Raw genomic sequence first — 139732 nt, 5'->3', positions numbered from 1 at the left:
ACGCGAACCAGCCGAGCTGCGCAGCCAGGGTGAGCAGGCTTTTGTGTTCTGCTGCGTGCTGACCACACTTCATTTATGGGCATCGGAATTTGAATTTAACACCTACTTCCCCCATGTCACACAACAGTCTTGCTTCGGATTCCTTTGCAACGTTTTGAATCACAACCATCTGAAAAAGGTACAAATAAGAAATGGGATCGGGCGGAGTTTGCTGACCCTGTGGGGTGTTCCTGACCAAAGGCTGACACGATCAGGGGTAGAAGAGTGTCTTTTTTCTTTTTTGGATGCTCGCATCCCACATGGGTCTTCTCGAGAGAAATAGGGACTGTTTTCCCCCCAAGCTCAGCCTCTTCCGCAGCTGGCTCTGCACTTGCTCAGAAGGCCGCCATTTGCAGAATCTTCCTCCTGCTGTTCCCAGGTTGGGGGAGGGGGCCTGCAGCCAAGACTCCTCTCTCCGGGTCCCCTTTCCTGGGATCGGCCTGTGCCTGTAACGAAAGACTGCCACCCAGCGCTTTGAGAACGGCTTTTGTGTTGGGAGTGCACCTCCTCTTTTGTCTCCTCACCCAGCTTTTCTCCTTGGGTTTGAGCTTAATCTGCAGGGTACGGCAGAAGGCGCGTCTGCGTGAGTGTGGTCCGTAGGGCAATGACACGGGTGTAAGGATGTATAGCTTTAATTTCAGCGTTTCACCTGAAAAGTCCTAGGGTGTGCCTGAGTGTGATATTGGTACGTTACAGAATGACATGCTTATGATGCTTATGACAAAAAGGAGGCGTTATTTGTGCCGGACCCTGGGTATGGATTTGTATAAACCCTTTGTGGAGTAAAAATTACAATGAAGAGAGGCATTGCCCGTAGTAGGCGGAGGTTGTGGCATAGGGTAACGGTTAGGGGCTGAGGCCATGGGAACCACCCTGCGGGGCTGGGATCTGAGTTCAGCCACTCATGAGCTGTGTGGCTCTGAGGGTGGTGGTTTACTTCTCTGGTCCTAACCTGTGAAAGGGATGGAGCTAGGGAACGACTCCTACTGTGGAGGTGTGGACTGATGTTCAAGTGCCTGGAAAATGACCTGGTGCATAGTAAGCACAACATGTGTTTGGAAAAGAAAGAAGTCAATAATAAAATTAGCAGCCCTGGCCAGGTAGCTCAATTGGTTAGAGCATCTTCCTGATAACACCAAGGCTGTGGGTTCAACCCCCCCCCCTTCTGCCCTGCCTTGGGGCACATGTGTTTTTTCTCTCTCTCCCTGCTTTTCTTCTAAAAATATTAATGCATAAATGAAAAAAAAAGAAAGAAAAAGAAAATAAAATTAGTTGCTCACATAAAATGCACACGTCAAATCATATAGTCTTTATAGTTTTGTAGCCTTGAGCTTCTGCTGCCAGAAAAGGACTTCCGTGGCTCTGCGGCACCATTTCCAACATTGCCGTCCATGTTCCCCAGATTTTTCAGATACAAGATGATTTTACCTGGAACTCGTTTGCACCTTATTTGATCATTCTCACCTTTCATGTTTGTTTTAGTTTTCATACATTGGAATGGAATTTTTGTTTTTAAAAATACTACGTTTATTTTCATATTACCTGAACTGTTTTTAGTGAAGACATTTTATGTTTTGCTTTTGTCTTTTTCCTTTTTTAGTTTTTTTTTTTTAAGACAAAACAAATGTTCTCCTAATGGCACAGGAGATAGACCGAGCGTTTTCCAGTGGTCACAAAAACTAACTTCGTTAATACCTCATTTTATATGTAAAAAGTAACCTGATTTTATAGTTTGTGTGGAAAGAGAGTTGTGTTTTTGTTTTCAAAGGTTTTTCACCCCCTCTAAAAGTCTTTTATCCAAGAGCGGCACATACACATTTTTTTTTTTTAAATGACTGAGCAGGACTTTTTATATTTGCCTCAAATTCAGAAAATGCAGCAAATTTATGAATCTGAACATCTCCGTCTACCACTCACTCTTCAACAGGAGTTTATTAACATCCCCTCCATTTGAGAAGAGCCTCAGAACAACAATCTTCCCTTAAAACCAAAGACTCTTTCCTTTCGCTCCTCCCTGCCCTCAAACCTTAACCCCCCCTCCCCGCCCCACATTTAACCAACTTATCTCAGAAAACATCAAGTGTGTGTGCTTGGAGTTCCCACTGTTGACTTGGAGGCTTCCAAAGAGCAAGAAAAGTCAAAATCATGGCGCTGGGGTGTGTACAGATCTTGCCCGGGCCGCAGATTTTCCAGGGGCCGGAATACGTATTTAAATGCTGAAGCCCTCGTGGTCAGACTGCTAACGTTTTCTACCCGATGCTTCTTCCACCATTCGCGGGCCTGTCCCCTCGCTTCCGGTTGGGGGATGGGCCCCTCAGCCCCACGAGCCCGGGGTCTGTTCTTTGTTCTCCAGCGGCGGGAGGAATTCGGGGCGGAGCGGGGAGGCTGCACGCGGTGCTGGGTCGGGGGTGACTACGGTGAGGCTGGGAAGGGCCCCCGAGGTAGGGAGCTGGGGCAGATGCACAGCAGAGAGATCCCAAAGAGCACACTCGACCTAGCGACTCGGCGAGTATCTTTTCTTTGAAGTACACCCTTCTTAATAAAGACATCTTGCTCGATTCCCATGAGTCCTTGATGTAACAGGTAGATACGCTCCTTCATTATCAAGGAATGTTGCAAACGAGTTCTCTTGTGTCCTTTCTTGTAACCTGATACATGGCGACCGTTGGACGGGTTTCCTCGGACCAGTTTTTCGCTACCAGTTGCTTTGTTTGCTTTTCCTTGGGAACAATTGATAAATATAACAAATCTTTGTAAAAAATGGAATTATGGAGATTCTTCAGTGGGGTGTCTCCCTGTTGCCCTTGTCCGCCAGCCTTCTCCTTTGTAGTTGATCACGTTAGACATTTTTGTATATCCTTTTCTGATAAGTTTTCCTTTAATTTTTTATTTCAGAACAGTTTTATATTGATATAATTATTTCAGAGAACACCCCTACACTATGTGGACACACACACACACACACACCAGCAACATCTTCCGTCATTATTACAGTCAATAAACCAATGTGTGGCTGTGTTAGTATTAACTGAAGTGCATACTTCATTCAGATGTCCTCCGTGTCTCCATAAATGTGCTTTTTCCGTTCCAGGCTCTCATCCAGGCAACATTAAATTTAGTATACCTCTCCCAAAGCTCTTGTTGGTCATGTCAAGACTCAGTAAGTGTCTCAGATTTTCTTCGTTTTGTTTTTTGAACTTTGTTTTCCAATTCCATTTTACATCCAGTATTATTAGACTTTGACTTTGATGCCTTTGCCAGTTTTGTGATTACTGGGCAGGTATTTTGTAGAATGCCCATCAATGGGGGTTTTAAAAATACTGAGTTAGAATTCACATGTGAATTACACATGAAATGCACATAAAATCTGCTTTCTTAAAATTGCACAATTCAGTGCTTTTTAGTAGACTCACAATGTTTTACAACCATCCCTACGTTTTTAAATTTTGTTTTTGAACATTTCTACATTTCTTTAATCCTATAAAGAACCCTAGAACTCCCTGTTCCCTGATTTAAGAATCCCTAGTCAGCTTTCTCTGTGCATTTGCCTGTTTTGAACATATCCTATAAATTGACTCAATCAAAATGTGTGATCTTTTGAGTTTGATTCTTTCACTTCACGTAACAATTTTGGGAGTCAATTATTCTATAGCATGAATCTGTACTTCATTCCTTTTTATGACCTAATGATATTCCATTTTATAGATGTGTCATACCTTGTAACTTGTTTATCCACTCATCAGTTGGTAGACATGTGGGTTGTTTTCACTTTTTTTTTTAGTATTATAACAAGGCTGTTTTAAAAATCCATGTGCAAGTTTTTGTGTAGATATATTTTCCCTTTGGGGGGTTATATACATAAAAGTAGAATTGCGATTCATACAGTAACCTTATGGTTAAATTTGCAGGTGCTCCCAAAGCCTTTTTCCAAAGAGGCTGCAGTGTTTTACCTTCCTACCAGCAATGTAAGAGGGTTCCAATTTTTCCACATCCTGCATAACACTCGTCTCTCATCTTTGTAAATATAGGTCCCCTGGTGAGGATAAAATGGCATCTCCTTGAACCACTCATTTGCATTTCCCTTATGGCTCACGGTGCTGAGCATCTTTTCGTGATTGGCCGTCTGTTCATCCAGTTATTTGGGAATTGTCTGCGAATCCTTTGCCCATTTTAATTTGTGGGGGGGGATTTTTACTTTTGAGTTGTCAGATTCCTTTGCCAGCTGGATGAATCACAAATATTTCCCGCCATTTTGTTGGTTGCCTTTCCATTTTCTTCATATTGTCCCTTGAAGCAAAATCCTTCATGTAACGGTGGTGAAGTCCGATTTGCCTTTTTGTTTGTTTGGGTTGCACGTGCTTCAGGCATCCGATCTAAGAAACCATTGCTGAAGTCAAGGTCACACAGGTTTGCAGATTTACACCTATGATTTCTCCTAAGAGATTTCTATTTTAGTCTCCTGCATTTAGGTCTTTGAGCCATTTGGAATTAATTTTTGTGTCGGATGTGATGTAGAAGTTCTGATCAGTTTTTGGAGATTCTCTGGCTTAAGTTGCGTAAAGAATAGTTTTATCCCAGATTCCATGCCCTTTAAACTCACACCCTTGTGTGTTTGACTTGGAGGTAAGTCTAGACTGGGGAGAAAATTGAATCATTGGGAGACACATCAGGCTCTATGAGCATAGTCCTGACAGCCGAGTTGACTGGTGAGGTCTCCTTCCCTGTACAGTGGGTCCCTTCCTACTTGTAGTATGTGTTCTGGTTTATAAACTGATGTAAATGATCCTATTGATGTAGATGAAAGAGCTAGAATGGCAGCTGTCTTTGGATTGTCTGAGACTTGAGGAGCCCCTCATGCCCAAGGCAGCTTCTCACTGCAGGAGAGGAGCCCAGAAATGATGAGCAGAGTGGTCAGCATTGTCAAAAAGAGCAGGCTGGAAAGGGTAAGAGGTGGACCAAGAAATTAGACAGCCCTGGCTGGTGTGGCTCAGTGGATTGAGTGCCAACCTGCGAACCAAAGGGTCGCTGGTTTGATTCCCAGTCAGGGCACATGCCTGGGTTGTGGGCCAGGTCCCCAGTGGGGGCCATGTGAGAGGCAACCACACACTGACGTTTCTCTCCCTCACTTTCTCCCACCCTACCCCTCTCTAAAAAAAAGCTAAATAAATTAAATCTTTTAAAAAATTAGACAATTCAGTACACTAGAGTTAAAATTAAGTATACTTTTCTCTTGTCTTAATAATACTTGTTTTTCGTCATTCTGAAACTATTTAATGATCACTGAAAAAAGTGTAAACACAGTAAAAAGTAAAAGACAACACCTCTAAAATATTTGAATTGTCTCAACCAAGAGGAGCCTAAAGAAACACGACTACCGAACACAGTATGTGTGTTAATTTGCAAAAGGAAAGGGATTAAAACTGAGGAAACCTGAATTATGTACGGACTGTTGTCAATGACAAGGAATACATACGCAGGTTGGAAAGCCCCTTTTCCAGGTGCAACTACAACTGTCATATTTGGTACAATTCTAAGAGCCACCGCTACCGTAGAGATGTAAGTCTGTATCAGACCTTATTCTAAGTATGTATGTTAACTCATTTAATTCTCAAATCATTGACTAAGATAAAATTCTGCCACATTTTACAGAGTAACAAAGTAAAACAAAGAAAGTGAACTTGCCCAAGGGAACATTACTGTCCAGGGTCAAAGCTAGAATTCGAGTCAATAGAGTCTGAGTCCAAAGGCATGTTTTGGGGGCGGCATAGTCTAACATCCTTCCTATGGGACTGCCCATGAATATGTAAGGACGAACTATTAGAAACTGCAATTTTCACAGTCAAACACTGTTAAATGTCAATAATTTACATGGCTCAGCCTAATATTTCCTTCTTTACATCAGTTGTATTATATTTTATTGTTTATATGTACATTAATTTTTACTTTATTTTTCCATCATCTTTTGTACCCACATACCCTCTTCCACATCTGCCCACCTTATACATTAATTTATTTAGTCTACCCAACTTCCACGACGCACATTATATAGTTTCCAACATTTTGCTGTAACCAAAGTCTGCACTGGTATGTCTTCACACTTGTTTGAGTAGAAGACCTTTGGGAACAGAGAGCATTGGCACAGGGGGGTAGAGAAAGGATTTGAGCTGTATTAGGGACCACTAATCCATCTCCACCTTAGTTCTTTGTTATGGGCAATTGAAAAAAGGGCAGAGATATGCAAAGCACTATGCAGATGGAGCTTCTGGATTCGGTCCTCAGCTTCCCCTTCTTAGCTTTGTTTTTTTTTTTTTCCGTGCTATACATATGCAGAAACTTTAGAGTTACCGAAGAGTCCATTGCATTTGTAGAGGGTCTTTTTAGGAAAGAAAATAATTTAATTAGTTGTCCTTTCGTGTTGTATGACGATACTATTCTTCCCAGGCCAGATATCATTGATTATTGGGGGAAAAAAACCCAATCATTTCAATGTACCCAAGTATGATAAAAATCTCATTTTATGTAGGGATTCAAGTTCATTTTTTTGTTGTTGTTCTACAGAATACGAACAGCCAATTTTGCCTATTTAATGATCTATTCGTTCTGTATTGGAGAGTTTAATTACATTGATATTTTTGGCGTAGCTTTCGATTTACCAAAAAAAAAAAAAATGTAGGAAGTGGGAAAAAGAGGGAAATCTCATCAAATTTGAACAATGCGCTATCTTTGTAGATTTGCGACTAGCCAGGGCCTCGCATCCTAGCATCCGTGCATTGACTGTGGTTTTGCATCAAGTGTGATTTTCCAAACCAACAGCTCTTCTGGGCCTGTAGCAAAATGTGATCACTGATTGTGGATCGGGACTCTTTGGTCAGTGGTACCCGCACACATTGGTTGTGAACCAAGAATCATTTTCTGAACATTTTACACACACGTTAAAATAGGGAGACACGATCATTAACCTGGGGCGGTGGTGGTGATCTCTGGAGCCCCATCCCCAGCCACCAGCGCCATGGGGAGCGGGAGACAGCACCCCACCGTTTTTCCAGTCTAGAAGGGCGCTGGCGCCCGCACTGCGGCAGGAACGCGGCACTGCGGCAATTTGCCGCGCAGGCGCAGATGGCAGTGGCGCGGGGTGGGGCGCATGCGCAGACAGAACTGGGGTGATTAGTTGGCGCTGCGGCGGCGGGGGCCAGCGCAGTCTGGAGCGGCCGCCGGCGATGCCTGACGTGGTGTGAGGAGCGGCAGGAGCGCGATGGAGCGGGCCAGGTCAGCGGTGGGGGCAGCTTCCCTCACCGTGCCTGGGGGACAATTGTAGTTACATCTAATACTCCAGGGTCGCAGAACCTGGAGCGTGTTGGAGATAAAGGGAACCTGGAACCTCAGAGCCTTTGTTCTTGAGAACCGCAAGGCACGCCTTAGGAGGCGCGGGACTCGGCTCTGTGTGCAGACTGTGCGCTATCCGCATCGTGGGGTGTTCTGGCCTGTCTGCGCCCTCCTGCCGCTTCCAATGCGGTCGTTAGCAGGGTGGCCCTTTGTCCTTGGGACCTGAGGCCATGATCGTGGGTGGGGGGGATTCACAGCGATGGCGGACGGCCTCGCTGCGTCAGGCGGGACGGTATGGCGAAGGGTGGGCGAGGGCGGCGGCGGTGGGGAGGGGGATATAGGGTGGGGCGTCCGTGGTGGTGTGAGGGGGCGGAGCGTGTGGTGTTAACAATGAAGTCGGTCGTGAGCGGTGGCCTCGTCAGTGGTTCGGGGATCTGCAGTGGACACCGTGGCGGTTTACGGAGAGCTCAAGGTTGACCACGGTGGCTGTGGTGGGAGTGGGAAGTGGAGAGACCGCCTTGGCGGTGGTGTGGGGAAGGGGGCGGCATGGCGAATGGGAATGTGGCCCGCGGTGTGGCCGAGGTGGCAGTCATTCGGCAGTACGGGGTGGGGGGGGGTTCGGTGCGGTGTTCGCCTCGTTGGTGGCGGCGGCGCCTGAGGGCAGGGCGGTGGCGACGGGGTCTGCAGGGGCGCATTCTGCAGTTCGTTGACGTCATTTGTAAGAAAGGGAATGTTCCATTGTCTGAGGAGTGGCTGTCGGGTTTAGTACGCTGTGGCTATTCTGTGCCCCACCCTTGGCTGAAGGGATGGCTGCATTAACGTTCACGCCCTTCGTTTTTGCTCTTTTGCATCCTTTGTTTTGTACAATTGAATATCTTGCTTTGTACTCTTGTGCAAGATAAAGTAGAGGGCTTGCAGCGCTTCCTAAACGTGTGGCGAGTATGTTCCAGTGTCGGGATGCGGCACTGGGGACCATGTCCTGCCCTCGTTCAAAATGAGGTGTGGCGGGCTGGCGCGGTCCAGGGTCTCAGCCCAGCCTTTGTGCAGCTCTCCCAAGATGGCCGCTGCCGCAGCGGTGCGGGGCGCGCAGGCGCGGGCAGGGGGCCGCCGCCCCCACAGCAGTGCCGCAGTGGGGGAGGGGCAGCGCGCGCCCCTGCGCGGCAAGAATGCTTGCCGCCATCGCCCCCTGGCGCAGTGCGGCCTGCGGAGGCGGGCCCGTGAGGGTGGCCGCCCCCTCCCCTCCTAGTCGCAGTGATGGAGGGTGTGGGGTCGGGTTGCGCAGGCGCAGTCGCTGCAGTGGGGCCCGCGCTGGGGAGGGGTGTGCGCAGCATATACCTGGAGGCGGCAGCAGCCACTCCCCTCACCTGTCTGTCACATACGCCGCCCCTGCCTAGTGGAGCTACAGTTGCGCGAGGGAGGGAGAAGGGGATTGCTTGCCCTGCAGCCACACAGCTGCCCCTCCCCACAATGGTTGGGGGAGAGCGGAAGGCGTGAGGCCCAGGCTTTGCGCAGGGGCGCCTTCTGCTTGTGGGGCCCGCCAGGGGAGAGGTGGGGCCTGGAGGCTAAGAAAAGGGAGGGTCATCCAGTGGTGCTAACGCAGCCGCCTCCATCACTGGTAGGAGCAACTTGAATCTCTTTTCAGACTCTTAAGAGTTTTTTTTATTTTTCATAGGTTTTGGGGGGGTTGTACTATATGAGCAAGCTAATTACTCTCTATTCAAAGCGGATTTAGTAACCCTTTAGGAAACTTTTTCTATAACCTTTTATAAATCCACTTTCCAGATTTTGAGATTGCACAAATGTGTCACCCTTAAGAGGGTTGAGTTTTTTAATTTGGGGGTATTTTGTTCATGTCACCTTTACACTGTAATATGAAATTGGGAACTGGGCCAAAGAAGAAGAGCAGAGGAGAAAATCAGAAAAGGGTACAGAAGGCTACAGGTTGGTGGTTGTACGTGCGATTCAGGAATTGATATTCATCCGTAATTGGATTTTTAAATTAATTGACTTGCTGGTTTTGAAGTTGGAGGTACTATGAAAACTTGGTGGAAAAGGATAATTAACGAAGTAAGTTCTGTTGAGTATTCCACCGTTTTGATTGGGGAGGTACATTTTTAAGGATTTAGTTGGGGTGGGGTTTTTCGTCCTTTTTTTTTTTTCCTGGATTTGCATGTGTTTCTCTTTATTTCCTCTTTTCTCATCCATCATACCCAAAATGTCTGGTTGTGCTCAGTGGGAACATAATTAAGACAAACATAAACCGAGATCTTGGAAAGATTTGTTTCAAAATTGTTTATTTGTGAGGAGATTGAAGAATAGCAGGACTGTGGAATCTTCTGGTGCTTCAGATTTGCGCCTTTTTTCTCTGGTTGCATTCTGGAGTCCCTTGCGCGCCCTGGGCCCTTTGGAGGCCAGCGGGCGGCGGGTCCGCCATTTTACCTTGTCCAAGGCGGGCGCGCTCTGGTTAAGTCTCGGGGGTTATCCTGCATTGTCTTGGTCTCCCTGGCCTGTCTGTTTTTATTTCAGAAATACTTTACCATATGTGGTTACACTGAACTCTGTGCCCCCTTCCATCTTCTTTAATGTGCATAGTTTAATTTTTCATAGGACGTCAAGGAATTTTCACTGTAATCTTTGACACTGAAAGCTGATAGTAATTATTTTTTTTCTATTTTATTGAATTTAGCGAGGTGATATTGGTTAATAGGGTATTTAGTTTTAGGAAAAACCCTTGACGTGAGAGTGGGAGCGCTTCCTCAGTATGGCGGGAACAGGGAGGATTAGATTTGATCTCCTGTCTTCAATGTGCAATTAGGGTTCCATTGTGTCCCCTCTACTTGGTGGCCCAGGGCGAAGCAGCCTGAGTAAGTGTGGCTGAGCTTCTCTTACTGATCAGTAAGATTGGCGGGGAAGGTCCTTTGTCTTCTGGTTCATGGATGCTGCTGGCCCAGATTCTTCTGCGCGATTCCACGTGCTTTGTTTTGGAAAAATTGATTTTCTCATGTTTGCAGGAGAATGTACAGACTGGGGTTAGCTCACGTTGCCTTTTTCTTTTTCATTTTTTAAAAGATTTTTACTTTTAGAGTGGGGGCGGGAGGGAGGGGGAAGGGAGGGAAAATGGGAGGGAAACATCGGTGTGGTTGCCTCTCGCCCGCCCCCTACTGGGGACTTGGCTCCATCACAGGCCAGCACGCAATCCCACTGAGTCAACACAAGCCAGGGCTCAGTGGATTGGAATTTTGAGATTTTAGTAGTTGAATATTAAGGGTTTTTTTTTGGGGGGGGGTTGTAAGGGATATTAAATATTTGGTAGACTATTAGACAATAAGGAAAACCATTGTGTGATCTTATAACTTTGCTATTTGGTGTATTGCCAGATTAGTTTTCTTAATGAAGTGATTTTGAAACAATGTTATGTATATGAAAAAATTTTTTTCCCTTTAAATGCTTAATTTTCTGAAATGTTGGTTTTCGTGTAGTGAATGCAATCAAGATTATAAATGTGTATGTATTTAGAACACATTTCAATATTTTTTTAAAAGAAACTACTCATAGGTATTGAATGTAACTTTTAAAAAGTAGGTTAAAATTGATTTTTTTATACTCTGATTCCTTTTTCTTAGTTGAATGCAGACCTCTGCATACTGAGCAACTGATACGAATGCATAAAGGAACTGAAGATATTTTTGGAAATGGTGTTGTCAGTTACAGTTTGAATCATAACAGTGGCCTCTGACAGCAGTGGTCCATGATAGTCCATTTTTATTGTTTTAATGTAATATATTAAAAAGTATGTGAAGTGGGCAAAAGTAGGTTACAGTTCCTTACAGTTCCGAGTACCTGAAACAATTTATTTTCTTGTATTATTTATTTGTATTACAACTGAACATGTGCTTTTGCCCACCCTGTATTTGAAACTGTTGTATGAATCAGTCCTTTCTTCCTCTTATGGCTGAGTGACTTCCCATGGGTGGGTATACCATACCACACTTTGTTTATTAATCAGTTCACGTTCTTAGGGTTATTTCCATGTTTGGCCATCATGAATAATACTGCTAGGCACATTCACATTCAGGTGTAAATTTTTTATTTCATCCCATCTAGTAGGTGTGGAGTCAGTGGGTTAAATATTAACTACCCAATCAACATTTCAGTTTACATTCCCACTCGCAATTGCTCCATTTCTTCTTCCTGAGGTGTGAAGTGGCATATTTTTGTAGTTTTGATTGGCATTTGTCCAATGACTACGCTCTGGAGCATCTTTTTGTGTTGATGGAAATTTGTACACCTCTTGGAAAGCAGTCTGTGCAAGTCCTTTACCTTTTTTAAGTTGAGTTTTGTTGTAAATACATATTTAGGGTACTAGATTTTCATCAGCTCTATTAACTGCAAATATTTTCTAACATTCTGTTTTTTTCCCCACTTAATAGTGTCCTTTGAAGCAGAGTCTTTGTTTTTACTTTTGGTAAAATCTAGTTAACAAATTTAACAGGTATCATGAGTAAGGAACCATTTTCTAAAAGAAAATACTTAAAAATATGATTGCGCATGATTTTTTAAATTTTCTTTATTGCTTGATTAGACCGTTACAGTTTTTTAAGCAATAATACAATTTATTTGGGGTTATTGGCAATCTGGGTTACTTTGCGCAATCTACCAAGAATTTTAAAAATAATTTAAAACCTGCGTTCTACCTTTCTTGACTTTTGTAAAATGCCTTGTCTTCTGTCTTTCTGAATTAGCATCTTTAACGTTTCACAAGGGGCTCCTGGGTTTCTGGCGGGAATGGCTCAGGGGGCGGACTCCCGCCCAGGCCTCTGGGGCAGCCATTTTGTGAGCCGCTCGCGCTTCCTAACATGGCGCCAGCTGGGATTTCCTTCTTTGATTTTTTTTTTCTTACACATCCCTTTTATTTATTTTATTTTTACCTTTTTTATTTTTTTGCAAATCCTAAGAAAGCGATTGCACAGAAGATTGCTTAAGTAGATGTTTTGTAATTTAAACTTGATCCTTTATTCAACTATATAAAAATTTAATGTTTTAAAAATTATTTTTCCCAACAATTTAGCTATTGTTTCCACAGGTACTTAGGTGTGTGTAGTACTTCTGTATATTTATATTTATATTTACATCTACATGTGAATAAAAGCAAAATGTTATTTTATTTTTGCTTAATTTTCTTATTTTTCTCCTAGGTTTTTTGTTAAGGGACTTCTAATGGAGGGGGAACTGGTCTTAGCATAGAACCTGGGTACTGGAAGACAAAGACGTGCTAATATTTTAACTTACCTTGTTTTTTCCAGTTTCCTTGAGAACTAATTGACAAATATCACTGTACCTTGCTTTAATTAGATTATGGATGATTAAAAAAAAACTCGGTTGTGTCAAATCAGCTATAAATATGAACTTCAAATAAATTGTAGTTTCATAAACTGATGAATCGTATCAAACAAATCCCTTTTTCTGCTCCAGGGACCGCTTACACTTGAGAAGGACCACGGAACAGCACATACCTGAGGTGGAAGTCCAGGTCAAACGGAGGAGGACGGCCTCCCTGAGCAACCAAGAGTGAGTGCCATCTGGGTTGAGAACCACTTCCCATCCAAGTCCTTCCTCATTTCAGAACAAAGTACCCCCCTCAGTGAGGGGCCAGGATGCATGCATGTGATACAGAAGATGTAGCGTTAAAACCAGTGAAATTCTCCTTAACTGTGTTGTCCTAAGTTCTTATTAAAGTTTTAGGAAAATGTATTTTATTTTTTACACACATGTGTAGGTAGGTTCTATCTTTATACAATTACGTATGCAACATATAGTAAAGTCTGCTTTATTATTTATGTTAATATGTGTATTACTATTTACTAAGTAACTGCATATAAAATGTTCTGTTAGTTTATGTATGCATGCTTGCTCTGCAATATTGAGACTATTTTGGTTAGTACGTTTATCCACTTAAAAATATTAAATATATAAATATTTCCTCCTTTATGTAGTATATACAAGGTTTTTCCAGAAAAAGCCCAACCATTGTTAACATGAGCACTGTTTGCGCAACATTGGTGCAACTTGGCAGCCAAGGAGAGTGGAATGGAATGCACATGGGTGAACAATGGTGACTTACTCCACTAGTCAGTGGGGGTGGTACATGCAGCTCAGTGAGCATGCGTACTGTGTGGCTGTCACATTCAAAATGGCTGAGTAAGGAGAGCAACAAGTCTGCATCAGATTTTGCATTAAGTTTGAACATTGCTCTGTGAAAACTATTTGGATGATTCAGAAAGCTTTTGGGGCTGATGCAGTGAGTGCAGCATAAATAAGGGGAGCACACATTTCAGAGAGGGTCAAGAATCTGTTGAAAGTAATCCATGTTCTGGGAGGCCCGCAGCAAGAACATTTGAGAATGTTCAAAGTGACTTGATTCAAAGTGACCTGAATGACTTGATTCAAATTGCTACTAATGAACCATATTTCCTCAAGAAGGTCATAACTGGAGGTGAAGGTGGGTTTATGGCCATGATCTGGAAACAAAGGCCCAGTCATCCTAATGTAAGTCTAAGTCACTTGGTTCTCCATGCCCAAAGAAGGCGTGGCAAAGTTGCAGTAAGACCATGTTAACTGGTTTTTGATTGGGTGGGTGTTGTGCATTATTATTAGTATATTTCTTCAGGCCAAACAATAAGAGGTACTACCCTCAATGTTCTTAATTGGTTGGGAGATTGAATGTAATCAAAACGCTGCAGCTACGGACAACTGGTGATTGGCAGCTTCATCACAACGTGCCCACTCAAGCATTGTGACTAGTGCAGAGATTTTTGGTGAAACATCAAATCATGCAGGTGACTCAGCCCCCCCCCCCAATGGCCTAGATTGGCACCATGCATCTTTGGCTTTTCCCAAAGCTGCAGTCACCTTTGAAAGGGAAGACATTTGAGACTGTTGATGAAATTCAGAAAAATACGATGGGGCAGGTAATGGCGATTCCAGCACGGGGTTTCAGAGTGTTTCCAACAGTGGAAGAGATGCTGGGAGAAGTGTGTGAGGTTCCAAGATGCCTACCTTGAAAGAGTCTGAGGGGTCATTGTCCTGTGTGCAGTGTTTTTTTTTTTTTTTTTTGTAGCTTGTATCTTCCATGTAATATTTTTCATATTACATGGCTGCATACTTTCTGGAAACACACACACTATAATGTTTAGAATTTCAGAAGGGATGTTTTAATTGAAACCATGTGAAGTTTTAATGATACATATAGAGTGTACATTAAAGAATTTTGTCAACCTAGCAAATCGTAACAGTAGCTAGCTTTTTTTTTTTCTTAAAGTCCCTGTAAAATGTAATTTTGAGAGGTAACAAGGGAGTATCTACTTAAAGTTTCCAGCAGTCTGTTCCATCCCCTGGTGATTCTCAGGTAGTTTGACCTGTGTCCTCTCACACCTTTTCCTCTGCGTTTCTGCGCACACCCCTGCACCAGCACTGGTCCCCCCAGACACACGGGGAGCATTTGTGATTGTTTCCATCTAGAGACTTGTACATATGAGGCTTGTTTAACTGTGCCTTGGGTCTTTGGAAGTCAGTGCATATAAATCCTCCTTATTTTACAAATTGCAGGGTATGGGTGGTGTAATAACATAATTGGTAAGTATAATTATCTTAGATTTTTATTTTTATTAGCTGTTAAAAACAACAAAGATAAGAGACGTCCATCTGAAATTTGCTAATATTTGCATCTTCAAATCTTGAAAGTTTTTAAGTGATGAAAATTACGTTAACTATCGTGTCTTATTTTATTTGCCCATATATGAAGACTTAGAATATTTATTTCCACAATTTTTTTTCTTTTTTCTTTCAACTTGTTTCCTGTGACAGGATACAAGACTAACACCCAGTTTGCTTGAGTTTTAAAAGGACAGTTCCTTTGCCCCACTTGAATGGCCAATTAAAGACACAAGTCCAGTTGGCAAAGTGAAAAGGGGGTATATTTGCACATTTTAAATTACCAATGAGACTAAAGATTGCCCCGTTCTGTGTTTACCTTATTTACATTTGAGTGTATTCTCCATATTTTCATTTTAGAAATTTGAGTGTTTTTATGAATGAATATTTTACAAAATTTATTATAATAGTATATTTGCCTATCTTTTTCATATGGTAATGTCTTCTAGTCTTCTGCAACTCAAGGGATTTTTAAGTATTTTATTTTCAGAGAAAGGGGAACATCAATGTGTGGTTGCCTCTCTCATGCACCCCCTACTGTGGGGACCCAGCCCACAACCCAGGCATGTGCCCTGACTGGGGATCAAAACTGCAACCTTTCAGTTTGCAGGCCGGCACTCAATCCATAGAGCCACACCAGCCAAGGCTGTAACTTTAGAGTTTTAAAAAATGCCAATGTCCCTAATCTCTACAAATACCTTGAGATAATTACTGTAGGAGAGGTATTGTAGGGAGGGTCCACTGGGGGAGATATTTTGTTAGTGGGTAAAGATCCCATCCTATTTGTTACATTTTGTTAGATCCTTCATACTATGCAGCTTCAGTGTGGACAGGTGATGTCATCACATCCTTTTTCAGCCTGTTTTAGGTATGGCCACTTTGTCCACGTGTGGGGAAACTTTGTTGTTTTCAAGAAATAACTTCATCTTCTTGATCTACAGTCTGCAGTATTAGATTCACATACAGGGTGCTGACTTGGAGGAGGATCTGAGGAGAGGTTTCAGTGGTGGAAGTAGTGTAAAGAGTAGTTACAGGAACAGATAAGGAGCGTGTTGAAGTTCTCTAAGCTCTCCCTAATGGTGTGTATGCTCAGCATCCTCAGGATTGAGATACTTAGACTAATTATAGTCTGAGTGTGCATTTTCATCCTCATTCCTGTCTTTTCCCAAAACATAGGTACTAGGAATCTCAGTATTCCTGAGGAATTGCCTGGGTACCAGTTTGAAGACTAATATTATTATCCCATTCCAAAAACAAAGCAAAACTGAATTACCTATGTATATTGGTCTTTTTACTATTTGCCTGTTTCCTTTAATGTTGTTGTAATAGCATTTTCCCTCTAGTCTTTCGTAAAACCTCAGAGTTTTAAAAAGTGCCATCTCCCTTCCAGAATCTCCAAAAATATCTTGAGGTGGCTTAGAGATTGTTGAGGGGAGGGTATCTTATGGGGGAGGATATTTGTTAGTGGGTGAAGTTTCAATCATATTTGTTTTCTTAGAGCCTTTATCCTACATGGCATCAAAACAAAACCCAAAGCAATATGCAGACAAAAATAACCCCACAGACCAACAGTAATGCTAATAGAAGCTCATTGATAATTCCCTAGAGTTGATGGTATTCTGTCTGCCAATACATACAACACCCAATCATTTCTTACTCTTTGGGCCTGGGGAATGTTTTCCCTATTTCCCGACGTACTGTGAGTTTGAGAGAAATTGGAAATTGGGCTGGAGAGTTTTGTGACTCTATTTTATGCCCCCCTTCAAATGTCTTCCTAAGTGTATACTCTGCATTTTATAAAGTAAATGCTTTATGGAATGAGTCTTACTTTCTCAGTCTTATCCTCAGTCTTCAGTTGGGTTTCAGGTTAAACCCAGGAGGTATACTGCAATAAGAATTTCAAGAAGAAAGAAAATGGGGGGGGGGGCATGGAGGATACAGCACTGTTTAGAACCTTGTGGATTCTAAAGAGAGTTTCTATTTAGGAATGAAAGGGTTAGAACTGAGATTGCCCAAGCAAAGATTTAATGGTTCAGCAGTGGCAAGGGGAAAGTTGAAAGGCATGAGCAATACCTTTCTGTCTGACTCTTCCTTCCTAGAGTAGGTTAGGTGCAGGCTTAGATTTGACCCGAAGAGCACAGTCCCTGCAGAGGAGGATCCACAGTTTCAGGCCCCTCCCTTCTAAGGAGCTCAGGCTCGGCCCCAGCCCTAGAACTTCTTGATTGGTCTTTGGGTACTGGAAAACTCCTTTCCTCATCTGTTTACATTAACTCAGGTGTGATTGCGGCCGCCATGAATAACAAAGACTCCCATCAGTAGGACCACAGCCCTTGCTAGGATTAAGACTTGCTCCAGATGAGGAGATCAGAAAGGAAGTGGTGGGGGTGGGGCTACTGATAGTACTTCCGCAGGAAAAGCTCCTGGTTTTTTTTCTACTTGGTTGGTAGTATCCCTGAGATGGGTAAGTATCCCTTGGTTTCCTGTGTGCAGAGACTCCCATTTTCTGTTCTAGTGTCTGTATAAGGTGATGCCGTGCTTGGACCCTGACGGGAGATCCCCTTACATGTAAGGGTCTCGGCTTGCTTTTAGGGTTACCTGTGTGAGCGAGCGCCTTTCATGCATTTGTGTTGTGCTCTTGTGACAGGTGTCAGCTGTACCCGAGGCGATCCCAGCAGCAGCAGCAGCAGCAGCAAGTACCTGTGGTGGACTTCCAGGCGGAACTGAGGCAGGCTTTCCTAGCTGAGACACCCAGAGGTGGTTAAAGCAATCTTGGGACATCCCAGGTAGCTTATTCCAAGCGAAAACCCAGGTTAGAGCTGATGCAGCCATGATCAGGAGTACAGAAATCCTTAAGAATAGGGTTTTGGGAGGTAAAAACAAACTTCTTTAAAAGCCTCATGCCATAAACCCTTCTCAGGAAGTCTGTAACGGTGACAGCAGGACCTTAGTGCTCTTGCACTGACACCTTCGTCATGTTTCTGTATTCCATCTCATTGTGCTGCATGCCTTCTGGGTAGTTTTCATATTTAATTTATATTGATTTCAACTTGATACGAAAAAATCACTATGAATGGCTGCTAAATACCCTGCTAATGAATGTTTTAGAATTTGCTTTGGTAAGACACTTGATTTTTTCTGCTGATAGCAGAAAATTGCATTGCATGAAACAGTTATTTCCTCAGATGTCCACATGCGCAAATAAATCAAATACCAACGCATGATACGTTTTCTAAATTTATACAAAGTATTATTTATTTTAGTCCATCTTTATTGCCTTGAAAAGTGGAGTGCCAGATAAAAGCACTTTGTCCGTCCTATGTTACTGTAACTTAGGCCTTCTGAGTTACAAGTTCACATCACATTCATTAGCAAATAAAAAGCTAAATATTTTCCCATGCTTATTTACTAATTATTCCTTTTTGGTGTGTCTTTTTCTCACTTTTTGTTTTCATCACTGTATTTCAATCAGCTGACAATGTAATAAAGACTTGATGATTTTTCACTGTGCTGTAGATTTATTTGCAGTCTGTCTTTGTGTTGCTTACATTTTGTAGGAAAAAGCTATTTATATTTAGATTCTGATTTAATGGTTTGTTTTTCCTTTGTGACTTGAAATTTTAAGATGGGAATGACCTCAATCCAAAGGGGTTAAAAATATGCTTTCAGAAACTGAGACAGAGAGGAAAGGGTGTTAGGGCTCAGTTTACTTCTTTCTGTGTGTTCTTAAATGTTTCTCAATGCAAGTCAGCTGGTCCTGTTTATGGCCACCATTTTGAGTTGGAAAACAAAAGAAATTTTTAAAGAAAAACCCACCCCTGCTAAATTCTTTTTCTAGCATACTTCAGTGATTGCCTAGACTTGAGTATAAGAGTGGGACTGATTTCAATGGAATCTGTTCATAGCCCCAATTTATTCCAGGAGAAGGGATGCTCTTAAATGCCTAAGTGTTCACAAGTTTTTTAACAGTCATTTTTTTGGTTCCTTAATACAGGCCACGTACTCTCCTAAGTCCCGAAGTATAATGTTACTTAAATCATACCTTATGCAAGTAGGACTGTGTCATTTCTGATTCTCAAATCTAGTTTTATGTTGTAAAGGGTAGTAGTTGCTAGGATTATTTCAGAGCAGGGAGCTAAAGATCTGACCACTCACTGCCAGATCTTGTCAATAAAAGTTGACTGGCACACAGCTATGCCCATGGATCTGCATATGGTCGATGGCTGTATTGATAGTACAGTGACAGGTTGAGTGGCACACAACCTGAAACACTGCCTTTTAAAAGGAAAGTTAGCTGATCTGTCTTTAGAAAAACCCATGCAAAGATGAGAACACCCAGGTGAAGCCATTGGGGGGTGGTCAAGAAAGGGATTAGCATTCCAGGGCAGAGAACCAGGGGTTTATGGGAAAAGGGTCAGGTCTGGGAATCACATTTAAGTCAGGTAGACATGTAGATAGGTAGTTTTGAAAGACAATTTTGACAGTTGAATAGTTTTTTCATTATTAAAATCAAAAGCCTGGTAGTGATAGCAGAAAAAAGTGGAAAAAAATAAGACAAAAACTACCAATGCTTCAACAACAGCATGAAGGAGTTTTTTTTTTTTTTCTATTTTTTTTTTGATAGGAGAATGTTGTGTAGTTGGACTCTTTTAAACTAGTTTATTTTCTATTCTACTTTAGTGTTAATGATTTCATTTTATTTATTACATAGTCCTTGTAACTTATTTATAATGAATAGATGATAGACCATGATTTACATTGCTCCTGTTATTTGTTTTTTTTTTGTTTTTTTTCCCTAGTGTGCTAAGCTGTGGAAAATGTATTATACTCTTAAGACGTATTTGCTACCTCACAGTAGAGTAAGGATGCGTGCATTTGTGCTGCGAGTATGAATGTTACTATGACTAAAGTGTTCTGTTCCTGTGGCTTTCTAGCAGCATCATAAAGCACCATGGATTGTCATCAAGGGTTACCAGAAAGCTAGTTACTCAGAACCACGTTTGGTATCTTGATTACTATTGTTTTTGATGAATAAACTGATCCACAAAAGCATAAAATTTGTAGTTTTAACCGACATTGCTTTGTGGATGAATATTTTCCATGTGCTTATATTTTTCTTTGGTTACTTTTAAACTCTTGCATCTTTTTTTGGTGGAGATTCTGGTATTTTACTTAATTTTAGTTAAGCACTAGTGTATAACCTTTTTTCCACGATGTCCCATGTGTATTGGCCAAGTCTGACCATGTTATTCTCTGACTTAAAAGAGCTTTAATTTTTTATGCATTGTAATCACTTGAAGGTCCACACTGTCCAGAAATTGGAGAACTTGAGTGAGGGATTGCAGCATGTCTGAGCCAGGGACTTGGGGTCATTGATTTGCCCTGTGCCCCGTGATGTACAGGTCTTTACAGGTCCTGAGTGGAACTGCGTAATACAGACGTGCAGTACGATGTCCTTGCTTCCCTTGTCCTTTCCCTCACGAGTCACTCTGTGCTCCTTTGCTGTCGAGGTCAAGTTGACCATTCTACATTGTGACTTACTTTCACAATACATGGATTTCAGGACCAAGGTGAGCTAAATTTAGGGATGAGAGGTAACTTAAATTTTAAGTTGGTCTCATTAAAGAAAGTCCTTATTTTTTTAACTTCCAGTCAGCCCCTCTTCTCTGTTTATACTCCCTGGGTCTTCATGGATTGCTGAAGACCCTAAATCTTAATAGATACAATGTTATGAGAGTGGAAATGGCTAAGCATTCACACGTAGACCCTGCTTAGGGAGATTCTTGTCAAAATCGAGAACATCAAAATCATGGGCCTTAAGTTCACTATTGTGAAGTTGTGTCAGTAACTGCATTTATGCTAGGGTTTACTCCGCTGATTTCACCAGGTCTTTACATAATTTTATTTTCAACAAACACTGCATACCAGACATGGGCAATACCTGTGATGTCACCCCTGTGTGTCTGAGGATGCAAGCAGGGTAGACAGGACAAGAGGGGCTCTGCATGGCAGAGCACTGTGGACAAACTGTTGAGGGCGGATGGACAGTGATCTTCAGCCAACACTGCATGCAGGAGGCGGACAGTTTGCATGTGGACAACCAAGGTTGGGATTTTGCTTTTTAGCCAGTTTTGATGCACTTAAAGTTTCCATAGAAATGTATCTAACTGAATCAAATTTTGGTAGCTAAGGGAAACATCCCTTCTACATCTTAGCACACCCTTACTGAATTACTTGTCATGCCATGGTTACTCTTTTGAACAGTGTGAGTTTGTTCCACATGGAAAACTGTTGTCCTCAACATGTTTTTACTTTATTTTGATGTTCTGGTTCATAACCACCATTTAAATGATACCATTTTCTCATGTCCTGAAATTGATGATTCAGTATTAACAAGTTTATTTTGCTGCTTGGATATTTCCTCTTAAGTGGGCATCTTAATGAAATGCTTGTTAAATGCAGTATTCTATCTGACTTTGTTTATGGTATTTAGCTACTTATGGGCATAAGGCCAAATGATCATTCAAAAGTAATATAATTTGAGTTTTCTTTTGTATTGACTAGTAATTAATCTGAGTCCCTGGGCAAGTTTGGGCTTGATTTGGTTGCCATACTTAATAGCTACCTTTTTTAGTATATTGGGGACATGATGACATTGTTATACTGCATGCAAGAAAGTTGCCCATGTATCCATATAAGCATACCATAGTTGCATGAACCCTTCCAACAAAGGAAGTATTAAACCCTCACTTGAGGAAGCATTGGGTTCTCAGGGAAAGACCGACTACCTGGAAGTATTTTGAAGGGAATTGGCTGGGGAGGGGGAACAACAAGGTTGCAAACGGTGGTTCAGTCAAGAAGTTAAAATTTGCTCTAGTCAGGGATGAATTCAGAGGGTGAAACTTAAGGACATCAGACTGTTGAACTTGACATACTTGGTATAAACTCGGGACCAGAGAATGAAGTACTGTTATGAACAAGGATAAAAGAAAAGTCATCCATTTTAGAATGGAAAAAGATTGGAAAGATCTGTAAAGAAACATGGGTGGGTGTGGGTGAAAAGATGAAGGGGGGGGGGAGATAGTTAATAGTGTGGTAAGAATGCACAGTGAGAGATGATTGCTAGAATTAGTGTGGAGAACCCATAGTAAAGTATAAAAAATGTCATCATTTAATTGGATACCTGGAATTAATATGTATCAGATATACTTTTAAAGGAAGAAGAAAACTTCATAAATCTGAGGTGCATAAAATGGGGGAGCCAAGGTGAGAGAAGCATGAAATCGAGGTTTTTGCAGTGCATGGGAGAATGGGGCTGGTTTTCAGTGTCTGTTAGTGATTTTCATGCCAAATAGCTTGCAGTGCAGCTGGACCATGCTTTCCTCTGCAGGCTCCACCTACTGTTGGAAGCTTCTGCCCCAGCTTGCATTGTGTTTGTTGCAGAACCCGCGTCATACCTTTATCTATAGCCTTCCCTTAGGTCCTAAGGATCCTGAATCTTTACTGTGGATATTGGATTTGGTGAAACAGCAATCATGGTAAGATATGTATTGGCGGGGGAGGGGAGAAAATACCGAATGGGCCCAACACAGTGGTTGACAGATCAAAGGGTGATAAGGTATTAGAGATAGTTTAATCAATAGGGAAGGTGTTCAATTGGTAGAAAAGTTATCTCACAGTGTGGACCAACAACTGGAGAAGGGCAGTGTCATGTCATTGAAAAAAGGATAAAAAGGCTTGGAAACCATCTTGAGTTTTTGGTCCTGATGACTGTAGTAAGGAGCCTTCTGCAGATGGGGCACTGACTGGTCTTCAGTTGGGAACAGGAGACAAAGCCTACTTTGCAAGTGGAGGGGTTTGATGAGAACAAAGGAAAGCAGTCTGAGAAACATAGCATCCTGATCAGTGGGCTTCAAGTTCAGCTCATCTAGTAACATGTATTCTCCACAAGGATATCCCAAAGGGGCGGAAATCAGTTCTCGACAAGAGGAAAGAATCTTAGATACCACGTTTTTTCTTTTTTGGTCTTCCAAAGAGTCACAGGATGTAAATATAGATGCATGAGGGGGAAGGGGAAACTGAACCTGGATTGGCATAGGAGGTGGGAAGGGTTGGGAAGTGGCTGCAGGCCAGCTGGTGACGACTCTCCCTCCTTGCAGACTGTGGGAAAGAGCAGCAAGATGCTGCAGCACATCGACTACAGGATGAGGTGCATCCTGCAAGATGGCCGGATCTTCATCGGCACCTTTAAGGCTTTTGACAAGCATATGAACTTGATCCTCTGTGATTGCGATGAGTTCAGGAAGATCAAGTAAGACCACCTTGGGGTTGGGTGGTAATGGGAGGTGAGGGACACTAAGAACATCAGCTTTCCTTAGTCAAATTGAGAAGTCTGTAATGTCCACTTTGTCCTTTCCTTCCCTTTTTTATTTCCTGTTACTCTCCTTCCTGCACAAGACAGATCATTTCAGAAACTCTCAGATGCTGCATGCTTCAATGTTCTTTAAATAACCTACCTTTTTACTGACAAAAAAACCTGTCATGTGGATCAGTACTGAAGGCATTTGGCCATACCTCTGGACAGTCTTAATTTCTCTTCATTTTTCTCACTACACTGTAAGGATAATGCCGCCTAAGTAGTGCTTTAGGTGGTAGATGTCTTACTCTCTGTCTTTATCTTTACTCTCTGGTGGTACCTACTGGAGTTTTAATGAGGGACACTGTTACCTAGGTTGTATGTTAGAGGCCTTATGGCATGCTGGCACACAGGGTGGGGCAGCCGAGTTTACAGTCGTGAGGATGCAAAAAATTATTATACTGCTATTACTGTATTTGTCATATGAACAACTGTACACCTATTTTTGCCTCACCCTGTGCTATTTCTACTGACAGATGAAGACACTGGAATCAGGGTTTTTTCAAAAATTTCCCATGGTTAAATAATAAAGTCATTAGTCCAGGAATACACAGCTGTCTGTTATTCAAAATTGTTCATTATATTTTTACCATTTGGTGTTCATTATTAGTGTTGCCCTCTCATTTTAGCTCCCATCAAGATTGCATATGAAGTTAAAACATTTCAAAACTTTTATTTCCCATCTTAACATGAAAACCGAGGTTTCAGATTGCCCGCTCTCAAAATACAACTGAAAAGTTGTATTGTGGCCAAATCATTTGCATCTTTCATAATGAAGAAGTTAGCTCTTGCGTAGTATAACGTTGAGGGGACATTCTGTCAGTTCAAGAGCTTTAGCAGTCACCCTTCTATATCATTTGAGTCTGTTGATGTGTTTTGTTTTGACACAGCTTTTTGAATATCACCATCTTTGCATATTGTCTGAATTGGTGTTTAATGGTCTACAAATAACTTGAGTGAGTGTGTGGTCCCTAAATTTCCATACTAACAATTTACTTTTGATTTTCAGGCCAAAGAATGCGAAGCAGCCAGAGCGTGAAGAGAAGCGGGTCTTGGGTCTGGTGCTGCTGCGTGGGGAGAACTTGGTTTCCATGACAGTGGAGGGACCTCCCCCCAAAGATGTAAGGAAGCTACAGAGCAGGGCAAACATGACTATAGGGGACAGGAGAGCACAGTAGAGGCACAAGACCCTGCTCCTTGTCAAGGGCAGTGTGCCCAGCAGCTGCTGCCAGCTCTGTCTGCTGGGGGAAATACATGGGGAGGAAGGGTTCCGAAGAGTTGCTCCGAGCTGGACACTCACCAGGGAAGGGAGGAGCGCCACTTTACTTTCTCTCGGCAGGGTCCTGCGATACATGTGGCACAGTGGTGGGGGTGAGGCCTTGAATCTGCAGGGTGCCTCCGTGGTGCACTTGTTCACATACTCTTTCAAGTTCAGAACTAACACGAGATCATGGTGTGGGAAAGGATGAGAAGGGTCTATCCTTCAGGGGTAACTGAAGGTGGCTGGTAACTTGCCTAAAGCATTTTTTTCAAGCCATCCTTTTTTGTGCTTTCAGACCGGCATTGCTCGTGTACCGCTGGCAGGAGCTGCAGGAGGCCCCGGGGTTGGCAGGGCCGCGGGCAGAGGAGTCCCAGCTGGTGTTCCGATTCCACAGGCTCCTGCGGGATTAGCAGGCCCAGTCCGAGGGGTAGGGGGACCCTCCCAGCAGGTGAGGAGGTGGACAGGCCAGAGGGCCCATCCTGTGTGGCTTGAGCCTCACGTGCTGTGCAGGGGACTGAGGACAAAGGCATGGGAAAGGGGGTAGAGTACAGCCACCTGGATGGGACTGACGCAGCGTGTTGGTGGATGCAGAGAAATGTGGGTGAACCGGAGGTGAGACAATGATGACTAGATTAAAATGGGCGTTTTCAGTTTAAAGGGGAATGTTAATGTGGTAAGACTTTTAATCTTAAAGTGAGAATAAGTGGAGAAGTACAGAACTGCTATGGTCGTTTCCTATCTAATAGGCCACGATCCACCGTTTGTTTTCTGTGTGTGAGTGATGTGAGGGTGTGCCTTACCTGTGCTGTCTGTCTCTCTGGCCATCCTCCTCAGGTAATGACTCCACAGGGACGAGGCACCGTTGCAGCTGCCGCTGTGGCGGCCACTGCCAGCATAGCTGGAGCCCCCACTCAGTACCCACCAGGTCGGGGGACTCCCCCCACCCCTGTGGGCCGGGCAACCCCCCCTCCAGGTAAGGAACTGATGAACAAGAAGCACACGAGTTTGGCTCTTAGAGGAGTGGGTCTGTGAACACATTGTAGCATCTTGCAATGATGACTAAAAATGTTCTAAGAAGGCCCTGCCTCAGTAGCTAACTAGGAGCTTAGGTCTCTTCCCATTTTGGATACTGGCTTTGACTGAAAAGACTTCAGACTTTTTTGAGTTGCAGATGGCTTACGTGGTGAATGGTCAAAGAGGAAGTTGGTCAGCTCTCTGCTGGGTGTCTGGGCCCATTTCATATTGTCTTGGGTTTAGGTCTCATCTTTCTCTGAGGTCTTCCTTTCTGCCTTTTCTTCCATAGGCATTATGGCTCCTCCACCTGGTATGAGACCACCCATGGGACCACCGATTGGGCTTCCGCCTGCTCGGGGGACCCCGATAGGCATGCCTCCTCCAGGGATGAGACCCCCCCCACCTGGAATCAGAGGTGAGTGGGTTCCCATGTGTCTGGCGGCGCCAGCCCGGTCCCTTGATACTCACATGCATTTTGACCTCGTGGAATTTTGCTCTTTATTTTCCAGGTCCACCTCCCCCAGGAATGCGTCCACCAAGACCCTAGGATACTGTTGGTCCTTAGTCACTCTTTGCCTGCACTGTGTCTTGTGAAACTGTGTAGAGTGTTTGTGAGCTTCTGTCCCCTCTGCAGCATTAATATTCGCTAATAAATGCATAGAGCAATTAAACTGTGAGGTACTGTTGTACATTTTCTTGTCTATTGGTTTCGTTGAGGTCACAGTGACACTACATGTGCTTTATTACGGATGAGGTAAAGCCTTCCAGGCAACTCATTTAAAGAAGTTTAACTCTTATGATAGAATGGTTGTGATAATTGTTTCAGCTTCCTAACATTTACTCTCCATTGAGTGGTGTTAGTTAATAACCTTGACACGTAAGGAACCATGGCCCAGGCAGTTAAGTGGTGCAGCTGAGACACGTGCCTGGGCTCCTCCACTTCGCAGTGCCAGACACACTGAAGGGAGGCTGCGAGGATGCCAAAGGTCTTGGGAGGGCGCGTGCAGAAGGAAGCTGTGGCGAGGAATCAATCAAACAAAGCATGTGGAACAGGAGGTACGGCTTTGGGAAGTTTATACCTCCATTTTCCAGCTTTCACGGTGCTCTGTGCCTCGTGTCATCAGTGCGTGCACATGGTCCTGGGACAGCCATCCTCTCCTGCCCATGGTAAGTGACCTTGCACACTCGTACACTAACAGCAGAGTCGGGGTGTGGGAGAGGGGAGCTCGTGTTTGAGAAAAGTATTATTTACATCCTAAAGTACACTTGACACTCCGAAGTCTGAATTATGATTGTATCAGCTGGGTCACTTAGTGGTACATTGGAAGTACGCAGGAGTAGACAGTGTCTCCTAGTTCAGTACTTAGAAATAAACAGAAATGTTCAAATACGTAGGTCCAGTTAGAATTGGTAATACAACAGTGAAACTGTAAAAGGGGGAGGACATATACTTCTGGTGTGAAGTTTTCAATGAGGGAATGAGTGAGCCCTTCCTGATTTTAGGAGGTAGTTTATAAACACAGCAGGGTGTGATACTAACTCTTCACAATAACTTGAGGAATTGTCTCACCTTCAGTTTTTTCCTCCAGCACAGGTATGTGTGTCAGTCATATTTTCCATCCTTTCGATCATGGCCTTTCAAGTAAATGTCTCCCAAGGACAATGGACATTCAAAATGACAAGTCGGTGTTGATAGGCACTATCAGGTAAGGAGCATGAAGTACCCAAGCATTTCTTGGTTTAGGAGACTCAATGAAAATGACTGATACATAGGACAGGTTATGCTTACACGAACTAAGGACAGTACATAAAAAGCCCTGTTTTCTGTGCAGACTGCTCTCTGGATTCCTTCTAATAATGTGTACTCGTTTTTCTGTTTTTGGAAGGAAAGCATTCCTCCCTGCATAGATCTGCAGGTGCACATGGCCCTTAGACTTTGGCCTGACTGTGCATTGATGTGGAGAAAATACGTGCTCTAACGCAGGCATAGCTGTGAGGGAGTGTGTGGGCACTGCCAGACCACCCCAACAAAGCGAGTCAGAGTCTTCTTGCTGGTGGAGGGCCTTCAGTTTGTAAAATAACATCTGGGATGCACAGTGAAGGGAGGTATGCCTATATTTCCTTAACTAAAGGTTGCTTCTTGCAAGTTAATGGGATGAATAAGAACTTCGGGTTCTGGAAGGTGCTTGCTTTGAAAGGCTGTCTTGATGGGTGAGGTTCTGCCTAGACTGTCCTTGACTTACTGAGAGTATTGCTTGTGGAACACGCTAAAAGGCAGCCTGACGCAGCTGTTCCTGTAACAGCATGAGGGGTGTAAGAGAAGTCTGTGGCTCCTTCATTACCGATTGCTAGATCTAAGCCTCTGCAGCATTCTGGGGGAGGGCATACTGACGCAGCAGTAAATGCTTGCAGGCTCTAATAGGCATGCGTTCAAGAGAGTTCATGTTCTTGTTTTCTTTTATCCTCACCTGAGCATATGTTGACTGATTTTTATGGAGAGGAAAGGGGAGAGAGAAAAAGGGAGACACACTGATGTGAGAGACATTGATCAGTTGCCTCCATACACACCCCAATCAGGGATAGCCACAAACTAGGCAGGTGTCCTGACTGGGAATCAAACCCACAACCTTTGGGGCGTGGCGACAGCACTCCAAGCAACTGAGCAGCCCAGCCAGGGTTATGTTTTAAACACAGTTGAGCAATGGCTTCCCAGTTTCCTGATCAAATTAACTTGAACTTCATGTTCTACACTTGGTATAACAGTATGAGTTTTCACTGTGGTTTACAAAACAGTTTCAGACAGAACTCTGGAATTCAGAAGTTAGGCTGCCTTAAACTTTTGTTTTTGAGTTATTGTAGGTATTCTGTGTTTAATAAACTGGCTTTGTTATTAAAAAAAAAACATATCAAAAGTGATGTAGTTTCCTGCCTTTTAAAAAAATTTTATTTATTTTTTAGAGGGAAAGGGAAGGAGAGAGGGCAACATCTATGTGTGGTTGCCTCTTAATATGCCCCCTACAGGGACCCTGACCAGGCCTGTGACCCTTTGGTTTGCAGGCCAGCACTCAGTCCACTGAGCCTCACCAGCCAGGGCAGTTTCCTGCATTCATGGGTTCCTGGTTGTGTAATTTTATTCCCAATTTTAGATGTCCCGTAATTTTTCTACTCTCCTAGATTATATAACTGATAAATACAACAGTAATTTTTAGAATTCCAACATTTGATGTACGTATATATTGTGAAAAGTTGAACAAAATAAGGTTAGTGTACTGATCAGCTTACATAGTTTACTGTTTTGGTGGTGGGAACATTCACAAGGTAACTGAGCAAATGTCAGGTAGCGCTGACCTTCAGCACCATGAGCAGGAGCTGTACAGACCCACTATGTGTGTGTGATGTTTTCAGTAAACACAATCAGCCCTCTGGGTCTTGGGGTTCCACATCTGTAGACTCAAGTCACCCTTAGATTGAAAGCAGTGTTTTCTCTGCAGTCAGGAGTTTGCAGAGGTGGAGACCAATTGGATGCATTGGATTCTGGTACCCACGGGGGAATTGCACCCAATTTTTTGTGGATACCCAGGGGTGATTGTAGTTGTTTTGGGGGAGTCAGTTAATTGTGGCTTTCAACTCTTGGAAGGGAGTCAAGGCTGCTAAGCCGTATATGGTTCAAGGGTCAACTATATACAGTTCAACCTTATCTATCATAACCATGTCCGTGGATTCCCCCAAACTTATTTTATAATCCAAAGTGTGCCCCCTTTGGCCAACATTTCCCCACAGCCCCCACTGCTGGCAACCACCATTCTGTGCTGCCTCTGAGTTCCAACTTTTAGATTGCACCCATAAATGAGGTCAGAAGTCTTCGATGTTTCTAAACTAAACTAAACGATGTTTTCTTTCTTGTAGGTCTTTACTTGTGTAGTATAGTAATACAAGTCATTTAGGGAATTATATTTTAAGAGAAACACTTGTCTAGAATTATAGTAACCTTGTTTCAAAGGTCAAAAAAAAACTTCATTGTGTTGATTTTAATTAAAATGCAGTGATTCCAAGAAATAGTTTGTTATAGTTGCTACTATATAATGAAGTGCTCAGGTACACGTTAAGTAGTTGATAATTCTTTACCAGATTCTGTCTTAATTTGCACTTTATTTCCAATGGGCCTGGCAATATATAAGTAATGCTTAACTCTAGCCAGTATGGCTCAGTTGGTTGGAGTGTCATCTCCCCAACCAGAAAGGTCACGTGTTCAATTCCCAGTCAGGGCACATGCCTGGGTTGAGGGTTTAGACCACGGTTGAGACACGTACAAGAGTCAACCAATCTCATGTGGATGTCTCCAACCATCGTCTCTCTCCTTTCCACTCTTCTAAAAACCCATGAGTATGTCATTAGGTTAGGATAAAAGAAAGTTAAATGATCCTCATGTCTGAGTTGTATTGCATAAATCAAAACACGTTGTCACAGGTGATTGGTATTACAACTTTTTCAATCTTACACAGTACCTTTTTGCCCACATAGCTGATGACTGAAAAGAAGCGGGAATTTGAGCACTGAATTTTCTGACATGTCAGTGTGGATTCTACCCAGTACTGTTGCATCAAGGCTGAAAATCATGTTAACTGCATTTAGGACAGAAACGCATACCACTTCAGGTAAAGTAATCTTAAAAAGAGAGGTGTGTGTTACAGAGGCCTTGGCTAGATTTATGATGAGAAAGGACCTTGTCTGAACATAATGATTGCAAATTGTGAGCTTGAAAATGTCACTGAAATCAGTCAATGTGCCTCACTAGACTTTTCAGAGAACATTATTCTCAACAGAATATGGTGTCAAATGTTAAAACTTCGCATACTCGACGTGGCAGGTGTAGACACTAGTGCACATGCCAGATCCTCAAACATCCTCTCAAAAAAATTTCTCAAAGACATTTTGAGCTAATTTTTTTTTCTGTATATATTTTATGCTGTTGAGAGCAACAAAGGAAGCTCATCCTTGGACCCCAGAAGGCACAGATCTGTGGTGGGACACAAGCCAGCATACGTGGAAAGGAGGCCCCGACCAGCTCCTGGATCAAACATCAAATGCCAGAGTTGTAGGTGTCTGACGTCCAGGTAGGAGTGGATCTCGTAGGGTGGAAAGGCAAGGAGTGTGACAACGCCTTCCCATGGACTCCGACGCTGTGTTTGAGGACCATTTATTTTGTATTTTTGCTTCTTTTCAGTTGTCTGTACCCTAGAACAGCGATTTTCAACTGGTGTGCCTGAAGAGTCTTCAAAACACAGTACCTGACTGTTCAGTCAGGGGCATTGACCTATTTTTCCCTTAGATTGTCCAATTAAAAAACTGAAAACAGCCAATGCAACAATTAGCTGTCTCGTGTGAATGGATCAAAATTACACCCTTTTTTGTCAGATTGGCCAAAATACATTTTTTGGTGTGCAGTATAATTTCAATAGTTTGTATGCCCTGGGATTGAAACAGTTGAGGATCGCTGTGCTAGGTCAGTGTGTGTAGGGCAATGACATAGCACATGTTTAAGACATGGCAGTATTACTTTGATTCATAGCATTTATGTTTTGATTGAATGTATTGAAATATTACAGTGTTACAGTATAACTCTTAAAATACTTTACAGTCACTTCCTTAAAGTGGAATACTTGTAATTATAATCTAGGCCTATCTTATTTTTCAACTCCATACTCCTAACCCAGAAAGGAGTCAGCCATAAATATTCCTGGACAGTGTGCATTTGTAGGGGTCCCATCTTAGCCATTATAGGTCAAAAAGTAATAATCAGGAAGTGCCGTGTTGAGGTCACAGGGGCGAGAGGGCTTCAGTGAAAAGACCAGGAGAGGAAGAGTATTTGAAATGTAGCCCAAAGGATGTCAGCTCTGGACGCGGGTGTTGATGAATGGTTTCAGGAAGTGCATCTCTGCCAAAAGTGCACAGGCAGGCTCTGGAGGGGGACATCTGTGGCTTCATTTCCTTTTTCAAATAGCAGATGAAGAAACCTGAAGTGACTTTTTTCTTTTACTCAGAGGAGATGACAGGGCCACAAGTGGCTTGCTGGCTCCTCGCATGGCAGCAGCATCTTTGCAATTCTGGAATCCATGTGGCTAACACAACACGCCCTTGCCTGTGATTGAGGAATGGTTAGCAGGGAAAGGCTTGGCTAGGTGAATTCTTTCCTTTGGTAGGCAGGATTAATCTTAAAAATGTAGGTGTGGTGGCCAAGCTGCAAGACAGTCTCCAATACCTCAGCTGCTCAACTGGATGCTTGAGGTTGCAGATCACTTTGCGTTAGATTTCTTGCGGAAGAGAACAACAAAATGACCTAGATGGGGTAGAATTCATTAGGTACTTGTACAGCGCTGTGTAGAGGTTCTTTTACATGATCACTTGATCTGTGGTGGTAAAAAGGTTGGATTCCTGGTATGAGTCTGTTAGGAAACATATGTCAGGAAAAGTAGTGTGTGTGCTGTTGTTTCAATGATAAAATTGGACTATATTACCATAGTGTTTTGGTTTCTTGGTTCAGAGGTGTTAGACATTAGCTTAAACACCTTCATGGTCCTCCAAAATGCAGTATTCATAGACAGGTCATTGGACTTGACTTCACCTGTTTCATCTACCTTGATTTTATTTGACCATTCTCATTGATTCTTCATGTTGATTTTTCCCATGCTGGGATATTTTGATTGCTGTTTTCAGTGTAGTTTAGGTTTTTAAATTGGATTAGAAAATAGAAAGTTGTTGATACTGTTACTTCTTGGTGTTCCATCCGTCTGTTATCATGTGCATATTCCAGTTTTCAATTGGTTAGACCATTCGCTTGGGGAAGTGGATTGTAAGGTATTACATTTTGTTTTAAGACTCCAAAGAACTCAGGTGTTCTGTCAGATTGCTGGGTATTTCATTGTGTTTGAGTTTCCCCCAGATTTTCACCTTAATTCTGTGTCAGTTGAATGATATTGCTGCCAAAGATGGTCGATCCTCCTTCTCCTAAGCTGGGGGCCTTTGCATTAGTAGAGCTGCGCAGTCTGCAGGTAGAAGTGTTTTGACCGAGGTGTGCTCCTGTTGGGAAGACCTTGGCTCGACTTATGATGAGCTGTGTTGTCTGAGCATGACCGCGTGAAGCTCAATCTGAGTACTCTGAAGTCCTGCCCAAGTGTCCGTCAAAGGACGTGGGACACACCTGTTCTAACACGCGCTCGCAGGCTGTGATTTTCAAAGGCTTCCCCCATCAGTGTTGTGCTCGGAGAATGGAGTTGCAGGTTTTCCCAGTGAAGTCAAGGAAGGTGGTTTCTGATCCACTGCTCTGGTTTCTTTTTGTATATAGTATGTTCAGTGCTTGTGACATTGGTGCAGCCCACCTTTGTCTTTTCATTGTGCATTTCAAGTGATAACTTCAAGAGAGTATGGACTTAGGAGATACAGTGGTTTTTTTCTTTCATACATCATGACTCAGTTTCAGCCTTGTACCAGAATTGACTGAGACCATGTCCCCAGCCCAGGAGGGGCTGCAGTTACCACATGAGTGAGAAATTGCCAGTTTTTTGTCAAGGCATTGCTTTGTTGGGTATCATATTAAGATAACACTTTAAAAATATAAGTACTCTTTAATTATTTTTTAGTGAGTTGCCACCTCTCTCTTGGCAAGACACAGATGAAGAGATAGAATTTTGGGCTCTGATTGAAGGGGATGCAGTTCGCATTTGGCAGTTGGTGGATCTGAGCCCTAGAGTGAGGAAGGGTTTTGCCTTTTTGGAATTGGGTCTCCATTCTCACATCGTTCTTCACACTCTGTCTTTATTTGCTGGGGTAATGGATCTTGTATTATCTGAGATTGACATTCTTTGATTAGGTGTTTATGCTTTGCTTATTGTAGCCATTGTGAGGGGGTTGAATAATAATTAAACAGGTGTTTAGAAAACCTGTATAAAAATGTTACCATGGACAGTTGAATGTACTAAGACCTTATCCTTAAATAGTCACCTTAATTTGTTAGTGCGTGTGAGTGTGTGTGTGTGTGTGTGTGTGTGAAACTAAGTGTAAATATGGTGTGGGTGTTTATGCTGTGATGAGTGAACAGCTTCTAGTGAAAAGCTGTTGGGGTTCCAATGAATTACATTCTTTTTAAAGTAAGTTAGTGTTCCTACAGTTCTTTACCTTATTTAGTCCCTGTTTCCCTGCCAGAAATGTCTGTATACTTACTACCTCAGAGACTTGTTTGGTTTCCCTTGGTGTCGCTGATTTGGAGCAGCAGGAGCAGGTGGAAGGAATGAGAGCAGGAAGTCACCTTTTACTGCCTGAAAAGGAGCTGAGTGAGAGGAAAGGACTGAACTAGGGGTGTGTTGAGGTGCGGTGTTGTCTAGAGGCATTCGACCATGGCTGTTTGGTGCAAACTAGGGTGGTCACTTACTGCTGGGAGAAAGGACGCTGGTAGCTGCTGGGTGGGCCCCATGCAGGTAAACCATTCGTGGGGGCAAGCAGGTGACCTAAAGGAAGTCCCTTCACATGTGAATCCCTGGAAGATGGTCAGCTTTTCATTTCTTGGAGGAGGAGGAGGTTCATTCTTGAACCTGATGAGGGCAGGTCCAACGCAGCTAGTGGTGATGACAACAGAAGGGACTGCGTTGGCACTAGATGGTGAAGGCAGTGGTGGGTGGAGGGAAGACAAGAAGGAAAAAAGATGGCTTTAAAGGGATTTTTTGACATCCTTGTGTTGTCCAAGTGTGAGGGGGAGACATGTCCATTGATAGCTTCCTTTGTGGGGGGTTAGGACTCAGAGACACCACCCACCCACCCACCCCTGTGCGGTCAAATTCAGCACGCCTGTTTGCAGCAGCTTTGTCCTGTTAGGCTCTGTGTCCTTTCCTGAGATCACTCCATAGGCATCCTGGGTGTCTTCTGTGGGTGGAAGGCTGGCTCCTGCTGTGGTTATCGGAGTGGTCCTGTGGTTTACTAGTGTGGGCAGCTGAGAGGAAGTCAAACTTTTCTCCAACTCCAGTGCACGTGAGAGTCACCTGGCGGGTTGTTCAGTTTTCAGTTTCTGGGTCAGTGGTCCTGGGTCTGAGAAATTGGCATGCTCTTGGTTGAGGCACATAGAGAACATCTGGGTTTTATTCATTTTCTGAAAGTGCTGTTGTACAAACGCTCATTTATATGGTTGCAGGTAACTGAGTTCATTACAGAACATTTAAAAATGAACAAGAACATGGAATTTTGAAAGAAAATTGGTTGTCTTACAAAGTGAGTGGAAAATGCTGTATTTTTTTTCTTGTAATACAATGAACTGGGAACAAATGACAGTAGCCACTGGAATCAAATGCATGGGTGGACACACACTTCCAGAATTTGGACAATCTGAATCCATGTATCTTATCAGAACAAATTGCCAATATTCATTTATATTATGTACCTCTGTTGAAGAAGTGAGGTCATTTTTTATAATTCTTCTACTAATCAACTGCTACCTAAATTTTCACCAGGTTTAATTTGGATAAAAATGACCAAACACCGAAATTTCCAGAAAACCAGATGTTTTAAAGCACTTTAAAAAATAGGTGTGATCCTCACTAGTGTGCTGATTTCCTAGACATGGCAGTTTCTGCCTATTGCTTAGGCTTTAGGGGTGTCACTGTATCCAGCTGGTGTTCTGTGTTGGTCCCTGAACCATGCATAACTTTAATTACTTTGCATTTAGGCATGTGTTTGTTTTAACCATCCACTTCTGGATCATTTCACATGGGCCATAAACTGGCAACACCAACGAACTTTTCTGGGTGATGCTCTTTACTGGGGAAATTTCAAAGTGTATGTTGTAGCTTGGCTGTAAATACCCTGCTATCTATATTTTATATTGAAATTGAGTACTGTTTTGTAAATACACTTCTCTGTGGGAATGGTGTTAACAGTGGATAGTCTGCTTTACTTATGAACTTTGAAAGTCAGCCTCTTCAGGTGGGGTTTCTCCGCCTCTGGAAGTGCTGAAGGAATGTACATACAGATCAAGACAGAGTCACCCTCCATGGGACAGCACCTGAATGAATAATGAGCCCAGACTAGAAAGAAAGAGACTTTTTTTCTGTGGCTTGGACTGAAGAAGGGAGAAATTGTGGAGTTTTAAAGATTGTGACTTATGAAGGAACTCTTGTAACAAGGAGACTTCTTTTCTATGGGATAGGCTGAATAAAATGAGAAATCGTGGAGGATTTTAAAACACTGAGACCCACGAAGGAACTCTATAATTTGAAATATGGAGACCTCTCTATGGTTTGGACTGAATAGAAGGAGAAATCATGGGGGATTTTTAAAAATTGTGACTTACGAAGTGATCCAAACCTGAGATAAGGAGACTTCTTTTCTGTGGCTTGGACTGAAGACAAGGAGAAATCACACAGGATTGTTAAGAAACTGTGATTTATGATTTCTGTGAGAATAATTGACTATAACAATACTGGTTTTCTTACTTTGATAGGATGGCAGGAAATGTGTGTCATATTTTTCTAATACTTTTGTGCAGCTCTGGTGAGCGTGACTGGATGCCACAGCTTTGACCTTCAGATGGATGAGGTGTTTTCTCCACTGAGTCAATTAAAGTCCCAATTGATGTCAGAGTAATGATAGAAAAATCCATCCCTCAAATTACTCAAATCACAGTGAAGAAACTTTCATAAAGACCCTCAATTACTGAATAATACCTTTGTCTAAGATTGGAAAAATGGATACAAGAAGGCATAGGCTGGCTTTTTTGATACTCTTTGATTGGGGAAAAAGACATTAATGGTTCATCATTGGCCTCAATGTCATTATTACTGTTCTTTTCCAAGGCCAAGTGTAATAGTTGGCATCTAGTATGGATTTGATGGATAATGAATAATTTTGCTATAGTGGTGTATTGTCATGTTATTGGTAGAATCCATCTATAAATGAGCAAAAGGTATAAAGAATGAGACTTACACAGTCCAGGCAAAATTTGGCTTGCAGTTTAAAGCATTATTTTTCATATTCTTTATAAAGGTTTTAGGCAAGAAACAGGGCATTTCATTGTGCTGCAGTGCTGGGCACAGAGAATTGGGTGATACCATCTTAAATTCAACTTGCCTATTCCATCAGTTAGAGTGATATTTCCACGACAGTGCCAAATTTCAATTTGTGGCTTTGTTAGATAATGGTATCCCTTAAGGTTGTCTACTTTATTATCTGCATCCATCTGTTCAGTCTAGCTCACTGGAGAATGAAGCTTGTTTAACAACACAAGCATGTGTTCATTTAAAGCAATCTCATGTAAATCTGGGTAAAAGAGTACTTAGCCACATAAATTTGAAAATGCATCTATCATTATATAGGTTGGTAAAATACTGCATAGGTTATTTTTGCTTTTTGCAATGTACATAAGCAACTTATACAACTCTTTGTAAAAGAAAAGACTTTGAACAATTTTTTTAAATGACAAAATCATGTCCACATCACACGTGAAATATCAATGTCTTCTATAACATCATTTCAAAATCACTGTATGGTATATTTGGGTATTACTTTTATAGGAATGTAAAAAGGACATGCCAGCTAGGAGGTAAGGAGGTGGTTGTGTTTGGTGGACACAGATGGAGCCTAAGAAAGATGGACAGGGTTTCATCCCCACACCTCAAGTATTGATTGCATGGAGGATGCTGTTTAGACTCCATTGGGTGGAGCTACCTTCCTAGTTGAGAGTTTGGACATCTTTAAACTGTATTCCAATTTCCAACCGGTCGCCTTACTTCTGTCTCCAGATTCTCTATTTCATGTGCCAGAGAAGTCTTTGGGACAGATGACAAACCACATCGTGTTTCAACAGTGTTAGAAATAAGCAATAATCTGAGAAGAGAACAAAGATTATTTAACCTGGTAATATTTAGAGCATCTTTTGTCATTGTCAATGGGAGACATTCCACTTGCAGTCTCTGAACATTAGGATTCTTAAAATCTGTGATTCTCCTTCACTGTTACCTTCTGGTCTGTAAGAATCTCCTGAAGTGTGTACAGCAAGAAGAAACCAGTCGCAAACCAGGATGATGTACAGATTCTCTGAAAAGCTCTTTTCCATGAACGTAGAGAAGCAGGAGATCACAGCCCGAGGGACTGGACCTGCATTGGTAACCGATTCTTTGTCAAGTTCTGGAGATCCCCGAACTGTTTGGACAGCTGTGGGATTCTCAACCTCAGGCTGGCTTACAGGGTCTTTGGCAAGATCAAGAGCAATTCTTTGCCTCTGATCTGTGTCCCTGCCTGGCCCGACAGCATCAGGACAGCCTCTCTCATTGTGTGTTGCTCCCCAAAAGGCAAGTGTGTGAAGGGCGATGATTGAACTGAAATTTATTTCAAGCAGATAAAACTTGTAGTGTTGGGCTTTTACAGACAGTATCAAGTAGCCATAAGCCAACTCTGCAGGAATCTGGGGAAAAAAGGAAAAGGACGGCACATTTGAGGTGATCTAGAAGCTTTACCAGCTACAAAAACAAAGACAAAATAAATGTAGATGTATAATGTTTTGAACTTCATCCTGCCTTTCAAATGTTTACATTTCATTGGACATCTTTGGATTTGGATTAAAAAGGATTTTTTTTTTTGATCATGGAGTATCAACTCAGCTTCATAAGGTTTACCGTGAAAGGCCATGCATTTGGGACTTTCCTATGCATGTGTGACAGTTTTTTTTTTAACTCCTAAGCATTTTCAACACAGCCCAAAATCTAGCCCCACTAATTACTTTATTGGACACATAAAGCTTCTGTGTGGGTGATGGTATTGAAATGTAAATATAAAATGGAATAATGAATGTATATGAACTGTTCATTGATGTTAGGAGATGAAGAGAATGAAGTTCAACATGTAATGGTTTCATTTCATTGTATTTTGTTTACTGAAAACGTTCTTGGAATATAATACTCAAGCACAGAGGCCTACATTTATAGACAAATCTGTTATTTTGGATAACCTTTTAAATGGTGGTTGTGATACTAGAGCTGGTTTCCTAGGAAGTTTCTAATAACATGTTTGATAAAATTGTCTTCCGGAAAATATTTTAGACAAGAATTCTGAGGACGTTTGTAAAGATATACACAATTCTATATTCATTGTGTTCTCAGGGATAACATAAAAGGAATGGCGCGCTTAAAATGTCAATCAGGAAAAAAGTAAGGCACTAGTATTGTGTTGCATATTGAGAATACTGTGCATGAAAAAAACCAAATACAATTGTTTTCTGACTTTTCCTGATACAGTTGTTAACAGAGTTTGGTAAGATATATAGAAGAAATATTTTAATACGTGATTATAAAACTAGAACTGTCAGAATACCTCTGAATGATGTGCATTTAAAATCATTTGAATAGGTTATTGCTGTGGGACGTTGGGGAAGGTGGATTTTTCCGTATACAGCTGTCACGTGGACATGATATTCAGGCTGCTCTGCGGGGATGTAGATGTTACTGTGTAAATGGTGTCTCTGTTAAAACATGTGGTGTGAGGGAATGGTCTCTCTATGCTTGATAAGTCCAGAGCTGTGAAGGCTTTGTGATTACTTGTAAAGTGCTGTTACACCATCTTAATCAAGCATGGAGGTGGCTGACATTTGGGGCTTCACTCCAAGCTCAGATGTTGGGAATCCACATAAGTTTTGTAAGTGGTTCTAATGTTAAATACCTAGATTTCAAACTTAATTTATTTCTGCTACGTACTGCTATACATTTTGTTATAAACAGTGTTACAAATGTTAAATAATTTTGTTTCAATAAGCAATTTTCTACATGTATATACATGATTGTAAATGTACTATAAATATGTATCAACTTACTAGGATAGAATCTTTTTTGTTTGCCAAAGATGTTAGATATAGCCTCTCTTGTGTGTTCTCTGTACCCTTAGGCTCTGTTTTCAAGTTGCAGTAAAGGCAAATGTACAGGCCCCTGCTTCGTGACACGACTCACCCCTGGAAGTGTCGTGGCAGCTGCAGGTTGGCCTTCATTTTTGGTTTTCTGAGTGTGTGCAGGTACATCACAGTTCTTGGCACAGCTTAGAGACATCTCTACATGGGATAAAACAGCCTTCATTAGGAAAGGTTTAATTTGCCAACGCAACCTGACTTTTAGTGATACTAGTCAATTTTTCTTGTTTTTAAGTACTTTTTTATAGTTGTATAGGTGTTTTTTATGTGTTTTACGGGGACATTAGCAATGGTATATTATCAAACCCAAGTTCATTAAATGTGGGCTGACAAAAGAATGTTTTTGTATTATATGTATATAGTAGACACAGTATTATGTTTTTAAAGCATAGGAGCTACTATATTTGCATGTTTTATAGGTATATTTATTATATATAAAGTGCAAACTTCCCTAATGGTTGTCGTATTATCTCTGAATAAATAATTAGGCAGCTGATGGGGTATTTTTTAGATCAGTGTATATAAAGTGGTTAGAATGTGTAAGTTTTTGCTTTAAACTTTTAGTCCTTCAAATAAAGGATTGTTTACATATTCATATGTGTATACATTTATACACATATACCTACATGTACATATGTGTATATGAGTGTATAGAACTGCTCATTAAAAGTCAGGATAGAGACTTACTGGAAGATACTGTGAGGCTGCTAGCTAATTACATAGTGGACAAATGTTTTGTTTTACAACATCTGCATAGGATTTGTTGATAGACATATTTTGTGATTACCAAACTAATCAGTTGAGAAACCTATTTTGCAAATTGAATTGCTATACTGTGTCTATTTGGGATATATTCGGTTAAAGATGATTGTATTGTTTTTGTACATAGAGGCTGAATGTTTTCTAAAACAGTTTGGGACATAGAATTTCTATCAATTTCAGAAGTGTGTGTTCACTGAACTGTTGAATGTAGTCACTGTTTGGTCTACAGAGTATGCTTCTTCATGAGTTAGGCTTCATTTTGAGGATTTGTGTTTTTGTGTTTTTTTTTTCTTTAGACATTCTTTGAATGTAGAAAGTGTAGAAATCATTGCCATTTATATTTTAAACTATGTAAACATGCATACATTTTCTTCCAATCTAATTTTTGAATGTTAACTGTTTGGACCGAGCAGGGAAGTTTTTGACTGCTGTATGTATAGTAGACAAGCTTCTTAGAGCATGGGGACTGCCTAGGTGTATAAAAGTGCCCTCTCTCCACGCGTACTAGGCGCGCACACACGCACACGCACACACACAGAGAGTAAATATTTTGATGTTGAATATTGTGAAGGGGTGACTGATCTGATCAGATCTTTGTTTCTATACCACATAACCTTGTAGATAGGCAGAACTTTGTCATTGTAAAATATGTTTCATCTAAACTTGGCTGTTTTTGCCTGGTGCTGTTTTTTGCCTGGTGACATGGTACACCAATCTGGTCTGCTGTGATCTTTAGACTGCCCTGTACTCATCTTTAAAACACTTGTTCATTGCTGGTACAGTTTTAATTATCAGAAGCTTTAAATAGAGTTTCTGTCTGCATTTGAGTGGATTAATGGCTATGGACAAGGGTAGTGGATGTTTTCTGGTTTCTCATGTATGATTCTTTTTTCATTACATCTACTCTTCCGCACATGCATATGCTAGTCAAGGCATGTTAAAATATAAGGTTGAAATATGGTTGCAAATTATTTAAAAAACTCTATCTAGGTGGCTCTTTGATTTGTTAAAACAACTGTGTTTATAATAATTGCTTTAGGACAATTGGGCTTTGTAAATATGTAGGCTGTTGATAAGACAGGATGGTAGAGGGTAGAAATTTTTCCCAGGGTATCATTCCCCTTCATGTAACCTTCATTGGATTGGTGGGATTGTTGAAGACAAATTACTTAAAAACTGTTGTCATGTTAGTGAGGAGATATAGAGTAAGCATTGACACTATTTTTAACTAAATTTATTAAGGTGACTGGTTAATAACATAATGTGTTTCAAGTGTGCATTTCTATGATATATCATCTGTATATTGCTCTGTGTGCCCATCACCCAAAGGCAGATCACCTTCTGTTACCATGTGTTGGGTCCCCTTTACCCTTTACTAGCCCCAACCCCTTGCCTACAACAAGAATGAACCTCGAGAATATCATGTTAAGCAAAGCAAGTGAAGTCAGAAAAAGCTGAGAACTGTATGATTTCACTTAATGTGGGATACAAAGCATTGAAAGCATTTTTACCTCATGTTTTTATTTAGAAGAAAAATTAGATAGTAATCATTAAATCAATTTTATATAAATTGTCCATTTTATATAAAAATACCTCTATTTCAGGGACATGTATGGTAGTTATATCTTATTTTCCCAGATACACTGAGGTTCATGGTGGAATTTGATTTAACATTTACAGATTCTCTAAAATACACGGTTCTGTGTTCATTTGTTACATAGCAATAACCAAGACAACTTTGTAAATAACGGACAAGTGAAATATCTGGTTGTACTGAGAGTCTCACAAAGTATAATCCTGTAAATACTTTACTGTAAATTTGTTACTACCATTGTTTTTTAAAAATACCATGGCAAAGAAATTAATCATTGATAAAGAGACTCTTGGAGCTTTGAAAAATTTATATATTAATTTGGTTAAGAGGAGAAATGGACAAGATAATGCATTTGCCCCATTCTCAAAGAAGAGTTTGACATTTTGACAAGTATGAATTGTTACTTTAGAATACCATGAGGGATATACTTAGTGTTTTGGATATACCAAGCTTCCTGATATGTTTCTCTTAATAATAGTTTTATTAATACTTTTGAAAAGCAGTTTCAAATTCACAGCAATATTGAGGGGAAGGCACAAAGACTTCCCTTCCCCACACACATGCATAACCCTCCTTGCCATCAACCCGAAGTTCGGGAATGATGCCTACTGTTAACATCCCCCACCAGAGGGGCACATTTGTGACAGTTGATAAACCTACATCAAAACATCATAATCACCCAAAGTCCATCGTTTACATTAAATGTTCGGTCTTGGTGTTGTACATTCCATGAGCTTATGGCATACAGCCATTATTATGGTAAACACAGTATTTTCATTGCCCTAAAAGTCCTTTGTACTCTGCCTATTCAACCTTCTGTATTTTTTCTCTTTATTTAAACATTCAAGATATTAATGACTTCATCAAGCGGATTTTATACTACCTCTTGGAACTATACACAGTTCTGTATGTGTTCCCTTGGCTGCATGACAATATTCAAGACAACTTTGTAAATAACAGGCAGATACACGTTTTTTTTTTTTACTTTATAACATCTAGTCTTTCCATATGTATAGAGTCTCACCAGGTATACTTATGTAAATAATTGTAAAACTTCATGGTGATTTGTTGGAAATGGGTTGACCTCAAAGTGGCTAGGATGGTGGGTTTTTAGAGCTTGTACATATCTGTGACCTGTTGGTGTTAGGGGAAGGAAAGGTATAAGGGAGTGTACCTTCACTCCTGACTTCTTGCTGTACAGGAAAGTTTACATTTAAGCCATTGTTCAGTGCTTGTATTACTACATGTCATAATTGTGTATTTGTATTGCTAATAGGGCATTATGTATTTTAATCATAGGAAATGTTTTTATTGGAACTTTTGTTCTCCCTCTTTGAATTATACACTTTTGTACTTAATTGGGCTGCATGACCACATTCAAGACAACTTTGTAAATAACAGGCATATAATTTCAATTTAAACATCTAGGTTTTCTAGATGCTGGGAGTTTCGCAAAATTTTGTAAATATTTGATGGCAAATGTAGTTGGCTTTTGTAATGTTTCAGCAATGTGACAGATAATGGGTAACAGTCTGCCTCCAAGGGCTGTGGAAACATTCTGATGTTTGTTGAGTGAGGTTTTGCGATAGGGGTTGACATATCAACTGCTTATCTTCATGTTAGGTTCTCATTTATAAGAGAAGATTAGATGGTACACCTGTAACAGAAAATACACCTGGGACGTACTTTTATCTTCAGTAGGAAGAAAAAGATTTGAGAAGGGAATTGTCACTTAGTCATGTTCTGAAGTACTCAGTGATACATTCAGAGATGGAAGACAGTCACATTGCTGATGTAATTGTTATTTTGCTATGCTAGATAAATTTCTGCAAATTTACATACCCACATAGCCATATATAGTAATGCATATACACATATGTAAAATTAGTTTTAGGAATATAGTTTTGAAAATGTTTCTTTTTACATTTATTAGTTTACTGATTTTCATTTTATTTTCCTGAAAATTTATGGAAATGGTATTCTTAGTATTCTTATAGACTGCTTCATGTTACATTTAAATGTATGTTAATTTTTATATAAGCTTCATATCTTAATTTTAGTCTGTTTTCATATATATGCATCTCGATGGGAATTTCTCTGGTTACAAATATTTTTTAAATTCTCTGAGAGCTTTTTAAAGGTTTCTGGTGAATTGATATATTTGAATGTTATGTGACAAATGCCAAAAATGTTGACTCAGTTGTCTATGATGTAAATTTAAAGTACAAAATTTGCTTAAGAAAGGTGGTCCTATCCAGTATTGATCAGAGCATATATGTAATATCTTTTTGAACATCTGTTGGTAATGACAATCAAAATTGAATGTGTAAAATTTTAGAAATGATGTAAGGTACTGCTGTGATTTTTATCTGTCCCAACTCTCAGATTTACAAAGAAGAAAGTAAGTTACAGATCAAGTGTAACGTGGACCACTGATATAGACACCACCAAAAGAAAGATTGTAATGATGGTAGCTTATATGTTGTAAGTATAGCTTAAACACTTGTTTGATAAAACATTCTTAAGTGGAAGTGTTTTAAGTCGATACTTAAAATGGTCATTTTTGAACAAAGACTGAGTAATTGTGTTTCCAGAGGTATGACTGTATGCCTCTAGTTCTGCTCACTGGGGAATGAGATTGTCCTGTTAAGATTAAAGAGTTAAGTAATGATTGTTCATCATCATTGCGACTATAATGGTAATTGTTTTGGCATTCTTTCTGAAATTTCTGTACATGTACTAGCTACATAGTGAGGCATTGTTTAATCCATGTATTTGTATATTGCTACACGACAATCTACAATGAGTGTAATGAGTTATGAAAGAGAAAGTTGTCCGGAGGATCATGGCAAAATTTAAATGCATGGAGAGATGGAAAAAGGAGGACTGCCTGTACTTTTCTGCATTTAAAATTTAAAAGGCATTTCAAACGGAACATTTAATGAATAAGGAATTTTAACGATATAACCAACTTGTGCCTGTCTTCAATCTTGCCTATAAACATCTGGGGAATATGGGGCCACTGTGTCCTGCTTTGTATTCCCGTTGGCCATTGTGAATGGTGTTTGAGTGATCAAGAAGAACACGTGACTGAGACAAGTGCAGCGGCGAGCTGGCCGTGTAATACAGAGAGTCGATCACCCAAGGAGAGAGGAGGGAGAGGATAGTGTTGGAGGTATGTGCCAAACACTTCCATTCGGGTGGACAGGCAAAGCGGCAGTGACCATGGTCATTGTCTCTGAGGGGTCAATTTTTATGAGGCATGGCCATATTTGTCATTGATAATAGTCACTTAGGGCATGCTGGGAGTTATTCTTAATTAATGTGAGAGTCGTTGGGGAACAGATTATGTTCTGTCCTTTAGTGTAGTTGATTATGTGAAAATGATTTGAAGTTGGGCTTTATGGGATCAGATTATTTGGGATTAGCACAAAAACATTCCGATATTTTCTACGTTTGTGCTGAAGGTGCTCCAAAAAGGTAAAAGTAAAGTGAACTGATACTTCATTATAACCATTGTCCATGTGAATTTACCCAAATTTTGTGTCCTGGTATCTCATTTATATCTAACCTTGGCTGTACTGTACTTCTCAGGTGAACATGATGAGAGAGAAATGTATTTGCAGATAATATGCACAGACCAATAACAAAAGGAATGAACATCTGTCTTTCTGTGGAGTTCCTTTATGCTTAAATTTCAACTGAACCACAGGTAAGAAGGTTCTGGAGTGAAAAGTGCTGTTTTAGGATGCGGTGTAGCTAGACTCGGAAAGGGAAATCTTGGTATGTGTTGTTCTTGGCCACGTTGGATTTTCATTGATGCCTGATAATTAGTAAATTAATTCTGAAAGAGGGTAATTTTATCAAAGAAAACACATAGAGTATACACAGAATGCAGGAGAAAATTGTTTCTTCAATTAATTTCCTAATTTATGACGAAGCTGGCCACATAGCTAGTGTTCTGAAAGAAATGGTGCATTGTGGTTTTGCAGTGTGATGTCAAGGAGAAAAAGTTGCAGATTCTGCCAAGTAGTCAAGTCATGGCTGACCTTAGTGAGTTACCTGCTGCTTCAGTTGTCTTATCAGAATGGTGTATACCTTACCTTACCATACAACGTTCTTTTCCCTGTAGGAGCTGATAGTTCCAAGAACCTACACTTTTTGCTGTCCTGTCCTTGTTACAAATCCCGAGAATTGGCACCGCCGTTTTCTGCGGAGCAGTCGTCAACTGAAATGCGCTTCGCACCTGGCTCTGCTCATCATTGACAGGACTGAGGGTGGCCGGCTGGCTGGCTGCTCCTCTGATGCAGGGAGGTCCCTTCACGAGACAGTAGTTGGTATTCTGCTTTCTTAAGCCTAATGAATTTTGGTGGCAGCTGGTGGGTTTTGATATCTGTTGAGGTTAGTTACTGTTTAGTAGCAGAGAATCCTGAGGCTTAGTAACCTACAACATGGTTGTATTATTTCCAGTGATAACATACCTGAGCACTTCAGATAGTACTGGAGTATTTGGGAACAGCGGGGAAGACCCAGTGGTAGAGAGGGCTTCAGGAGAGAGCTGGGCCTCGTCCGTGGCAGGCATGGGTTGCAGAGGGCCGGAAGGGTGAGCAGGCACAACTGAGGCTTCCAGGAGAGAGCCCCTGCAGCTGGATTACCAGGGGGAGCAGCGTAGACTGGAGTGTTGAAGGACAGCACACCTGTCACTGTGGCATGGATTCTGACCTGGCTTCAGAAGTCACTATGTCCCGTGGTCAGCCCACATTCTGCTCGTCATCAGAAGTTTCTGGCCCTGTTGTTCAGATTCATTTTGTTCTTACCTTGCTCCTGTTATGGGACTATTTTTCCTGGGATCTCTGGCTTTTTTTATCTAAGTTTGACCCAGGTGTTATTTATTCATAATAGAATGGCCGCTGCATTGAGTACCCATACTAATGATCCAATGAGGTATGAGTCTGACCTGTTCCCGTTTTCCCCATTGTGTCTGCACAGGAGATGACTGTCCAGGAGCCCATGCCCTTGCTTCCGCCACCATCTTCGAAACCAAAAGACAGTCTTCATCTTGTGTTGGAGATGCCACTTCTGTGCGTGGCCATGGACACTTCCTACAGATCAGACACACGGGACTGAGAAAGCCCGTGTGGGAAAGTGCCCCAGTGGGTGTCGTGGAGAGACTTGTAAGCAGGCATGTTGGCTGTTTCCATTGTTGCTGGTGGACTGAGTCCCAGGAGATGGAGCAAGGGAGCCATTTCTCCCAGGAGGCCTTGGGACAAGCCGTGGCGGGGCCCCGCCCACGCTCCTGTGAGCACTGAGGGAATGTGTCTGACTCCACGCACCGTAGGGTGGATTTGAAATGTAGTCACTAGAAGTCATCTTGTGATTTTAGAGGACATAGATAGTTTTCAAGTATATATTCAGTAGTTTCCCTTCAAGTGCCTTTGTTTTCCTTTTTTTTTTTTTAGTACCCAGTATAGATTGCCTCTTTTTAATTTTTCAATTATATTAGAGATTCATCACTATTTTATATTATTAGATTTAGGTATCCAGCACAGTAATTAGACAGTCATATACTTCAAAATGTTCCACCCCATATTTCAGGCACCCACCTGGTACCATACACAGTTCTCAAACTGTTACTGGTTCCGCTCCCTGCGCTGTGATCATCAGTGGAGTGTTGTGCACACCCTCTTGGGTTGTGTTGACGAATAAATTGGTAGTCAAGTAGTGTTTTGGTGCCCAGGTACTGGCTACATGTTTTCTGTGCAGTAAATGTGCAGTTGTAGAACTCACTTTGAATTTGTTCCAAGTAATTTGCTGAAATAATTTTAAGTCGTTAGAAAAGCTGAGTGCTGAAGAAGTCCAAAATTTATATTTTGAGTCAAACAGTAGCAGCCGCCTAATTGTAGAGAGTCCTCATCAATCTCGGCGTGTATGAGAGTTCAGACTGCACAGCACAGCATGTGTATGCTTTGACAGTGTGACACCACGGAGAAATTATCAGTCAATGTTCAGGACACTCATCATAGTCTCAATTCTTAATTGCCATTTGTATTTCCTTTTTTTTTTCCAGTTCCCATGGATTATTGGTGTCTTTGTAACTGGTTTCTTAAGAGCTCATTTATGATGAAAGTGTTAACCATATCCCATGCATTGCAAATGTAATACCATATTTTTGTTATTTTACTGTGCTGTTTTAGTTTTTGGTTGTAAGCAAGTTGTGTATTGAAATATAATCATTCTGTTTTATGCCTTTTGTGTTCGTGTTTTTCTTTAAGAACATGTTTACATTATCATACACTATTGTCTCTATTTCCTTCTATTTTCATCAATTATTTTGTCGTTTTATTTCTTTTTTGGTGAACCATTGCAGTGGTTTGGTATGCATTATATATACAAAGTTCTCACCCTCACCTACGCAGTTAACCAATTCTCTTAAAACCTCTGTCACATAGAAATCCCCACGTTTAGTCGGCCGACTTTCTGTGTTGTCTCCTGTTAATGCTTCAGAATTACTGATGCTTGTTAGTCTGACCTTGTCCATTGAGTTCTGTCTCATTTCTCTTCTTTTTCAGAACATTCCCTGTCTATAATCGCACTTTTTCCTCTCAGTTGCTGGTTAAAATTACTTTGCAAGTTGGAAAATAAGTGCAGTTTTATTACATTTGCAACAAACTTAATAGATTACTTAGGAGACAGTAAATCTCTTTAGAAGTGAGCCATCTTACACAACAACAGGTATGTTTCTACTTTTAATCAAATTTTTGTGTTGTGATACTGCTACCATATCTTTTGTTCATGTTTGGGCCTTTTATAGTTGTCCTGGTGTGGTTACCCATGTAGTTTATTTTCATACTAGTATATAAAAGCCCACTTTGTATACTTCTTGGACGGTATTTCATTGACATCCCAACAGCACAGATATTTTCCAAATAAATGCCAGCAGGCAGCAAAACATTCCTTTGGTTAATGGGTAATATTTTAATGTTGTTTAAGGTTTGTCCCTTATGATTTATTTTAAGAAGCTTAGCTTTTATTGTGGATTTTTGGCCAAGTTTGTTGACAGGTTTAATAAAATGCCCTTAAAAGGGCTGAATGATGTTGCATTGTATGCCTGTGCCAAATTTATTTGTTGATGAGCAGTTTGTCTTACTGAATTACACAGCTGTATGGCTGCCCACATTGTAACGCTGCCTCAAACACAGGTGGATCAGTGTCTGGGTCCCTGATTTTCGTATCCACTGGGCAGATGCACATCAGCAAAATTGCTAGGAGTCCTAGTTCTGTGTTAGAGTTTCTGATTTTTTTAACTTTTATTGTTCCATTAAATTTTTTGGTTAAGAAAATCAGATGTATTAACCATTTGTTTTTTGTATGAAAATATTCATATGCATAAGGATAATACCAGTATTTTGCAATATATTGCAAATTTTAGTCATGATTGTATTTTTTAATTGTAAGATTGTATACACATCAGATTTTTAAACAACAACTTGGTCACATTCTTATTAGTGAGAGTTCCTTATTATCTTTTACAGTAAGTCTTTGTGAAAATGTTTTCTTGTCCCAGAGAGAACAGTTGGAACAACTCTGGTGCTGAGTTGTTACCATATATTCTCATCCAGGCCACGTTTATGTCTGCCTTTGCATTTGGACTGATTCATTCCCACCTAGAAATCTTTCCATCTCCTATATCGTACATTTTCTCTGCTTGTTACATTAGATAATTTTTACATATCTGATTGTTAAAATAATTTCATTTGTAACTCAATGTTCGTGTTTGTTGTACTGCTAGTTTTTACTGACTACTCTCTGGTGTGTTGGGTACATTTTTGGTCTGTGCTCTCTCTCACATGCATGTGTATTTATAAATTACATAAATACCTTTATGAAGTGTACAGATATGTAAGTTAGTATGGATTATAATAAAAGTAACTCCCATGTTAGAAGTATGTGTTAGGGACATCCAGTAAGATACTTGTTTACAATGTACAGAGCTCTGTAATTGTGTCACCATGTGTGAACTAGAAACTCGATATAGATGTTTCTCTTAGTTTCCCTAATTTGAATATTGCTGTGCAGACATTGAATTTATTTCCTGTAGAATGTTTTACCATGATTTGTTTTTCACGAGCACGTACTCATGATTTCTCAAAAATACCCCAAGTAGTAATCTGAATACACTGCCAGTTTTTTATCCCTCATCCAAGAAATAACAACCAAGACCTAGTTTTCTGCTGCATTTTTTCAGAATGTATATCGTTCAATATCAAGATCTGAGGACACCTGTATTTTTCAAGCATTATCATAATCAGCCTACTGAAAAATACAAAACATGATAATTTCATAGTGTTAATCTCACTCAGTACTACCTGTGAAATATTTTTTTGCTAAATCTTAATTGTTAAAATGTTTTAAAGTAGTTACATTCATCAGCACTTGAAGAGTTTTGCATTCTTTTCCATCTAGTTTGCTTATGGTTTGACTTCGCAGATGGTCTTGGTTTTTATTTTTTTTTTGACTTTTATTTTTGGAAGTTATCAGGGTGTTTACTCTGACAGTTATATTTTTATTTTCTGTATATGGTAAATAGCATCTGTTTAATATATTCATGAGTTTTCTGTAGTAGTTTTCCATTCCTTATTAGTCTGGTTTTATTCCAGTCATATCAGTTTATTGCAAGATTATGGTATCACATCGTGTTCAATTGTTACAGTATTGAGTCATTCAGCTGAACTTGGACAGCTTTTCTATAAATTGTAGCCTCTCTTCACTAGCATGTTTTTTGCTCTAAGAGATAACTAAAAATGATGAGTAATTTTTTCATTTAAATGAGAACTTCATAAAACTACCATTTTTTAATTCAAGAGTATATAAACACTTGTCTAATCAATTACAGAATAATGAATTTGATGTCTCATAGTCTCTGCATGTGATTAATATAAGTTTATATAACAGTCTAAAGACACAACTGCAAAGAAACTTCCTTTGCTAATAGAACACTGGTAATGCTAATGAGGAAATTGAGATAAAATATTTTAACTAACAATTCAAATGGACATTCAGTTAGTACAATTCACTTGTAAAAGGTGAAGTTAGATGTGTTCTTTTCTCAGCCTTTCTAAAAGTTTATTCCATTCCTGTTTGTATGTAGCAAGTAATGATTGATTTTGTTTGCCTTTTATTTAACTTTTCATGTTTACTTTCTCTTTCAAACATGTTACATCACATACTCATTTGTAACCTTTCCTCATTCTCACTAACTACATTGTTTTGGAAAGGTAGTCTTATATGTATATTTAGCTTTTGAACAAGTTGTGAATATCATGATATCTTGAAGGTTAAAGATAACATTCCATTTCTCAGTCTTTTGTGAATATCAAAGAAAATGGTTAATAGTCAACTTTGAGTTCTGAAACTAAAGTGGCTGCTGTTATTTTTATGCACTTCATTTTATAGCTTCAAAGTTTCCCTATAAGTACTTTATTGCTTAGTTTCCTCATCAGTAAAGTGAGGCCAAAATACACTTTTGTGTTAGATTCTTAAGTATTAAGCATCTTATTATTCAGCCAAAAGGCCTGGCCTGGCTGATCCACCTGGGCTTTTCTTTTTGTGTAGTAGCACTGGTGGTAACTCCAGCAGTGCCGTTAGCAGTTCATTCGGATGGGATAGATTCAGTTATGTAGAACAGGAATTGGCTATGGATCCCAAATGCTTAAAGATATGTAACTGGACAGGTTAGTGGCACATAAATTAGCTACTAATGTAATTATGGTAATGGAGAAAAGAAAGTCCAGTAAAGTCAGTCTGCAATTATTGGGATTTAGGATGAGGAAGAAGCAATCTTAAGGCAATCAATTTAATATACAGTGAGTATAAAATGAACTTGTCAACTATCACATTAGCAGTTCAAGATGTTTGATGAAATAAAGGAGAATCAGGTGGGATGTAAAACGTGAGGACAGAAAAGTCACATGTTATTTTTATCATAACTCTTACTGGCCTCATTTATGAAGTCTTTGGTGACCACTAAAACCATACAGGGCTGAAAACGGGGTTGTCCAGTAGAATTAACTCTAGTGACCTCACAAGAATAGTTTACCCTGGTAATAATCATTGTATACTTGAATAATTGGGGAGTTTTAGTAGTTTGTTCAGAAAGGGAATTTTACTTTGTGATTTATGTTGGTTGTGCGAATATATCACAATTTCTCCATATTTTTCAGTTTTAACTGAGGTGATACCAGTGTAAGAAGTGAGACCTCTTAGACGCTGGCATTTCTGTGTCCACATTCTAGTCTTGTTTGTCATTTCTGTGGAGTTTTTCTTCAAAGTGCTGGTAAGAATAATCAGTGACGCTGTTGTGCTCTTTGTTCACTTTTGCCCACTTTGATGTGCAGCCCAGTTTTGTTGTAATACTTGAAAATTTAAAACCAGATACGAATTCCATAAAACATTGTCAAATTATAGTGATGGCCAATGATACACCATAGAAGGTATAAAAAAGGGTTAGTTTTGACACTGTTGATAAATAGGTTTTGGTGGAATACAGATAGATACTGCTTTCGGTATAGAATGTGATGTTACCTACACAGAGTGTAATCTTTTCATTCAGTTTTAAGTTCATTTAAATATGAAATGTTTTGGAATGAGTCTATTAACAGTGGATAGATAAAGGGAGAGACACGAGCCAGGCAGGTTGAGGGGGACTATGAAAGGGGTATAAGGATTATAAAAGGACCAGGACCACTTTGATTAGGAAGTAGAATTGGCTGCAGATACTGTGGGTCTAACGACAACAGAACATTGAATTTTATTTACAGTTGTATGAGTTAGGGTATTGCTAGTAGTGGGTAGACAGTGGAAGTTGGTTCTGATGAACACCCTTTCATTTGATATCAATGAATGAAGATTGTACCAATATTTTCAAGCATTCCTTTTTTTTCTCTTTGTCTCACAAGCATTTTCCATAAGCAAGGACCAAAGAGATTGTGACTGCAGGTAAGAGCATGAAGGCTCATATTCTGATTTTCAGACACCCCCTTGGCTGTATTGATGATGGGCTAGGTTCTTGTCTGAGTTACTGAATGCTATATTTGTTTTCATTAAACCTGCCGTGTGGTCTGTGTGATTATCTTGAAGTTACAGTTTAACCCAGGAGTTCAGTTTTGTCTCTTGGTACTCACCAAGACTTAATAAAATCATAAGTCAAAATACAAGATTTTTTAGAGTTAGTCCTATTAGAAATTGCACAAGAAGCTTCCAGGAGGGCAAGGAGAAGATACATGGATAATGTCCCAACAGGATTTGGGGTTTGTTCATAAGAAATCACTGTGTGATTTACAGAGCATATTATTAAATTTGCTCTTTATTAAATGCATCGTTGTACCATCATTTTAATTTTGATCCTGATCTGAAATATGTTACGAATTCAGTGACACAGAATGTTAGCTTAAAGAATGCATTTGTTGGAGGAATGACAAGAAAGTGATCAGGAGTGGCAGATGGGTACTCAAGGGACAGCAGAGGGCCCGAGGCAGGAAGAGGATGGTCTCATTGATTTGGGGCTGTTAGCTCACCTAGGTTTTGTAGCTTGAGGATCCTTAGCATTAAGACCCTGGGAGTCATGTTCCATGGAGTGACAGTGAAGTCCCTGACTGATACTCATCTGCAGCGTCTCCCTCTGTCCTCTCCCAGGTCGTCAACGTTGAACAACAGCATCCTAGACATCTGCGGAAGTGGCTCCATCCACAGCGTCCCCCTGATGCTGTCGTGCTCCCTGCTTTGGGAAGCCGACCGTGTCTTTGTTTCTCAGGAATAGGACTGACCTGCTGTTTGGCAAGTAATTGCCTGGAATGTTGTTAAGGACTTCTCTTGTGCTCTGAACGTATCACATGATGTTGCGTATTTTATTTATCCTCACTGCATTTTTAAGATCCATGTCTTAATTTACCGATGGGAGTGAGATACAGGTGCCTGTTAAATGTAATTACACAGCATAAGGACACCTTGGTGACAGCCTGACTTTCTCACAAGCCAAGTGTCTCCCATGGACAATTAAGGGTACCATTTTTAAGAGACTTTCTTGTTCATTTGAATCATGAACCCACAGTTTTTATTGAGGTCCCAAACAAGATCATTTTATGACATCTGTGTCACCTGCAATAAACAGTTGGCTTATTCTGTTATCATTGGTCCTAGTAGGCATCCTTCTAGACTAGGATTTGCAGTTGACCTCTTCCCAGTGTCCCATCATTTTACTTGACTGCCCTCAACACTTTGGTTGTGGGAGGGAGTATGCCCTCTCACCGACATTGGGAGGCATGGTGATGCTATCTTGTAGAATCCATGGTTCCCGCATTTTCGTGGTATCACTGATTTTCTTTTGGGGTTGGGGTAAAAAGAGGGAGGTAACATACTTCACTGTTACCCCTGTTGCACCGACTTTCTTTTGTTATGGGTTTAGTATAGATGCCTGAGTTCATTCTAGGTTTGAACTCTGCCTGGAGAGAACTCACTGCATGGCCCAGGGTGTCTCAATAGACTGTCTTGACACCTAGGTCATTGACCGGGCCACCAAGAATGAATGGGTCTTTCACCAACTTAAAGCAATCAGTGGTTATTCATCCTCCATTTCTAGTTGCTAGGGGAGAAATAGTTAGCCATTGTTGGTAAAGCAGTTAATAACTTTTCTCAGCTTATACAAGTTCATGTTGGGTTTATTTTATATATATGCCATCATTGTGGTACATGTTTTGTAACTTGATGTTTATAATATTGTGGATGTATTTTCAAACCAATAAATATAACTTAGCTATAGGTTATTCATTGGATGTAAAGTATATACCCTATTCGGTTCATCCATTTCTCTGTTTGGGAAATGCAATTTACTATTTATTCGTTTTTGCTGCTGCGTATAATGTTGTGATGTATATAATTCTAGTCATGCTCCTGTGCTCCTGATGCTATAAAATGGATCTCTATAAGTGGCAGCTGGAGTTCATCAGTTTTGCATGCATTTGATTTTGGTGGGTCCTGTAGAATCACCCTTGAACTGTTTCCCAGGCCAGTCCACAGCCAGGGTGCCAGGGCCGTGCTGATTTTCCTAAGAACTTCAATGTGAGGGATAGTATTAATCCTTTAACATTTTGCCAATCTAATAGGTGAAAATGCTATTTCTTTAACCTGAGTTTAATTTCAACACTAAATGGTCATGGATAAAATACAGCAAATAGTGATAGAGGATTTATTGCAAACAAACAATAGCCCACTTTTCCTTTCATCACAAGAGTCACCTGGTTGTCACAGGCAGACACTGGACCTTTTCAAAATAAGAGGCTTCTTGGAGGTTGATAAACTGCCTAAGAATACATTCTTTTGGCTTTCTACTTTTAAATAATTGTGGATTTAGAGTTTCAAGAATCATACAGAGAGCCCCCATATACTACTGGCCAAACCAGATTTTTTCCTACAGTGTTGGGTTCTCTTTCTCTTACTTTACCTCCCTCCCTGTCATCTACACCCCCGTCCCCTCCCCTCATTTGCCCTCATTTATTCAGATTTGATGAATTATTTGTTAGTAAGTTGCAGATACTGTGTCCCTTTAACCCCAAATACTTTAGCATTCACTTTCTAAGAGCTTGGGAGCCCTTTTATATTAAACCTGATAGAGTTGTGTAAATTAACTGAATTTATCAGTACTACAAATATATTGCATTTGTATTCGATCTGTAGTAAGATTTTACCAGATGTTCTAGTAATACGGTTTATTATTTAGTAATTAATTCTTATTATTATCAACCCTTACCTATGGGTATATTGATTCCAGAGAGAGAGGGAGAGTGGTGGGGAGATAGACATCAGTGAGAGAGAAACACAGATCGGTTGCCTCCTGTTAGCGCCCCGACCTGGCAACCGACTCCACAACCCAGGCGTGTGCCCTGACCAAGAATGAAACCTGTGACCCTTCGATGTATAGGATGATGCTCCAACGAACTAAGCCATACTGCCCAGGGCTGTAGTCATGTCCTTTACAGCAATTTTTCTCCTTGTTCAGAACCCAGAAAAACAATGCTGAGTTGAATTGAAGGGTTAGGTTTCTAGTGTCATTTAATCTCGAACAGGTTCTCATATGTTGTTTTCACCTTGGTGACTTGGTTATGCTGGGAGAGGTAATGCCTTACAGTTTTTTTTTTTTAAATAACCCATTACAAATTAGTGGGGTTTTTTTTTTTAAAGATTTTATTTATTTATTTTTAGAGAGGGAAGGGAGGGAGGGAGAGAGAGAGAGAGAGAGAGAGAGAGAGAGGGAGAGAGGCATCAATGTGCGGTTGCTGGGGGTTATGGCCAGCAACCCAGGAATGTACCCTGGCTGGGAATCGAACCTGGGACACTTTGGTTCCCAGCCCGCACTCAATCCACTGAGCTACGCCAGCCAGGGTTGCCTTACAGTTTTTAAAGTGGTCTCTTGGATTTTGAATTTCTGGTGTTTGTTCAGGAGAAAGATTACGTAACACATTTTTGGCAGGAGTGCTTCATAATTGGCATGTACCTTGGTGATTCACATCAGGTGGCAAATGATGTCCCTTGGTCCTGTCATTGGTGCCATCAGCTGTGATCACTTGGTGTCCCCTAAATGTCTTCCCTTTGAAGTTAAATTTTGTTATAATTACTAACTGTTCTATAGGGTGATCATTTGAAGCTGTGCCCTGTTCTGTATGACAGCAAACTTTGCCACCATGGTTTTAGGAGCTGTGGGGGTATCTTAGATTCACTGATGATAGTTAGAAATCTGATACTGGTGTGTACATAAGTTGGTGTTCCTCCCTAAGGAGGAGCTGGTGTACAGTGGCTTATGAGGAATGAAGGAATTGGTGACCCCTAGGAGAAGCAGGGACAGGGTCATCTGAAGTTTTCAATGAAGTTGTACGTTTAAACCATGGCATGGAATGTGAGGGGCACTTGGAATTACTTAAGAGGTGGAGAATGAAGTACATTTTGGTAACCGAAGAACAAGAGTGTATTGTGGATAAGGTGGCCCAGCTTAGGGATGTGGCACTGCTGTTGCTGTGGCAAGGTGCTCAGCGGTCTCCTGAGCTGGTGGTGAGGCGAGGCTGGGGAGTTCAGGTTCAGGTTCACTCTAGATCGATAGTCTACATACATGGTAATCAGCAGTGTTCTCCCTACTTTCATTTATTTCTTACTAGGTTTTATTTACGAGTTTTTAGAGAGAAGGGAGGGAGAAACAGAGGGAGAGACATTGATCAATTGCTTCTCTCATGCCCTTACCTGGGGACCTGTCCTACAACCCAGGCATGTGCCCTCACCAGGAATTGAACTTGACACCTTTCGGTTTTGTGGGGTGATATCCAGTCAACTGAGCCACACCAGTTAGGGCCTGCTTGTTATTTCTTAAGTTTTGATAAGTGATGAATCATTTGCACAGAAATGCAGGCTTTTTTGGTAAATGGCTTAACTAAAAGGGACAGTAAGTTAATTGCAAAGTGGAGCTTTAAAGTTGGGTGAAAATGCTACTTCTGTATGTATTTTCCCAGTTAGAATATTTTCTGCTGCCTGTTCTGCATACTTCATCACACAGGATAATACAGTCCTGTGAGCTTTCCTTAATGTTTTTCAGAAGACAATTAAACTCCAGAACTGAGGTATCATTTATTAAGAATTATAGGCCCTTACACAGGTTTCTCCCATGATGTCTCACTTACCGTTTTTCCCAAGGTAGTGTTCTCACTGAGTGGCTGGGGCAAAAGTCACAGCTCTGTTTGAAGGGTGTATTGTATTCATGATTAACCTGTCAGCTGCTTTGGGTTTGAGAGGTTCCAAATTTCAATTTCTACAGCACTCCAGGTTTCCATTATTCTTTAGTATTCCTTATGTACTAACCCAAGTCAGGTACGAACAAAAATCACTACTGATAAATTAGCCAAACTGGAATGAAGGAGGGAAGTGACATGGTAGTTTCAATAGTTGGAGTGAAGGTATTGTGCTGGGTTGGTGGATGTAGACATGTGGAGAAGTTCTGAGATCCAGGATGTGTGTTGAGAGTGTTGTGAGTCCTATTTCATGAAGTCTTGGGTCCCAGTGGGTAAAAGAAGAACAGGACTCAGGATGGTGATGGATGGTCCTCAGCCACCGAGTGAATGGTGTTACCACCATGGACCAGCCTGGGGAAGGTTTGGTGTCTCCGAATGTATGCTAAGTAAGAGATCTGTTTTGCCGGTCAGATATTTATATTACACCCATGGATTAAGATGTTGATTTTAGAGGTAAAGATAGGATTGTGGGCTTGTGGGTGGAGATTGGGGATAGAGATAGTACTTTGGATTGTTTGGTACACAGTCGTTACCTGAGTCCATGGGAGAGGACGAGATCTAAAGATGATGTGGGGAGAGAAATAGGTTCATGCGAGGACTGTGCCTTGGATGTGTAAGCATTCAGAGTTTCAGGAAGGTCTATGAAAGGGGATGGTCAGATGTGTCCAGAGTCATAGAGGGAAAACCAAAGGAGTATCTGCCTTTGGCATGGCATTCACTAATGCTACCCTTGTCAGCCCAGCACAGGCACATGCTGCTAGTGTGTCAGTTGCTTGCATGAGTAGTAAATAAAATGGAGATGCCCCTAGTCATACAGGTTGAGATCCTGAGTAGTATTCGTCATCACAGGAACATCGAACAGAGCCAGTTATCTTCCTCACAACACTTCATTCTTAAAATAACCTTGGCATTCCCACTTGCTTTGGGTCTGTCTGCCTGTGTTCATTGGGCACAGTAGGACTCCTCACAAAGGCAAGGTCACTAGGGTGTCCCAGAGATACTGGCTTTGGGGAGATGTGGAGCAAAGACTTGAAGAATGGGATGGGTGAGGCGCCACGTGAAAGGAAGGGTAATCACCTAGCCATCAACAAGTGGAAACACACTGAAGGAAGGTTGGTACTGGGAATCAAGGAGCAGATGGAACAAACAGGAGGTGGACTTTGGAAGGAGAGAAGAGGGGAAGGAGAGGAGACCAGGCTGAAGGTCCATTTCAGGGACTAGTTCTAGGTCAAGGAGACCACATGGAAGCTGATCTTTCCCATTTGTGTCTGGAATATTTCCAGAAGTGTAGTTGTGGTACAGTGCCACTCCCCAGCTAGTGGTTTAGAGATGAGTCTGGTTCTTGTCCACCCTGTCGAAATTGCCACCATTTGGTTCATTTTTGTAGTGAAACTTAATTGGGTGACATTGGTGAATACGATTATATAAGTTTGAGCTGCACAGTTCCATGATACATCAACTGAAGATTGCATGGTGTGCCCACCTCCATTTACTTTATAACACGCTTCATGCCTCTAACATTTCAGTTGGCAGATTTTGTTTTGTTTTCATGACTGTTGGGGTGGAAGTAATGAGTTCCTCTGACAGGGACACTTTTCCTATTCAAATTTAACTCTCCATTACCTTCCAGAGCCTAGGATGTCATTGGTACACCGTTTTATAACTGCATCCACTAACCTGTGTGTTTAGACTGTTAGTGAGCGAGGTTTTGATGAATTAGCCAATCAAGGTCAGGAAAAGAAAAGCACGTGGGGTCAGGTGACCCAGCGTGAGGCCACTCTGTGAAGGTCACAGTCATAATTCACAAAGTCACAGGTTCTGTGATCTCTGAGTGGCAATGTACAGATACAGACTGTAGTATCAGGGAACCAATTGTCTGCTGGATTAGAGTTCATGGGGTTACGTATGCCCATTGGTCATTGTGCAAGTGGTCAGGTTCACCCCTGGATGTCTTTCCTGTCGTCCTGGTGGGTACCAGAAGAGTCGCTTTCTTCAATCCACAGACAAAGCTTTGCAGGGGGCGGACATGTTCCTGTGGGTAGAGTATGCACGGTAGTGTTTTTAGAATGACCGTGTAAGAGTAGACGGATCATGATCAATCAGTAAGACATTAAATAGCACCATATAGTCACTAATGTCTTTTAATCATGAGGCGGAACTATGCGGTACAGTCTCTATGACTGACTTCAGTGAGACCATTCTGTGCCCCTGTAAAATAGTGTGTTTATGTTGCTACCTTCAATTTTTCTAGCTTTTCCAAATTTTTCCTTTGTGCATATGCTGTATTGCTGTGCTAAGTATGAGTATTTCCCAAAACGATGACAGGTTACCAACTCTGTGACCCAAGTCACCTGTTTACTGTTACTCTTAGGTTTGGAAAGTCTAGAATAATAGTAATTGTCAATTTTATGGAGATTGTGAAGAGGTAAACAATTTTTAAAAAGCCCTATCAGCAGGGGGCTTTCCAACGTGTCAGAGAATGTTGATTTCTAGGACTTTGAAATATTAGGTGAATGGGAGATGTGCCTCCTCCTCCTTTCCTTCTGGCTTTTAATTGGTTCTCGGTTAGTTGAAGATTTCCTCAGACTCTATTACCTTTAGGAAAATACCACTACTGGTTCAATTTGGGAGTAGTGATAACTGCCACCAGAGCCCCGTAAAAAAAGTGACTCGTGATTATTTTGATTCATAATATTCCTTCACATGCCCAGAACGCTCCATCGCTTAGTGGAAATAGTGCCACTGTGCAGTGAACCTTCAAGCAGATCCAGGACAAATGGGACATTGGGGATGAAGCTGTTGTTGATGGGTACTGAGATCTGAAGTCTCAGGAATAGCCGATGCTTGTTGCTTCGTCTTCCCCCATCACATTCTTCAGTGTTGCATTTTACAGCCTTGTCCTTACCACACTTCGCAACGTCCATTCATTTGATGTGTGCATTCTGTCTCCTTTTCCCAAACTAGATATAACGAGCTCCTATTTGACAGGGACATTGTGTTTTGTTGCCTCATTTTATGCTGTGATGTGAGGAAGTAAGAATTCCATTGTTGTTTGTCAAACACATGTATGAAGGAGTGCATGAGAGAGGTCAACAATCATGAGAGAATACATAGCAATAAAGGAGTCCTAGAGTTATTCAGATGCACGCGTGATGCACTCTAATTCCCCAGTCTCTCATGGTTGGCAGTGTTGAAAGGAGGACATAAGATACAGTGATTTTTCCCCCCCCAAAACCTAACTTGTAGATATTCTTCTGTCATAAAGTGTTCTATTTAATAATAGGCGTAAAACCATGAAAACGTCTGAATTTGGGAAACTAGAAAAGGACCATCCTTGGGGGCCTCCCTCCCAGCTCTTTCACATGTAATGTGTTATTCTATCTTTCCTTGACCCCCCATGTTGCTAATAACCCTTTTGGATTTGAGCAAGGAAGGGAGGTGTAAGGGGTTGGGTCTGTGTATTCATTGGGCTAAGACAACACTTTGTTTCTTGCCCATGGAAATAAAAGGGCTGCATTGTTCCAGTTGCTACTATTTTTATGTAATACTGGTTAAGAAATCTGTGTTCCCCAAATTTTACTCCCAGCTTTATTGAGGTATGAGTGACAAGTAAAATTGTATGATATTTCAGTATAAAATTGTATATAGATAAAGCAATAGTTAAAGTTGCTATGCTGTATGTAAATAATGTGACAGGATTCCCCCATCAAATTCATGAAAACATCCATTGCCTCACACTTGGACTTGCTCTTGGGTGAGAACAACTTTCAGTGCTAGTTACAATACAGCATCGCCAACACTAGTTCCTGTGGTATACGTTAGAATAGATCCTCATAGAATAGATCCTCCGGCCACCTTCATCTTGTAACTGAGGATCAACCTGGCTCTGTTTCCCCCACCCCAAGGCCCTGGCAGATACTTTCCTACTCTTTTTTTCTATACCTTTGACTCTTTAAAAGAATATTTCCTATGTACCTGATGCCAGGCTGTGTTTGATTTGTTCTGTCTGGCCTATTTCACCTAGCATAATACCTTCCCAACTCATCTTACCACAAATGATGTTTTCCTTCCTTTTAACAGTATTTTTTTTGTGGGTGTGTCCATATTTTCTTCATCCATTCATCTATTCGTGGGCATTTCGGTTTTGTTCCTGCACCTGGGCTGCTGTGAACACAGCTGTGCAGATATTTCTTTGTGAGTATTTTGTTTCTTTGGGGGAAATTTCAGTTGTTTTCAATAGTGGATGTACCAATTTACATTCTCACTGACAGTGTGCAAGGGTTTTCTTTCCTCTGCATTCTCACCAGCATATGTTGTTTCTTTGTATAAGGTTTTATTTTAGTTATTTATTTAAAGATTTTACTTATTTTTGGAGTGAGGAGAAGGGAGGGAGAAAGTGAGGGATAAAGATAACACTGAGAGAGAAACATGGATTAGTTGTCTCTCACGTGCCCCCAACCAGGTACCTGGTCTACAACCCAGGCACCAGGCATGTGTCCTGAGCAGGAATGGAACCAGCAAACTGGCTGTTTGCAGGATGTTGTGAAATGAAGGGAGTCTCTGGTCCTTCTGACAATGGACTTCCCAGCAGGTGTCACATGATAACCTCATTGTTCTCTTGAATTGAATTTCCCTCATGGTTACCGACATTGAGCAACTTCAGAAGTACCTGTTGGCCATATATATATCTTTGAAATAATGTCTGTCCTAGGGCCTTGGTCATTGTCCCGTTTTAAATTGGTTTGTTTTTGTTGTCCCTACTGAGTTGGGTTCCTTTTATGTTTTGATCAGACATGTTGTTTATACATCCTTCCATTGTATTGGTTGCCTTTTTCATTTTTTCATGATTTCCTTTTGTGAGTAGATGCTTTATAGTTCAGTGTCATCTCCCTTGTTTAGTTTTGCTTATGGTGTCAAATCCAGAAGGTTATTGTCGAGATCAAGGTCAAGAGTTTAGTCTCTGTTTTCTTCTGAGAGTTTTAATGGTTTCAGGTCTTATATTGAAGTGTTTAATCCATTTTGAGTTGGTTTTTGTCTATGGTATAAAATAGGAGGCCAGTGACATTCTTTTAAATGTGGCTGTCCACTGTTCCCAACTCCAATGACTAAAGACTCTGTCTTTCCCAGTTGGGTATTGTTGGCTCCTTAGTTGAAAATAAAATGACCTGCATGTATGCATGGGTTTATTCGTGCTTCTCCATTGACCTAAGTGTCTGTATTCATGCCAGCACCATACTGCTTTGATTATTACAGCTTTATAATACAGTTTGAAATCAGGAAGTATGATACCTCGGACATAGTTTTTTCTCAAGATGGCTTAAATTATCCATGCTGTTTTGAAGTCCAACCAAATTTCAGGATTTTTTGTCTCTATTTATTTGAAAACCACTATGGGAATTTTGAAGGAAATCACATGGAAAATATGGATTATTTTGGGTTAGGATTTATTCTTCCAATCGACCAACACAGAAGAGCTTTCTACTTATTTGGGTTCTTTTTAGTTTCTTTCATCAGTGTCTTGTAGTTTTCAGTGTAAAGATATTTTTCCTCCTTTGTTAAATGTGTTTCTAAGTATTTTATTCTTTTTGGTGCTGTTATCAATGACATTTTCTTAATTTCTGTCATAGAAACAACTGACTTAAATATATTGATTTTATATTCTATAAGTTCAATTATTCCTGAAAATTTTTGGTGGAGTCTGAGGCTTCCTGAATACAGTCATGTACCACATAGCGACAATTCAGCCAATGAGTGACCACACCCATGATGGTGGTCCCGAAGATTAGAATGGAGCTGAAAAGTTCCTGTTGCCTAGTGATGTAATCGCTGTCACCATGTCATCATGTGACACATTACTGGTGTTTGTGGTGATGCTGATGTGAATAAACCTACTGCTCTGCAGTTCTCTCCAGTATAGCAATACAATTATAGAAGTAGGCTGTGCCCCTGAGGTTCTCAGCTTTTCACCATGAACATGATGTTTGTTTCCTTACATCGCTCTATACCCACTTTGCTGAGAATTATTACAAGTTGTATTTTGTCAAGTGATTGTTCTGCATGTATTCAGGTGATTGTACTATTTTAATATTTTACTTTGTTCCCATGGTGTGTCACACTGATTGATATATAGATGTCAAATTACCTGTGACCCATCCCTGGAATGAGTTTCACTTGATTATGGTGTATGAACCCTTTAATGGATTGTTGAATTGGTTTACTAGCATTTCATTAAGGTTTTTGCATTGATGTTGATTAGGGATATGGGCCTGTAATTTTCTTCCCTTGTGGTGTCCTCATCTGGATTTTGTATCGGTATAAGGCTGGACTTACTGATGAATTCGGGAGTATTCTGTTGTCTTCTATTTTTGAAAGAATGTGAGATGGATTGGTTTGAATTCTTGATGAATTTTTGTGAAGAATTTAGCAGTGAAAGTCTGTGCAGAGACATTTCTTCGAGGAGTGGTTTTTGATTTCTGCTTCCATCTCCCTTGTGTAGTAATCAATCCATTCCGATTTTGTATTTTTTCATTTTTCAGCCTTGGTAGGTCCTCTGTAGGAATTTACCTGTTCATTCTAGACTGTCATATTTGTTAGCGTGTAATTGTTCTTAGTATAGTCTGCACCTCAAAGTGATCTTGCAGTGCATAAGGGACCACATTCACAAGGGTGGTGCCATAAGATTACAGTAGAGCTGAAAAGTTCCTATTGCCTTCTGACCTAGTAGCCATCCTAAGGTTGTAGCACAACACATCACTGTTTCAAAAGTGGTCTTTCAGCTTTCGTTGCCCTGGGAAACTTTTTGTCTCTCTTCTAATTCTGAACACTTACTTTGCAGGGTAGAGTGGTATTGGTTAGCAGCTTCTCTTTCAGCACTTGGAATGTATCGGCCCACTGCCTGCTCTCCTGCAATGCTTCCGCTGGAAAACCTGCTGCTGGTCTTAACAAGTTGCTTTTTCTTGCTGCTTTTCAAATTTCTCTTCTAATCTTTGACATTTGACTACTCCATTACATCAGTACTATGTCTTTGTGTCGGTCTCTTTGGATTCCTCTTCTTCGGTATCCTTTGGCATTCCTGGATGTTGAATGCCTTATTATGGAAGTTTGTAGCCATCATGTATATAAATAATCCTTGTGAATAAGTTATAAATAAAGACTAAGTAGTTTCTCTATCTTCTCCTTCTTGGGCCTCTGTGATGTGTACTTTGGTCCGTCTGATGTTGTGTCGTGAATTCCTTAAGCTTCACTTTGCAATCTCTTTTTCTTTTGGCTGCTGTGATGAATTTCACTACCCTGTTTTTGCCAGTCCTTTCTTCTGCTTTCCCTACTCTGCTGCTGAACCCCTCTATGGAGTGTTGCCATTCAGTTTCTGTGTGCTGTAGCTCTGTGATTTGTTTTTGGCAATGAGAAGTTCAACCTCTGTGGAGCAGTTCACATTTTGTTTCTGAGCTCCGTGATCATCTAGACGAAAGCTGTTTTACACTCTTATTGGATAAGTTGCTTGTCTCCATTCTATCAAGATCTGTTTTCTGGATGTTGTGCTTTCCTTTGGAGCACATTTCTTAATTTTCCTTGACTCTGTGATATCTCTAAGTATTAGGTAACAAAGCCTCCCCTCCCAATCTTCACAGAATGGTCTTCTGTAGGAGGTGAAGCCTGTCCATCAGCCCCACCTAGGCTTCTGGCTGGCTCTCAAACCTCGGTGGTTGTCCCAGCCTTCTTTTTTCTCAGTGGCTCCCAGTATTTGTGGAAACACCAAGACCTGCCAGTGTCCCAAAGGGGGGGGTTTCATAGTCATCTCATATAGGAAGGCCTAATCAGAGCTGCGCCTCAGGCAGCAGCTGGGAAAGTGTGTAGTTGACTCCCTTCCCAGGGAGAAACGGGGAGATGAATGCATTTGCCTGCCTGCCTTGTGGTGGGCCTGGGTGGAGAGCAGCCATGGTCAGGGCTGGTGGGGGGATCAGGATGCTTCTGTGCCTGTTAAGAACTGTTTCTTTGTTCTCGCCAGTCCTGTGGGACTTGGGGGTGCAAGCCCACCTGGCTGTTGTAGCAACATCATCCAGGGCCTTTCAGAGGGCTCCCGCAAAAGCTGGGTTGCCAGATGAGTGTAGAAGTTCCTTCCAGGAAAACCTGTTAAGTTGGTGTTTTTATTGGAGTGGGTAGAGGGACAGGGGGAGAGGTGTCTTCCTCCTTCCCTGGTCTCTCGAGTAAATGGCAACAGACCCTAGTGCCCACCTGAGTTAGAAAGCTGGCCTCCCAGCATCAGCTTTTCTTTAAAGAAATTATTGTTAAGAGAGAGTAGGAGGGAGGGAAAAAGAGAAGTATGGATGTGAGAGAGAAACATTGATCAATGGCATCAACCTGGCCTACAACCCAGGCATATGCCCCATCGGGGAGTTGGCGACCTTGCAGGTTTGCGGGACAGGGCTCAACCTGCCGAGCCCCACTGGCTGGGGAAGGCAGCAACTTTTAAAGTTAGCAGATCAAGTTCTTGTTGGGATAGACTTGAGGTGGCTGTTGTGGGTGCCCCTCTGCGCTGATCCCCGGGATGACAGTCTTGGTGACTACTTGGATTGCTTGTTTGAAATGCTTGCTTTGTTTTCTGTACTGTTGGGAGGCAGGTGGGCACAGCTTCAGTGGCTTGTAAGGCCTGGGGTTTTGCAAACCTAGCTCTATGGTCATTATCCTAAAAGTTGGGGTGCTTGGTCGGCATTCAGGTCCTTCACTTCTCAGGTAGAAGGTGGAAGTTAGGTTCCCTCCTGAGTGTGTGATTCTGAGCTGAGGGTGGGATATATGGTAAGCGTGTGTCTCAGCCTTTATTTAACTTGTTTTGATAAATATTTTGATAGTTTTTTCAATATCTTCTAGAGAGAGGGCAAGGGAGGTAGACAGGGAGAGAGACATTGGTTGATAAGCTGCCTTTTGCTCTGATGGGACTGAACCCACAACCGAGGCATGTGCCTAGACCGGGAATTGAGCTGGTGACATTTGGCTTCGTGAGACAGTGCCCAACCCACTGAGCCATACTGGTCAGGGCTTGATAAACATTTTTTAAAATACATAGCAATTTTCTCATTAGTCTGATGTGTAGGATTCACTCAGCTGAGGTCTGCATCTCTTCCGGAGGAAACTGCTCCCTGAGTAGGTGGTGTAAATCAACTTTTGAATTTTTCTTGGCTTTGAAAATTTTTACCTTTGGAAGCATTTTCTACAGTGATATCTTCAGCAATATTTTAATCTCCTGAGTTTTCTTGGTCTTGGGTAAAATGTACCACTTCAATGGCAGTCAGATGAGTCCTTTCTGTCATATCTCTGGGGTGGGGAACCGTTACTCTGAGTTTGCATTTCAGTCTGGTGTTGACTGGACTATTTCATGTCAGAATTGCTTCCCTTTGAGAAAGAACTGAGTTAAGAACTTGGCATTGTGGCAACTAAGAGGAATGTTAATTTGCTACACAAACTTCATTAGCTACACAGATGTAGAAGTCCATTGATTTCTTAAAGATATACTGCATGGACTTCTAATTTTTACTATTTCATACTTTTTATCTATTGAATGGTTTTAAATCTTGGAAAACTTGGTTTTTGGCCTAGTATATGATTTGTCTTGGTAACTGTATCATAGGCACTTAAAATTTAGGTCCATTTATTCTATAGTGTTTGGGTATAGTGTTTAAGTGCTCATTAGGTTGAGATGGTTGATAGTGTGGTTTGTAACTTCTAAAGTGTCTCTTCTATAAATTACTGAAATAATAGAATTTAAAATCACCCACCTATGATTGTAGATTTGTCTCCTACTCCCTTTATTGTGTCAGATCCATTTAATATCACCTAACTATTCGTGATTGTTACGTCTTTCTTCTAACTGGACCCTGTTCCATTACGAAATGTCTTCATCTCTGATACTCAGCTGTCTTGAACTTCATCTGAAATTGATACATTCACTCTAGCCTCCCTGTACTTGTGTGTGTATGGGGTGTGGTCAGATCATTTTTTCCTTTCATCCTATATCTTTTTGTATAAAGTCTTTCAGACAGCGTATACTTGGGATATGTTTTAACCTTTAAGAGTTGGTGTGTTTATTCAATTTATGTTTAACACAATTATCGAAAAATTGGATTTAAGTGTTTTATTTTTTATGTTGTTTTCTTGTGTCATCCCTTCCAGTGTCTTTATGTTTTTCATTTTGGTTTTGTTTTTGTGTTGTTTGCTTGTTTCTTTTTTTTCTTTTCTGCCTTCCATTTCGTAATATGACTTGTTTTAGAGTTTTTATTTTTATCTTTATAACTACCTCCTAGCATTTTAGTGGGTGTTCCATTGATTACAATACTTATATTTAGTTTGTTTTAAGACTGTTACATCAGTTAACATAAGAATGTTTTAGCTGTATTTACCCATTTCCCCAGTCTGCCCCATTTCATGGTAGAATTGCCATGTACGGGGCAGGGCAGAAGTAGGTGCATAGTTGTGGGTGTGAGAAACAGTTGTTAAAGTTACTGCAATAATCATAACTGTGTTTTTCCACATGAATGACTGTAAACCTACTTGTGCCCCATCCTGTGTATCATATCTATGTATACTCTATGTAGGTCAATGGTGTAATTGCTTTAAGTACCTATTGTAAAGAATTTAAAATGAAAAAGTATTTCACATGTACTTAAATATTAATGAGTTTCATTGCTATTCATCCTACTGTGAAGATACATGTTTCTTCTTCTTTCCGTTCATCATTTGTCTTTCTGGGGGGCTTTTCTCAGCACCAGGATGACTAGTGATAATTTTTCTTAGTTTCTCTTAATCTGATAGTCTTTTGTCCAGCCCATTTTATTGAGGGGTGTTGTTCCTGAACACAGCATTGTAGTTTGCCATCTTCCCCACTTGTACTTCAAAGATAATGTCCCATGGTTCCCTGGTCTTTATTGGATGTAACCATTTATTTCTTCCATCAATGGGCATATAAAATAGTGGAAACATAAGTTTTGGTTAGCTGGACAGGTTTTGATAGAGGCTTTAACAGTAGTTATGGAGAAGTCCGAAGGCATGTTGTACGTCGTGTTCTCTGTGACTGTTGCAGAGTTGTGATAAAATGAGCTCCTTTGACAGGGAATTGTTTGGGTTCTTGCCTCACCCTGAGAGTCATACAGAAACAACCATCACATATTTTTAAGTGGCTAGCGTAGCTGTTACGTCCTTTATAGTACAGGAATAAATTTAGAGAGGAAATGGTGCAAAGAGAAGACAGTGTAAAAATGTTGGTGTGAGTTTATGATAATGATATTATTTCAGTTATTCAATTGACAACGCTACCATTATTGTTGAAGCATGAAAATGGGGAATTTTAGGTAAACGTGCTGTGCTGTGGACATTTCCCATGATTCACACAGAATTGACCCAGCTCTTGAAATACCATGTTTTTATTTTTTTTAAGACAACGTAATCTTTAGTGAAGACCTCTGAATTTTGGTGAGATGCATTTAGTCTTCTACAATTGTATGTGTGGTTTGAAAGGTGTGTCTTTTCCACCGTGACGTGAGTTCCGCATGTGGCAGTATCTTTAATGTACACCATCACAAAGACATCTGCCGTCCTGTAACCTTAGAAACTTAGAATCAGTCTTCCAATGTACGTGTCAGATATTTGTGTCAGTGGAGACAGAAGCACTCAGTCCTGAGAAACTTACTCTTCTCTTTCATCTTGTCAGTTTGCCTTTCATAATCTGTGAATGTCTGCCTGTCCACCATCTATTTATCCATCATTCATCGTATTACCCGTTTGTCTATTCATCGCTTCTGCCATTAGAGACATGAGTCAAGGGAGGATGGCAGTGGCAGACCAAAGGAGTCACCCTACAGGGGTGGCAGTGGTCTCTGAGGTCATGGTGGATAGGAGGAGGAAGAAAGGAGAAAAGGGAGAGTGAGGACTGAGGGACTGCCCCCCACCGCGAACTCTGCTGTTATTACTATATTTGAATTGAAATGACCAAAATAGATCTGCCTCCATTTTATGTCAGCCTCATGTGAGAAAATTGAGATTAAATGGGAGGACACTGTGCTTTGAGTCCTGCTGGATTCCACATTTAAAACTCATTTTTCCTGACATGTAATTATATCTCCACAGTCTGTTAAACCAGCCCACGAATTGGCAGGTCTTTTGGGTAAAGGGCCAGATGGCAAGCAGGTCCCGTCTTTCAGACTTTGTGGTCTGTGTTGCAGTTAGTGTGCTCTGCTGTTACTGCGAGAGAGCCGCCAAACTCAGTGTGTATTGGGATGCCTCTGGTGTGTGTGTTTCAATAAAACTTTATTTATAACACAGGTTACAGGTGCGAGTCTACCGGTCCTTGAATTGTAGAGCACTGGTTGAAACCAAAATTAACTCAGCCACATGGTAAAAATATCTGAGTATCATATCCCCATATCATTTTTATGAAGAGTCATTATAGTTCCTTACTTTCATAAGAGAATGCTACGAATGAGTACTAGTGGCCAGTGTAACCTATACCATGTAAAACCGCACTGTGTAAAGGATTGGAGTGATATGAGCCCTCTCCACGTATAGATGGAAACATTCCTGACACCTTCTACATGTAAGGTCCCTGAGTTAGTGTCCCAAATCCTGCTGGCCTCCTTTTCCCCTTGGGTACAGTTTGAAACAAAAGGTTCTCTCTCTCCTCTCCTTGGGCACTGAGTTGGGTCTGTTTTGAGTTCATCTGAGCCGTTGAAATTGTTTCAGCATCTCAGAATAGGATTGGTTTATTTCAAGGATGTAATTGAACCTCGTTTATCAAAATTTAACAGCCAGCAATTCAGGTGTGGGCAAAAGTTAAGTTCGTTGTTGTAAGTACACAAAACAGTGCATTTATTCTTGCATTGTTATTTATGGATTATTGTAGTCTTTTCCACACGAAGAACTATAAACCTACTTTTACCCTTATATATGAGTGAAGCCAGTGGAGATGATCTTTAATCCAAGTAAACAGTGATTTCCACGTTTGGTATTGTTTGTCCATTAGCTGCATTGGAGTGTTTAGAGGAGAGAAAGAGAATTTACAACCTGCCAACTGAAAATGAAATTGGGGCTACTTTGTATTTTATAGTCAATTACAAATTGTGTGTGTATGGTTCCTTGAAACTCACATGAAAATTTTCGTGTTAATAGTCTGTGAAAGGCTAACTCAAATTAATTAGAAAAATACAAACATCCCCGTCTAAAAACAGGAAAGCCTATACATACGAATTCATAACAGGAGAGTATGATACATGGCCAAGAGCATATGGAATAATTACAAATATAAATTAAATGTGTGTGCAATTGCACACACAGCAAAACAAAACAATTGGTTACCTTTTTCACCTATCAGATTAAGAGATACAACATGTGGAGAATTTTGGACTCCTGATACATTAAAAATCATTCCAGGAGACAGTGGAAGAGATATGTTAGATGAAAATCAGCACATTTTGACTAACAATTTTAGTTTTAGAAATTTACCTAGAGGATATAATTCGTAGTGTTTAAAGATGTATGTAAACCTAAGAGTCCTTGTTGCAGCCTTAGTTATACTTGTAAAATTAGAAGTAACCTGTTTATCAATTTATAATGCCTGGGTTATTAGTGATCCATGTAGCAAATTGGGTTGTATTTAATTATATATAGTAATGTGTGTTCAAAATAACTGTTATGATCTAGGTTTTTCAAAAGTTCATTTTTTCTCCAGTTACTGAATTACTAACTCTGTTTTAGGCATTAATATTGTATTTCTTTCATGTGAAATGATATATGCTTGTGTTTTTTTGGACATGGTCAATAAACTAATTTTATGGGAGGAATATTCAAAAATAGTGATAGTGAGTTCTGCCCATTATTTATTTGACTGTTTCATTTGTGTGAGTGTTGTGCGTGGTTTCAAATACGAGTATTTCAATTCTGTGTTGCACTTAATGAGTTTTTAGGGTATGTAGCACACACTGAGAGGTAAACACTTTTTCATGGATTATCTCATTTAATATTAACAATAAAAATGCCATGTAGGCTATTCCTTTTTTAAAGAAGAAATACCGGCCAAGTTTGAGGTTGAGTTGATGTAATTCATCCTATTCTTCACAGCTTATTAAAAAACCCACGTGGTATCGCAACCTTTGACAGGGAACAATGAAAAATACTTCTAGTGTGCTAAACTGATGAAACCAAACCATGTTTTGTGGGGGAATGTTTCCGAGGTGTGATAGTCATTCTCCCTTTGACTTAGAGTCAAGAGTCACGAGACTTCTCAGTACAATTCCTCAGGTTACAACATGCAAGTATTGAGATGGTGTCGTAACAGGAGAGAGGCATGAACAGGACACTGATTTGTGGGAAATTTTGTGGTATAAACCTGCAAAGTGAACCTCCAGAAATATGGGGTGCCTATGCTTAGGAGAAAGGCCACTGTGCTGCTCTGCAGGAACCCGTCACAGAGCAGTGGGGTGCTCTGTGGACACATCAGAGTCCAGAAGAAAGGGCCAATTCGGGGAGTGTCATAAATGGAAGGGACTGACCATGGAACAGACTGAGGACTTCGGGGGAAATCCCATGAGGATCTAAGCATGAACAGGCACTCCCCAAACCATATAAACACAAACGTCAGAAACTGCTGGAATATTGTTTCTAATTGTAATTTATGACTGACTGTATGGTCTCAATTCTAAACTCTCTACCCCCTTTGAATGTCTTCCGCTATGAGTTGATTTCCCCCCCGGTTGTTTCTAGTCATTCTAACAGTTTCTAAACATACTGCCTTCTCTCTTGCAAAGTACAATGAATAATTCTGATCTACCAGCTGAAACATTGGCGCAAATCATAACAGCAACAAGCAGGGGATTTAGGACATGAGTCCCTGAGTATGTCACAGCAGTGGCTAAAATGTGTTTAGAAACGTGACTGGTGTATGAAGTAAGTCATGTGCTATGCTCTTCTAACCTCTCCCTTTTGTTTTCTGGTGTTCGGAGGGAAATGGACTTTACGGGACACTCACAGCTGGCTTCGAGTGCGGACAATCCTGGAGGAGGGAGATCAGAACAGGAGACCGCAGTGAAGGATGGCTGAAGCTGGCTGTCACAGAGGCATGAGGGACACCCTGCTGAGAGCCACCTCTGTCTTGACTCATACAGTTTTGGCTGTGTTTGGACATGGGCAATCTTCAAGAATGAGGAAACCATTAATGGCGGTGAGATATTTATAATGTAGTTCAACTAACGTGAATGAATGGATGAATGGATGGATAAATAGGATAAAAATGGGTAAATAGGGAAAAGTACAGTTCTTTATTATAGAAAACTCACAGACATATGATACTAAAAATCAGCATTTGGCAATAATAATAGTTATTTCATCCAGGAACCATCATAGGATGCTACAACTTCTGTAGCAAAATTTAAGGAGAAATGGTATTTTTGTGGCCTGTAGCTATCTGTTTCATAATATGCTTCTCAGTTACAAAGAGAAAACAACTCCACATGGAGAACCTGGCAGACACTCCCTGAATTAAGAGGTGAAAGTTCCCACAGCGATGTCACATCAGCTGTCGCTGATGGGAGGTACTGAGAATAACACTCATTTCTGTAGCCTCTCAGACAAAAGTGGGTGAACCTTAATCTATGGTGAAGCATCAGACCCAAGTTGAGTGACATTCTCCAAAACAAAAGATAGCCTTAGTCTTCGAACATGTACACACATCTTTTAATGCTCACCTGAGGACATTTTCATTGCTTCCAGAGAGGAAGGGTGAGAGGAGGAAACGTGGATCTGTTGCCCTGAGTGGGGATTGAAACTGTAAATGCCCTGATCAGGAATCAAACCCACCAATTTTGGTTTGTTGGATCGATGCTCCAAGCAAGTGAGCCACACTGGCCAGGGATAGTCTTCAAATATGTTCATATCACTGAAGAAATGGGCCATAGCACTAATACATGAAAACTGAATTGATTCAGCACTTTTGTGAAACATACTAAAGGGAATATAGGTAAAATTTTAGGAAACAACATGCTTCCTTTATCTTGATTCCTTTTATGTCTGACCCTTGTAATGCCCATTTTCATTTGGTTCTTTTTATAATTTCCATTTAACTGACAAAAGTGTTTTATCAGTGTTTGTATTTTTACCATTGTTCCCCCTGCTTGTGTACATGCTGTTTATAATACATTTCCAAAGTTCTTGTTCAACATATGTCCCACAGCACCTGTATCTATGTCCTTCCTTTTCCCCATCCCAGAGCAATCTCAGTAAGTCTTTATTTGATGGAATACAAGTACACAATTTCCCGTTCAAAGATAGAATTGATATGTCCCTAATTTGCGTAGCGTGGTGGAACTGATTACTGACTATTGAAGAGTGATGAATGTGGAAGAGAAAATAAGTGTTGAAATACCAAAGGTTATAAAGAAAGAGGCAACTTGATTTGTGTGATGAGACTGGTAGTGTGGGATTGCCTGTATGATAAATATTTAAATCAGAACCAACTTCTGTACTTGACTCTTAAATGAATGTCCTGTGTTTTCTCATCTGATTTACTGTTCTGCTGTTTTGTTGCAGGTCCAAGGCTAGACCCATTCCTCTACTTCAGGAAAAAGGTGAGCAACTTTTGGCTACTTTTAAAAAGGGCATGTGTGTGTTCTGGCCAATGATGGTCAGTAGTTCAAATGTTTTGGGCTCTGTCTTCTAAGGCACAGTGGAGAGTAATTTTATGGTAGATTCTTTTCCCCCAGCAGTGTGCGTGTGCCTACTTCATGAAAGGAATCTCCATTGTTGATTCTTTCCTTTATTAAAAAAATATTTTTGGAGTCCATCTTTAGAATGTTCACTGAACGTTTACCACTAGTCCTTCAGAAGGCAGTAGGTAGTTAGTGTCCACCCCAGGGGCCTGGCCATGGCCATGCATGTGTCGTGGCAGGTTGCTCTGTGGGTCTGGGATGAGCACAATTTTCTGAGGATGCTGAGGGACTCGTTCCAGATGTCAGTCTGAGGTCCAGATGAGTGGCCCTCAAATAGCGCCAGTGAGACTCTAAGAGCCTGGCTCTGTTTGCTGACCTCTCCATGGCAGCATCACCTGTAGTGTCCCAGCTAGTGAGGCTGTGTGCACCACCAGGTGTGCGCAGTGACCCAGGACTGGCTCCAGGCCACTCCCTCTGCATGGAGAGCTGTAGAGAGAGTTGTGTGTACAAGGATATATGTCGTGTAATCTGAACAATATTGAATGAGGAAGGGGTCAGGTGATGGTGATGGATGCTGAAAGTATCGTTATTGTTTGGGGTGGTGTAGGGGGTAGAACCCAGCATGCCCATGTTATGTATTGACAGGGGAATTGATTTTTGTGCTTTGTTATTTCTACAGTGGATTATATTCTGAGCTCATATCTCTGCTTCTGTTTTGTCATTTGTTTCCGAGGCGGAAGGACTGACAGCAAGGTCCCCCCACTTGCGAGAGTGGAGGTGAGGAGCTGCACCAGGATCCTGTGATGATTGAAGTCGCTGTGTTCCTGTCCTGTGCATCACTGGAGGAGATGGGTCTTCATTAATGGGTCACTTTCATGGTGAGTGTATTCACTGTCATTCTGGAATTTTATATGAGTTTGGGGTAGGCAGACATATGTGTAATTTTGGAAAATCATGTATTTATTTTTTACAATTCCATATTTCAATACTGTATGTTTTTGCAAGAATAAGCTATGTTTTTATGTTTTTGTTTGTGTGTGTGTGTCTCTGGCCACTCTGGAAGAAGAGTTGTCTTGAGACACGTTAAATACACAAACACTAATGAAAACTGATGAACAAAAAAGAGGCTTTAAGTAAGTTTACAATTCTGTGTTGGGTGCATGCAAAGCCACCTGGGGCCACATGCAGGCCTTGGGTTGGACAGCCATGGAAGAAATTATGGTGGTGTCTGAATGTAGCCCCATATTTAAGGACGTCATATTCCGATCACCTTTATTTGAGCCGTAGTATCATTATAGATCATTGCTACTCTTTGCATCATCAAGATTTGGCTTTAATAAGCTTTTTTGATGTGGAAAATTATATGTTAAATGTTAGGAGATCATTCTATGGTCATGAAAATTTTAAATGATAAGGAACCACACAGTATTTCATTTTTTTTTTTCTGAGCAACAACAGTGTTCTTCATTCCATACTGTGTTGGCCGCACAAAGGTTATTAGCTTGGGTTAAGTGGAGAAAGAATGAATTTCATGTAGTAAATAATTAACTGTTATTTGTTGTTCAAATGGAAACATCCATCAATAAGAACAGTGCTGTGTATATTCTTCGGAATCATTATGCAGAAGGCTTTGGTCACCTGTGGGTTGGTGTTTGATATTTTAGGAACAGAGGAGTTCAGTTTTTCTCTTGATAAAAGTCCTTGTCACCAACTTTCAAGTAGTATTTTATGCAAGTCAGTCACTTAATTGACTAATTAAAATCTTTGCAATCATTGCTCCATAAGCAGGCAAGTCCATTCAGATCAGCTCAAATATTAGTGAAATAGCCATGAAGACTAATAATTGTAAGAGCAGTAAGGAAAGGAGCTCTACCAGATACTGAAAAGGGAGTCTGGAATATCCATCATGAAAAAATGCCTAATTTAATATTAAGAGTCATAGAAATGTATAACTGATGCATATATAATGTTATTACCCAATACCATCCCAATAAGTTTAATGTTTAAAAAATGCTTGACAGTGAATATGAATGACAGAAACGTTAGAACATATTTTTATCTAACGAAAGTGACTATAGAAACACATTTTTGCACATTTGCCTGTGTTAGCACCTAAGTAGATTTGTGGTGCATGGCTGATGTCTGAATGTATAGAAGTATGCTGGCATACAATACTTACACTGAAAATGACAAGAATTAAAAGCTCATAACCCAGTGTACTTATAAAAGAAGTTGTTTTCCTGTAAGATTGCAAACAAAATAATGGAAGTCCTGTGTGCTAACTTTTGTTTACATTGTTCTGCAAAGCATAACCCATGCAATATGACAAGAAAAAAATTAAAAGGCATAAAGGTGAGAAAGGAAGACAACAGGTTTTTTCAAAAAGTGTTTCCGTCATTGACTATGTTACAAATTCCCCCAAATTTACAATAACAATCCTAGAACTACAAGCTTGGTTTGATAAGTTTAGAAAATACAAGCTCAATATATAAAAATCAACCATATTACTGTGTACTGGCAACAACCAATTGGACTTTAAAACAATACTATTCCCATTCATATGAGCACACAAATGAGTTCCTTTAGTGTAAATTTAATAAAACGTGCACTATCTATGTGGTGAAAACTGGAAAAGATTGGTGCAAGTTATCAAAGACCTAAATAAATGCAGATGTATACTATGTTCATGGATCAAAGGTCTGAAAGTGTTAAATTGTCAGTTACCCCAAGTCTGTGTATAAATGGTGCACACGGCAAATAAACACCATTTTAGCTTCTTCCTAGGTATTTTATTCTCATACTTATTTTAAATTAAAGATTTTTTTAAAGTTTTTATAGAGTCGATAACACCGTTTTCTTTTGGTGTACATTTATTTGAGTTTGTGCACACGTAACTGCGGCCATAATCAGGATACAGAACTAGTGTAGCTGTTGGCCTTTAATTGGCCTTTAATTGTGGCCCCAGACAACCTTGTGTCTCTATGGTCATACTTTCCTTCCAGTCTTAACTCAGTGGCAACCCCTAACACTTGCTGTGTATCAATATAGTTTTTGTGTTTTGAGAATGTTGTGTAAATGAAATCATACAATGGATTGCTTTTGGGGCAATTTCAGTCAGTGTAATTCCCTAGGGCTTGTCTTCACATCCTGTACACAGTGTTTTTGTCACAGCAAATGTGTATAATTTTGATAAAATGTAACTCATCATTTTTTAATTGATCATACTTTTGGTTACACGTTTAATAGCTGTTCAGCTAACTCTAGGTAATAAAGATTTTCTGTATGATTTGTCCTATAGTGTTTTATTAAGATGGGTAATTTAATCCTATCTTTACTTTGAGTTTCTTTCTCTATACGGTAGAGTTGAGGTTCCTTTTTTTTTCATTGTGTGAGAAAATATCCCAACATCATTTGTCTCTTCATGGAATTATTTTTTTATCTTTGTGAAAAGCCCAATGGACTTTTTTATATGGATTCTAGACTCTCTAGTCTGTCCTAATCATGTACATGTCCATCGTGTACCAAATTGTACAGTGGCTTGATTACAGTGTTTTTGAAATGTATTTAAAGTTAGGTAGTATGACTCCTCCAATTTCATTCTTCATCCAACATTTCTTTATGTATTCCTTAGTTCTTTATATATTTCAGAATCAGTTCATATATATAAAAATCCTATTCTAATACTGATTACCATTACATTAGATCTTTATCATCATTCAGAGTATACACATGGTACTTAATTTCCATTTATACCATCTTTGATTTTTTATAAACAATTTTTTTTCAGTATATACATTTTCCATATACCTCAGTAGTTTATTATTGGAGCTTTTGTGTGTGTGCTTTTAAATTTAGATTTCGAATTGTACATCACTGGTTTGTATAAATACTGTTGATTTTTGGATGTATATGTATTTATTTACCACAGTTTATTCTTCAATATTTTAAAACTTTAGGTTAAATGAAGAAATTGTACTCCATATACCCTTCTTCCTTTGCGAATTGTTGTCTTAAATGTTCCCGGTCCAGACTTTGTGAACTGTGTCAAACAATGCTAGAGTTTGAAAATCTGAAATATGTTTCTTGTAGATAACATGTAGTTGGATCATCTTTTTAAATCTACGTTGCCAATCTGTGTCCTTTACTTATAAATTTAAACCATTTACATTTAGTGCAATTACTGACAAAGGAGGGTTTGCCGCATGTTTTCTCTGTGTCTTACGTGCTGTTTGCCCTCTTCCTTTTATTTTGCATGTATGTTAAAGAGGTATAACTTAGTGAACCATCTTATGTGCTTTATTTTCTTCTTTTTTAAGTATACATGTCTTAGTTAATTCTTTAGTGGTTACCCTAGAGATAACAGTTAATATCACTGTAACATTCTAGTTTAATCAACAGTAGTTTAAATAAAATCTTTGTTTCACATTGCACTATTTCCCATTTGTGCTGCTGTTTTCACCAGTGATGCTTTCATACATACAGGATCAGTCACAAGCAACGCCCCTGCTATTTATTATAAAATTATATGCATGTAATTCTGTAACATAAGCGTATCACACTCAAAGCACATTAGAGGACATTGTAGGTGAAAAGTTCAAAGTAAAACCATAAATTATAGCCCTGGCTGGTGTAGCTTAGTGGATTGAGCGCGGACTGCGAACTAAAGTGTCGCAGGTTCGATTTCCAGTCAGGGTACATGCCTGGGTTACAGTCCATGACCCCCAGCAACCGCACATTGATGTTTGTTTCTCTCTCTCTCTCTCACACTCTCTCTCTCTCAGTCTCCCACTCCCTTCCCTCTTTAAAAAATAAAAAAAATATTTAAAAAAAAGTAATACACAGGTGACATGCACTTAAGAAAAACAAGACCATAAATTATTACACCCATATTATTACGCTGCCAACCACACTCGTGCAGACTGTATTTCTGCATGATCCATACTCATAACCATTGACTTAGAATTATTTTTATGCAGTTACTTTAAAATATTGTAGGAAAAAAAAGTTACTAAAATACATTAATACTGGCTCATATTTTTTTGTGTAAGTTACCTTTATTATTTATTTCTCGATGGAGTCAAGTGACTGTATGTCCGCTCTTTCAGCTTCAAGGATTCTAGTCTGTCACCGTTGTTGTCCGCCACGTCTGCTGTCCAGCGTCATTCTCAGCCTTTGTTCGTCTGAGAAAGTCTTAGTTTCACCTCCATTTTTACAGGGAATTTTTGTCAAATAAAAAATTCCTGCTCCAAATGCTTTTAGTTTTGGGACTTTCAATGTGTCATCCTTCTGTCTTCTGGCCCCCCACTTTTTTTTGCTGAGAAATTAATTGAACATCTTGCTGAGGGTTGCTTGGCTGTGATGAGCCACTTCTCTGGTGCTGCCTTGAGGGTTTTCTGCGCTTTTCATAACTGCATTACCATGTGGCTTAGCTGGGGTCTTTTTGAGTTTATCCTACATGGAGTTCATTGGAGTGTCTGTGCAGTCTAGGTAGATTATCATTTTTCATCAGCTTCGGGAAGTTTTGGCCATCACTCTGTGAAATATGCCTCTGTACCTTTCTTCTTGTCAGTTGTGACACTAATAGTAGTGATACCTATTGTGACATTTAGTAATATTACTGTAGGTTCCTTCACAGGACTTTTAGGATAATTTATCTTCCTGTTTCTTTACTGGATAACTTAATTGATGTATTTTAACTTTATTTGTGGATGAGTGTTGTTTTTGTGTGCTCCCACTTTTTCCAATTTCAATTTTTATTTCATGTTTTATTTTCCAGTCACTAGTGATATGTCAGGCATATTTCAGTGGGTTTATTTGCCACTTGTATGTCTTTATGGGAAAATGTCCGTTAAATTAATTTTTACATTTTTAATGGGTTATTTGTCCTCTTGGTGAGTTGAAAGAGTTCATTATATATTATGAAAACAAATGCTTAGAAGTCATAATAATTTGAAAATTTTTTCTGTATGTCAGTGGATTATATTTTCTCTACATAAATGGTGTCCATAAAGCACATCATATATAAATATTGCTAAAGTAAACTTAGATACATTTTTTCATTTGTGTTGGAGATAATTTATTTTTTCTATTCTTACTGTTTTCATGATGGAACTGTGTCTGTTCGTTTATCCTTTGTAATATAAATGTGGCAAGGAATGGGAATGTGTTGAATCTCATATTGCCAGTGACAAAAATTAAAATGTTTAAGACTGTTCCTTGGAGACACCTTAGAAGCCTGAGCACATGATATTGGAGTGTATTTCATGAAGTTTTGGGTCCAGTTGAGAAGATGTGACTTGAACTTTGTTAGAAGTCACTGTTACAAAGTCCAGAGGTGGAGGAACGCCAAGACGGCTGAATGGCAACATGCCCTGTTCCCATCACAGTTTGCTGTGGGACATGCAGTATGTAGAACGAGAAAGTGGCACAGGTGAGGTACTGCCCATGACTGACCCTTAAGGAGCCTGCCCTGAAGTAAATTTGCCAAGCATGCATGATTTCTCCAATCTGGACTGGTGGACAAGTAAGATTTTCCATTGGCCAACAAAAGGCCTTTCTGTTCTTTAATGACTGGAGATGTTTGGGAAAAACATCAATGGAAAAAAACTATGGTCCTGGGTGTGTACCATGCTCTGCAATTGCTCACCAAGCAAGCATCCCTCGGCCCCTGAGTTCTGTCATTCGCTTAAAGACTTCATAGTCCTGTCAGAAAGACTACAGGTGTGTCTCCAGTGGTGTGTGAGGGCTTCACCCCGACAGCAAAGGGACAGTTCCACTTGGTGTCTGCCTTCGATCTGGATTCTCAGGCTTCTGGAGACCTTGGCTGTCGTTGAGTTCCCAGGACACCTGCTGAGGCTGCTGTCCCTAATCTCCTGCAGTGTGGAACGTGTCCAGATGGATGACAGCTACCTACTGTGTTTCAGGGTCACGGTGAGTACAGACTACAGATGCAACTCCAGTTTCCTTCTGTTCTGCTGAGGGATTTGGAGTTAGTTAGCAGTAACAGGTGCCTGGCCAGAAGTCACTCAGTCATTGAAGATTCATGAGGGCAACTTGGGCCCTGTGGTACTGTCAGTTGCCAGCCTTTATGTCGGTGGTTGGTTGTTTTGGTGGTCGGAGGGTTTCCATCCAGTGAAGCTCACCTGTGGAGGCTGCAGGGAGACTATGCACAGGGTCACATCAAATTCACAGGCAGGAGGGCCTGTGCCTAGATTGGGGGTGAGTCGCTAAGAAGGAGTAGCTGTGAAGGAGCTTGTACACTACTTTCAAAGTCTCTTGAGTTCAGAGTTAGATGCTGTCTTTAAAAGTCTCATAATTTGTTGGTCAGAAGGGGCATGTGAGGTTAGGGATATTGCCCAGGCCATGCTTATTCAGAAGTTGAGTCCTTTGTCAGGACCATGTGCACACACACCTGTATAACTGCCTGCCTCGTGGTGTCAACACAGTCCTGTGTCACTGCTAAGGGGCAGAGGTACATGACAGGTGCAAGGCTTGCCTGGGGGAAAGGTTGGTGTGAGGGTCACATTACCTGAGAATCTAGGAGAGTTTCTTATATGTGCATGTGATTTCTCTGCAATTCCCAGGTGTGGAGGCCATGGAAGGTTTGCCGTCAGCCATGAAGAGATGACCTGCTTTCCTTTGATGGCCAGAGCTGTGTGGGAGTCCTGGAAGGGAGCGTGACCTTGGGTACTCCATCCATATGGGTTGGTCAAGAAGGTAAGCATTTCTGTGAGCTGTGTTTTGTCACTTGCCTTAGGATTTCATAGACCTACCTGTGACAGCCTGTCCAGGTGTCTCCACTGTTGTGGGGTTTTGCTCAATAAGTGCATGGACTGCCCCTCCCTCTCAGTGGCTGCGATCTGGGTGCTTCTGGCAGGTGTGGGATACCGAGGTCACTAACTCACTAGGTGAGCCTGAATCACAGCCAGCCTTGCTAACATGGCCTCATCCCAGAGCGTGCTCGGATCGATGATGAGTCCCTAAAAATGCATTCCTTGGAAAAGCTGAACAAAATGAGTGAGAACTCCAACCGTCGTTCTCATCGGATCTGAGGTCCAGCACGTGGAGGGAGGCCCAGGACGGGCAGTAGGGAGGGTCAGCTGTCCCTCGGCCGCACTCATGCAGGCTCCACCCAGGACCTCAGCTTATATAGCTGCTTGAATTACTGTGTGTATGTTCGATGTTCGTTGCTGAGCACATTTCTCAAATGTGCATGTGATTTCTCTACACTTCCCAGGTGGGGTGGCCGTACAAGCTCACAACGAGCCAGGAAGACACACCTGCTTTTTCGGTGATGGCCACAGTTGCTCGGGAGTCCTTGAGGGAGTGTGGCCCCAGGTGTGCACCATACCTGTTGATCCCTCCAGAAGGTAAGATGGCCTCTGACTTATGCTCCGCTGCTTGAGATAGGATTTCACAGATGCAAATGTGGCCACCTGTCTACATGTCACCCAGTAGCATGTGGCTTTTGCATAAGAGTGGACTGACTGCCTCTTTGTCAGTGACTGGGATCTGGATGGTTCAGGCCAGCATATAATGCTGAGGTCCTCATCTCACTAAGTGAGATGCACAGCCGGACTGGCTCACATGTCCTGGATCCCAGAGCGTGCTCGGATCGATGATGAGTCCCTAAAAATGCATTCCTTGGAAAAGCTGAACAAAATGAGTGAGAACTCCAACCGTCGTTCTCATCGGATCTGAGGTCCAGCACCTGGAGGCCCAGGGCAGGGAAGAGTGAGGGACAGCTACTCCTTGGTCACACTCATGCATGTTACACGCAGGAGCCTCCTCACTTAACTGTCTGTATTTTCACTGTATTATTTGGATTTTTTATAAGGGTAGTATGTGGTTGAGTGGACAGTCATTCTGTCTTCTGAACTAGCATACTTTTTAGTTCCAATAGTCATTGGTATGGCGTGACTATGGAAGAGGCCCATTGAGTCCTTGGCCTGGGCGTGGTCTCACCAGGTTCTTTCTGGAGACAAAGATCCTGGGCCTCCGTGTGAGGAGCCAAAGAGCCAAAGCTTCTGTGATTTTTGATTAGAGTCCTAGCGTTGGCAGTTTGGGGAAGCTGTTCAAGAACAGGTTCAGAAATCTGAATCTGCTCTTGTCTCAGTGCAGAAATTGTCACTAGGCTGGGAATGGGGGCGCAGACAGGGGGGCTGGTAGGTCCTGGTGTGCGGTTGGCAGCTCCTCTGACTCAGCTGCCCACCTGACATGGCCTCCCAGGGACTGTGCTGTGGTCCTAGCTCTGAAGTGAAGACAGAGGTGTGACCAGTGGTCTGGAGAGGACAGGCCATCCTGTGGTTCCAGGGCTCCCATGAGTTGTACTGTCCCGTTGTGTTTCTAGTGGCATCATCATCAGCTCCAGGAACCTCTTGAGAGCCAAGATACCCAGCACACAGTTATAATCAGGTTTCTGTCTTGGAAAATGTATCACACATTGTGATTGCTTCCTCCTGTCTTCGTGAATGGTGCATTGGAGCACTGTGAGGTCAAGGGCAGAGCAACCATGTAGAGAGACGTCATAACCTTGAAGCTCATGGGGCTGCCATATGTAATTTTGAAATCTTACCACTCTGCTCCCTGCTGGTCACTGCTGCCCAGGGTGGCCCATGGGAGAGTTGGCATACAGCCATGAGAAGGCAGATTTCGACAACAAACCCTTAGTATCTGAATGATTTTTGAATGCCAGAGCCCTGAATTCCTGTGTGTGGGAATGTAAGTCTCTGGGTGCGAACATGGCCTGGTTTCCATTGTTCTCACTTCCCGAGTCATGGCAGGTGAAGACCCCAATACCCCTCTGGGTTCACGTTGGCCCATGGATGGCCTTTGGCTTATTGTCTGGGAGCAGTTGACTTGGATGAAGTCATCTGATCCCTCTCTGTGCACTCGGGCCTGAGTAGCCCTTGTGCTTCTGGCACCAGGTGCACTGTCAGTCGTCATTTTCTCTTCTGTCACTGTGTTCCCATCAAGCATAGGTCACCTGTGAGCATGTGCTGGGCCCCGTGTTCGAGTTTGCTTCCCCTGCACCATCATCAGAGTGCTGGTGAGGAGCGGTGTGCACTTGGGCGTAGAAGGAATCGGAATTGCAGGGGGTGTCCTGGTGCATTTTTGGAGCCCCTTTGTGTACAAAAGTTACCTTATGTTTTTTGAAGGATAGTGTCTTTATTTGATGGCAGTCAGGGATTGTTACTGGCAATCTGAGCCCAGGGCTTGCTGATTCACGTGAGGAGGCCTGTGCCTATGAACACATGCAATATATTTGCACACTGACGTACATGCATGGAATCACAGAAGCCCTGAATCATTTGTCAGGGACAGAAGTAGGTGACAATCAAATGAGGATGTCATGGATTTATTGCCCGAGAACTTGGGCACATCACTGAAACGCATGTATGTTTCTGTCCACATCTCAGGTGGAGCTGCAGCGCACGGTTTTTCATCTGCCCAGAAATGAAGACCACTCTCTCCCTGGTTGCCTGAGGTCCCTGAGAGTTTCCGAGGAGGCGTGGCCCTGAGTGCTTACTGACTGGGCCTGCAAACCATTCAGGAAGGTAAGTGTTCCTCTGATCGCAATTCATCCATCACTCATCAGACTTTTTAGAGGTGGCTTGTGTGGTTGTCCCGAGTGGCCCGTGGGGTTCCCCTCCAAGAGTGATTGCATGTTCCTCTTCTTCAGTGGATGGGATGGGGAACCTACGGGCCACTAGAAGAGGCTGAGATCATTGACTCACCCAGGTGGCCTTGCTAAATTACCTGGTGTATCATAACATGCTTGGATCGATGATGACTCCCTCAAATGCATTCCTTGGAAAGCTGAACAAAATGAGTGAGAACTCCACACCGTCGTTCTCATCGGATCTGAGGTCCAGCATGTGGTGGCCCAGGGCAGACAGGAGAGAGGGACAGCTGCCCCTTGTCACACTCATGCACATTCCACCCACAGCCTCAGCATCAGGGATCCTCCTGACTTAGTGTCAGGATTTTCACTGTGTTAGTTGAAAATTTGTCATTGATGGGTTTTGAGGGGAGTAGCGATTCCTTATGTTGTCAGCTGGCACATACTCTAGTTCTAAAGTCTACATAGTGGCTGCTGCAACAGTCCATTGAGACCATGCAGAGGGGGTCCTTGGCACATTTTAGGAACCCTTTTAGGCAAAAAAGTTGCCGTTCTTTACATTTTTTTTTTAAATGGTCTTCCTTTAATGGCCGTCAGGGCTTGTGGCAAGCGATGCGTTCTGTCGCTTGTTCAGCTGCAGCAGCCTCTGCCCACGAACACATGCAACAACATATTTACCTACCAACTTACATGCATGGTATGACGTAAGCATTCAGGCATGCATCAGGGACAGAGTAGGTGACAGTCAGCTGCAAGGCCCACTGTCGGGGAGAGGATGACATAAATTGGACCTGGGCACATGACTCAAATGCACCTGTTTCTGTCCACTTTTCAGGCAGAGTTGCAGCGCAAGGTTCTTCATGATCAAGAAAAGACCTGTGTCTCCCTGGATTACCTAGGTCCGTGTGTGTCCTGGAGGCGGTGTGACCCTGAGTGATCACCAGACCTGGGCATGGTTCAGGAAGGTAAGTGCTCCTCTGCTACAAGTTCCAACATTGAAGTTCACATTTCTTAGAGCTGCTCAAGGTGCCCTGTTCTTGTGTTTGTGAATGTTGTGTTTTACTCTTTGAAGTAATTTGTGGCATTACCTGCCATCTGTGGGGTCACCTGTGCATACCAGTAATGGCATCATGTGAAATCAGTATCTTCTGTAGCTATGCTCTGTGACTCTTACTGAACCCTAGGTGTGTGTCCTGTCTGAGGCTACTTTGCTAGAACCTTCCCTGGCAGACATGAGGGACGTGCCTTTTGTGAAGGCAGTGAGTGTTGGGACGTTTCTATGAAGGTTGGGGCCTAGAATCTCCCTAGATGGGGCAATGCCTAGTTTCTGCAGGTGACTGTACTTGTGTTTCAGTTGATTGCTACCCTGGGTCATGGTGCGTGAATAAGAGCCATTTTGTCCATTTTCCTTGCCACCAAAAGAAAACTGAATTCAGTTGCTTCATGTGAACTCATTTGGCCACTAAAGACTAAGGCTACTTCTGCCTGGTCCCGATGGTGCCATCTGTAAGTGGGTGGTTTTTCCACTGTGATTTAAGTGATAGCTCATTTTGTGTGTGGACGAAGTGTCTTAAGTTGACACCCACATTCACGGGTGTGGCAGAGGCGTGAGCACAGTGGGTGTGCTTGTTCAGAAGGAGCAGCTGTGAAAGGAGGCGTCGGTGGACTTTTGGGGAATGTTCCTCATTTGCGTGCATGCTTCCTCTCAGGGGCTTGTCTTCTGGTTTGAGAACCTCACCATCATTCAGGGGACCTGGGTCCAAGGTATGCATTCAGGAGCTAAGTCCACTGTCGGGAAAATGCATTCCCACACGTGCTTACCTGCCTGCCTTATGGTGTCACACATGTGTGCAGTCACCTCCAAGGAACAGAAGTGCATGAGAAGTGCATGTTACTTGAGAATCCGGATGAGTTTCTCAGATGTGCTTGTACTTTCTCTATACTTTCCAGTGGGGGTTTCATGTGCAAGGTTTGCCATCAGCCATGAAGACATGAACTGCCTGTCCTTTGCTGACCAGAGGTGCTAAGGAGTCCTGGAGAGAGAGTGTCCCTGCGTGTGCCCTGTGCATGTGGATCCCTCAGGGAGGTAAGATCGTCTCTGTTCCAGTTCATTACCATGACTTTAGATTCCATAGAACTGCTAGACATGGCATGTCCGTGTTTGCCCCATGGTTTCCCTCCAAGAGTGGATTGACTTCTCTTGCTCAGTGGCTGGGGTCCTGATTCTCCACTGCACTGGGGGTCTCAGGTCATGGGCTCACACAGTGGTCTGCCCTGCTCACCCTGCCCAATTGCACAGCATCCCAGAGCGTGCTCGGATCGATGATGAGTCCCTAAAAATGCATTCCTTGGAAAAGCTGAACAAAATGAGTGAGAACTCCAACCGTCGTTCTCATCGGATCTGAGGTCCAGCACGTGGATGGAGGCCCAGGGCAGGCAGCAGGGAGGGACAACTGCCCTTCAGCGATACTCATGCATTCGCCACCCAGGGCATCAGTATTTGAGAACCTCCCGTCTCACTGTTGTATTTTTTTCTCTGTGTTAAGTTTCTGAGTACATTTTCAAACATGCATGTAATTTCTCTAAACTCCCAGGTGGGGTGTCGGTGCATGTGTCAATGTCGCTGGTGAAGAGGGGACCTACTTTCCTTTCATTGATCAGCGCTGTTTGGGAGTTGGAGGCATCTGGGTGTGCGCCATACATGCGGATCCCTCAGGAAGGTAAGATTTCCTTTGACCCACAGTCTGCCATTACCTGCAGGATTTCACAGGCCTGCTACAGGCAGCCTTGTCCATGTGACCCCAGCGTTCTGGTGGTTTCCACTGGAAGAGAATGGCCTGTCCCTTACGTTCAGTGGCTGGTACGTGGATGCTCCAGGCCTCCAGATGACACTGGTCATCGGCTCACCCAGCGAGTCGCACAGGCTGCATCACCCAGGTGCCGTGCAGTGTAGAGCGTGCTCGGATCGATGATGAGTCCCTAAAAATGCATTCCTTGGAAAAGCTGAACAAAATGAGTGAGAACTCCAACCGTCGTTCTCATCGGATCTGAGGTCCAGCACGTCAAGGCCCAGGGCAGGCAGAAGAGAGGGACAGCTGTTCCTTGGTCACACTCACACTTGCACCACGCAGGGACTTGGTATCAGGGAACCGCATTCTGACCATCAGGATTTCCAAGGCATTTGTTGGTTGTGTATGATCGATGGTATTTGGGTGAATGTCCAGGCTCTCGTCTTGTCAGCTAGCACTTATCCTGTTCTGACAGTGTGCAGTGTGGCTGTGGCACAGGCTCATTGAGACCACGGCCTGGGCGTGTCATGTCCAGGGTCCTGTTTCAGATGTAGTCCTTGGTGTTCCAAGTGTGTAGCCCAAAAGTCTGTCTTTTCCATGGCTTCTGTTGAGAACTCCTGTCAGGGTCATTGATGAGTGTGTCTTACCTGTCATGTAGTTCAGGACATGTGAGCCACCATGGCATGGGGAGCAAGGGGAAGGGAGGCTGTAGTTGGCCTTGTGTCTTATTCACTAGTCACCCAGTTCCCATGCATGCTCGCCAGCCAGGGACTGGACTCACCATGTGTCCTTGAAATGAAGAGCTTGAGGTGACTTCTGGCCCTGACAGGGGTGGAAAGTCTTGGAGCAGACAGGGGTAGTGTGGTTCCATGGTTCGTGTTGTCTCCCTGTGCTCCTGTGACACCTTTGTCATTAGATGTTAGGGATCTCTCGTGTCCTTGGTGGTGGATACTGTAGGTGCCTTACAGGGAAGATGGGAGCGTAGCAGACCATCCTCTGTGGTTTCTGATCTTGTTCACTCACTGCTTCGGTTGTGGTTCTCAGTGTCAGTAGTATTTTGTCAAGTATTTTTGAAAGGGGTCCAAGGACCCATGGTGTCATTTGGCCATCTGTGGTTGAATGGCTTAGTGAGTAGTTTCTTTGTCCTTTGTCCTCTGGCAGAGAGCATCCCAGGTCAACTTCCTGCCCAGGAGAGGGCTGTTCGCTTGGCACAGGTGTGTCCCCTTTCCACAGAGGGACTGAGATTGATTATTTGGTGCCAGCCTGTGGGCACATCAAAGCCTGTGATCACCAGGATGTCCGGCAGCAAGCTGTGAACAGATATCAGATTGCATACAATGAAATACAATATACATTGTGTAACACGTTTGTGATCGTCTCTGTGGATGGTACAATGGAGCTCATCATGTCAAGGGCGGAGCTCCCACGTGGAAGGATACATAAGCTTGCGTCTCATGGGGTCATTGTAGGCAATGTCAAAGTCTTCACAACTGTCCCTCCCTGCTGGTCTCTGCTGCCCAGGGCGGCCTGGGTTTCACAGCTTTATTGGCGGAGAGTTGCCCAGCAAGCAGGAAGATGCCACTCAGCAAGGCGGCCTTAACATTTGAATGTTTACCTGAACATCAGAGTCCAGAATTCCTCTAGTTTCGGAAAGTCTGGTCTCTGGACTAGAATATGGCCTGTTGTCATATGTGCTTTCTCACTCAGTCGCAGCGGGTGAGGCCCCTGTATGTACCCATTGTTTCATTTTGTCCCTTGAAGCCCTTTGGTGCTTTGTGCATGAAAAGGTCCCTGGTCCTTGGTCACTTGGCCCACATTTGAACTCACGCTTCTCCAGGGGTGTGCTCTCTGTCCCAGGTGTGCTGTGGGTGGTCTCTTTTGGGGGGATCTCTATGTTTCCATCAAGTTTTTATGTCCCCTGTAACTGTTTGGTTAGGGGAAAGTGCAGTTTCACTTGCATACTCATGTATAGCGTGTACAAGGATGCAACACGTGGTTTTTTATTTGCAAGGAGAGGATATTGGATTGTAGTACTTGGCCTATTTTAGGATCCTAATGGGGTCAAAATTTCTCTTTTTCCTGTTGAGGAAATGAGCCTTTGTTTGATGGCAGTCAGGAAGTGTGGGTAGCAGTTGGTGTGAGGGCTCACTGGTGCCCTGGTTCAGATGACGAGGTCTCTACACGTGAACACATGTAACTGGTTTGCACACTGACCCACACATGTGCCATCATAGGCATCTCATATTATACCTCAGGGACAGAAGTGGATGACAGATGCGAGTCCTGCTAAGTGGGGAGGATGTCATGGATTAATTACCTGAGGACCTGGGTACATCACTCAGATGCACATATGTTTCTATCCACTTCTCAGGCAGAGCTGCAGGTCGAGGTTAGTTGTTGGCCCAGAAGTGAAGATCTCCCTCTTTGTAAATGAAAAAGGTTCCCAGAGTCCCCGAGGATGTATGGTCCTGACTGCGCACCAGTCCTGGAGACTAATCATGAAGGTAAGTGTTACTGCATTCCAAGTCTAGTTACTAGCTTTTAAATTTTTCAGAGCTGCCTGAGGTGGCTTGGTTGCATGTCCTGAACAGCATGTGGGGATTCCCTCCACAAGTGACGGATGTCCCTCTGATCAGTGGCTGGGATCTGGATCCTGCAGGCTGCTGGAGGAAAGTGAGCTCATGGTTCACTCAATGAGCCCTCCTGCCTGCCTTGTTAAATTTCCAATATCCCACAGCGTGCTCGGATCGATGATGACTCCCTCAAATGCATTCCTTGGAAAGCTGAACAAAATGAGTGAGAACTCCACACCGTCGTTCTCATCGGATCTGAGGTCCAGCACGTGTAGGGCCCGGGGACAGTTAGAATGAGGGACAGCTTACTTTTCATCACACACTGTTGCAAGCATCATCCATGGTGTGGCTTTTCAGTGCGTCCTTCTGAGGCTCAATGGGTTCTTCTCTATTTTGGGGTGTCCATGAATGGAAGCTTCCTGTTTGAATGCCCAGTCTTTGTTTATGTGGTAGCGTTGTATAATTTCAGTCCTGTAAGTTGGAGAGTGTGGCATGGGCCTTGGCCTAGTTAACTCATTATGTGGATATGTGTCAACCACGATTTTCTTCATAATTATCTCCTGAAGGGCCTGACTTGGGTGCTGGGCAACAAAGAGTCCCCTGGCTTCTGATGAGGACCCCAGGCATTTTTACTTCCCCAGGATGTTTGCAGCCATTGGCACATGATTCGACCTCAATTCTGCCATTGGTACTCCTGTTTGTAACATACTCCTTAAGCCCACATGCATGGTGGTGTCCCTTGGAGTGGGCTGTGTTCCAAACACTGATGTGAAGACTCTGTGATTTCTTTTCTCCTGTTAATATTTTTAGTTGTTAATTTTATGGACAAAGGAGAAGAGAGAAATGAATTTGTTGTTTCAATTATTGATGCATTCATTCATTGATTCCTGTCTGTTGCCTGATTGGGGATTGAACCTGCCACCTTGGTGTATGAGGATGACACTCGAACCAACTGAAATAATCTGGCCAGGGTGTCTCTGTAGTGTTTGATTCCTTGTCAAGGAAGGAAAGGTCACCTGTTAGGCAAGTTGGTGTGTGATTCAATGAGAAGAACTGTCTACGATTGCTCAAAAGGAGTCTTTAGCTTCCCAGGGATGTTTGTAGAGCCTGATGAGGCTGCCGGATGCTGTCTGCACAGGACGACTAGCACACTCGTGTATGCTGCTGTCGTGCAGGCAGGTGGTCCCATCAATGTAGACATTTCAGAGTAGGGCTCCCATAGTTCTGTTTCTAGCACCTTGTGGATGTCCTGTGGGTTTGTATAGCCCGTATTTCACATGGAATAGTCAGACATTCCTTTTCAACCCTTTGCCCTAGGAAGGCCTGGTGGTCTTCAGGTCAAAGGACTCCAGCTGGCTGGTTCAAATTTCCTGCGATTGCAGTCTTACATTTTCTTCTGAGGATTTGGGTTTTTCCCTGGAAGTCTGTGGGCTTGGCATCTAGTGGGAGCACTGGCTGTCAGATCCTTGACCAGGGACTCAGTCTTTTGAAAAAGGGCGACTTTGGTTTTGTGGGGAAGGTTTGTTTTATGTCAGTTCCTGCTTTTGCCTTCATGAATGAAACCCTTGACCTTCGTGACATCCATTTTATTACATGCCCAGGGCTGGGTAACTTGCTGAGTTGTGGCCTTATGAAAAAGCAAAATCTTTATGGTTTTGCTCCCTGGGAGACTGCTTCCATGGGGTACAGTTGGTACCACCAGGTGGGGGTGGTGGCGTGCCAGCCGTAACTGGGTTCTGTGCAGAGGCAGAACATAGACGTTGATGTCACATTCTGCGCTCAGGAAAGATGTGTAGGGACAACCAGTGTGACTCGTTCAGGAGTGGCTGTGTGAAGAGGAGCCTGTGCACTATTGTAGAGTCTCCCCAGTTAGGGTTCACATGTCATATTAGGGTGCTGGGCCTATGGTGTGTAGTTTTTCAGGAGCTGTGTCCTCTCTCAGGAGAACACACACCTGTCCTGAGGTGTGACACACGCCTGCAGTCAATCCTAAGGGACAGAGGTGAATGACAGATAGGTGGGAGGCTTACCTAGGGGGAAATGTGGGTAAGCATCTCAGTAAATGTGCATCTGAGTACGTTTGTCAAGTGTGCATGTGATTTCTCTATACTTCCCAGGTCACGTGGCCATGCAAGGCTTGCCGTCATCCTTGAAGACTTGACCCTCAATTCCTGGGATCAGCGATGCTGTGCGGGAGTTCTCTCTCGAGGAGTGTGCCCCTGGGTGCACTCCATGGTCGTGGATCATTCAGGAAGGTAAGCATTTCTCTGCCCTACATTTAACATTCGCTTCAGCATTTCATAAGCCTCATAGAGGTAGCCTGTCTGCATGTCATCCAGTGGCACGTGTCTTTTGCGCAAGAGTGCATTGTCTGTCCCTCTTGCTCAGGGGCTGGGACCTGTATGCTCCAGGCTAGTGTCATGCTGGGTGTGTTTGATGCTGAGGGCCATGATCATACTTAAGTGAGCCTCCCAGATGGCCTTTCCAAAATCTTGTTTTACAAGAACGTGTTTGGATCGATGATGAATCCCTAAAAATGCATTCCTTGGAAAAGCTGAACAAAATGAGTGAGAACTCCAACCGTCGTTCTCATCGGATCTGAGGTCCAGCACGTGGAGGCCCAGGGCAGGCAGGAGACAGGAGATATATGTAGGACAGAAGCGCTTGATGATTGGAAGCAAGGACTGTGAAGGGGAAGAGGATGATGTGGGTATTCTCACTTGAGCACCTTTGAACAGTTCTTAAAGGCACACATGATTTCTGTCTCCTGCTCAGGTGGAGCTGCAGTGCAAGGAAAGAAAATACTTCCATCTCCATGAGTGACTAAGGTCCCTGGTCCTCGGAAAGGAGGTGTGGCCCTGAGGGAACACCACACCTCGGGATCCCTCAGGAGGAAGGTGAGCATTCCTCTGCTCTGTGTTCTGATATCAGCTTCTGACATTTTTAGAGCTGCCCAAGGTGGCTTGTTTGGGGATCCTGAATGGCTCATGGAGTTCCCCTTAAAGAGAGGACTGCATGTCCTTCTTGCTTAGTTGCTAGGATCCAAATCCTCAGGCTGCTGGAGGACTCTGAGGTCATTGGATCACCCAGTGAACCACCCAAAATGCCATGCTGAAGTTTCTAGCATATTAGAACGTGCTCGGATCGATGATGACTCCCTCAAATGCATTCCTTGGAAAGCTGAACAAAATGAGTGAGAACTCCACACCGTCGTTCTCATCGGATCTGAGGTCCAGCACGTGCAGGGCCTGGGGACAGTTAGAGTGAGGGACAGCTTTTCGTTGGTCACACTCAGGTACACACCACCCAGTTCCCCAGCATTGCAGCATATTCCATGTAGGGGTTCTGCACGTCCACCACTAGAGTTGGATGACCGTGAATCAGGAGTTGTGGGTTGAATGCCCAGGCTGTGTTGGCGTGGTGGTCTTTTACTATCCACTCAGTCCTAGGACAGAGAGAGAGAGGTGCGTTGCTCTAGGCCAGGTGACCTCATGGCGTTGTTCTGTGCCATCCAGGCTGCCACTGCAGGCATAGCTCTGTCTCTCTGTACTTTGGTGCCAAAGAGGCTGAGCTCCCACGTCTCCTGATTAGGTCCCCAGGCCTGGTGGGTTGTGATACCTGTTCCTTACTTTGCCTTGGTGAGGAATTTTGAGTGCCCCAAGGAGCTGGCATCCAGCTGCAGATGACTGGGATAGGACTCTGCAGTGGCATCTGCTAGTTTTAACACTCACCCCACGCACGTTGACAGCAGCCAGACGTAGGCTGTGCTGTGTTGAAGCCCTAAGAGGAAGACACAGTGGAGGCTGGTGGCCTGGCCAGGATGGGCAGTCACCAAGAGGACAGTCACAGTTTGACTCCCTGGGCCTTCCTGCCATCACAGTGTCTCTGTGCGGTCCATTGGAAGTCGTCAGCGTCCCAGGGGTTATTCTTATTTCTGACTGGTGTGTCACTTGTTGCCTTCCAGGGACGGATCAGGGAGCCCACTTAGGACACTGTGGTGGGTGAGGGTTGTTTTTTTGGTGACTCTGTGTTAGAGTCGTGACTCTGGTGCTCAGTTTAGTAATTTGGGTACTGTTGCCCATGTCGGCTGAGTGGACAACCCATCCTGGATCAGATTTCTTAGGGGCACGCTTCTTTTAACCTCTGCCCCCCTAAAACCGATAGCATTTTTAAGGTCATTGTCCTTCTGCAGGCTGATCCAATTTTCCTGGCCCAGGTTTCTGACCCCATTTTTCCACGGATTGGACTTTCCTGTGGGAGTCTGTACTCACGACAGTGACTGTGGGCCCTGGTTTTTCAGGTGCATGGCCAGAGGACTTCCATAGCCCCTCGAAAGAGTCCTTGTTCTTATGTGGAGGAGATAGGTTCTTATTTCAAGTCTGGTCCTTGTCTTCGTGAACTCAGCATTTTAGGTTTGCAAAGGCCTCTGGGGGTTATGGGACGATTATGTGTGGCCGCTCGTTGGATCTTGGTTGTACACTCAGGCACACACAGGACCTTCTTGCCCGGGGCCCGCTGACACACACTTCACCTTACGTGGGTACAGCGCCTGGGGCTGCTGCTTCCAGTACGTGCCTTGGAGAAACGAAGTTGCTCTTTTAGTCAAGGGTACTGAGTATTTGGATATTTCCTTAGAGTTCAGGGCCTTGAACTCCCTGCGAGAGAAAATGCCCCATCCTTGTAGGTGAACATGCCCTATTTTCTGTTGGTCTTTACTCCACGTCCTGGTTCGTGAACAGGGGCCATTTCTTTCTGGTTCCCACCTGTCCTGTGAGGATAATTATCAGGCTGAGTGTTGTGGATGCATTTGGCCACTGAAGACTAAGGCCGCTTCTGTCAGGTGCTATTGTTGCCCCATGTATGTGGCTGGTTTTACATTTCCAGAGGTCTCGGGGTTCTGTTCCCAGTAGTTTACCTGTGACAGGTTACACACAGTGTCCAGGGTGACGTCACATCCACCATCAGGAAGAGGGTGTGTGTGGAATCGCTGTGATGTGTTCAGGAGCAGCTTCGAGAGGAGGAGTCCGCAGACTGTTTTACAAGGGCCTGGACGTCAGACTTCGCAGCCTTTCTTTTGAAACCTGTTTTTTTCCCTTGATCAGGGCGTGAATGTAGGGGCGTGGCCCAGGCCATTTTGGCCAGGTACAGAGTCCCGGGTCAGACACTCGTGCACACACCTGCACACCTGCCAGCCGCATGGTGTCACACATGCCTGCAGTCACTGCAGAGGGATAGAGGTGTATGACAGACAGGTGCAAGGCTTACTTGGGAGAAGGGGGCATGGGTGTTACCTAAGAACCTGGGTGAGTTACTCAAGTGTACATGTGATTTCTCTATACTTCCCAGGTGTGGTGGCCGTGCAAGGCTCGCAGTCAGCCATGAAGAGATGAGTTTTTCTTTCCTTTCATGGCCGGACCTGCAGTGTCGTGCTGGAGGGAGTGTGACCCTGGGTGCCCCATGCGTGTGGATCCCTCAGAAAGGTAAGGTTTTCTCTCTTCCACTTCCTGGCTAGCCTAGCACTTTAGATTTAATAGATCTGCTAGGTTGGTATATTAATAGGGTTCAAGCACAGGGCTTTCTGTTCCAGTCGGGGAGCCTGACCCACCAGTAGTGTGTTCACACTGCGCAGTGGGTACCACACCTCCCATCGTCACTCCTCAGGGACAGAAGTGTGTGACTGAGATGCTAGGCTTCCCCCCGGGAAGGGTTGACAGGGGTCTTTGCCCTGGGGACGCGGCGGCGTTTCTCAAATGTGCATCTGATTTCTGCCTTGTTGTCGGGTACCGTTGCAGTGCGGAGGTCTTCATCAGCCAAGAAGAGGAGAGTGTTCCCTGCCTGGATGCCTGGAGGGCTACAGGGGTCGCAGAGGTGGCATGGCCTTCAGTGAACCTCACCCCTCCCGACACTGTGGAAGGTAAGTGTTCCTCCGCACCAGTTCAGCCGGCTGTTGTCATGTTTCCTAGAGCTGCTCCAGGTGGCTTGTTCAGCTGTCCCGAAGGGCCCACCAGTTCCCCACAAACAGAGGAGTGACTGTTCCTATACTCAGTGGCTGAGATCTAAATCCCACAGGCCACTCACTGTAGGACTATGGGGTCAGTCTCTCACCCACACAGCCACCTTCCTGAATTTTTTGGCTTTGATATCGTGCTTGGATCGATGATGACTCCCTCAAAATGCATTCCTTGGAAGCTGAACAAAATGAGTGAGAACTCCACACCGTCGTTCTCATCGGATCTGAGGTCCAGCACGAGGAGGGCCACAAGGACCATTAGTGTGAGGGACAGCTGCCTCTCAGTCACAGTCGTGTACACACCACACTTGCCTGCCTCATGGTGTCACATATGCCTTCGGTCACTCCTAAGGGACAAGAGTGCATGACAGGGAGATGACAAAGTTAACTCCCAGTGGGATGGTTGACAGACTTATCTTGTTCCTCAGAATCTGAGTAGTTTTGTAAAGTTTCTTTGTGATTTCTCTACACTTCTCAGGTGGAGTTGTCTTGAAGGACTCAAAGTCACCACGAAGGGACCGCCATTTTGACTTTCGATGATGGGAGGTGCCAGGCTGTCCTGCAGGAGTGTGTGCTCACAGTTCATCACACTGTGGGTTTCTCCAGAAGGTAAGCATATTTGTTTTCCAGGTTCATTCTTTTGTTTGAGGTATTTGTATGTGTGTTGCAGACAGCCTGTGCGTGTGTCCTCCAGTAGTCGGGGTTTTGCTCTACAAATGGATGGGATTGTTCCTCTTCCTGAGTGCCTGGGATCTGGGTACTCCAAGCTGCTTTAGGATGCTGAGGTCAATGGCTCAGCGGGTGGGCCACCCAGGATGCCTTGCCTAAGTGTCCTGTGTCCCAGAACGTGCTTGGATCTATGATGACTCCCTCACAATGCATTCCTTGGAAAGCTGAACAAAATGAGTGAGAACTCCAACCGTCGTTCTCATCGGATCTGAGGTCCAGCACGTGGACGTCTGGGGCAGGCAGTAGAGAGGGACAACTGTCCTTTGGTCACACTCATGCACAGTCCACCCGGGGTGTCAGCTTTTCAGAACCTGCAGTCTCAATGTATTTTCTCTGTGTTAGTTTTTGAGTAGTTTGGTGAAATGTGCATGTGATTTCTCAATACTTTCCAGGTACAGTGGCCATGCAGGGCTTGACATCAGACACGAAGACGGGACGTACTTTTCTTTGCAACCGGAGGTGCTCGGAAGTCCTGGAGGGAGTGTGTCTCTGGGTGTGCACCTTACACTTGGGTCCCGCAGGAAGGTAAGATTTCCTCTGTCCTGCATTTTGCCTTTCTATTTACCATTTAATAGACTCGCTGAAGGTGTGGCATGTCCACATGTCCCCAGCAGCAAACAGGGCTTTCCTCGAGAATGGAGTGACTGTCCCTGTTGCTTAGTGATGTCAGTCTGTGTGTTTCATGCTCCGCAGGGCTCTCAGGTCACTGGTTTGCCCACTGACCTGCCCATCCTGCCTCCTCACTGCATTTCCCTGCATGCCACATCGTGCTCAGATCAATGATGAGTCCCTTAGAATGCACTTCTTGGAAAAGCTGAACAAAATGAGTGAGAACTCCAACCGTTGTTCTCATCGGATCTGAGGTCCAGCACGTGGAGTGGGCGCAGGTCAGGCAGGAGAGAGGGACAGAAGCCCCTTTGTCACACTCTGGCACATACTGCCAAGCAAGCCAGCATCAGAGAGCCTCCTACTGAATGTCTGGATTCTAACTTCTCTAGTTGGGTGTTTATGATCGGTGATGTGTTTAGATGAATGGGCCAGTCACTTAGTTTTGAGCTAGCACATGTTCTAGACCTGACAGTGGTGTAGTGTGGCTGTAGCACAGGCCTTTTTAGACCATGGCCTGGGCTTATCCAGGGCAGAGTCTTCGTTCAGTTTTAGCCCTTCAGGGGAGTCTCTGTGATTCAGCCGAAGGGCAGAGGCTTCCATGATTTCTCACTAGATCCCTGCGCCTGGCAGTCTGGATACCTGTCCTTGCCCTCTGTCCTGCATGGGTACTAGAGCCGCCATCGGATTGGGGGTGTGGGCAGAAGGACAGTTTGGCCATGGTGCTGCAGTCGGCAGCTCCTCTATACAACTCTGCCCAGTCTACATGCCAAGTGGCCACCCATGGACTGTGCTGTGGACACAGCTGTGAAATCAGGAGGCAGGGGTGGCCTGTGGCCTGGACTGGAACAGCAGGGTATTAGGAAGACAGGTCTTAACTCTGGTCCTCTGGGCGTCCATGGCATGGACATCCATCTCCTGTGTTCCTACTGTTACCTGTCTTCATTGGATTTCAGGGACATCAGCGTCTGAAAGGGACATTTGTAGGCTTCCTATAGGGCAGTGTCTATGATTAAAGCATGGCACTGTGGCTTCTCACCTCTGCTCACTTAGCATTCCCTGTGCAGAGTCGTGGCTCTCTGTGGGGTTTTTTAATACCATTGAAGAGAGGGCTACTTCCCATGACTTGCTGCTTGCCATCCCTAACTTTCATAGTGTGGCCAGCGTTCCCTCTGCCCCTCGGCCGGGAGTGTCTTAGGCTGCAGCATTACTTTAGGACATTGTCTTCTTCCAGCCCCAGGGAGTCTTGTTCTCCTAGAGGCATTGAGACTCCCAGTCGCAGCTTGAGGTCGTGGCTGAGACACAGGGCACTGAGGGACCAGGCACGTAGCTGTGGACAGATTTCTGCCTTGGAAAATGTACATGAGTCTTTGTTTTGGGGAAGTATCATGTTTTAATTCTGCCTCCTGTTCTCAGGTTTGACGTCTAGGGGCCCTGTCAGGCCGTGGGTGGTGTGTTCCTGCTCAGGGAGGGCGGGGTCACTTTGAGTCCCACAGTGTTGGGGGGCTGTGCAGTGTCTTTGGGTCAGCTCGGGCCTAGTTGCAACTGGGCTTTTGTTTGGACTCGTGGGAGGTGAAGAGTACAAATTCTCCTCCAGTGCCCTATTGTGTCCCGGAAGGGTGTCTGGTTGAGTTAACACAGACAGGTTTGTGTGCTGGTGTCACTATGCTCCCGGAGGTGAGGACAGGTTGCTGTCAATGCTGCAGGTGGATTGCCCGTAGTGAGAGGCTTTGTGTCAGTGCTGATTTTCTTAGGGTGGTTGCAGCGTCTCCGTCCAGGACGGCTCATGTGTAACAGTTTTGGGGACCTGATGGCTAAGGTGATCTCACTTCCTTTGTCAGTGTGAGTTTGTCCAGAGACTTGCAAGGCTGTTAGTGTTCTGAAGGACTGGATTTTAGTGAGAAACTCCTGGTGTATTTTAGCAGCTGCATGAAGTCAGACTTTTTTCTTTGTCTTCTTGTGCATGGGGCCTAAGGTCTCGGTACAGGGCTTCATTGTTTAGATGAGGAGGCCTCTGGCCACAATCACATGGAGCATATTTGCAATGTGGTCTACACACATTGTATCACACATGTTTTAGGCATTCTTCAGGTACCAAAGTAGGTGACATTCATATTGCAGGCCCACTGAGGGGAAGGGGATAACATGGATTCATTGCCTGAGGACCTAGGTACACCACTCAAATGGATATATGGTTTCTGTTCCTTCTCAGGCAGAGCTGCAATGCAAGCATCATTGTCCACCAAGAGAAGGATGACCTCTCTCCGCCTGGGTGAGTGGAGGTTCCTGGGACTCACAGAGGCAGTGTGGTTCTGAGTGCGCATCATTTCTGCAGACACATGGGGAGGTACGTGTTTCCCTGCTTTTAAATTCAGACAGCTGCTCTCAGATTTCTTAGAGCTGCTTGTGGTGGCTTGTTTGGGCATCATCCTCAGTGGCACATGGGGTATCCCTCCAAGAGTGGACTGCATGTCTGTCTCACTCAGTGGCTGGGATCTGGATCCTGAAGGCCACTGGAGGAGGCTGAGGTCATTGATTCACCTGTTGAAGTGCCCGGCTGGCCTTGCTAAATTGTGCAGTGTGCCAGAGCATGCTCGGATCGATGATGACTCCCTCAAATGCATTCCTTGGAAAGCTGAACAAAATGAGTGAGAACTCCACACCGTCGTTCTCATCGGATCTGAGGTCCAGCATGTGCAGGGCCCGGGGACCATCAGAGTGAGGGACAGCTGCCCCTCGGTCACTGTTATGCATGCTGCACCCATGGCTTTAGCTTACAGAGCTTCTTGAATTACTGTGTGTATGTTCATCGCGTTAGTTTCTGAGCACATTTCTCAAACACGCGTGTGATTTCTCTTCACGTCCTAGGTGAGGTGTCCATGCAAGGCTCTCTGTGAGCTGTAAAGAGATGACCTTTCTTTCCACTGATGGCTGAAGGTTTTCGGAAGTCCTGGAGGGAGTGTGGCCCTGGGTGTGCTTCATGCATGTGGATCCCTGAGGAAGGTAAGCGTTTCTCTGACCCCACTTCTGTTCTTTTTAGAAACATGTAGCAGTTGTCCCCAGGTGTATACAGATTTTGTTCCATGGGTGTAGAGAGTGTCCCTCTTGCACAGTGGCTGGGATCTGGGTGCTCCAGGCTGCTGGAGGACTGTGGGGTGGTTTCCTCCCCAGATGAGCCACTCAGCAAACCTTCAGGGTAACCCAGTGTGCCAAAATGTGCTTGGATCGATGATGACTCCCTCAAATGCATTCCTTGGAAAGCTGAACAAAATGAGTGAGAACTCCACACCGTCGTTCTCATCGGATCTGAGGTCCAGCACGAGGAGTGCCTCTGGGACAGTAGGAGTGAGGGTCGGCTGCCCTGTGGTCATACACATTCACCCTCCACCCAGGGCTTTAGCTTATAGAGCCCCTTGTGTTACTGTTGATATGTTCGTTATGTTAGTGTCTGAGTACGTTTCTCAAATGTGCATGTGATTTCTCTACACTTCCTAGGTGAGGTGGCTGTGCAAGGCTCACTGTCAGCTGTGACCTGCCTTTCTTTGATGCCCAGAGTTGTGTGGGAGGCCTGGAGGGAGTGCATCCCTGGGTGTGCACCTTATGCATACATTGCTCAGGAAGGTACGTATTTCTCTAACTTTCATTTTTTCCATGTATTTAGCAATTAATAGACTCCTAGAGTGGTGGCTTGTCCACATACCTGCAGTGTTATGCAGGGATTCTCTGTGAGAATGGAGATTTGGATTTGCTTGCTTCACGAAGCTCCTCCAGGGCTCTGAGGTCACTGGTTCACCCACTGGCCTGCCCATCCTGTCTCCCTTCATTTCCCTGTGTCCTAGAGCATGCTTGGATCGATGATGACTCCCTTACAATGCATTCCTTGGAAAAGCTGAACAAAATGAGTGAGAACTCCAACCGTCGTTCTCATCGGATCTGAGGTCCAGCATGTGCAAGGGCTCCAGGGCAGGCAGGAGAGGGGGACCAGTGCTCCTGAGTCACACTCATAAACCTGTCAGCTTCATAGTGTCACACACACCTGCGGTCACTTTTAATGGACAGGAGTACATGACTGGGAGGAGTGAGGCTTAGCTGGGGGAAAGGTTGGTGAGGGTCATATTACCAGAGAACCTGGGTGAGTTACTCACATGTGTGTGTGTGATTTCTATACTTTCCAGGTGGATGACTGTGCAAGGCTCACCATCAGCCATGAAGAGACGAGGTTTTCTTTCCTTTGCTGACCAGAGATGCTAGACAGTGTGTTTCTGGCTGTCCCCTGTGCATGTGGATCCCTCAGGGAGGTAAGATGGTCTCTCCTCCAGTTCATTACCATCACTTTAGATTCCATAGTACTGCTAGACATAGCATGTCTGTGTTTGCCCCGTGGTTTCCCTGTATGAGTGGATTGACTCCTCCTGTTGCTCAGTGGCTAGGGTCCTCATTCTCCACTCCACTGGAGGGGTCTCAGGCCATTGACTCACACAGTGGTCTGCACCAGCGACCCTGGTCAATTGCACAGCATCCCAGAGCGTGCTCGGATCGATGATGAGTCCCTAAAAATGCATTCCTTGGAAAAGCTGAACAAAATGAGTGAGAACTCCAACCGTCGTTCTCATCGGATCTGAGGTCCAGCACGTGGATGGAGGCCCAGGGCAGGCAGCAGGGAGGGACAGCTTTCCCTTGGTTGCACTCATGGATGTTCCACCCATGGCCTTAGCTTATGTAGCTGCTTGAATTACTGTGTATATGTTCAGTGTGTTCATTGCTGAGTACATTTCTTAAATGTGCATTCGTTTTTTCTACACTTCCCAGGTGGGGTGGCCATGCAATGCTGACCATCATCCATGAAGAGACAACCTTTCTTTGGTGACGGGAATTGCTTTAGGATTCCTGGAGAGCTTGTGTTTCTGGGTGTGCACCTCACACCTGGATCATTCAGGAAGGTAAGATGTCCTCTGTCTCAATTTTGGACTGTTGAATGGTCCCACTAGAGTAGCAGGGTGCTAGTCACACGTGCCCAGTGGTATGCAGGGATTTGCTCTGAGAATGGAGAGTCTGTCCCTCTTGCTCAGTGACTTCAATCTGCCTGCTTCTCGCTCCTGCAGGGCTCTAACGTGACTGGTTTACCCACTGGCCGGCCTGTGCTGCTTCCCTACATTTTCCTGAGTCTCAGAGCGTGCTCAGGTCCATGGTGAGTCCCTAAAATACATTCCTTGGAAAAGCTGAACAAAATTAGTGAGAACTCCAACTGTCATTCTCATTGGATCTGAGGTCCAGCTCATGGAGGCCTAGGGCAGGCAGGAGTGAGGGACAGATGCCCCTTAGTCACACTCATGCGTTAGGGAGCCTCCTGTCTTAATTTCACTTCTTGTCTTAGTGGTTTGAGACTGATTGGCCTGGCATTGTCATTTTGACTATCATTTTTTTAAATCTAGCACGCAGGGTGGTGGAACCCCAGTAGGCACTCAGTGCGGAGATGTCTCTGCTGCATTTCCTGGTTCCGAGTAGCCCTTGCAGGTCTTTTTCTAGGAGTTACAGATCAGACTGGCTCATGTTTTCTGATTTGAGCCTCAGGCTCAGACTTGTCAACCTGTGTCCACTTTTTGTCATGCTGAGGCTGTGTGACTGCAGTTCAGCTGGTAGTGGGGATAGAGGGAGTTTGCAGAATGTGTGGCTGAGTTCCTCAGTGCATCCAGATGCACAGAGCCCAGCCACTGACGTACTCTGCTCTGGCCTTCACCTTGAAGTCCAGATGCTATGATTGGTGACCCAGAGGGCCAGCCAGGAAGTTGGGGTGGGTGGTAGTGTGATTCCATGAGCTTCCTTTGGATATCCTGTCTTTTCTTGTTTCCACAGAGCTCAGTGGGCTTCCTTAAAGTCCTTGCTTCCATTGCTCACTTGATTCTACCTGGAAAGGCGTGGCCTGTGTGCCTGGCTCTGTGGTGGCTCACCTTGGCCCACTCAGAGTTCCCATTCCAGGTCAGTGTTGCTACGTAGGGCTTTTCCTTTGGTCTTGAACAGGTGCATGCTCGCATGATCCATGTTCTCTTTGATTTGAGTCCTCTGAGTTCAGAATTTTCAAGGTCAGAGTGCCAGCGTGTTTGATTTTTCCTGGTCCCAGCAGCACTCAGTGTGCTCAGAGGTGTTGGATGGACAACGGGGAAGGACCTGAATGAGGTAGGGACTTGGAGCACCATGTGCCCAGTTCACAGCCCCTCGCAGAGGTCTTCCTTGGAGAACACCCCCATTTTCATTTGTGGGAGATGAGCAGCCTCATTTGGAGGTGGCAGCCTCATCCTTCAACATGTTCTGAAAAGTCAGCCCCTTAAATTTTGTTTGTTTAGAAATGTGTGCTTCTTGAATGAGAATGTGCCCTTCTTGCCCACTTTGTTACTTTTCTCAAGGGATTCACAGCATCCTCCAGGGTGAAACCTGGTTTGGGGAAGCAAGAGAAATTTTCAGTAATCCAGTGAGTCGTTCATATCTTCCATCAGCTGCAGTCCCTGAGCAGACATACAGCAGATCCCTGGAGTTGACATTGGGGGTGGTCCCAGTATCTAAAAAAGGATGTCCACGCAAGGGACAATGAGAACAACGGTTGAGAAACACTGACGTACACGTGCGAACTACTTAATGTGTGACTGCCAGCTGACCGTGTGGCAGTCAGGAGTCACACACGCCAGACTGGGTGGCACTGTTTGCCAAGATCCCAGTGATTCAGAAGGTTGTGTGTGTGCATTTCCCACCCCATTTAGAGACATACAATTCCTTTCTCTTCTGCAGTCCATAGTTTTTCGTAACAGTTATCAAAATATGTTTATTGATTGGAAGGAGAAAGAGGGGAAGAGAGAGAAAGAAACATTGATTGGTTGTCTCCCTTAAGTGACCGGACCAGGGACCGAACTCTGTACCTTTTGGTGCATGGGACAGTGTTGTAATTAACTGAGCCACCTGGCAAGGGCTTCAATTTCTTTATCCTCACTTAGAGTTTATATCGTTTCTGAAGAAAAGTGTCTGGATTTCCCTTGAAGGAAATGGCTGCCCACCCTCCACTGGGACTTTCAGAAAACTCAGTTGGTCAAGGTCAGCAGGAGGTTTTCAGGAACAAGTTTACTGTCTCAGAGAGAATTACGTATGCACAGTAGTACGCCATTACTCTAGTCCTAAGATTTGCAGATCTTTCTTCAGCAGAAATTGAATTTCTATTGGACAGAAGTTCTCTAGAGCTATTACAAATATGAGAAAAGGAATAGATATTATAAGCATAACACCATAAAGTACCTGTTGGTGAAATCTTAGGTGAAATTATTTTTGGGGAAATGTGTTTGAAAATAGAATTGTAAGCTACCACACCGTGCAGAATATTTTCAGATTTTTTTTTTACTTCTCAGGAAGCAAAATAATGAAAGAAGACAGTGGTCTTGTATGAACAGTTTAAGTTCAGAAGACAAATGCATGTGTTACCAATTTGTATGTGTTAGTAAACTTTAAACTTAAAACTTTGCAAGTTTTGCTGAACTTTTCTTTAAAAGTACATTTAAAAATAATAAGTAGAAATATTACTCCTTCACATATAATATTACAAGATACTTTAATGGTTCACATAACTGAGGGAAACTTGTAAATATGTTTGATAATACTTAAGGTATTTTGCAGATGGCTTCAGAAAGAGTATTAGGATATTAGAGATATACTCAATTTTTCTCTTGTTCAGTGGCTGATTGACAATGTTGAGATCAGTAATCACACAGAAGCCATTATTCTGGACATTTTGGGAATACTCAATATCGTAATGCATGTGGTCACATCAGCTTTATGGTTATATTGAGCTTGTTTAATAATGATGATTTACCTCAGGCGCTTTAGTCAAGACTGTAGATTAAAATACTGCATTTGTGATTTCTTTAGATGAAGAATGGTTAGTGGTTTCCAATTATGTCCCAGAAAGGCCTCTAGTCCCTAGGTAAATGGCCTTGGGGCAAATTTTAGACTGTTGTTCAGAAAACAATCATTCCATTTCAGTTAATCTTTCTAGACACCTAGATACTATTGACATGCATATTTCCCTGAAACAGTGGTCTTAATGAAAGTTGATAAGCTGGGAACGCTTTTTGTCAATGAACTTGTCAGGTTCCCCTCTGTGACTTTGGCAGGGGGTATTGGAGAAACCATTTTTTATGGAAACCATTTTATCATCGATTCAATAATAATTTCAATATTATTTATTTTCATTGATAATAGCAAAAAATTGTTTCATAACGTTTAGTGTTTAGATTATGGAAGTATTTGATTTTGTTAACATAATGATTAGCTACCCCGTGTCTCTTTCTGTTGGCTGTCGGGGGGAATAGGAAGGCAGGTCCTTTTTGAATTTGTGCCTGTGAGATACACACACAGAACTTAAGAAAGTCCTGTCTTCCCAGCCTGCCTACACCACAGGCTACTCACACTTCAGAGAGTTTTGTGTTAGATTAGATTATGTGCACGCGCATTTGCATTCAGACTGTATGTACACAAAGGACATTTATATCTCCGTATATATTTCTTAAAATGTTGACTTCCTTCCTTTTCTCCCTTTCAGGTGATAGTGGAGGCTATAAGGAAAGGGGGAAGTCCAGACCTTTGCCTCACCTCTTCAGCGTCTGTTGCAGAGGACTTCTCCACTGGTGGTCTCGGGGCACCCTCGCAGGTATAATTCCACTCGGGCAGGGACGGGCATGTTGATCAGAGGTTTAACAGGCCTAAGATGGCTAGTGGTCAGTCGATGTCGTTCTTCCAAAGCTTGGTGGCATGTAGGTCTAGTTCAATACCATGAAAATTCTTGCTCAGAACCTCACGGGAGTGGGTACAGAAATTGGGGGTAACAGTTTTGAGTCGTAACGGGTTTCCCTAAATGGGATTTCAAGCTCCACTATCCTCAAACAGGGTACAGGGCTGGATAATTACCTAAATAGTGTGGAACTAGAAGCTAAAGAACTAAGCTAAAAGAAACTGTCTAGTGCAGGAAAGAACCATGTCATCTCACAGTTGAGTTCAAAAAGGAAACTTCAGTAAGAAGAGGTAGAAAACTCAGAATAAAAGACTAACAATATGGACACCCCCCCCCATGATTACAAAGAAATACGCACTTGACTCTTCTACAAAGAGAGGGTGAGGGCCTCAACTATGCTTACACTGGAACATTTGCAGTAGCAGATTCTTGACCTTGAAGTTTAACCTTGGAAAACTTGGATGTGCAATGGATACACCAATTGCAAAAGAAATCTGCAGATAATTCATCCCCATAGTTCAGTCCCGAGGTGTTCAAGGGTTAACTGTAATTCCAAATAGATGTTTGCACTAATAAAAACTAACCTCTGAGATATTTAGGTTTATTCTTTAAGGATATGTATTATTATGGCTAATTCTTCTCTTTGTGAGTGACTCAGAAGATACAAGACTCAGGGGAAAAACTTTATTTTTGTACCTGAGTTTTGCTTTAAATTGAGAACTCTTGTGATTCCTTGTTACTATTTCTATGGTGTAGAATTGGTTATATTTAAATCCATATGTAGATGAATTATATCTGGTACATTATTTTGAATTTGGTATAAAGTGTTGTGGTAACTGGATATCATAAATCAACCACTTACAACAGAAGGACCTTAGGAAGTGGACCAAAAAGATTGAGATTTGGACATGTGTTTTGCCCATATGTGAGGCTGAATTAAAATTCTAAGCAGCCTGATACCTGATATGTTCCTGTTTTTATTTAAGGGGAAAATCCGTGCTGTGAGTGAGGCTGTGTTTTTCTGCTCTGCTTTCATGAAGGTATAGGGTAGGACTGGTTAATGGTAAGGTTTTGTTTCTATATAAAAACTCCTGACAATATGCTTGAGGCCAGGGTGTCTTGGTCTCTTTGACTTGACTGTTTGGTGTGTCAGTGGTGTATATACAAAGGAGTGAAGCCTTCTCTCTCTAAGGAGAACCAAAATTCCTCATGCAGGGAACACAGGGACACCTGAGTAAGTTGGACACAAGAGATGTAGTACTCATCTTTTTAAAAGATATTTTATTTATGTTTAGATACAGGAGATGGTAGGAAGAAAAAGAGGGAGCAAAACGATGTTGGAAACACTGATTGGCTGCTTCTTGTTTGCACCCCAACCAGGGAGTGAACTCACAACCCAGGCACATGCCCTGCCTGGGAATCAAACTGGCAACCGTTTTACTTTTAAGGTTGACACCCAACCCACTGATCCGTACCCAGCAGGGCATGTAGCATTCATTGTTGACTATTCCCCTAATCCTGTCCTCAGACAGAAGCCATTGGGAAAGGTGACCTTTTTGTCCCACTCCCCTTGGTGCACCACGAAGTCCCTGATTGTCCTACAGTAAATCTGAGACATTTGGTGCACTTGGGACCCGCAATGAAGGATGCTTTTCGTTGTAGGAGATATCAGCAGAAGGGAGTTCCAGGAGTGGAGCTGCTGCTGTTTAAGTGGATGATCAGATGTTGCCTTTAAAGATGTAATGCAGAACAGTCATGCTCAATAGGCTTCCAGGGGGGCCCAGCAGAGGTGACAATCTCAGATAGTGGAGAGAGGAGGGGTTTCATAACCTCATGAGAGTAAAAATTCTACTCCTGGTCAGATAATGTCCTGTGGGGATACTCTTTTCCCCTCTGTTTGTCCCCCTTCAACTGAGTGATCCTTTTGTATGAACCAGTTTGGATGCTTGCTTCTCATAATCTTAAGAAATTACATGTCCCTTTTTTTACCTTGTACGTAGCAGAAAATATGACTTCCAGGATATGTACCATTACGTGGATTAAGGCTGCCTTTACTGATTTTGAAATCCCAAATAAACCTTCAACCTAGTGAAACTTTCTTCTAGGGAATGGAGGCCTGTTCTTTCAGACCTGTACATTATGATAGGCTCCTCTCTACGAGTGATGTACATGACATGACCCTTATCAGAATTGTACTTCCCACCTAAGCTTGCTTAGTTGAAAGTTGACCAAGTGTTATGATTCAATGATATATTTAATTTTTCAAAAAAGATTTTACTTATTTTTATAGGAAGGGAAGGAGAGAGGGAGAGAAACATCAATGTGTGGTTTCCTCTCATGAGCCTCTCACTGAGGGACCTACCCTGCAACCAAGGCCTGTGCCCTGACTGGCTTTCGAATCCATGACACTTTGGTTGGCAGGCTGGTGCTCAATCCACTGAGCCACACTAGTCAGGGCTCAAAGCTGTCGTTTCTGTTGAACCCTATTTGTTTGGGTCTAAATGCCCAAGGAGACAGCTTCAACTCTGTCACATGATGTCAGGTTTTCAATGTGTCATAGTTTGAAATTATTTTTCAACTAGGAATACGTAGGGGTCCTGAGAATTTCAGCCACAGCGTTGAGATCAGATATGTTTTTGCTTGTGGATGTAAAACCCAATAGAATTAGAAGCTTCCTGGTTTTTATTATTATTATTATTATTATTATTATTATTATTAGGAATAGTGTCCCTGAGATGCAGTTCTCCTGTCTGACTGGTGTCTATTCCTGTTGTGTTAGAGAAAGACGCCTGAGGAGGAGAGCTGGTGGCCTCCATTCTAGGCACAATGTAAACTACTCCAACTGATTTCACTACATTTGCCAAAAGCCCAAACCATTCTGGAACAGGGTTTAAGGATGGCATTTCTGGATACAAGTTCAGCATGAGATAGATGCATAAGGGAGGTGGTTTTGTTTGGGTCAGGAGGACATTTGATGACAAAAAAATTACTCTGACACCCAGCATGGCTGCCGTTCTTGGGAGGGGATGTAGGACTGACTCAGGCTATTCAAAATACAGCTTTGGAAGCAGTAATGACTGAGACCAAAGAACATGTTGACATAGCAAATTTGGGAAAGAGATACAGTGCCTTTAGAATAAAAACATTAGATTGGACAGTAGATGCCCTAGTAAGTTGGAAAAAGGAGAATAGAAAAAGTCATGCTACTAATGGAAGTGAAACTCCAATGTTGTAGATACCAACTTACTTTTGATTTCATGTTGAAGAATGTCGGTCCTATCCTTTTGTAATTCTGGGACTCAAAGCCCTGTTAGGCTGTATCTAGAACTTCTGGGAGGACTGAAAATCAGTCTGTATATATCTTTTTTCCCCAAATAAGATGAGCTAGCCTAAGGGTTATTTTCAGCTGCTCTGGAGAGATCTACAAAGATTTCTTTATGTGCTGTGTAGTATTAAGTGATTTTTATTTTCTAGATTACAGCTCAATATTGTATTAGTATAGGGTGTACAACATAGTGGCTGGACATGTATATGTTTAGTAGCCCCAGCACCTTAGTCACTAAAATATTGTTAACTGTATTCCTAATGCTGTACTTTACATCTCCACAGCTATTTTGTGACCGCCAATTTTCACTTTTTCAGTCCTTCACCTTTTCCACCCAGATGTACAACCCCAAACCCCTCTGACAGCCATCAGTCTGTTTTGTGTAGGTATGAGTCGGTTCCTGTTGTGTTTGTTCATTTCTATTGTTGTTTAGACCCCACATGTAACTGAAATGGTCTGTGTCTTTCCGTGACTGTGTCTCTTACTATACTGTATAGGTCCATCCATGCAGTTGCAAGGGGTAAAATTTCCTTTTATTTAAAGGCCGAGTCATGTTCCATCTTTTAGATGTGCCTCATCTTTATCCACACATGTATTGTTGGGCACTTGTCACCTCCCACATTTTGGCAATAGTGAATAACGCTGTAATGAACATCGGGGCCTCTATCATTTACATTTGGGTTTTTGGTTTCCTTGGAGCTTGGCCAGGTCCGTTTTCTTAGGGGCACTACTGGTCCTTGCAGGCTACGGGATGCTCTTCCTCTTCAGGAAGTGCGGAGTTCACCCTAGTGTTTAAAACATCCTCAGTAGGAGCAGCCTTCTAGGCAGGCCCTGTGCAATCAGTTTCCGGGCTCTACTAGCCCCGCCTCTTCCTGCTTTTCGGGCAGCCTTGTGCGCCTGCGCGGAACCAGGGTCTCTTGGGTATTTCCCAGCTCTCTCTCGGCCTGGGTAGGTACTTCCGGCAGGATTGGCGCGCAGAAGCGCCTCACTTCCTCTTCCTGTGGCCGCCATGTCTTTGAGACGGCTGTGTCCCTGCATTCCCGCACTTTCGCTGGACGGGGTGGGCGCGCGGCTAGGTGGGTGTTGCGGTATTCTGTTGGTGCTTTTTCGAGAAGCCGAGACCTGCGCAGCAAGGAGGGAGCGCAAAGCAGCTACCACCTGCTGGCATGCTCTCCCAAGTGAGCGGCTTCTTGTGCGCACGTGGTGGGTCTGGCTTGCTGTTGCTTGGAGTAGATCTTTTGGGGGTGGCTGGGGACGAGTTCTTTAGCTGTGCTGAGGCCCGGGGAACCTGGGTTGAGCTTCTATGTTCTATCCAAGTCCAGGGGAAATACCACAGGGGCGCTTACCTGTGCTCATCTGTTCATTCCGGCCTGGGTTGCTGGCCTTCTCTAGGCGAGGTCGGTGATTTGGTTATTGTGCCGTGTTCGCTGGGCTATAGTGCCTCTCGGGGATTTTTCTCGAAATACTCACGTACATTTGACGTATTCTTCTGAGGGGGCGAGGTCCAAGTCCACCTGCGCCACCACCGTGTTGGGCCACAAGCGCGTATATATTTTACCATACCATATATTGCTTTTTCATCGTGTTTATTGTTTTCGTTGCTGTGTAGGCCAGTTCAGTTTTTCTTTTCGTGTCCTTTCAAAAAAAAAAAATCGCCTCAACCAACATCAAGCTGCTTTTTTCCTATGTTTACAATTTCAGGTGTTAAACTCAAAGTCTTTGACTTTATTTGTTGTGGATGTCGTAATATATGTGTCTTTTTCTCTCCCATCCCCACCCCCCACCCCCCCCCCTTTTTTTTTTTTTTTTTTGGTACGTGGATATGCAGTTTTTTGGCACTATTTTTGGAAGAGATATTCCCTATTTTGTACTCGATGCCCTTGTGGAAGATTAATTGACCATGCTTTTCTGGGTTTATTTCCAGCTTCTCTATTGGTCTGTATGCTTGCTTTTATGCCCGTGATTTGATTCCTGTAACATTATAATGAAGATTGAGGCCTCTAGCTTTACTCTTACTGACATTGTTTGGACTTTTGGGGTCTTTTTGATTCCCCAAGGGGGGAACAACCTAAGACAGGCATGATCATGGGGAGGCCCCAGGGAAGGTCTTGGGGGACTACAGCAAAAGGGGGTGATGGACTCTGGTCCCTCCTCTTTGACATAACCTGAGTCCTCATTCTGTTTTCCAGAAGTCTCCTAATCTCTTGGCTGCCTTATTTCCCCTTCCTGACTTAAGCCTGAAACAATGACTTAAGCCTGAAAAAATGCTGGTGGTGGGCGCCACCCTGTACTGGAAAGGGCGGTTCCACAGGTTATCAGCTCTAAGAAAGAATTTGTAAAATCCTGTGAAACCTGCTTTGTTTAGAATGCCCTAAATTAAATGATAAGGGTCCAAGAAGGAAGTAAGTTTGTTCCTCAAAGTTTTATGGCTCTTTAGCTATCTTCTCCTGACTCAAAGTAGACCTTCAGAGTTCTTTGTATGTTTTCTGTTGTTATTTCTTTACTGCCTGACAAGGATTAATGAGCTCTACCTGTATCCCTGTTAATTCCTTTAGGTGAAAGCTAGATTATTATTTTGAAACCATTTATCTTTCACATACCATATTGGTACCCATAATTTTCATGTGCTTAATGGGCGGGTATCACAGTCAGTGTTGGAATGTCACAAAACCTTGTTTAAAAATATACTGTTCAAGTGGAATCCACTGATTAAAATGCAGTAATAATCTTTTGCGGTTTAGATTGTCACTTGAAAGTTTCCGTGGTGGGTAGGTTTCACCTTGAATACAAGTGAACAAATAGGAGGTGTCCAGATACCTGTGTTCCATTAAGAAAGTTGCATGTGACTTCTTGGTGTCATTCTTTGTTTTTCGCTGAGTAATAGAGTCACCCAGTATTTTGTGTGTGACCCATTGTTGAAAGGCTGTGAATAAGCAGTATGCATTGTGTTCACCTTTCATTACCAGTGGTGTGTGTGTGTGTGTGTAGTGAAATACATAAGACTGGTTTTGTGTGTGTGTGCTTGAGTGAACATTGTTAAGCCTTTCGTTGAGTCACTTTCTTTATGTTGTTATTTATTTGTGTACATATTCATTCATTCTTTGATTCCCTCCATCTTTGGAATGATCATCACCACAGAAAAGAGCAACATGTATTAGCTTAAGTTCCCAGAATTGTCATAATAAATGTTTCTGATGGCTGTTTCACTCCTTTTTTTCAAGGGCAATTCCCAAAAAAGATTTTCTTTGACCCGCAGCAGCTCTCGCTCTGCACGTCGGTGTTCTTCCAGAACTGGAAACAGGCAATCTCAAGCCCGACTTCGTGTCCTCAGATCCAGGACCATCTCTGGTGAGTGTGCGCATGTGCAGGTGTACAAATGCCTGCCTGTGCCTGCATTGGGTCAATGATGAGAACTCATACTGCCCTGAAGGAGAGGATGACTTAAAAATCATGCTCAATATGTTCACGCTGAGGCCCAGTGTAGGTGACAAACTTATATCACCATGATGGGGTCAGTGATTTCTGAGTCAGCAGTTTGAAGAAAGAATCCCTTGTGCCTCTACCTGATCGTTCCAGTGAACACGGCCCGGTCCAGCTCATGGGCTGTGACGGTGCCCTTTTGTTCATCATGAGAGGCCGTACACGAGGCCTGTCTTTTCCAACTCCGTGTTTCTCTAATTGTGTCTTCCAGGGGGACCTTGGGCAAGGTGGTGGCCATGCCCTTTAAGTTGAAGGTGAGTGGGATATTTATCTTGGCTGGAGATGTGAGACAACGTGAAAATAAAAGGAAGCTTGTTTTGAGGCAGTAATGATATTTTTCTGTACTGCTTTAATGTCAGTATTAAAGGTGGCTGAATTTTTTACAACTTTCAGTTGTAGGAATCGGACATTTAAATTCCAAAGGTGTGCTTCCAATTTATAACACTGGACTCCAAGGGGGCCATTTTCTTGTATGGGACCGTGAAGAAGTGTGATGTCAGTTATATCCCAGCGTTTTACCCAGAATCCTCATGCTTTCCAGATGATCAATATCTTGCTTAGTGTTAGAGTTTTACCACATTCATGAAAAATAACCATTCCAAGGAGTCCAACAGTTAAAGGGCTACATTGCTGTTTTCCTGTGAGTCTTTGTGGCAGGCACTATTGAGTCTTGGACTAAATAGTGTAGGTTTAACAAAACAATAAGGCTTTACCATGTCCACTGACAGATTTGTGGGATTCTGTAAATTTGGTTGTCCTCAATTGGATCTTTGGGCCTCTTAGTTTCACGAAAGTCATGTGGCTGGTTTGCCATTGATAGTGTTTCCTTTCCAGTTAGGTTTCCCTCAGCCATCCTACATAGATTTCTGCATTTCTCAACGGATGATAGGCACCACGTTGAGAGTATTTCCAAATCCCTGTTGTATGTTTGCTCGACTTCGATGTTCACCGAAGTGGTGCTGCATTTTTGTGCGATTGAGGATACTTCTGCATGGCTTTTGGGGGGATGTGATCACATATGAAAGGGACCTTTGAATTGCAAGTTTGTACCTGGTGCTTGGACTCCCATTTGAAAATATCCATGTTGGGAGGTGTTTGCCTAGGATATAGCAAGTGAGCCACACAGAAGGTGTCCTGATATCCATGTTCCCTAGAACAAGAATCATGTGACTCCATGGTGTCATTCTGTGATCTTTCCTGAGCAATTGGCTCACCCAGTGTTTTCCCTGGAGGATTGTTTTAGCACCTGGGATAGGAAAATGCATCGTCTTCACCTTTTTGTGACAAGTTTTGTGTGTTTTTATAGTGAATCTTAGGATTAGTTTTTTATGCATGAGTTTTAAAATGAAAGTTGAGTTTTCACTTGGTTCTTACTCTATTATTTACTTATCTATTTGGGCATTCATTTTTTCAGTGATAATTAGCACAGAAAGGAGTAAAATGCATTGCCTTCAGTGCCAAAGAGAGAGAATCGAGAGTTCAGATAGCTGTCTTTCTCCTGTTTTTCCAGGTCACTTTTTAAATGAAGACTTTGGTTTGCCTTAGACTTGCCCACGCACTCTCTGTCAGGCTTCTTTCTTCCAGAAGTGGACACGTGGAGATCCCAGCCCTACTTGGTGGTCTCAGGTCCAGGACCATCTCTGGTGAGTGTGCGCATGTGCAGGTGTACAGGTGCCTGCATGAGCCTGCATTGGGTCAATGATGAGAACTCATACTGCCCTGAAGGAGAGGATGACTTAAAAATCATGCTCAATATGTTCACGCTGAGGCCCAGTGTAGGCGACAATCTTTGGCACCATGAAGGAGAGTGTTTTTTCTGGAGGCAGCATTTTCTTGAGGGAATCCCTCGCATGTGCCTGCACCCCATCTCTTCCCTGTGAGCATGGCCTTTTATCATCATAGGCTGTAATGGTGCTTTCTTGTGCCTCATGGAACGGCATGCAGGGGCGAAACTTTCCAACTCCTTATTTCTCTCCTTGTGTTTTGCAGGGAGATCATGTTGTACAGTGTTGACAGTGGACTTAATTTTGAAGGAAAGTGGAAGTCTCATCTTGGATGAGGACCAGGGACAACATGAAAGTAAGTGTGAAGCTACCTTTCAGACAGTAAAGACTTTAGCATGCTGACTTACACATCAGTAATAATTGAAGGTGTATTTGAAAAGCACGTGAGGACTGGGGCTTTCAAAATGTCAGATTTCCACCTTTTCTGTGATGAATCCCACTCTAAGAGGGCTAGTTTTTTGTGTGTGTGTGTGGCATCCTGAACCATTTCTGCACAGCTAGATACCCATAATACTCATATCTGTAATGCCAGATTAATATCACGGTCAATGTTGGAATTTCACAAAAATGTGTAAAAAATGACCAAATCAGTGACGTCTACAGTTTGAGGGGCAGTGAAAATCTCTTCCCATGCACTTTCATTCCTCAAATTGTTGATTTGACTAAATGTGAATGTGGTTTTTATAAAGCCATAATGTGTCACTATGTATCATGCAACTGTGGGCTTCTGAGAGTTTGGTATGTTCTCTTCGTTTGTTGGCCTCTTGTGCATCCTGGAACACAGGCCGCTGGTGTGCCATTGTGAGTTTCTCCTCTCATGAGTGATGCCACATAGGGACACGCAGCTGCATCCGCAGTGCCAGACACAGAGTTAAGAAAGTTTCAGAATCACAGTTGTGTCTTCACTTTGATGACAATGAGGCATTCAGTTGTGTGTCCGGTAAGGAGATGCTTGCCTGGCTTCTTTAGGCAGGTAATTAGCTATGGAAGGGAATTTTGAAGTGCAAGTTCTTACCTGCTGTGTAGGCTTTGGCTGAAAGTTTCCATGGTGGGTGGGGTTTGATTATTATATAGCATGTGAGCACACTGGGAGGTGTCCTGGTATCTCTGTACTTCAGAGTAAAGTGCATGAGACTTCATGAATCATGCTGGGCTCTATCCTAAGCAACAAGACTCATCCAGTGTTTGTGTGAGACCCATTGTTCTAATGTGAGAGGAGTTTTCTGCGTTATCTTCATGTTTAATGATGACAGCTGTGTGTTTATAGTGAAAATTATAGTATGGGCTTTAGCTGATGTGCTCTTCAATAGTGGTCTTGAACCTCTTTAGACTCATTTCATTGTTCATTCTTCCTTCATATTTTCCTTCCAGTCCCTTCTCCCTTCCTCTCTCCCTCTACTGTTCCTTCTTCCCTCTCTCCCTTTGTTATTTCTTTCTGTATTCATTTGTCTCTTCATTATTTTATTTTGGAATGACCATTACTGCAGAAAGCGGAAACATGCATTAGTTCATTTCCAAGAGTGAAGGAATAAGTGATGTAGTCCCCTGTCTTAATCCTCTTTCTCCAGGTCAAGTTCGAAAAGAAGACACTTGGTTGGCCTAGGGCATCCAGGGTGCTCTCTGTCAGGATTCTTCCATTGTTGGAAAGGTGTGGATCTGAAGTCCACCTTGGGTTCCTCTGATCCACGATACGTCTCTGGTGAGTGTACTGAATGTGGAGTTATCCACATGCCTGTCTGTGCCTCTGCTGGGTCAATGATGAGAACTCTCACTGCCCTGAAGGAGAGGATGACTTAAAAATCATGCTCAATATGTTCACGCTGAGGCCCAGTGTAGGCACCAGCCTCGTGGCACCATGGCGAGGAGAGTGGTTTCTGGAGGCACAAGTTTTATGAGGGAATCCAATGTGCCTGCACCCCGGCACTTCCCCGTAATCACAGTGTGCTGTAGTCTCAGGCTTTGATGGTGCCCCTTATTCAACATGGAAGGCCATGCAAGAGGGCAGTCTTTTCAACTAGTTTTGTTTACATTGTCTCTTGCAGTGAGTCCTTGTTGCCCAGCGTTGGCCGTGGCTGTAATGGTGAAGGTGAGTGGATGTCTGTTGTCTTGGGTGGAGACGAGGGATAACTCGAACGTGAGTGGGAGGCTGGCTTCCAGGCGGGCAATGAAGAGATGCTTCTGTGCTCCGGTCACCTGCAGTGTTGATGCGGGCTCAGTTTTGTGTTTGGCAGTCCTTAGGGATGAGGCCTTAAAACTCCAAAGATTTGTTTCCTTCCTGTCTGTAATGAATTGGATTCTTACACGTGCAACTTTATTTTTCTATGTGAACGTGAGCAAGTGTCATGTCAGTCTGTACACAGCCTGCTACCGAGAACGCTTACATCATTAATGGGGGATCATACCATAGCCTGTTGTAATTTCACAAAAGCTTGTGTAAAAATTGATCACTGTGGTGTCATCCAGAGCTTGAAGTACAGGAAAAATTATTCTCCTATGGTCCTTCATTGCCCAGCACTGTTGTGTTTTCATCTGACTGTGCTCTTTGACAAACAATTAAGGTTACACGTTTTCCTTTACAATAATTATAGGGCTCCAAAAATGTGACTGTACAGTATGTATTTGTCCTCATATACTTCACCAAAATTAGTCCTCTGCTGTGGCCTGAATGATACCCGATAAACATCCAGATGGGTACAAAAAGTGATAGACTCAAGGTGGATATTAGTTAAAATCACCGTATGATGTTCACTTGTTACTTCAACTTGATCAAATTCAAGCACCAGATAGTTGTGTTTCCAGTCAGTAGACACTTGCATAACTTGTGAGGGATGTGGTCAGATTCAGAAGGGAATGGTGAAGGGCAAGTTCACAGCTGAGCTGAGGCTCTGGCTTGAAAGCTCCATGACGGGTGGAATTAGTGTAGATACATACTCAAAGGAGCAAAATGGGAGGTGTCCAGATATCTGTGTTCCGTGGTCTAAACCATCGGTGTCATTCTGTGCTCTACCCCCAGCACTGGGTCTTGTCTAGTGTTTGGTGTGTGACCCAGGGTTTCAGCACCAGGGAGGAGCAGACTGGGCTGTCTTCAAGTTTCATTAGAAATCCCACATGTTTATATAGCGGAACACAAGAGGCTGGGTTTTGTGTTTGTATGTGTTCTTGCATCAACATTGTTGGAATCTCTCATGGGTTCCTGACCCTGTGTTTTTGTTGCTATTCATTTATTTATACACTCATGTACTCATTCTTTCATTCATTTATTGGTTTTTCAAATGATTTTTAGCTCTGAAAGGACCAGTATGCATTCAGTCCAGTTCCATTATTGACGGGATATTAACATTTTAGACAATGTCTTTTACTCTTTTCCAGGTCGTTTTCTCAAAAAAGATTTTCATTTTACATAGTCCATTTGTGGCTCTCTTTCATTTCAGGCTTCCTCCAGAATCGGACATGTGCAGATCCCCAGCTCATCCACCATGGTATCCCCAGTTCCGGGACACATCCCTGGTGAGCGCACAATGTGCAACTGGGTAGTGTCAGAAAAGTGCCTCCATTGGGTCAATGATGAGAACTCATACTGCCCTGAAGGAGAGGATGACTTAAAAATCATGCTCAATATGTTCACGCTGAGGCCCAGTGTAGGTGACAGTTTTGTGGGACCCTGATGGGAACTGTTATTTCTGGAAGCACCTTTTTTTTTTTTTGAGAGAGAATCCCACGCTTCTGCACCCCATCACTTCCCCTGAGAACATGGCTTGCTGTCATCGTAAGCTATGGCTGTGCCCTTCTGTTTGTCACTGAAGGCTATACCCAAGGACAGGCTTTCTAACTGCTTGTTTCTTGTGTCTTGCAGGGAGACCGCTGGCAAGGTGGTGACCATGGCCTCGATGATGAAGGTGAGTGAGTGTCTTGTCTTGGAGGAGGCCAGAGACAACATGAAAGTATGCAGGAGGTTCATTGTCGAGCAATAAAGACATTTCTGTACTTCTGTGACTTGCATATTGATGTAGGCTAATATTTTACAACTTTAGTTTTAGGAATGGGACCTTTAAACTCCAATGGCGTCCTTTCTATTTGTAGTTCTGGAATCTACGGGGATCATTTTCTTTTTCCATGGGACCCTGAACAAGTGGGATATCAGTTGTGTCCCACCTTGTTACCCATAATCCTCATTTTTACTGGATTATTAACTTAATATTTTTTAATGTTCAAATTTCACCAAACCTTAGGGTAAAAAGTAACTATGCCATGGAGTACGGAGATTCAAGTGTGGCGTCACATTTCCCATGGGTCCTAGTTCGCAAGCAGTGTAGAGTTTTGAGCTAAATAATGTAGGTTACACAAATCAGTAGGGCTTCGCCATATGAATTGACAGACTTTGGGCTTTTGTAAATTTCGTTGGTTTGATTGCTTCTCTGACCTCTTGTGCGTGACCAAAATGAGGGTGCTGATGTGCATTCAATGGTTTACCCTTCACTGTGGCAGATAGAAAGCTGCATTTGCTGAGACTGTGATAAGCATGCTGTTGAGAATATTTGAAACTTTCTGTTTTATCTTTACGTCATCTTGCACAAGAACGAGGCAGGCAGTGTGTCTCATGAAGAAATGCTTGCTTTGCTTCCTGGTGGATGTGGTCAGACATGAAAGGGAAGTTCGAAGTAGAAGTTCGTAGCTGTTGCTTAGGTGCCACACAGAAAGTTTCCATATTGGGAGGGGTTTGCCAAAATATAGAAAGTGATCAAAATGGGAGGAGTCCAGATTTTCATTTGGCCTGGAGCATTTTTGACTCTGTGTGCCGGCTTTCTTCCAGAACTGGACATGTGTGGATCCCAGCCCTCCTTGGTGTCCTCATTTCCTGGAACATTCTCTGGTGAGTGTGCGCATGTGCAAGTGTACAAATGCCTGCATGTGCCTCTGTTGGGTCAATGATGAGAACTCATACTGCCCTGAAGGAGAGGATGACTTAAAAATCATGCTCAATATGTTCACGCTGAGGCCCAGAGCAGCTGACAGTATTGTGACACTATGATGGGGGAAGTGCCATTTCCCTCCAGAGCAATGGGAAATTTTGTGAGAAAAATCCTCATGCCTCTACCCTATCACTGCTGCATATACTTGGCCTGCTGTGGCTGGCACCTTTGACGGTCCCCCTCATTCATCACAGGATGCCACATATGAGGCCAGTCTTTCCAACACTGTTTCTCTTGTGTCTTACAGAGAGACGGTGGTGGACGTGGTGGTCGTGGCCCTCATGTTGAAGGTGAGTGGGGTTTTGTGTTTGGAGATGAGAGACTACTGGAAAGTGAGGGGAAGCTTGTTGTCAGGCACCAAAGGCTTCTGTGCTGCTTCACCCTCTACACTGAAGCAGGCTGATTTTTTTATGAACGTCAGTTTTATACGTCGGTCCTTAAAACTCCAAAGGTGTCCTGTTTGTGATTGTAGAGTGTGGGCGAGGCAATTTCTTTTTCTATTGGATCCTGAACTGGTATGAGGTCTGTTTGTGCACAGCTTAGTAGCAATACTTCTAGTTTGCTGAATGGATGATCAGTATCTTAATTACTTTGGAATTTCACCAAAACTTTGTAAAAAACAACCATTCCTATGCAGTCGATAGATTGAAGTGGCATAGTGATATTTTCCCGTGGGTCTTCCTTGGCAGGCACTGTTGAGTTTCGGCTGAACAGTGAAGCTTCGATGAAATAGCAAGGCCTCACCATGTCCATTGGGAGATGCGTGGGCTACTGTAAATTTCCTTGTGATCGATTGGTTTTTTGACCTATTGTGCTTCACCACAATCAGGTCACTGATGTCCGATTGGCAGTGTTCCTTTCTGGTTAGGTCACCCTCTATGTGCTAGGTACACAACAGCATTTGCATAATAGGTGATGGGCACCATGTTGAGAATATATATAAATTGCTGAGTGTGTCTTTACCAGAGTATCATTCCAACATAAAATGAAGTAGTGTACCCTTGAGGACATACCTGTCTGACCTCTGGGTGAATGTGGTAAGATGTGAAAGGGACCTTTGAAGTGCAAGTTCATAGCTGGTGCTTAGGCTACAGCAGGAAAGTTTCCATGTTGGGAGGGGCTTGCCTAGAATATATAGCAAGGGAGCCACATGGGAAGCGTCCAGATTTCTGTGCTCCCCAGAGTAAATTGCATGCTACTTGCTGGTGTCTTTGTGTGTTCTGTCCTTAGCAGTAGGGCTCCCCCAGCATTTTGCCTGTGACCCTATGTGTGAATGCTGGAATGACCAGTATGCATGTTTTCACCTTCCGGGAGATGTGCTATGTGTTTTGTGGTAAAATAACGTTACTGGGTTTTTTGTGTGTCTTCAGTTGTAACTGTGCTGTCTTCTATTGCTTTGGTTTTTCATTTTACTATCTATCTAGCTCTTTGCCCACCTTTGTATCACTTATCTGTTCATGCTCTTCTGTAAGCTTGTCTGATCTGGATTGGTTTTTTTGTGACCCTTTGTGCTTCACCAAAGTCTAGTCACTGATGTGCCATTGGTAGTATTTCCTCTCCGGGTAGGTTGTCTTAAACCAGGGCACGTAGACACCTGCATTTCCCCAGTGGGGGGTGTGCATCGTGTTGAGAATAGTTCAAAATCACTGTTGAGTGGTATTTCACTTCGTTTTCACCAAAGTGGCGATCCAGGTGTGTAATCACAGAGGAATCACTAGCATGGCCACTTGGGCGTTGGTCGGGCATAAAGGGGATCTTTGAAGTACAAGTCCGTAGCTGGTGCTTAGGCTCTGGCTTGAAAAATTTTGTGGTGAGCAGGTTTGCCTCAGATAAGCCAGTGCACACGATGGGAGGTGTGCAGGTACGGGTTCCCCAATTTAAATTGTGGGTGACTTCATAGCATTAGTTGTGGTTTACTCATAGTAACAAGGCTAGCCCTGTGCTTTGTCACTGACCTATTGTTTCAGCACCAGAGATGAGCCACATGCGTGGTCTTCATTGTCATGATGAATGTGATGTGTTTGTAGAGAGAGTTACGGGAGTGGTTTTATTGTGTGTGTGGTTGCTTCAGTGTTGTGAGCCTTTTTTGCCTTGTTTCGTTATTGTTTCTTTTGCCTTCATTTGTTCTTTTCCATTCTTGCCTTGGTTTTTCTTTTTTATGTAAGTGATCTGTTTATTATTTTATGTTGAATGATTATTACCACGTAAGAGACCAACATTCATTGGCTTTAGTCCCGATAATGACAGAATAAATAGATTAGATGACTGCCTTTCTCATCTTCAGGTCATTTTCCAAAAAGTTTTGTTTGTCCTAGAGTTACCAGTTTGCTCTCTTGTCAGGCATCTTCTAGAATTGGAGAAGCACACATCTCAAGTGTTCCTTGGTGTCCTCCATTCCAGGAAACATCTCTGGTGAGCATATGACGTGCAGGTGTCCAGATGTCAGGAGCGTGCCTCCGTTGGGTCAATGATGAGAACTCATACTGTTTTGAAGAGAGATGGTGACTTAAAAATCATGCTCAACAGGATTACGCTGAGGTCAGAGTCGGTGTCACTTTGTGGCACCATGATGGGGTACCATGATTTCTGGAGGTAGCACCTTTCTTGAGGGAATCCCATGTGCTTCCACCCCATCTCTTCCCTATGAACATCGCCCGCTCATGGTCATGGCCTTTAATTGGTGCCCCTTCGTGTCTCCTGGAAGGCCATGCAGGATGCAAACTTTCCATCTATGTTTCTCTGATTGTGTTTTGCAGTGAGACGATGGGTGACGTGGTAGTGCTGGCCTCTATGTAGAAGGTGAGTGGGGTGTTTGTCTTGGATGGAGACCAGAGACAACTAAAAGGAAGGAGAAGCTTGTAGTCAGGCCATAAAGACTTTTATGTGCAGGTTTGCCCTCAACACTGAAGCTGGCTACATTCTCAATGAGGCAGTTTTAGGAATGGGAACTTCAAACTTCAGAGGTGTCCTTCCTGGTACTAATGCTGGAGGACTCTAAGGAGGCCACTTGCTCGGTCCACTGATCCCTGAAGAAGTGTCAATGTCAGTTGTATTCCAGCTGGTTAGGCATAATCCTCATGTGCTTAATGGGTGATCACTGTCTGTATTAGTGTTACAATTTCACCAAACCTTTGAGTAAAATACAACCATGCTGGTGGAGTCCAGAGATAGAAGTGTTGCAATTTTTCCTGCTGGCGGTTGGCAAGCTCTGTTGAATTTTAGACTAAATAATGAAGCTTCAACAAAATGATAAGATTCCACCATATCCATTGACAGATTCATAGGCTTCTGGTAAATTTGGTTGTTCTTGTTTGGTTCTTTTACCTCATACCTTGCTCTTCACCAAAAGGAGGTTGCTGATGTGCCATTGGTAGTGTTTTGTTTCCAGTTAGGTTGTCCTAAATCATGGTATATAGTTGGTGAAAAGGTTGATGTTTAGAATAGTTTAAAAACACCACTTAATCTCTACTTGCGTTCATTTTACACCACAAGGTAGCATCTGGTTCCGTGTGCTTTTTGGAGGGTTTTTTTTTTTATCTTTCTCTTTATTTATTAATGTATTAATTTTCAAATGATCATTATCACATAAAAAAGAGAACCTTGTATTAGTTCAGTCCCAAGAGTGACATAATAGCGTGATTTAGACAGGTGTTTCTCCTCTTTCTCCAGGTCATTGTTCCTGAGAAGACTTGTTTGGCCTACAGCTCCCAGAAGCCCAACAGAGCTTCTTCCAGAACTGACTTGTGTGGATCCCAGTCCTCCTTGGTGTCCTCCGATGCAGGACCATCTCTGGTGAGTGTGCGCATGTGCAGGTGTACAAATACCTGCCTGTGCCTGCATTGGGTCAATGATGAGAACTCCTACTGCCCTGAAGGAGAGGATGACTTAAAAATCATGCTCATTATGTTCACGCTGAGGCCCAGTGTAGGCAACAGTTTTTGGCACCATGATGGGGACTGTGGCTTCTGGAAGCAGCATTTTGTTGAGGGAATCCCACCTGCTTGCACCCCATTGCTTTTGTGTAACACGGCATACTCGTGTTCGTAAGCTTTGAGGTTGCCACCTTGATCTTCATGGAAGGCTGTACTAGAAGCCAAATTTTCCAATTCCTTGTTTCTCTCATTGTGTCTTGCAGGCAGACCGTGTGGCAAGGTGGTGGCCATGGCCTTACTGTTTAAGCTGAGTGGGTACATGTGGTCTTGCATGGAGACCAGGCACAACATGAAAGTAAGTCGGAGGCTTCCTGAAACCTTGGTATTGATGTAGAATAAATGTTTTGATGGGTCAGTGTTAGGGACTGAAACTCTAAAACTAAAAGGTTTTTTTTCTATCTGTAATAAAGTTGAGAAGAGTGTTGTGGTTTTTTGTTTGTTTGTTTGTTTGTTTGTTTGTTTATGAGTTCCTGAGCAAGTGTCATATAAGTTTGTACCCAACCTGATACCCACAGTCTCACATGCTGGATGGATAATAATATTATGGTCAGTGTTGGGATCTCCCAACACTGTGTAACAATGACTATGACGATAGCTTCCTGAAATTGATGTGCACCAGAGGTCCTTTCCCACAGGCCTTTGATGCCCAGCACTGTTGACTTTGGGGCTCATTGTGGGCGTAGACAAGACATTAATGCGTCATCATGTCCATGTATGGATTCACGGGCTTAAGTAATTGCAGTGGGATGCTACAGGTCTTTCGACCTTTTGTGCGTCCCTGAAAACAGGCCACTTGTTTGCCAGGGATAGGGCTTTTCCTCCAGTAGGGTCACCCTGACCAGGAGTGTCGGGTCAACAGCCTGCGAGCCACATGCCATTCGGGATGGCTATGAATGTGGCCCAACGAAAGACATAACTCTACTTCAAACAGTATCAAGTTTGTCATTTACTGTCACAGTGTATAGAGTGTGTGGCTCCGTTACATCAAAACATGCACACCCCAACAGGATGCCCCATAGACATTTGTTTCAGCACAATAGTGAGAGACTCGGCATGGGGCGTATTTTTGAATATCACTGTTGTATAATCACTTATACTTCAGTACACCTGATTGATGTGTCCCATCCGTGTCTAGTGAGGAATCACTCATGTAGTTTTTGTTATAAAGGGAACATGGAAGTGCAAGTTCACAGTGGGTAGTTAGGCTCCTGTGCAAGTTTCCCTGGTGGTGCGGTTTGCCTAGAATATAGTAAGTGAGCACAGTGGGAGGCGTCCTGATACCTGGGTTCCCCAGAGTGACTTGTGTGGGACTTCAGGGTGTCCTTTTGTGGCTTACTCTGAGCAGTAGTCTTTGCCTGGTGTTCTGAGTGTGACCAATTAGTTATTATATGTTCATTCTTTCATCATTGGCATGACCATTACCACCGAATCCAAATGTGCATTAGTTCAGGTTCATTATTCGTGGAATAAATAGTTCAAGTGGCTGTCTTTTCTCCTGTTTCTTCAGGTCATTTACCTGAAAAAAAGATTTTTGCTCCTGTCCTTTTTCAGTGCTGCATGTTAGGCTTCTTCCAGAACTGGAAACGTGCAGATCCCAGCCCTCCTTGGTGTCCTCACCTCTGGGAACCATCTCTGGTGAGTGTGCGCTTGTGCAGATGTACAGGTGCCTGCATGTGCCTGCATTGGGTCAATGATGAGAACTCTTCCTGCCCTGAAGGAGATGATAGCTTAAAACTCATGCTCAATTCGATTACGCTGAGGCCCAGTGTAGGTGACAGACTTGTGGCACCATTTTGGGGAGTGTGATTTCCCACAAAGATGTGGGGTTCGGGTTCTGGATACATATAATTTCTTGTGGGAACCCCACATGCCTGTGTCTGATCACTTCCTGTGAACATGGCCTTCTCGTGGTCACGGGCTTTGATGGTGCCGCCTTGTACCTCACAGAGGGTCTTGTCATAGTGAATCTTTCCAACTCCTTGTTTCTCTCTTCTCTTATGTTTTCCAGGCAGACCATGTGGCAAGGTGGTGGCTGTGGCGGTAATGTTTTAGGTGAGTGGATGTATTGTGTCTTTGGTGGATACCAGAGGCAACATCAAAGTTATTGATGTTGCCTCTGTTTTTGGCAGCAGTCATTTCTCTGCTGTTAATCCTCAGTAGTAATGCAGGCTAAATTTCACCACTGTGTTTAGCAATGGGACCTTTCAAAGTCCAAGGATTTCTTTTCTGTCTGTAATGAATCAGACTCGGAGGGGCCTAATTCCATTTTCCATGGTTTGCGGAGCAAATGTCATGTGAGTCGGTGCATGAGTACAGAGCTGGTGAGCACAATGGGAGGCCCCTATATTTGTGTTCTGAATACGTTGTGTGTGACTTCATGGAGTCCTGTGGTTTACCCTGAGCAATGATATTTTTTGAGTGTGGCCAATTGTTTCAAGGGCAGGGGTGAGCAGTGTGCCTTGTGTTGACCATTCTTGAACACTGCTGTGTGCTTTTGCAATGAAAGGCCTAGAAATGGCTTACTGTGCTTTCTTGTGAACAGTGCTGAGTTTTTTGTTTGTTCATTTACTTGTTCTATTATTCATTAATTCCTTTGGAATGATCATTACCATGTACTGGAGAAAAATGTTTTAGCTTTATTCCTAAGAGTAAGGTAATAAATAACGCAGACAGTAAATAACTGACTTAACTGTTTTTTACAGGTCGTGCACTCAAAGAAGACTTCTATTTGGCGTCCAGCTTCCAGGTGCTCTATGTCAGGCTTAGAGAACTGGACACATGCAGATCCCAGCCCTCCTTGGTGTCCTCAGGTCCAGGACCATCTCTGGTGAGCATGCACATGAGCAGGAGTAAAGGTGCCTGCATGTGCCTTCATTGGGTCAATGATGAGAACTCACACTGCCCTGAAGGAGAGGATGACTTAAAAATCATGCTCAATATGTTCACGCTGAGGCCCAGTGTAGGTGACAGACTTGAGGCACCATGATTAGGACTTTGATTCCCATTCACAGCGGTGGGATTCATGTTCTGGATGCAGTAGTCTTTTGAGGGTGCCCACTTGTTCCTCCTGGAAGGCAGTTCTTGAGTCCTGTCCTTCCAACATTTTCTTTTCTCTCTGTGTCTTGCAGTTGGACCATGTGGCAAGGTGGTGGCTGTGGCCTTAGCGGTGAGTGAATGTCTCATGTCTTGGCTGGAGACCAGAGACAACCTAAATGTAAGCGGGAGGCTGGCTTTCAGGCAGTAAAGGCATTTGTGTGGAAGATGTCTTAATCCTCAGTATTTGCGTGCATGGTATATTTTAGGTTTAATCGTTCCCAGTGATGGGGCATTTAAAACTCCAAAGGTTTTCCTATTTGTAATGAATTGGACTCTGAGAGGCTGATTTTGTTTTCCGTGGGGTCCCCTGAAAGTGTCACGTCAGGTGGAGCATAGCTTGTTACCCACGATATGCATGCCCCCAAAGGGTGATAAGTACCATGGTCATCCTTGGATTTTGCCAACTTTATGTAAAGAGTGACCAAACTGGTGGCATCTAGTGATCGAAGTGCAGTGGTGATTTTCCCCACAGGTCTTTGTTGCTCAGCGCTGTTGAGTTTAGGAATAACTGAATGTGAGCTTCAACAAAACCAGGAAGTTTCCCCGTGTCCACAGACAACTGTGGTCTTTTGACAATCAGGTGCATTCAGTCGGTTTCTTTGACATCTTGTGCTTCACCAGTATGAGGCCACCAGTGGGCCATTGACACTTTCTCCCCCTAGGTAGGTTGCCATAAAGGATGCTGGGTGGAACTTGGCATTAACCCAGAAGGTAACCGGCTGGATGTTGGCATACTTGAAAAGTACCGTTGGCTCTTCAGTGTGGCTTCAGTTTGCATGGTAATGAAGACTCTTTTGTGTCCTGGTGAGGCAGTGCTCATTTACTTCTTTGTTGGATCTGGTCAGATGGGAAAGGAAACTTGGGAGTGCAAGTTCACAGCCGGTGCGTAGGCCCCAGCTTTATCGTTTCCATGGTGGGTGAGATTTGCCTAAATCATAGCAAGTTGCCAATATGCAAGGTGTGCCCTTACCTGTTACCCTGGAAAGAATCGTATGTGCCTTGTGACGTCCGTCTGTAGTTTACCCTGAACAATATCCTCACCCAGTGTTTGTGTCTGAGCCATTGCATTAAGGCCGGGAATGAGCAGTGTGCGTTGTCTTCATCTTTCATGACCACTTCCGTGTGCTTTATAGTGAAAATCTTTTAACTTGTTTTTATACAGGTGTGTCACTCAAAAGAGACTTTCGTTTGGCTTCTGTCTCCCAGGTGCTCTCTGTCAGAGCTTCTTCTAGAACTGGAAACGTGAAGATCCCTGGCTTCCTTGCTATCATCAGGTGCAGGACACATCTCTGGTGAGTGAGCGCATGTGCAACTGTACAGGTGCCTGCTTGTGCCTCCGTTGGGTCAATGATGAGAACTCACTTCATTCTGAAGGAGAGGATGACTTAAAAATCATGCTCATTATGTTCACGCTGAGGCCCAGAGTAGGTGACAATCTTGTGCCACCATGGTGGGGAGTGTGATTTCCCTCCAGGTAAGTGTGCAGTTTTCTGAGTAAAAGCCACATGTTTCCACCCTATCGATTCCATGTTTTAATGGACATTTGCTCATGGTCTTTGGCTTTGATGGTGCCGCCTCATTTGGCATGGAACGCCATATCGGAAGTCATTTTTTCCAACTCATTGTTTCTCCCTTTGTGTCTTACAGGGAGACCGTGGGCAAGGTGGTGGCTTTAGACTCTGTGTTGAAGGTGAGTGGGTGGGTGTCGTGTCTTAGAGGGTGACCAGTGATATGAAAATACGTGGGAGACTGGGTTTTAGACTTTGGTATTTTTCATCTGCCTCAAACGTCTGCATTGATGGAAAATAAATATTTTGGCTGTCAGTGTTAGGGACTGGGGCTGTAAAACTCAAAGATTGCCTTCTTTCTGCAATAAGAATAAGTCGGCTAATTTTTTCTGATGGTATGCTGAGTGAGTGTCGTGTCAGTTGTACTCCACCCTGTCGCCCACGACCTTATGTACTTGGGTGGGTGATGAGTGTCATGGTCCGTGTTGGAGTTTCAGAAAGCTCTGTGTGAAAATGGCCATGCCCGTGGTGTCTAGGGATTTGCTTCCTGTCTGGGTCAGGGAAGAGCACGGTTGTGTGAGGATGCCAAGGGACTAGTTCTACACGTCATTCTGAGGTCCAGATGAGTGGCACTCAACCAGGACTAGTGAGACTCCAAGAGCCTGGCTCTGCTTGAGGATCTTTCTGTGGCAGCGTCACCTGTATTGTCCCAGCTAGTGAGGCCCTGTGTGCCAACAGGTGTGCACAATGACCCAGGACTGGCTGCAGGCAGTTCCCTGGGAGCGGAGAGGTGTAGGAGAGATAAGTGTGTGCAGGAAATATTTTCTGGAATCGTGGTTGAAATTACCGAATTGAGAGGGGACAAGGAAGTGTGATGAAGTAAACAACAAGGGAATACTGCCTGCCTGTATCAAATGACGACACCAGAATCAATTTCAGTTCTTTGTGGTCTTAGAACATAACTCCTTTTGCTTTGATGGGAAAATGTAGGAATTGAGAGAATGTTCAGCAATTTCATGTTATTAACCTGATTCAAAATTGGGAAAACCAGGTGTACTGAAATACTATGAGAGGTTCCACCTCCGTGTAATTGTTCAGCCGGATGAGGAGATATGCCACGGCGCCCTTATACTTCTGTGTCACCTGTAATTGAAGATCAACGTGGGATGATCACTTCTCACTCTGAGAGTGTGGTAAGTCATGTGGTCTCTGCATGATGTGATATGTGACATATCTTATGTCTGATAAAAGATGCATGTTTGATTTCCACGTTCGTTCCTTTGTTGCTGTCAATCTATATCTTGTGTGAGTCACAACATACGGTACTTGGCTTTTTCTCACTGATTTTGCTCAGCATGATATTCTTGAGGTCCATCCATGTTGCAAATGGCAGTATCTCATCTTTTCTCGTGGCTGAGTACTTTTCACATCTGTTTCATCCAGTCGTCTGTCCAAGGTCACTGTGGTTGTCTCCATGTTTTGGCCATTGTGAATAACGCTGTAATGAACATAGGGTGCGTGTATTTTTGTGACTAAATGTTTCCAAATTTTTCAGGTAGATGCCCAGAAGAGGGGATGCTGAGTCATAACGGTAACTGTATTCTTTATTTTTTGAGGACCCTCCAGACTGTGTTCTGTGGTGGCTGCCCCAGTCCGCCTTCCCACCAGCAGTGAGTGGGGTCCTTGCTCTCCACACCATCTCCACCACTTGCTAGTACTTGTCTGGTAGTAGCAGCCACTCTAACAGGTGGGAGGTGGCATCTCATTGTGGTTTGGATTTGCATGTCCCCTCGTGAAATTTTGCATCTCTTTGTATATCTGTTGGCTGTTTGTATGGCTTCTGGAGAGAGACGTCTTTTCAGGTTTTCTTCCTGTTTTTAATTGAATTGTGTGTTGTTGGAGGGTTTGGCTGGTGAGTTAGATGGGTTCTTCAGGTAGTTCGATAGTAATCCCGCGTCAGAGCTTTCATTTGGAAATGCCTTCTCCCATTGGGTTGGTTGCCTTTCGTCTCATTGACAGTTCTGTGGAGAGCTCATCGACACAGATTAGAGAGTGGCGGTGACTGGAGGGAAGGGGGTGGGTTGGTCAAGAGTAAAGGGGGTCACACCTGCGCTGATGGAAGATGCTTGGAGTGGGCAGTGGGCACCCGATGCAGTGACACACAGATGGCGTGTCATGGAATTGTGCACTGGAACCCCGTATAGTCTTATTGACCAGTGGCACCCCAGTAAACTTCTGTTAGAACACGTAACAAGGATTGACACCCTCTAGTGTTGTTGAAGATGCGGTGTAATCAGAACTCACGCACAATGACAGAAGAATGGAACATGGGGCAACTGCTTTGGGAGTGAAGTTGCAACGTGTATTTGAAACACAAAATACTTCAAATGTCTGTAGTGTTTGTAGATGTAAACAGCGTATAGAAAGGGATGTGTTGGAGGCATCAGTTGACGGCAGCCGGAAATACCATGTCAGTGTTTGTTAGTAACACTTGAAGCTCGCTAGAGGGGCCCCTGCACAAATGACGGGCGCTGTTGGGGTTGGGGGTCAAGCGGCATCAGCGATCAGGGCCTTGAGGGTTGGTAAACTTTTTCTTGGCCAAGTTCTGTCATAAAAAGTTCTGCATACTTCGAATTTATTTTTGTGTGAATTTATTATACACTGTTAATTCCATTTATTCTCTACAACCAGAGAAGATAATTCTTTAAAATTTTATAATTCTTTATAATTTTAAAGAATTCGGTCACAACCTTTAAAAAGTCACAGATCCAAGCCAAAATTGAAATATACTCTGGAGTTTGGGTCATTCACAAAACTTGGGCAGGCTGATGGATGCTGGGAACAGTGAGGCATTTTTTACTTAAAAAGCATATTTTCACAAGCTTACGTTTGTGTATTATTATTCTTAGACTCGGATTCATGCAGTTGGGCCACTGTCTCAATCCGCAGAGCGTAACAGCCTATGGATGCATACGTAACACGCCCTGGGTGGGCAGCCATGTCATCACCTGCAGTAGCATGGGTGCAGACATGGTGGAGTGACCAGGATGAGAGCCCTCCTGTGGGGTCGACTTCAGCTGCTTTGCAAATGCTGCCCATCATGTCTTTCATATGTTAATATTTTGTGTTATCTCTCCTCAATCTGATGTGGAGGGTTTCAGTCATATTAATTACTTCAAATTACTAACTTTTGTTTTTTTTACGTTTGTAGTCACATCTATTATTTTGCTGATTTCTGTTAGTATCCTCATAAAGTTTCTTCTTGTACTTCTCTGGAATTGGATTTTGTTTTTCATTATTTACATTATTGTAAAATGTGTAATATACACATTTGGCGCCTTTTCCAGTTGTTATTTTCTACTGTAAATTTCCCTGTAGGCACTTTTAAGCTTCTTTAGCAGAAGTTTGCCATTTTGCAGCTTTCTTTCCTTTTATAAGTATGTGTTATTAATCAAGTGTGTTCTATGTTGATTTGTGTTTGGATTGTGGATTATTTAAAAAGGCATCGCTTAATTTACAAACAGGCTTCTGTTGCTTGTTATTACTGAGTTTTAATAGTTCGATATTAAGAGAAAACATACTTTGAGTGACGTTAGTACTTTGGAATAATCTTGTGCCCATGTAGTGGCCCAGGGTTTGGTCAAATTTGGCAAATATGTCATTTGCACTAATGGCTACGTGAGGATGTAATTACATCGTGGTGGACACAGGGTTCTAGACCTGCCAGTCGATTCTATGTTGAACCTGCGTTGGCCGTGTCTGTTCTAAAGTCACTAACCTGTGATCTGCATTGGTAATGGAAAGTCCCGTGAGATGCTCATGGAAAGAAGACAAGTGGGTGGTTTTGGAAGCTTGTAACATTTGCATATTGATATGTGTGTTAATAAGTTGCTGTGTTTGCATGGTGCAAATGGATTGGGCTCTAAATTTTAGTGCAGGGCATTTTCTACACATGCGTTACATTGCAATTGAAAGGTTAAAAATATCCCCATGAAAGTAGCCCAGACATTAGCTAATAGTTGTCTAGGAATAGTGGATAATGAGTACCTTGGGGTAATAATGGCCAATGTCTTCAGCATAGGTCAACAGCATCCTCTTGAATACAGACATTTTCAGTAAATCAGATGACACAGCCCTGTGTAGCTCCAGCCACCGCCACAGGAAAATGCTTCATTTCCAAGCACGTAAGTGATGTAACCATTGAAAAACAAGATGTGTGTACTAAGAGTCAGATCCTCTCAGAAAGCCATTGTCTGGATAAATGATGCAAGTTTCTCTTCGTCTGTGTAACATTACCTTATATCCCTATGACTGTGGTGATGGTGAGGGGCAGAATTGGTTAGATGGGTAAAAAGGGTGTTGACATAAAATACTAATGAGAGTGTCTTCCACAGTAGGAGCCTTTAAAATTCTGGTGCTGTGCATGCTTCCTTCAGGCAATTGAAGTGCATATATCTATTTGGTACATGGGTTTTTTATTTTATGTCTTGATTCTGAGAGTTGGCAGTCCATGTCCAAAAGCAATGAAGTAAGAAAATAAATACAAAGCTGCACATTATGCTCCAGGTTGTAGGGAGTTACAAACACAGGGCCCAGGTGATTTTTATTTAGCCTAATGTTTCCTCAGCTGTGCAGAAAGTGGCACAAAATGGATTGTGGCCTCTCTTTCTGTTAGAGAGACTGATCACTACTGAGACACACACTCCAGTTTTGTGCCAGCCACCCTTAGACATTTTATGGCATATTCAGATGAGAGATTCCGTGTGTGTGTGTGTGTGTGTGTGAAGTTAACACAGAGTAACAAGAGTGTCTGGTGCTCAGTGTGCTTTGTGTATATTCAGTTGCGGTCATGCTGACTCACGTTTCCACATCAGATGTGACTGACCCAGCTCTGCAGTGCACCCACAGGTCAGGCATTCCCGGTAAATGTGGCAGGTTTGCTTCTTTGTGCTCACAGCATTTCCTGGTTAGTTTAGGTCCGTGTGTTCGGTGTATGCCATCTGTGTAGAGGGAAATCCAGGGTCGTTTTCCACAGGCCTGCCCCAGTATGCAGCAGACTCATCACTTGCTCACAAAAGGGATCATCAGAGGTTGGCCAGGGGAGCGTGGTGGAATGGAGACCCAAGTGTAAATTAATGATGTTCTAGGTTTTTCTAAGGAGATCTGAGAGTAGATGGGGAAGAAACACATGGCAGGAAAGAATGTATAGGACAGACTTTATTGAGAGGTTAGCTACTGTTTTTTTGTGAAATAGGGGTATAGATTGTTGTCGCTAAGTAAAAAAAGCACATGTTTTTTCATGTTAACAGAGACAGAAAATTAAAGAAGGGAACCGTAAGTTCAGATGCAGTGAAAAGACAGACTGGAGATGTCATTGGCAGGGGGGCACGTGGCGGTATTTGATTCTGATGTGAAGAAAATAGTGCTTGTGATAGGACAGGCGGAGTTTCTTGGGGCAGGTGTATATCGGGGGGCTTGGGGTTTTTTTGGTGGTTGTGTTTTTGGTGTTGATTGCTTTCATCTCAGTCCGTGGTGAGTCTTGAAAATCAGCTCCTGCATCAGTGTTTGTCCTCTTATGATGTGTGCACACATCAGCTCTGCTGTATCCCACTCAGTGCCGTCTCTACAACCAGATGGGGATCTGAAGAAATGTGGGAGCTTGTCACACTGGCCTCAGTGAGCCAGAGCTGAAGGGCTTGGTGTCCTGAGCACTGGTCAGCTTCCCAGGGGCCAGTGATGCAGTGACAGAAATAGTCCAGTGACTATAAAGTGGGTCATTAGTAATAGTAGTAATATTGAGGAAACAATAAGGAAATCTAGAACACTTAGATGTTACATAATGACAATTGAACCAAATTGTGCTGTTTCATTGGAACTGCTAATTTACATGTTCTTTCAGTTCATATTTTTCTTTTTGCCAGTTTATTTCTTCATTTTTAAATAATAACACAGAACAGTGAATTGCAGCTCCCTGTATCTCTGAAGTTCTTCACATGCTGGGAGAGCCATAAACAGTATTAACTCCTCACTGGGATGAAATTAGAAATCATAGCAGACTCAACTCTGGAAAACCCTTCAGCACTTGGAAACCAAAATTAGCACTTATATTTATTATCAAGGAAGATATAAAAATAAATTGTGGGCATGGGTGGAAAAGGTGAAGAGATTAAGAAAGATTAAGAGAAAAAGATCTCATGGATGCAGACAGCAGTGTGGTGATGACCCAGAGGGCAGGGGTGGGTGACGGAGGGTGACGGAAGGAGACTTGACATGGGGTGGTGAACACGCAGTGCAGTGTCCAGATGATGTGTTGTACACCTGAAACCTGTGTGATAATATCAACCAATGTTACTACCAGTAAATTCAATTAGAAAACACTTTTAAATGCAGGAATAACCTCATCATAAGGACAAGTAAAAATCTTTCTCCCATAAAAAAGAAAAATAGTATTTTGAACTGATAAAGATGAATGCATAGCATCTCAACATTTATGGGATGCTGGTAAAGCTATATTTAGGGGGAAAATCATAGCACTAAAGTGTCTATTTTAGAAAGAAGAAAGTTCTCAAACGATGACTTTACAGTTGACTCATGAACAACACAGGTTTGAACAGCCTGTATGTCCTTTTATGTAGGTGTTTTTCAATAAATACAATGCAAAGTTTTCTGGAGATTTGTGACAATCTGAAAAAAGTTAAAGATGAAGTGTGCAGCCTAGAAGTATTTTCTCTTAAACATTACTTGTGTCGTTAACACACAGAATATGTATAGATGCTAGTCAATCATGAAACACACATAAATATATTATAAATTATCACAATTGATCAGAACTTATATACACAGACATGTACAGCCTGTACATGGTGCTATTCACCATGGAGAGAAATGCAAACTGGTGCAGAGATGCAGTGTTAAGTCACCAGCTGCGCTCGTGCCCGTCCTGCCTGGGCCATGATGCCCCAGCTCCCTTTGGTGCTATTATGTGATCCCCATCAACTCTGTGTGAGGAGTGTGTCTCTCTATGAAACTGTGTGTCACAGCAAAGAGTGATCTCTGTGGTTCTCGTGTATTTCTTTTCATTGTGTTCAGCGCAATACCGTAAGCCTTGAATGACACCACAGGACCCGTAGGAAGTGCCGCTGGCGATGCTGGAAGTGCCCCCCAGTGAGAAGGAAGGTCGTGACACGACGGGAAGATGTTTGAGTTTCTTGCTCTGGCTGTAGATTGAAGTGTGCAGCGGCGGTCATCCTGCATTTCAGAGTAATTGGATCCAGTGTAAGGATTATGGAAAAGAACAGGAAAGGGATGAATTGATTGCAGCAGCTGTGTGGCAGGCGCGAAAACCTGGCATTTTTGCAGAATACCTTTTCATCTTGGTTTGAAGGTGCAGCTTTTGTGTGGATACAGGATTGCTATAGGAAAGGCATACCTACAGACTCTGTCTACTGTGATCCAGAAATTGAGTATTTGGATGGCAACTTACAGCAGAAGGGAGGAGAAGGATCTGAAATGGAAAGAGTTAATGCCTGGGAAGGATGATTTTATCATGTGAGAAAGACGTTGGCTTAAAGAAATGGCAAATGATAGAAGCAGCTTCTGACGATGGAGAGGCAGCAAGCAGATGAGTCTTGGGAAACCATGAGGAAACTGGAAGACAAAGGGTAACTCCTGGAACGGCTTGTACATGCAGGTGGAAGCGCCCCATTTTGAAGGTGGAAAAATGCCAGAAAGGATGGTTGTTAGCAGGAAGGTTGTTAGCAAGGAAGAGGAGAGAGCACCAGGGTGTGAGGTGAGAAGGGATGGGCGACTCTGCTGTTCTGTGCCAGTGAAGGTGGATTTGTGATCAGGACTGCCCTTGTCTCAAAAGCTGCTCGCCCCCAAGCCTCTAATGGGCGGTCACCACCAGCTGCCTGTTTTGGGGTTGTGTAAGAAGGAGGACTTGGACAGTGAGCTTTCTCTTTTTGGACTGGTTCCATCAATGCTTTGTCCCCGAAGTCTGGAAGTACATTGCCTGGGAGGGACTGCCTTTTGAAGTTCTTTTGATATTGGAAAGGGCCCCTGGCCACCCAGAACTGCCTGAGTTCGATGCCAAAAGCACGAATGTGGTCTTCTCACCCTAAGACATGATGTGTCCGATCAGCCTCTGGATTGGGGCCCCTGAGGACACGTGAGGTTCATTTCGCATAGCACTCTGTGGAAGGGACTGGTGACACCATGATTGAGAACCCAGGAAGGGAACACGCCCCGCAGATCTGGAAGGACGACAGCCACCAGGGAAGATGCCATCATTGTTCTAGAGAAAGTCATGACGCCTGAAATAGTTCCTGCGGAATAATTTGCATCCAGATGTTGTGTGTGACTTCACAGGAACCTCAGGGGCCCATTGAACGCAGATACAGTGATAGAGATTACAGACGTGGTAAAAGCAGAGAGTGGAGGGTGAGGGGACTCGATGCGTGGATCTTAGAGAAAGTCAAGAGTGAGTGGGTACCGCACCAGAGGAATTAACAGATGTTGACTTGATAGTGATGAGAGTTTCCGCATAAGGGCTGCTGGAGGAGGAGGGAGCCATGGAAGGATATTGCCAGGACATGCATGGGCTTGGAGGGGCTCTAGTTAATGGAGACTGCTTCTGATCTTTGAGAACGTGGACCTTTCCTACGGTATGGGCGCTGCACCAACAGCAGATGGTGGAAGAAGAATTGGTTCTGTATGGCAAAATTGTTAGAGACATGAAGAGCAAAGTGTCAAATGGAAATTAAATGTCTTTCTGTGAAGTTACACCGACTGTGCCTGCCTCCCCCGCCTCTTTGGCTCCCGCCTACCTCCTCCACTGAGCCCTCGAGGCCAGCCCCTCCTCCCTCTCCCCTGCCTCCGCCTCCCCGACGCGAAGACAAGAGAAATAATGACCCTCATGACGATCCACATCCATGAAACGAGGAGGAAATCATCACCGTGCCATATAGTTAACAAATTTACCTGTTGTGTGTGCACGACACCTGTGGAAGTAGAGCTGCTGTGGCAAGAACTGTGTGAGACGTGTTGTGTCGCTGTCATTCGCTAAGCAGTCACCATGTGGAACATCGTGTGTGAGCCTCCTGTGCAAGCAGAGCGACCGCTTACCTAGGCATGAGGTGAGTGATGTTCAGTAGAACATTAACAATGAGTGAGTTTTCTCGCTGTTTACAGCTTTGCCTTCCAATAATTATAGTTCTGTTGTAATTGGGGAGAGTGGGTATTGTTAGCCTGTCACCACAGGTAGGTGTTCCACTGTAACAGTGTCTCTGATGCTGTATTACAAACACGCCTGATGCTGCAGGGCCTAAGAATTGCATAATAGTTAATGTGTCAGCATGCAGGCCAGGCCATGGGGAGCGACTGTGTCTGTGTCACCAGGCCACTGTAACGCAAGCGTACTGCTGGTTCTGTATGATAAGTTATGATCCTTGCAAATAAATTGGAGGTTTTCCACATCATACTTTCAGTAGTGATGTCTAGGTTTACTTGTACACATAACTTACACCATGTTTTGTATCCCACGACAATAAAGAAATGACGGGCGCATGGTGTCACTGCATGCAGTACTGTGCTCTACATATTTTCTTTAAAACCTGCTCTCTCCTCCAAATATATAAGATTCATGCTATGCAGAATATGTGTTCATAGAAAGTTTAGGTTATCAGTAAGGGTGTTGGACCTCAGTAGGCTTTTAGTGGTCCAAACTTTGTGGCGCAGAAACCTGGGTACTACTTTTGGGGGGGTCAGAAGTGTAGTGCACAGGGACCCCGCTGTGCTGGGGGCCGATGTCCCTCACCCTAAAGTTGTTCAAGGGTCAACTGTATTCTCACCTGAAGAAACTTCAAAAAAGCAAATAAAGACTCCAGGTAGGAAGAAGAAAAGGGGACAATAAAGAAAATGAACAAAATAAAGAAATTTTAAATGAATAAATGTATAAATGGGAAAAAATGCGTAGAAGTGAAAACTTTTCAATTGGTGAACGGGTAGTACTGGTAAACTCAGAGCTGGACTGTGTGAGGGAAAAAAAAAAGCAAAGACATACCTCCAATATCTTTAAGTGGGAGAAGGGACATCGCTTGAGATTCTGTGGCTATTAATAGTAGCAAGAAGAAGTTATAAAATTTTCTGTGCATAAATGCCCATATTTATGCTTATAAAGTTGACAAGTGGAAATTTTTCTTAAGGACACAAACCACCAGAATTCATTGAAGAACTAAATTACCTGAACACTTTTTAATGGAATAAATTGAATTTATAGCTAAAAACCTTACCCACGAAGAAACTCCAGGCCCTTAGAGTTTTAGATACAATAAAATAACAGTAATTTTACAATTGTCTAGAAAATGGAGTAGAAAGGAATGCTTTCCAGCTTATACTAATGGGCAGCAATGTTCTGACCAGAGAAAGAGACCAAACATTTTAAAGAAAACTGTACAATAAACCTTATTAGCATAAATTTAAAAAATTACAATAAAAATTGTAGTAAGCAAATCGGACCATATGTGGGAATATTTTGTAACCACATGGGCTTATCCAAGGTCTGCAAGGTTGGGTTAACACTTTTTAAATTAGCTTTTGAAGCACAGTTGACATAGATAGAACATATTATTTTCAGGTGTACAACACAGTGATCAGGCATTTACACAACTTACAAAGCAACCACCCCGTTAAGTCTTGCACAGTTGGTGCCATGCAGTTTTTATAACGTTACTGACTTGACTCCTTACGCTGTCCTTGACGTCCCCACAACTCTATTTGTAACTGGCCATTTGTACACCCTCATCCCTGCATCTTGTTCACCCAGAACCCTGAACCCTAGAGATCAAAGCACCCTAAGGAGAAGAAGAGTAGAGTTCTTAAAAGAGTAGGTGTTGAAAACAAAAAATAAACCCTAACAAGTAGCAGTCTTCGTTTTGAAAGTGGTAGTTTTATCCTAACTTCTGGTAGGACAAAGGCCACGGCTTATTTC

General features: G+C 42.9%; 2 protein-coding genes, 4 long non-coding RNA genes and 31 other non-coding genes across 41 annotated transcripts; 35 read left to right on the top strand and 2 right to left on the bottom strand.

The window, feature by feature from the left end:
* Window positions 1–7190: 7190 nt before the first annotated feature.
* On the top strand, window positions 7191–23384 carry SNURF (SNRPN upstream reading frame). 4 transcript variants are annotated; one of them, XR_004900206.1, is made up of 5 exons: window positions 7191–7305; window positions 12835–12930; window positions 17717–17855; window positions 22550–22607; window positions 23229–23384. XR_004900206.1 is itself a non-coding variant. In XM_036012890.1 (4 exons), the coding sequence occupies exons 1-3, from the start codon at window positions 7292–7294 to the stop codon at window positions 17832–17834; spliced, it is 228 nt and encodes a 75-aa protein (XP_035868783.1). In that variant the 5' UTR covers window positions 7191–7291; the 3' UTR covers window positions 17835–17855; window positions 22460–22595. The 4 variants fall into 4 exon arrangements, 2 of the variants coding, with proteins under 2 accessions (XP_035868783.1, XP_028359471.1); XR_004900205.1 differs by having other exon boundaries at window positions 22539–22607; XM_036012890.1 differs by lacking the exon at window positions 23229–23384 and having other exon boundaries at window positions 22460–22595.
* On the top strand, window positions 9032–9964 carry LOC118497686. Its single transcript, XR_004900210.1, has 2 exons — window positions 9032–9303; window positions 9392–9964. It is a non-coding gene; the product is annotated as an uncharacterized LOC118497686 (long non-coding RNA).
* LOC114489842 lies at window positions 15208–15335 on the bottom strand. Its single transcript, XR_003683916.1, has one exon. It is a non-coding gene; the product is annotated as a small nucleolar RNA SNORA27 (small nucleolar RNA).
* SNRPN (small nuclear ribonucleoprotein polypeptide N) lies at window positions 22470–26437 on the top strand. Its single transcript, XM_028503669.2, has 7 exons — window positions 22470–22607; window positions 23229–23380; window positions 24495–24606; window positions 25042–25194; window positions 25581–25719; window positions 26050–26175; window positions 26270–26437. Exons 1-7 carry the CDS (start codon window positions 22605–22607, stop codon window positions 26305–26307), a joined length of 723 nt encoding a protein of 240 aa, XP_028359470.1. The 5' UTR covers window positions 22470–22604; the 3' UTR covers window positions 26308–26437.
* Window positions 26438–30463: 4026 nt separating this feature from the next.
* LOC114489844 lies at window positions 30464–30536 on the top strand. Its single transcript, XR_003683918.1, has one exon. It is a non-coding gene; the product is annotated as a small nucleolar RNA SNORD107 (small nucleolar RNA).
* A 2321-nt stretch (window positions 30537–32857) lies between these two features.
* LOC114489843 lies at window positions 32858–32924 on the top strand. The gene has a single exon (XR_003683917.1). It is a non-coding gene; the product is annotated as a small nucleolar RNA SNORD64 (small nucleolar RNA).
* Window positions 32925–35965: 3041 nt separating this feature from the next.
* LOC118497685 lies at window positions 35966–49639 on the bottom strand. The gene is made up of 3 exons (XR_004900209.1): window positions 49630–49639; window positions 40528–40532; window positions 35966–36290 (listed from the first exon to the last, which is right to left on the bottom strand). It is a non-coding gene; the product is annotated as an uncharacterized LOC118497685 (long non-coding RNA).
* LOC118497684 lies at window positions 36837–54197 on the top strand. Of its 2 annotated transcripts, XR_004900208.1 has the most exons (7): window positions 36837–45224; window positions 45644–45761; window positions 46182–46382; window positions 47039–48781; window positions 52270–52382; window positions 53005–53044; window positions 53741–54197. It is a non-coding gene; the product is annotated as an uncharacterized LOC118497684 (long non-coding RNA). The 2 variants fall into 2 exon arrangements; XR_004900207.1 differs by lacking the exons at window positions 52270–52382; window positions 53005–53044; window positions 53741–54197 and having other exon boundaries at window positions 46182–46386; window positions 47039–47434.
* A 9317-nt stretch (window positions 54198–63514) lies between these two features.
* Window positions 63515–71700, top strand: LOC118497683. Its single transcript, XR_004900203.1, has 2 exons — window positions 63515–65291; window positions 66137–71700. It is a non-coding gene; the product is annotated as an uncharacterized LOC118497683 (long non-coding RNA).
* Window positions 71701–74804: 3104 nt separating this feature from the next.
* On the top strand, window positions 74805–74871 carry LOC114489846. The gene has a single exon (XR_003683920.1). It is a non-coding gene; the product is annotated as a small nucleolar RNA SNORD109A (small nucleolar RNA).
* A 7646-nt stretch (window positions 74872–82517) lies between these two features.
* Window positions 82518–82611, top strand: LOC114489834. The gene has a single exon (XR_003683909.1). It is a non-coding gene; the product is annotated as a small nucleolar RNA SNORD116 (small nucleolar RNA).
* A 555-nt stretch (window positions 82612–83166) lies between these two features.
* Window positions 83167–83260, top strand: LOC114489835. The gene has a single exon (XR_003683910.1). It is a non-coding gene; the product is annotated as a small nucleolar RNA SNORD116 (small nucleolar RNA).
* A 2074-nt stretch (window positions 83261–85334) lies between these two features.
* On the top strand, window positions 85335–85427 carry LOC114489824. The gene has a single exon (XR_003683899.1). It is a non-coding gene; the product is annotated as a small nucleolar RNA SNORD116 (small nucleolar RNA).
* A 2065-nt stretch (window positions 85428–87492) lies between these two features.
* Window positions 87493–87586, top strand: LOC114489836. Its single transcript, XR_003683911.1, has one exon. It is a non-coding gene; the product is annotated as a small nucleolar RNA SNORD116 (small nucleolar RNA).
* Window positions 87587–88138: 552 nt separating this feature from the next.
* On the top strand, window positions 88139–88232 carry LOC114489837. Its single transcript, XR_003683912.1, has one exon. It is a non-coding gene; the product is annotated as a small nucleolar RNA SNORD116 (small nucleolar RNA).
* Window positions 88233–90709: 2477 nt separating this feature from the next.
* On the top strand, window positions 90710–90802 carry LOC114489825. The gene has a single exon (XR_003683900.1). It is a non-coding gene; the product is annotated as a small nucleolar RNA SNORD116 (small nucleolar RNA).
* A 2249-nt stretch (window positions 90803–93051) lies between these two features.
* Window positions 93052–93145, top strand: LOC114489831. Its single transcript, XR_003683906.1, has one exon. It is a non-coding gene; the product is annotated as a small nucleolar RNA SNORD116 (small nucleolar RNA).
* A 534-nt stretch (window positions 93146–93679) lies between these two features.
* On the top strand, window positions 93680–93772 carry LOC114489826. The gene has a single exon (XR_003683901.1). It is a non-coding gene; the product is annotated as a small nucleolar RNA SNORD116 (small nucleolar RNA).
* Window positions 93773–96688: 2916 nt separating this feature from the next.
* On the top strand, window positions 96689–96781 carry LOC114489829. Its single transcript, XR_003683904.1, has one exon. It is a non-coding gene; the product is annotated as a small nucleolar RNA SNORD116 (small nucleolar RNA).
* Window positions 96782–97401: 620 nt separating this feature from the next.
* Window positions 97402–97494, top strand: LOC114489830. Its single transcript, XR_003683905.1, has one exon. It is a non-coding gene; the product is annotated as a small nucleolar RNA SNORD116 (small nucleolar RNA).
* A 556-nt stretch (window positions 97495–98050) lies between these two features.
* On the top strand, window positions 98051–98144 carry LOC114489840. Its single transcript, XR_003683914.1, has one exon. It is a non-coding gene; the product is annotated as a small nucleolar RNA SNORD116 (small nucleolar RNA).
* A 2335-nt stretch (window positions 98145–100479) lies between these two features.
* Window positions 100480–100572, top strand: LOC114489827. Its single transcript, XR_003683902.1, has one exon. It is a non-coding gene; the product is annotated as a small nucleolar RNA SNORD116 (small nucleolar RNA).
* Window positions 100573–101105: 533 nt separating this feature from the next.
* Window positions 101106–101198, top strand: LOC114489828. The gene has a single exon (XR_003683903.1). It is a non-coding gene; the product is annotated as a small nucleolar RNA SNORD116 (small nucleolar RNA).
* A 533-nt stretch (window positions 101199–101731) lies between these two features.
* LOC114489832 lies at window positions 101732–101825 on the top strand. Its single transcript, XR_003683907.1, has one exon. It is a non-coding gene; the product is annotated as a small nucleolar RNA SNORD116 (small nucleolar RNA).
* Window positions 101826–102416: 591 nt separating this feature from the next.
* LOC114489839 lies at window positions 102417–102510 on the top strand. The gene has a single exon (XR_003683913.1). It is a non-coding gene; the product is annotated as a small nucleolar RNA SNORD116 (small nucleolar RNA).
* A 552-nt stretch (window positions 102511–103062) lies between these two features.
* Window positions 103063–103155, top strand: LOC114489841. Its single transcript, XR_003683915.1, has one exon. It is a non-coding gene; the product is annotated as a small nucleolar RNA SNORD116 (small nucleolar RNA).
* Window positions 103156–113372: 10217 nt separating this feature from the next.
* LOC114489814 lies at window positions 113373–113452 on the top strand. The gene has a single exon (XR_003683889.1). It is a non-coding gene; the product is annotated as a small nucleolar RNA SNORD115 (small nucleolar RNA).
* A 1695-nt stretch (window positions 113453–115147) lies between these two features.
* Window positions 115148–115227, top strand: LOC114489815. The gene has a single exon (XR_003683890.1). It is a non-coding gene; the product is annotated as a small nucleolar RNA SNORD115 (small nucleolar RNA).
* Window positions 115228–116988: 1761 nt separating this feature from the next.
* LOC114489819 lies at window positions 116989–117068 on the top strand. Its single transcript, XR_003683894.1, has one exon. It is a non-coding gene; the product is annotated as a small nucleolar RNA SNORD115 (small nucleolar RNA).
* A 1726-nt stretch (window positions 117069–118794) lies between these two features.
* Window positions 118795–118874, top strand: LOC114489816. Its single transcript, XR_003683891.1, has one exon. It is a non-coding gene; the product is annotated as a small nucleolar RNA SNORD115 (small nucleolar RNA).
* Window positions 118875–120158: 1284 nt separating this feature from the next.
* On the top strand, window positions 120159–120238 carry LOC114489817. The gene has a single exon (XR_003683892.1). It is a non-coding gene; the product is annotated as a small nucleolar RNA SNORD115 (small nucleolar RNA).
* Window positions 120239–122670: 2432 nt separating this feature from the next.
* On the top strand, window positions 122671–122751 carry LOC114489813. The gene has a single exon (XR_003683888.1). It is a non-coding gene; the product is annotated as a small nucleolar RNA SNORD115 (small nucleolar RNA).
* Window positions 122752–124050: 1299 nt separating this feature from the next.
* LOC114489820 lies at window positions 124051–124130 on the top strand. Its single transcript, XR_003683895.1, has one exon. It is a non-coding gene; the product is annotated as a small nucleolar RNA SNORD115 (small nucleolar RNA).
* Window positions 124131–125825: 1695 nt separating this feature from the next.
* On the top strand, window positions 125826–125905 carry LOC114489823. Its single transcript, XR_003683898.1, has one exon. It is a non-coding gene; the product is annotated as a small nucleolar RNA SNORD115 (small nucleolar RNA).
* Window positions 125906–127017: 1112 nt separating this feature from the next.
* LOC114489818 lies at window positions 127018–127097 on the top strand. The gene has a single exon (XR_003683893.1). It is a non-coding gene; the product is annotated as a small nucleolar RNA SNORD115 (small nucleolar RNA).
* A 1481-nt stretch (window positions 127098–128578) lies between these two features.
* On the top strand, window positions 128579–128658 carry LOC114489821. Its single transcript, XR_003683896.1, has one exon. It is a non-coding gene; the product is annotated as a small nucleolar RNA SNORD115 (small nucleolar RNA).
* A 640-nt stretch (window positions 128659–129298) lies between these two features.
* Window positions 129299–129365, top strand: LOC114489847. The gene has a single exon (XR_003683921.1). It is a non-coding gene; the product is annotated as a small nucleolar RNA SNORD109A (small nucleolar RNA).
* Window positions 129366–139732: the final 10367 nt, after the last annotated feature.

Source organism: Phyllostomus discolor, chromosome 12, assembly GCF_004126475.2.
Source record: "Phyllostomus discolor isolate MPI-MPIP mPhyDis1 chromosome 12, mPhyDis1.pri.v3, whole genome shotgun sequence".
Taxonomy (NCBI): domain Eukaryota; kingdom Metazoa; phylum Chordata; class Mammalia; order Chiroptera; family Phyllostomidae; genus Phyllostomus; species Phyllostomus discolor.
This window is presented reverse-complemented; position numbering and strand designations above follow the sequence as displayed.

Coding starts and splice junctions, on each gene's coding strand:
- SNRPN (XM_028503669.2), top strand. Junction 24,607..25,041: donor AGGGACCTCCCCCCAAAGAT/GTAAGGAAGCTA, acceptor TTGTGCTTTCAG/ACCGGCATTGCTCGTGTACC. Junction 26,176..26,269: donor CCCCCCACCTGGAATCAGAG/GTGAGTGGGTTC, acceptor TTTATTTTCCAG/GTCCACCTCCCCCAGGAATG.
- SNURF (XM_036012890.1), top strand. Junction 12,931..17,716: donor GCCTCCCTGAGCAACCAAGA/GTGAGTGCCATC, acceptor CTCTTGTGACAG/GTGTCAGCTGTACCCGAGGC.